Source organism: Salmo salar, chromosome 03, assembly GCF_965601325.2.
Source record: "Salmo salar chromosome 03, fSalSal1, whole genome shotgun sequence".
NCBI classification, from domain to species: domain Eukaryota; kingdom Metazoa; phylum Chordata; class Actinopteri; order Salmoniformes; family Salmonidae; genus Salmo; species Salmo salar.
Genome location: NC_138293.1, coordinates 66,051,356 through 66,178,758, shown reverse-complemented (window position 1 = coordinate 66,178,758; position 127,403 = coordinate 66,051,356). Strand labels below are relative to the sequence as shown.

Genomic DNA, 127,403 nt, shown 5'->3' with positions numbered 1-127,403 from the left:
GCAGTCCGTCCATTATCCTTGTGTTTAAAATGTTTTTGTGACACAATAGTTTAGGAGGTAGTGATATGAACTTAGGTATTATTTTTGAATTTGCCATGGTGTTTCATAGTCAGGCGGTACAGTCCGGTACGTCGTCCCAGCAAAATAAATAGTGGGGGTACACCATACTGCTAAACATGAGCCTATCACATAAGTAAAACAAAATGTCAACTAAACTGTATACTATTACACCCCTTTTTTTATCACGGAAGTCAGAGGCATGAAAAATGAGGGAATGGACTTGAAAACGTGAGGTAGCCTATGGCCTACGCTCCAAAATGCAATGTGGTTCGACGAGAACGCTGACATTTTGACAAGGCAGAGATGAGTGGCCGACACTGAGACACGCACGGACAGCAGTGGACGCATAAATTCTGGCCTAATGACAATCACCAAATGTCATTACACTTTTTGGTGTTTTATGTAACAGATGTCTCTATCCTTTCACACTGTTTGGAGGCTGGAAATATGTTGCAAGTGAATGAACGTGCGCTGTTAGCCTAGTAAAGGAGCCCTTTGAAGTGATTATTTGACAATCAGATGAAAACACCATGACTGGTTGTGTTTATGCCACAATAAAAGGTAATACATTTTAAATTATTAATCTTTATAAATAGGCCCACAGAGATCCTATTGAATTAATAGGGATTCTGTATGCAATTCTATGATTAGCCCCATAAAATGTTTGGTGCAGGCCTATGAGTTCCAGTACAGGGAATAAATTAATTTGACTTTACCTCCCACTTTCAGTATTACTCACTGAAACTGCCTGCAAAAACAACAATTCTAGAAAATAGAAACAGCAGATGATTTGAGAAAGATGTTGTGCTTCAGTATTATGATGCAGGATCACTTTCCACTCCAGTTTTGGATTTCACATTATTCTAGGACTTAACTTTGCAGGATGAGAGTGGGCCCCATGTTGGCCAGGTTTGCCTAACATTGTGTGATGGTTAGTAACTCTGATGGGATTGACAGGCTTTGTGGTTTCTAGCTTGGTCCCCCTTGCCTCTCCCCGCTGTACGGTTCTGTCATCAGCACCAGCCAGACGTGCTCCCACCCGCCAGGTCTACCGCCTTCTCCTCCTGCTCCCCAAACACAGCCTGCTCAGCTGCTCTGAACCAGCACAGGAACACAGGAGTAGAGGGGAACATGGTGGAGCCTGTGTCCCATGGTTCAGTGACAGGCCCCTCTGAAGCCTTTCCAAGGCAGGCCTCTTGCACTTAAGGAAGTGGTCGCAGTCTGTTACCGAGCAACAGGCTGCTAGGATAAAGCTGGAGAAGAGGGAGAGAAGATCCAGAGCTGAAGGCGGTTACTGCACCTCCTACAAAACAAGTCCATTTAAAGCAGCTGTCAGTCAACTGTCATGCCTATCATCTGTTGTGAGGCTGATAGACTGGGAGATGTGGAGATGTGTTGCCTTAAGGACTAGGTTTATTTATGCTAGCCCATATCGTAGCTGATCAAATTATGGGAGATAAGTGATCTTGGACGAGCAGTGTATGTTCTTTATTATATCTTTCCTCATATTAAGGCTGGCCTTTCTCTCTAGTTTTGGTCTGTTGCCACTCCTGAGAAAAGGTGATACTGTATATTTCAATCAGAGAAATCCAATGCATGCTTGGGTGGTGATGTACTAACTGCTGATCTCTGCACCCCAGCAGTGCCTCCCTGTGTGGATCAGTCAGTCAGTCAAAGTTTTGGAGGCCTGCCAGAGACAGCAGTGTGCTTGTGGAGTGGTGGTCTTATATGTAAGCATGGCAGAAATAGGTGAAGGGCACGCAGGAAGTTGCCAGTGGGGGTAAGTTGATATCAGTAACTTAAGGATGGCATAAACATTCCCAGATCTAATATTTGCATGGCTCGTTTTTATGATGTCATGGCAGCTGTCCTGTAGTACTTTTATCACTTGCACTTGTGTGACCAAGTGATCTAATGGTCCAGAGTTAGAAGATATGTGGAGATATGATTGGTTTTATTGAAGATATCATCGTTATCAAGAACTTTGATTTTATTATCTCTCAATAATTTGGGAATGTATACTGGACAATTCCACGGTCATGGAATAACAGAATGAGACTTTGATTATTCACTTTAATAGTATGCCAAACAAAAACCATTGACTGCAAAGTTAAACAAACCATACAGCTCCATGCACAAGGACTAGTTTTAACAATTTCCACTGAAAATTGTATAAAAACAGACTTACTCAAACAGTTCAGATGTAAAGTTTGGTAACAGAATGATGGTAAAATTTCCCTCAGTTTATGTGAAGTTTTTCAAACTCCCTGTTAAATGTCTACCCTGAATTAAGATTCAAAGATGTCTGCAGAAAGAATATGGTGTCAGCTATGATAAAACACCTTTTGGTTATTGAACTACAGTAAATTAAGTTGATTAACATCTGGTTAGAGAACGATGGTAACAGAATGACATCATGGGTCCCTGATCAATACTATACAGAAAGGCTTAATTATGAATGTCATTCTCAATATGGTGATGTATCCTGATTAAGTAGAAAAATTGAATAACCTCCTTTGTATGTTTGGGTATTATTCTACACACTGGCTATTATTCGAATGAGCTCCGCCCCCAAACAAGACCAAATTTGGTTTGACCAAATCTGAACCAATCATAGATGTCTATGTTTCACAAGTTTGGACGTCAAAGTACAGCACAGTAGAGAACAGTATAGTACAGTAGACTAGAGTAAAGTTCAGTACAGATCAGTAGAGTAGATTAGAGTTCATTACAGTAAAGTACAGTGCAATACAGTAAATCATACTGTACTCTACTCTAGGGTGTTATACTGTACTGTGCTGTTCAAACTTGTGAAACAGAAACCTATGATTGGTTCAGATTTGGACTGACCAAATTTCAACTACTTTTCAACTTCCATGGACGTTCAGTGTCGGTCGATGGTCAGTGGGTGAGAGGGCTGGTTACAGTAAATGAAAATAGACAGGGCTCATGGATAGGTGTCAGTAAGAGCTGGGAGAGCTGACATTAACTGGAGAGAGAGAGAAGAGCGAGAGAAGCAGGGGTTGGCCAGAATGGTTTCACACTTGCTTTAACCACCACGAGGCAGAAATAATAAACAGTTATGAGCTGAACATAACAGTAGCCAGTGGAAGGGAGGACAGTAGCAGGTGGCCCAATTGTGGTTTGTGACTACTATGAATACCCATTGTAGCCAATTCAGTTGCATTCATTCTGGTAAAAATGTTTGGGTCATTCTGTTACTGATTTGGAAACAGAATGATGCATTTTAATTACTTAATACATCATAAACAACTAAGTGGTAGGTATACCTTTACTTGTTACTTCTGTAAATGTTCATTATTCTCCCTCCTCATGAGGGAGCGAAATAAACAAATATCTTAAAGATATGTGGGTTTTTGGTAACGAAATTTCAAGGCACAAGGCAATGTTTCTTAAACTTACAGAAGGCAGAAAAAATATCCTAAACTATATATGTGTTTATTAGTTGGCAGGGGTCTTTACTTCAACATTATTGTGTTTTAATGTACTTCTGATACCTTTTAAGACTTGTTCTGCCAGATGTTTCCTAAGACCCCTTTTCAATCTGTTTGACCAGAAATCAAATCACAGTTTATTTGTCACGTGCGCTGAATACAACAGCATTTCACCTTACAGTGAAATGCTTACTTACAGGCTCTAACCAATAGTGCGAAAAAAAGGTGTGTGTGTGTGTGTGTGTGTGTGTGTGTGTGTGTGTGTGTGTGTGTGTGTGTGTGTGTGTGTGTGTGTGTGTGTGTGTGTGTGTGTGTGTGTGTGTGTGTGTGTGTGTACGTAAGTAAAGAAATAAAACAAGAGTAAAAAGACGTTTGAAAATAACAGTAGCAAGGCTATATACAGACACCGGTTAGTCAGGCTTATTGAGGTAGTATGTACATGTAGGTATGGTTAAAGTGACTATGCATACAGTGAGGGAAAAAAGTATTTGATCCCCTGCTGATTTTGTACGTTTGCCCACTGACAAAGAAATGATCAGTCTATAATTTTAATGGTAGGTTTATTTGAACAGTGAGAGAGAGAATAACAACAAAAGAATCCAGAAAAATGTATGTCAAAAATGTTATAAATTGATTTGCATTTTAATGAGGGAAATAAGTATTTGACCCCTCTGCAAAACATGACTTAGTACTTGGTGGCAAAACCCTTGTTGGCAATCACAGAGGTCAGACGTTTCTTGTAGTTGGCCACCAGGTTTGCACACATCTCAGGAGGGATTTTGTCCCAGTCCTCTTTGCAGATCTTCTCCAAGTCATTAAGGTTTCGAGGCTGATGTTTGGCAACTTGAACTTTCAGCTCCCTCCACAGATTTTCTATGAGATTAAGGTCTGGAGACTGGCTAGGCCACTCCAGGACCTTAATGTGCTTCTTCTTGAGCCACTCCTTTGTTGCCTTGGCCGTGTGTTTTGGGTCATTGTCATGCTTGAATACCCATCCACGACCCATTTTCAATGCCCTGGCTGAGGGAAGGAGGTTCTCACCGAAGATTTGACCCCGTCCATCGTCCCTTTGATGCGGTGAAGTTGTCCTGTCCCCTTAGCAGAAAAACACCCCCAAAGCATAATGTTTCCACCTCCATGTTTGACGGTGGGGATGGTTTTTTTGGGGTCATAGGCAGCATTCCTCCTCCTCCAAACACGGCGAGTTGAGTTGATGCCAAAGAGCTCCATTTTGGTCTCATCTGACCACAACACTTTCACCCAGTTGTCCTCTGAATCATTCAGATGTTCATTGGCAAACTTCAGACGGGCATGTATATGTGCTTTCTTGAGCAGGGGGACCTTGTGGGCGCTGCAGGATTTCAGTCCTTCACGGCGTAGTGTGTTACCAATTGTTTTCTTGGTGACTATGGTCCCAGCTGTCTTGAGATCATTGACAAGATCCTCCCGTGTAGTTCTGGGCTGATTCCTCACCGTTCTTATGATCATTGCAACTCCACGAGGTGAGATCTTGCATGGAGCCCCAGGCCGAGGGAGATTGACAGTTTTTATGTGTTTCTTCCATTTGTGAATAATCGCACCGACTGTTGTCACCTTCTCACCAAGCTGCTTGGCGATGGTCTTGTAGCCCAATCCAGCCTTGTGTAGGTCTACAATCTTGTCCCTGACATCCTTGGAGAGCTCTTTGGTCTTGGCCATGGTGGAGAGTTTGGAATCTGATTGATTGATTGCTTCTGTGGACAGGTGTCTTTTATACAGGTAACAAACTGAGATTAGGAGTACTCCCTTTAAGAGTGTGCGCCTAATCTCAGTTTGTTACCTGTATAAAAGACACCTGGGAGCCAGAAATCTTTCTGATTGAGAGGGGGTCAAATACTTATTTCCCTCATTAAAATGCAAATCAATTTATAACATTTTTGACATGCGTTTTTCTGGATTTTTTTGTTGTTATTCTGTCTCTCACTGTTCAAATAAACCTACCATTAAAACTATAGACTGATCATTTCTTTGTCAGTTGTCAAACGTACAAAATCAGCAGGGGATCAAATACTTTTTTCCCTCACTGTATATGATGAACAGAGAGTAGCAGTAGTGTAAAAAGAGGCGTTGGCGGGTGGTGGGACACAATGCAGATAGCCCGTTTAGCCAATGTGCGGGAGCACTGGTTGGTCAGGCCAATTGAGGTAGTATGTACATGAATGTATAGTTAAAGTGACTATGCATATATGATAAACAGAGAGTAGCAGCAGCGTAAAAGAGGGGTTGGGGGGGGGGTGTGGGGGCACACAATGCAAATAGTCCAGGTAACCATTTGATTACCTGGTCAGGAGTCTTATGACTTGGGGGTAAAAACTGTTGAGAAGCCTTTTTGTCCTAGACTTGGCACTCCGGTACCGCTTGCCATGCGGTAGTAGAGAGAACAGTCTATGACTGGGGTGGCTGGGGTCTTTGACAATTTTTTGGGCCTTCCTCTGACACCGCCTGGTGTAGAGGTCCTAGATGGCAGGCAGCTTTGCCCCAGTGATGTAGTGGGCCATACGCACTACCCCCTGAAGTGCCTTGCGGTCGGAGGCCGAGCAATTGCCGTACCAGGCAGTGATGCAACTGGTCAGGATGCTCTCAATGTTGCAGCTGTAGAACCTTTTGAGGATCTCAGGACCCATGCCAAATCTTTTTAGTTTCCTGAGGGGGAATAGGCTTTGTCGTGCCCTCTTTGTCGTGCCCTCTTCACATGCCCTCTTCCTAATTTTTAGAATGAAAATGGTTGAAAAATGTATATACAGTGCATTCAAAAAGTATTGAAACCCCTTGACGTTTTTCAATTTTTGTTACATTACAGCCTTATTCTAAAATGGATTAAATAGTTTTTCCCCTCATCAATCTACACACAATACCTCGTAATGACAAAGCAAAAACAGGTTTTTAGACATTTCTGCAAATATATTAAAAATAAAAACTGAAATATCACATTTACATAAGTTTTCAGACCATTTACTCAGTAGTTTGTTGAAGCACCTTTGGCAGCGATTACAGCCTCAAGTCTTCTTGGGTATGACTCTACAAGCTTTGCACACCCATTCTTCTCTGCAGATCCTGTCAAGCTCTGCCAGGTTGGATGGGGAGCGTTGCTGTATAGCTATTTTCAGGTCTCTCCAGAGATGTTCGATCAGGTTCAAGTCCGGGCTCTGGCTGGACCACTTAAGGACATTCAGAGACTTGTCCCGGAGCCACTACTGCGTTGTCTTGGCTGTGTGCTTAGGGTCGTTGTCCTGTTGGAAGGTGAACCTTCTCCCCAGTCTGAGGTTCTGAGCACTCTGGAGCAGGTTTTCATCAAGGATCTCTCTGTACTTTGCTCTGTTCATCTTTCCCTCGATCCTGACTAGTCTCCCAGTCCCTGCCGCTGAAAAACAGCCCCACAGCATGACGCTCCACCACCATGCTTCACTGTAGGGATGGTGCCAGGTTTCCTCCAGATGTGACATTTGGCATTCAGGTCAAAGAGTTCAATCTTGGTTTCATCAGACCAGAAGGTTCTTGTTTCTCATGGTCTGAGAGTCCTTTAGGTGCCCTTTGGCAAACTCCAAGTGTGCTGTCATGTGCCTTTTACTGAGGAATGGCTTCCGTCTGGCCACTCAACCATAAAGGCCTGATTGGTGGAATGCTGCAGAGATGGTTGTCCTTCTGGAAAGTTCTCCCATCTCCACAGAGGAACTCTGGAGCTCTGTCAGAGTGACCATCGGGTTGTTTCGTCACCTCCCTGACCAAGGCCCTTCTCCCCCAATCGCTCAGTTTGGCTGGGCGGCTAGCTCTAGAAAGAGTTTTGGTGGTTCTAAACTTCTTCCATTTAAGAATGATGGAGGCCACTGTGTTCTTGGGGGATCTTCAATGCTGCAGACATTTTTTGGTACCCTACCCCAGATCTGTACCTCGACACAAGCCTGTCTCGGAGTTCTACAGACAATTCCTTCAACCTCATGACTTGGTTTTTGCTCTGACATGCACTGTCAACTGTGGGACCTTATATAGACAGGTGTGTGCAAATCATGTCCAATCAATTGAATTTATCACAGGTGGACTCCAATCAAGTTCTAGAAACATCTCAAGGATGATCATTGGAAACAGGATGCACCTGAGCTCAATTTCGAGTCTCATAGCAAAGGATCTGAATATGTATGTAAATAAGGTATTTCTGTTTTTTTATTTTTAATATATTTGCAAAAAATTCTAAAAACCTGTTTCGCTTTGTCATTATGGGGTATTGTGTGTATATTGATGAGGAACATTTCTTATTTAATCAATTTTAGAATAAGGTTGTAACGTAACAAAATGTGGAAATAGGGAAGGTGTCTGAATACTTTCCGAATGCACTGTATGCCTTAATTTCTAAAACACAGACTCTTAGCTTTCATTTGACACCAAATGTGATATGCTCATATGAACTTCACATGTTAGTGCTCATAGTTAGTTTCTTTTACATGGAAATGCCCTACTTTTCTATGTGGCGATAGAGAAAAGGGTAGCTGGTCATTATCCCAAAATAACAGAGAGCTCAACCATTTTTGAGTACGTCAATTCCTTGCCTTACTTTAGTACTTTGAGTACATCAACATTGCACATCAAACACTTCTATGCCTTGAGGGCAGCATGTTGAAGTTATTGGAAGATCATGTGTGGCCAATGTGGAAACCAGGTGTCCTTTAATTCCTATTGGCGACAAGTCTGTGACTGACTGATGGTGAGCCTAGGTGGAAGCCAGACGCAAACCTCCAGGGCAGCTCTGGTAGTAGAGGCCAGGGATGGTTGGATGACTCTGTCATATATCTGATCTGATGGTCTGGCTGAGGCCATCGTTGCCATGCTCTGGCTCTATCTGTTGGCTCGGTTATCTGTGTTTTCTGTGACTGTCAGCAGTGTGGATGGGCTCTGGGCTGGGCCTGGCAGCTTGGCAGTGCCACTGATGAGTTAAATGGGCTGGGTGGGTAGTGGTGGGTAGAACTTGGCTGTCCTTTTGAATTCTGGCCTTCTTTCATCTCTGAGGTGAACATAGCTATGACGATGCTTATTTGCAGGGACGCCAATGACCTGTCTGTGATGCACAGATGGTTGGTCTCTGTACAACAACCAGAATGCATCAGCCAGCGCAAAGCAGCACAGGCTGTCTAAATATCTTATAGAACTGTGACTCATAGCCCCCTAATTGCACTGAACAAAAATATAAATGCAACATGTAAAGTGTTGGTCCCATGTTTCATGAGCTGAAATATAAGATCCCAGAAATGTTCCATACTGTATGCACAAAAATTGTCCCCAGCACAAGGTGCACCTGTGTAATGATCATAATGTTTAATTAGCTTCTAGATATGCCACACCTGTCACGTGGATGGATTATCTTGGCAAAGGAGAAATGCTCACTAACAGGGATGTAAACACAACATTTGAGAGAAATAAGCTTTTTGTGCGTATGGAACATTTCTGGGATCTTTTATTTCAGCTCATGAAACATGAGACCAACACTTTACATGTTGCATTTATAATTTTGTTCAGTATACTTTTAATTTACTCAAGCATATTTGAAGCCACTAACCAGTCATAAAGCCATAACATGAGGGTTGTATTGTAGTCCATTAAGAATACAGAATACAAATACATTTCTGTTTTCCATTGAAAAAGGTTTTGCTGCGGTGTGCCCTACTGAACATGACCCAGGAGGAATTCACTCTGACCCACCAGGGACTTCTGACACAGCATTTAGGAAATCATTTGCTTGCTGTTTGTAAAAGGTGTTTGGAAGATGTATTGCTCTCATAGAAATCCCCTGAAGCTGTCAGTGCAGGCATCTCTGTAAGACAACATATTAACTGTGCTTTCACATGGTGCGATATGTAATGATTTACCTATTAAATGTTTTAAACAGACAGATGGCAACCCTCTCATGTTTCAGTGGAGCACCTGCTTGGCTTAGTGTGGTCAGTGTACCGCACCAAGGAGAGTGAGCAAAGCCATACTGTTTGGGAGTATTAAATCCTGCATGCTTTTCATTATGCTTCCCCTCATGCCAAATGTATATTATCTTCAAACTACACTGAACAAAAATATAAATACAATATGTAAAGGGTTGTTTCATGAGCTCAGACATTTCCATATGCACAAAAAGCTTATTTATCTCAAATTTTGTGCAGAAACTTGTTTACATCCCTGTTAGTGAGCATTTCTCCTTTGCCAAGATAATATATCCACCTGACAGGTGTGGGATATCAAAAAGTTGATTAAACAGCATGATCATTACACAGGTGCAACTTGTGCTGGGGACAATGAAAGGCCACTAAAATGTGCAGTTTTGTCACACAACACAATGCCACAGATGTCTCAAGATTTGAGGTAGTGTGCAATTGGCATGGTGACTGCAGAAATGTCCACCAGAGCTGTTTCCAGAAAATGTAATGTCAATTTCTCTTCCATAAGCCACCTCCAATGTCATTTTAGAGATTTTAGCAGTACGTCCAACCGGCCTCACAACTGCAGACCACATGTAACCACTCCAGCCCAGGTCCTCCACATCCAGTTTCTTCACCTGCAGGATCGTCTGAGTCCAGCCACCAAGACAGCTGGAGAAGTGTGCTCTTCACAGAGATACCGTGACGAGATCCTGAGGACCATTGTCGTGCCATTCACCCGTCGCCATCACCTCATGTTTCAACATGATAATGCATGGCCCCATGTAACAAGGATCTGTACACAATTCCTCGAAGCTGAAAATCTCCCAGTTCTTCCATGGCCTGCATACTCACACATTAAGCCTGTTTGGGATGCTCTGGATCGATGTGTGTTCCAGTTCCCGCCAATATCCAGCAACTTCGCACAGCCATTGAATAGGACTGTTACAACATTCCACAGGCCCCAATCAATAGCCTGATCAACTCTATGCGAAGGAGATTAACTCTTTTGTTTTTGTTTTTACGCAGAGGCTAGTGGCTATACGAGGCTAGTGGCTACATGGTGGTTTTCTGATGCACTCCCCTACCTTTTTTTAAATGGTATCTGTGACCAACAGATACATATCTCTATTCCCATTCATGTGAAATCCAAAGATTAGGGCCTAATGAATTTATTTGAATTGACTGATTTCCTGATATGAAATATTTTAAATTGTTGCATTTATATTTTTTTTCAATGTATTAACTCTCTCCACAGCAGCTCATCATCCCTCACATTACTCCTTAAGGACAAACACCATGAATTAAGCACGGCCATAACCCATTTAGAAGAGCAGAGAGCCAACAACTAACAGTACACAGGCCTGAAGCCAACGTTAGACTCAAAGGAACTATGATGAAAATAGCTGCTGCAGTACCACACAATGTAAATAAATCATAACTAAACCATAACATGAAGTTTTAAGGCAAGTAGCTACAACTTTAGAACACAGTGTTTTCTGACACTGCCTCTTCTGTTCGCCTCACTGAACTTTTGCTAAATTTAACCTGATATCTCTGTCAGCTGACAAGCAGATCCAAGCGTTACTAATCAGAGGCTCCATAGTCCTGTACTCTAGTTTTCCCTCCTCTCTCCCTCTCTCTCGCGCGCGCACTTTCTCGCTCTCTCTGAATATTGTAAACCACAGAGTATTGGTGGTTTCATTCAGTTAGTAGTGGCTTAAAATGTTGATTTTGCTACAGTGGCAGGTCAATGGCATGCTTGCTGCTTCTTCTTGGTTGGATAGACTTGCATTTTTCAGAGGACAAAAGGGACTGCAGCTGGGTGAATCAGTCCTTCACAGAGAGAAATGCTAGAAACATTTCATTGAATTCTTTAATATTCTCTTCCCTCTGCTCAAGCACTTGAGCAGTAATGTATTTAGGTTTCTCTCCATTAAATTGGTACATTGATTCTACATTGAAAGGGCGGTGTCATGCTTTACTGTATTAAACTATAGTTGACATACTGCCTAAAAACTTTGGATGTCTTTCACAAATGCTGTTTGCTTAGGATCATAGTCTGTTTTCTGTGTTTGAAATGGTTCTCCATACTGTTATTAATCTACAGAAGCAGTTGTGGCTATCCAAGTGATTTTGGCACATAATCTTATCTACAGCTACCTGTTTGTTTCAGTTGGCATCAGACTTCTTCTTCAGAACATTCCATGGATTCTAGCCCAGGTGTTCTCTACAGCTCTCAATCACCTTTATCAGCAATCCAGTCTTGAGTTGATCTTTCACCTGTTAATGAAAAACAGTCACTGAGGTCTCTTGTTACTAATTGATGAGAAGAAGCCATATGTGAGGCCTTTGCATGAAGGCAGAGCCTAATCTTCATCTGCCTCCTTTCTGTTTGATGGGATTAATATTTAATAGATGATCATGAATGTTTCACGCGACTCCTTTCTTGTGTGGCGCAACAGAGGTGTCAGGTGGGCACAGATCCTCAGTGGGAGGGAGAGGCAGGATTACTGCTCAACATCCGCTGGAATTGGGCTCCAAGAGTCTCCGAGAGGCCCCTGGCTGGCCCCGCCTAACTGTCAGAGACACGCTTGATCAGAAACATCTGTCCAACCTGTTCACATTTAGTCACTCAACTTTGTGTGGTTCTCAAGAAAGCAACCTATTCTGATCAAACTAGAGATACAGAAACTGGGACGTGGGAGATATTTTCAGTCGGTCAAGAGGCTGAGTGGGAATCGAGAGGTTGAAAGAGAATTCTGAAAAGAGTTGAAAGAGCTATAATGAAAGAGGAGAAAAAGACAAATGAAATGACCAAAGACCCTATGCTGTCACTGTAGCTGCATAGTACTGATCCTTAGTCACTGTTTAACATGTGGTTGTGGTTTTACAACTTAACTGTATGTGCAGATATGGCTTAAATCAGGTTTGTTGGCCTACCGTGCTCAATAACATCAAAATATTAACATCACCTCGCAAGCTTCTCAAACAATATTATAAGCAAAACACACAAGCATCTGTTGCTCACAGATAATAGCAATTGTATGCTTCATTGATTGAGCGAGTGAGACCATAGTTTTAGAAGGAGGATGTTTTCACACAAAGGGGCCTCTCCCCTTGACCATTGAGTTTCTTGGTGTAGCCTGATAACAGCGTCCTTGTCTCCAGTCACACCTGCAGCCCTCCTGTTAAACAACAGCCATTAGGCCAGGCAGGCAGGTGGTAGAATCAAGGCTGTCTGCAGCCCCCAGTCTGCTGCTAATGCTCTGATCATAGCTAGGGAATCACATTCTGTGTGCCTGCAGCGAAAACTGTTTTTTGTTTGTTCTTTATTTTACCCCAATTACTCTTTTGGAGGCCTCACTCTGCTCTACTTATCCAGCTGCTCAATGTGAGAATGGGATGGATGGTTTTCTCCTTGTTTGGTTGTTTGATCTGAATGCAACCTGCGGCTGCTTCGTTTGTATTCTTCATGTCTATTATTAATGTATTATAAACTGTGAAAGTGAGATTTCATTGGGTTGGAATTCAATATACAGTATAAAGTACCAGTCAAAAGTTTGGACACACCTACTCATTCAAGGGTTTTTCTTTATTTTTACTATTTTCTACATTGTAGTATAATAGCGAAGACATCAAATCTATGAAATAACACATATGGAATCATGTAGTAAACAAAAAATTGTTAAACAAATCAAAATATATTTTAGATTTTAGATTCTTCAAAGTTGCCACCCATTGCCTTGATGACAGCTTTGCGCACCCTTGGCATTCTCTCAACTAGCTTCATGAGGAATGCTTTTCCAATAGACTTGAAGGAGTTCCCACATATGCTGAGCACTTCTTGGCTGCTTTTCCTTCACTCTGCGGTCCAACTCATCCCAAACCATCTCAATTGGGTTGAGGTCGGGTGATTGTGGAGGCCAGGTCCTCTGATGCAGGACTCCATCCGCTCCTTGGTCAAATAGCCCTTACACAGCCTGGAGGAGTGTTTTGGGGTCATTGTCTTGTTGAAAAACAAATGATAGTCCCATTAAGCACAAACCAGATGGACTGGCATATCGCTGCAGAATTCTGTGGTAGCTATGCTGGTTAAGTGTGCCTTGAATTCTAAATAAATCACTGACAGTGTCACCAGAAAAGCACCATCACACCTCCTCCATGCTTCAAGGTGGGACCACACATGCAGAGATCATCCGTTCACCTATTCTGCGTCTCACAAAGATAAGGCGGTTAGAACCAAAAATCTCAAATTTGGACTCATGAGACCGAAGGACAGATTTGTCCATTGCTCATGTTTCTTGGCCCAAGCAAGTCTCTTCTTCTTATTGGTGTCATTTAGTAGTGATTCACGCAGTCTCCTCTGAACAGTTGATGTTAAGATGTGTCTGTTATTTGAACTCTGTGAAGCATTTATTTGGGCTGCAATCTCAGGTGCAGTTAACTCTAATGATCTAATACTCTGCAGCAGAGGTAACTCTGGGTCTTCTTTCCTGTGGCGGCCCTCATGAGAGACAGTTTCATCATAACGCTTGATTGTTTTTGCGACTGCACTTGAAGAAACTTTCAAAGTTGTTGAAATTTTCCGTATTGACTGACCATGTCTTAAAGTAATGATGGACTGTCATTTCTCTTTGCTTATTTGAGCTGTTCTTGCCATAATATGGACTTGGTCTTTTACCAAATAGGGCTAACTTCTAAATGCCACCCCTACCTTGTCACAACACATTTGATTGGCTCAAATGCATTAAGAAGGAAATAAATTCCACAAATTAACTTTTAACAAGGCACACCTGTTAATTGAAATGCATTCCAGGTGACAACCTCATGGAGCTAGTTGAGAGAATGCCAAGAGTGTGCAAAGCTGTCATCAAGGCAAACGGTGGCTATTTTGAAGAATCTCAAATATAAAATATATTTTGATTTGTTTAACACTTTTTTGGTTACTACATGATTCCATATGTGTCATTTCATAGTTTTGATGTCTTCGCTATTATTCTACAATGTAGAAAATAGTAAAATAAAGAAAAACCCTGGAATGAGTAGGCGTGTCCAAGCGTTTGACCGGTACTGTATATACAAAAGTCAACTTTGCAGAGTATCACTGTATAGGGTAGTTGTTGAGATGTCTCAGTGGCAGCTGGTGTATGGGTTACAGGGCGTATGGAGGGTGAAACATTTGACAAGTGAGCTGCCTTTGAATCTTGATGGAGCAGAGGTTGTGGCTTTACATTGAACATCACAGCTACTGAGAATAGGCTACTCAAGGATTGTAAATAAGTCATTCTGACAGGCTCTACCTGAGTCTCTTTTCATGCTAGCTGCTCTTATATGTCAGTTTACATTATACCCTTTCCAGATCCATTCACTCTTATAGAAAAAACTTTGTGAACCTTACAATGAAGTTATTCTAAAATAGAGTATAAAATGCACTGCATTGAGTCACCCAAAACCCTAAAGAAATGTAGAAAAAAAAGCCTCATTATCTCAAAGCTGTACACTATAAGATTATGCAGTCAGTCTGCTGATGTTAATGCATTGAAGCATTACATGGTCTCACTCGCTGTTGTTTTCCCCCAGTCTATTTGTTAAGCTTCAGATCCCTGATGGAACTATCAGTCTGCTGTCTGGATGATATCTCAATGCCGCTTTGAAGACTGCCAGCCTGCCTGTCTCTCCAATGCCTCCACTCCCCCAGCCTGCTGTATGTATCTGTTTTCCCCACCTGAATGAGAATGGCTTTAACCCATGCATGACCAATATCCTCACTATACTGCTTGCGTAGCCCAGGAATTATTGTCTCTCTCACTGCTTTAGCTTAGCCTCAGAAATGATGGTCCTTCCCCCACATCTGTGGTTGGCTGACACAGGAGGAAATAGTTGTGTTATCCGTCTGACAGTGTTCCTTTCCTTAAACATGGCCTTTGCAGCTCAACCTTTTTATCTGTGTGTGATTGATGGAGCTTCAGCGGAGCTGGAGTGCTCTTAGAGGTCTGGCGTCGGCTGTCTAATCGCTAGTTGCCTATGCCCTGGCCTGGCCTCACCTCTTTCGCACTTCCCCCTCTCCTCGACCCCGGTGAGAGTTCACCGTTAATCACACCTACTTCATGGTATATCAATCAGAGACTCCCTACGCTCTGAATTAGAGAGGTGTGGTGGGCTGTCTTAATTGACGTCCACGTCATCCGCCTCCAAGGAAGTAGTTGTTGATGTGTTGTTGGGGGTTAACTTCCTTGCTCAAGGGCAGAACAGCAGATTTTACCAGGGATTCAAACCAGCGACCTTTCGGTGTCTGGCCCAACGCTCTTAACCGCTAGGCTACCTGCCGCCCCAATGCTAATAGAAGCTCAGAAGCATACAGTATGTTTGCAAATGTTTCTGTCATTTTCTTCAGAACTTAACATCATTTTACTTGATAGGTAGAAAATGGCAGTACTTTTCAATAGTCGTGCCACTTTCGAGGTGTTGCAAGGTTTCATTGCCACTCTCCTGACGTGACGCCAGCCATGTGTGTCTTGTGGTCAGTTCTGGGAGCAGTGAGTCAGTGTTTTACAGGGGAGGAAAAACACTGCTAGGCAGCCTGTTGCTTTTCATGAATAAGTGTCGACTTCAGCCAGGGACAGCCTCAGGGCTTCCAGACTCTCTGGTCAAGAGAGAGTGTTTGGATGGAGAAGTGGAGCCAGGAAGCCTTGAGGGAGGGGATCCCAGGTTGAGGTAACCCCTGCAAGGAGAGGAACCTGGGGCTACTGTACCCAGCAGTCTCAATCTAGAGAAACCCACTAGGGCTGTCATTATCTCTGGAACCTCCTGCCCCCGTATCAGACTCCCCACTCTGAAGGCCCAGAGTGGATATGAGCTTTCACTGAAAACATGGAATTGAATGGTCTTTACATTAGAACCAACAGACTTTGTTCTCTGAGGAGCCCTTACAAGCTCCAAACAACTATTCCTGGACAAAAACCTCACTTGGATTGAATTAAAGAACAGAGAGTACTTTGAATAACAAATTGTTAATTTGAGCCACACTGTATTTGTAGGTGATCGTCTGCTTCAGGTTGTTCATAGCTGACATGAAAAACAAATCCGACCTGGAAACAGGGAAAACACATGGCTGCTTAAAAGAGTTTGGGTCTACATAAGAGTTTCAGCCACTCTTGGAGGAAAATGGAAGTATCTCTATAAACAAATGCATTCACGAGACAGCCTATAGGGAGGAGGTCAAAGACATGGCAGTGTGGTGCCAGCGCAACAACCTCTCCCTCAACGTCATCAAGACAAAGGAGATGATCATGGACTACAGGAAAAGGAGGGCCGAGCACGCCCCCATTCTCACCGCCGGGGCTGTAGTGGAGCAGGTTGAGAGCTTCAAGTTCCTTGGTGTCCACATCAACAACAAACTATCATGGTCCAAACACACCAAGACATTCGTGAAGAGGGTATGACAAAACCTATTCTCCCTCAGGAGACTGAAAATATTTGGCATGGGTCAGCAGATCCTCAAAAGGTTATACAGCTGCACCATCGAGAGCACCCTGACTGGTTGCATCACCGCCTGGTATGGCAACTGCTCAGCCTTCGACCTCAAGGCGCTACAGAGGGTAGTGCGTACGGCCCAGTACATCACTGGGGCCAAGCCTCCTGCCATCCAGGACCTCTACACCAGGCGGTGTCGGAGGAAGGCCCTAAAAATCGGCAAGACTCCAGCCACCATAGTCATAGACTGTTCTCTCTGCTTCCACGTGGCAAGCGGTTCCAGACCGCCAAGTCTAGGTCCAAAAGGCTTCGTAACAGATTCTACCACAAAGCCATAAGACTGCTGAACAGTTAATCAAATGGCTACCCGGATTATTTGCATTGACCCCCCCCCCCCCCCCCCACCCTTGTTTACGATGCTGCTACTTGCTGTTTATTATCTATGCATAGTCACTTTACCCCTACCTATGTAGATATTACCCCAATTACCTGGACTAACCTGTACCCCCGCACATTGACTCGGTACCCCCTGTATAAAGCCTCGTTATTGTTATTTTATTGTTGCTCTTTTATTTTTTCTACTTTAGTTTATTTAGGAAATATTTTTTTAACTCTTATCTTTCCTAAAACTACTTTGTTGGTTAAGGGCTTGTAAGTAAGCATTTCACTGTAAGGTCTACACCTGTTGTATTCGGAGCATCTGACAAATACGATTTGATTTGAATCAGGGCTGTAAAAATATGAAAGAACAAGACCAATTTAGTCTAACAAACTTGTGTGTTTTTCTGCTTTTCGTGTGTCTCTCTCAGGAGGAAATGGCTGGCGTATGGGAACAGGGTCCGTGGGTATAACGATCATCTGGAAGAGGGGACCAAGATGCAGCGTGGTAAGTGGTCATAATTATATTTAATTAAACACTTTAAAACAAACAAGAAAACGAAAGCCAACAGTTCTGCCAGGTGAACACACACAAGACAGAAAACAACTACCCACAAAACCCCAAAGGAAAACAGGCTGCCTAAGTATGACTCCCAATCAGCGACAACGACGTACAGCTGTCCCTGATTGAGAGCCATACCAGGCCAAAAACAAAGAAATACAAAAACATAGAAAAAAGGACATAGAATGCCCACCCAAATCACAACCTGACCAAACCTAAATAGAGACATAAAAAGGCTCTCTCAGGTCAGGGCGTGACAGTGGGTTGGGAAAGGAAGGCACATGAGGCTTGGAGAGTAGAGTGAGTAATCATAAAGACATGGCTGGAAAGTCCCAGAGGGCAGATATGGGAGGAATCTCGGGTACCTGAGGTGACAATAATGGAATGTCACACGTCATCGTGATATCTTTGTCTTAGCTATCAAATGCCTGCAGTGGAGTTAATTTCTTCTATCTTCATTTCAACTAACTGTGATGGGAACCTATCTCACAGCAGACACCCTGCTCATATGCCCATCAATGCCTAACTAAAACTCAAGTGATAGAATACTTTAGAACCTTACACAGTAGACAGTACAGATGTTATTCTATACAATTATCTTGGGAATTCATTAGGCTACAGTAGTTTATTTTAGGATAGGCTGCCTAAGATAGTCATTTATGTATCTATTTTTAGAGGTGTCTAGCCACTTGTCCATGGAATTTAACAAACACAAACAGGATGGGGTTTGAGTGACGTCAGCTTCTAGGTTCAGTTATCTAAAAGGATGTGATGTGGAACAATATCACATGACTGCTCTCACAACAGAGACCCTTGAGACACGGGACCATGCATGTCTATGCAGAGTCATTCTGTCCACATCTGTTATTCATTAACATGTTAGGACCATTGTTTGTTTCAGTTTGATTAAGGCTTGAAACATGCTTTACAAATAAAGTTGTTATGACTGGGATATAAAGAACAGATATTGAACAGATCTGTTGAAATGATCATGCCCTTACTTTAACTACAAAATCAGTAACCTACAAAAGTATGAAGAGGGGTGTAATAACATAGTAGGCTAATAACCTTCAATTACAGACACATGATCAACTATTTATTGATCACGGCTGGTCAGGTATGTCCTATGATGTCATGTCATATGATTTCCCTGGATAGGCCAATGTCTGGGAAGTGCCAAATGAGAGCATACATTATTTGTTATGATCCTGTCTCTTTAATATTTTTAAACCTGATCTCTTCTTGCTTAGTCACGCACGTCAGCCGGTTAACGCCGAGCGCGGCAGTGGCTGCCCATGCTAACGGATTGGCTGGTGGGTTTGACAGTCTTGTCCTATGGTCAAGGGCGGGGTTCTCGGTCGGTGAAACTGAATTACCGGCGGATGAAAACTTACCCTTGTTGAGCCTTGCGGTGTGGGAATGCGCTGGACACTGCCTGTGAAAATAGGAGCCCAATAGACATATCTGAGAATGTCTTAACGTTTTGTGGCTAGTTCCAGGATATAGAATAGGACTCTTGTTTGACTCGAAATAAATTATAATTTTTCCTTCTCAGAATGAAGTGACACCACATCACATTTCACTAACTGGGATCTGACATCTTTACAACCAGATTTTTTCTCCACACCGGAAAACATAGGATTTGATTTTGATAAGGGTAAGTTTATTTTATTCTACCTGAATAGGCTGGGTTTAGAGTGCTAGGCTATATAGGATGTAAAACATCAGAAATAGAAGAAGACGATCCTGAATAAGCGATCTGTCCCTCTGTCTCGTGTGCGCACAGTTGTATGATCGATCGCCTACACCGGGATCGATAGCCTACTCACACGATCCAAAGGGAATGTATCGAACGAATTGTACTATTTGATATTGGAACCTGTTTTGAATTTTCTGGTTCACATGCATTTGTGCTGTAGGTTGCAAAGATCTACGTGTATCGCTATACAATATAAGACCTTTCTTTCGTTTTGCATATTTGTGATTGTGAATGACAGTTTGTCATCACTTCAACACCAGTGCTTCTATTCTATAAATGTTTGTCATTTCCGCGAGCGCCTATAGGCTTCACGACAGTCCGGCACGTTCATTTGTAGCATAGTAATACGCCTGGTCTGTAAAGGAGCACATAGCAAGGTATTAGTACATAATATGACTGCTATTACGCAGGCTTACACCTTAGGTATTTTGTCAGGTGATGAATGTAACAGTTCTCATCTGATAATGTTTCTCCTGGAATAAGTGGTTTCAGGTGTTTTCTAAGCAAAATCATTGGAATACAATGATTATGGCTGTACTCTTTCAGCTTGTACTCCAACGATTGTTCATGACGACCGTTGTCAATATTCTGTTATGAACTATTGATAGTAATTATTAGGTAGTTGATTGCTTGTTAACATTTTCATACATGTCATGAATGCAATGCCACTGTTTAGACCCCACTGTGCTACCTGATCAATGGACACTGTACTATAGCCCCCTGTCTGCAACAGGAATGAGAGATGTATTCAAACGTGCTGAGTTATTTTGGCAAAGTGAGAGGAGCAGCAGGCCAGGCAGGCAGCACATGGCCTGCTGAAACATGATCTCATCCAGAGGATCATCATGAGGACTGATGTCATGACACAGATACAGCAGGCAGGGCCATGATGTGTGATAGTGAGGCTCATGTTCATCCTCACTTACCGTTCCAACTGGACCGGAGGTACAGAGAATGTTTCTCTGAGAAAGAGACTGTGTGGGGAGGGGGAGTGTTGTCTGTGTGTGTACAGTGTGAGGCATGTGTGGAAGAAGGTGTGTGGCATTTGTGTGCCGTACAGTCGAGAGAGCGTATTCCTTGGGAAAACCGAGGGGTTCTGGAGCTGGCATTGAAGGGAGCAGGTGGGAATGGGCTAGCCAGGCCTGTGTTGGTTGGTTGGTTGGTATGTGGGTGTAGCAGGGCGCTGCTGAGGGGGCACACTGGACTGTAGTCATGCCCACATGAGTCATGGTGCAGTATCTGTCTATCTATCAGTCACTCTTGCTAAGTGTGCAACACTCACTCACTCTCTCTCTCCATGTGGTGTTGTTTTCACTTGGGTTACTGGGTTGAACCTGTCTCACCCTCAGGAGTCCTGTTTTGAACCCACCAGACGTTGCCAGACTTGTTTCAGTCTTGTTTTTTATATATTTAGGGGAAGGACACTAGCATGGTAGCATGCATCTCTATTATATTTAAGGCCTTCTAAGGCAGCCAAGAGGTTGTGTTCTGTGTAGGTGTTTGTTCTAATCACCTCATGATGATTCATTGAAAAGCTGACCAGTCTTCAGATGTGGATGTGTCATGGCAGATCCTCTGCTGCTCCGTCCAGTCAATGAGATGATGCAGCCCCTTAAGCAATTGCATATTTCCTGGAGGGATCTTCTTGTTTAACGTGGTCTCAGAGCATTTCGTATGATTCTGTACGTAAACCCAAGACACTATCTAGTATGATATGTTACGTTTTGTATGGTATGTTTTCATTTGTGGATGTCCATCATCCATTTTGTATAATATTTTATGAATTTGCAAAACATACAATATGTTACAAATTTGTTACCAACACGCAACCATTGGGCCCACCTACCCACCGCCGACCAACCACCCTCTTTTCATTTTTGCCTTAAGTAGTCTATAAGACCAGTCTGTCTTGTTATGAAACTACATTGTTCTCTCTCATGGCCTTCAGGTATTTACCCTAGTCTCTGTACAGTTCACCCTCTCTCTCTCTCTCTCTCTCTCTCTCTCTCTCTCTGTCTCGTTCTCTCTCTCTCTCTCTCTCTCTCTCTCTCTCTCTCTCTCTCTCTCTCTCTCGTTCTCTCTCTCTCTCTCTCTCTCTCTCTCTCTCTCTCTCTCTCTCTCTCTCTCCTCTCTCCCTCTGTCTCTCTCTCTCTCTTGTTCTCTTCTTGTGTGTGTGTGTGTGTGTCTGTGTGTCTGTGTCTGTGTGTGTGTGTGTGTGCTGAGCACATGCTTCTCTAAATCACCCCAGGCTGCCTGCTGCGGCTTCAAAAGGCCTTGCTATATCATGTGAGACCCAGAGATTATAATCATGTAGTGGTGACTATGGCGTGTTATAATGTCATAGGATTGATGTAATAGCTGATTATTATTGCTCTCTTATTAGTAATTATAGTGTTAGTATTAATCAAATTAATATCAGTTGTTGAAGAGAAGACATTTTCAACCACAGGCATATCTGTGGTTGAAAATGCTTTACCCTTTTGGGTTAATTGTAGCATTAGTGTGGGCTAAATCCTAACACGGACACCCAACACTCTGAGTTATGTATGTGTATCCATATCTCAAATGAGGATTCCTCTGTTTGTGGAAGCATGCTTGTAGTTGTAAAATATAGGGCAAAGCAACAGTATCTCTTGTCTTGCAGTTAAACATGTCAACCAACTTGGTCAGCAGCTTTAGTAACAATAAGCAGGGTGTTCAAAGCAGATCAGTTAAGAGTGTTCCCACTACGGCAGACAGATAGACGGTGCTTTACAAGCATGGCAGGTATAGTTTCACTGAAGAATAATGGTGAGAGAAGAACAATTTACTGCCTATGCGCTCTCTTTGATCTGGGCCCCATTGATGCTTGCTCAACCACTACCGACAATAACTTTGATGTGCTTGTAGTCGGTCTGGAGTTTGTGTCAGATTGTGTCAAGGCTTCAGGAATGGTTGATAAGCAAAAACAGACCACTCTTTTCAGACGTTGCAAAAATGATTTGTCACGTCAATCTGCCAATCTATGAACCGTGGCGAATATGGCGTGGTGATTACGCTTTATGTGGAATACTTGTGAACAGGAAGATGTTTTCCTCATGCTGTCAGACACTGAAAGCCTTTCTATACATGCAAGCGAAAACACAAACCTTCACATTAGCTCCCAACAGTCACAATGAAAAAGCCTCATCAAAACCAATCCCCCACCATTTTGTGTTGAGTGCGGAGTTGGTGTGGTCATGGAAGCTACTTGTTTGTATTCACAATCGTCCTGCCTCGGGTGTCTTGAGTTTGGCCGTGTGTGAATAAATGGAACATTGCTTTGGTCTGTGAGTTTCCTGTCAGTGTTCAGGCCTTGATTATGTGAGTCCCAGGAAAGCAGCCGTGAAGCAGCTAACTGTAACCCTTCCATTACATCTTGGAGGTGGCATGTAGGGCCAGTGCTGCAGAGGCTAGGCCCGGCCAACAGACAGGACTACAAACTCAGTCAGATGTGATGTAATGCTGTAGTGCTATTTCAGGTCTACCTCTGGTCTCCAAGGCTCTGTCTGCCAGCAAGCCATTCTGCCTGCTCCTCTCTCTCTCTTAGTCCCCATGTTAGCACCTCATCTATCAAAACTCAGCCATGTCCTATGTTGGGATCCACAGTCAGGAATCCCAAGAAACTCAAATACCCATGTTTCCTGTTATGACTACAGGGCAGAATGTGAACTTTCTTTAACTGAATATAGGGATTAATATAGATTGTTTTATGTTATTATTTGTTTAAAGCTGATTTTAGTCTGATGAGATGAAATTCAGGGCATGATCCTTGCTGCTGGGGTTTTTATGGATTCCATTGGTTGTTGTTCTCAATGGGGTGGCGTCTGCTCTGAGACTGGTTAACCCGGGCGGCACTCGTCATTCTCAGGACTATGGGAATGTTGTGGGTGCTCCCACCAAGCAGACTAGAGCTCCAAGGAGGAGGAACTGCTCTGTGTATTTTGATCTTCTGGCTCTGTGTCTGGAGACAGTAACTGTAAGGGTGTTTTTCTTTTTCACAGATAAAAAAATGGGGTCCATATGAACGTATTGTTTCATAGCAGTTGGCATGTGTATAGTGCAGATCCTTACCTGTGTAATATCTCATAACACAGAGTTTACACAACAAGTCAGAATCTCTAGTCCAATTCAGATCCTGCCACTCAAAACAGATGAAAAATAGGCTTCATTTTTTAAATGGTTGTCAAGTGGACAGTTAGTGGAACTATTGTCAGTCTTGTTCTTTTTCGACAGGAATCTTGAGTGCAGGACTAAAAATAACATATACCACATTCAGCACTTTTCCTCGCTTTTTTGCTAGGAAGTGAGCGTTCTAATGTGCACCAACGAAGTCCATTCCATTATTGCAAAATCCTCAAGAGAAATCTTTGTTCTTCAGTTTTCAGTTAGAGCCCATTAGCACAGGTCTCTACTGTCAGACTGTCCATAGTGTTAGCTTACTACACTCACTATCGCTTTAAAAGACTGAATGGCCAGACAGACACAAGGATTGGAGAGGGACAATTATAGTTACTATCCCAGGACTGTTACAGTTGAGAGCACATTTTTAAATAGAGCGGCCTGCCTTCTCCGACGCTATCTTTGGCCCAGCAAGCCTTCAGCCCCTAGTGCAGGGATCATCAACTAGGTTCAGTCACGGGACAATTTTTTCTTGAGCGGATGGTCAGGGGGCTGGAACATAATTACAAATAATTTGTAGACTGCAAATTGACCGCAAGAAGCCCAAACAAAAATGATACAATGACAATGAGTTTCACTATCGCGAATAAGTTGAGTGAGAAAGTTCCAGACGCAGAAATATCATACCCCTAAGACATGCTAACCTCTCACCATTACAATAACAGGGGAGGTTAGCATTTTTGCAGGGGTATGATATTTGTGCATCTGTAACTTTCTCACTCATCATTTTTCACAATACATTCAGGACTATCCGTAATCATGGTAGCTACAACATTAATGTAGAAGTGTTTAGAAACATATTCTATTCTTATTTACAATAAAAGTGACTACAAAATGACACAATACATTATTTACCATTCATTTCTATTGGATGCAAAATAATCTGAAACACAAACAAAACGAACTGCAAATGCATCCAACAAGTTTGTAGAGTCACAAGCTTGATGTTGTCATTGCGTGCTAGGAATATGGGACCAAATACTACACTTTTGACTACCTTAATACACATATAAGTGAATTTGTCCCAATACTTTTGGTCCCCTAAAATGGAGGGACTGTGTACAAAAAGTGCTATTATAACTGTTCACTGATATGGATAAAAATACCCTCAAATTAAAGCTGACAGTCTGCACTTTAACCTTATAGTCATTGTATCATTTCAAATCCAAAGTGCTGGAGTACAGATTCAAAAGAAGAAAAAATGCTTCACTGTCCAATCATTTCAGAGGGGACTGTATTACTCTATTGTGTGTGGGAATACTTTGGAACAGATTTACATAATGAAGATCACTTGGAGCTGATTTGCTGGTGTTTTTACAGTGTTTTATGTCCAACAGCAAAAACTACTTTTTTGCTTAGTAAACTTGGGGGGGTCAAATAAAATCACCCAAGGCCCAAATTCGGTCCATGGGCCGCCAGTTGGGAAACCCTGCCCTAGGGACTGCGGATCCTCATAGTGCATCACAGCGGTAAACTCATGAAAACTGTTCCCCTGAATGGAAGAGCACACAGAGTCATACACAGTAATATCTGGACAGTCTCAACCAACAGTCCCCACCACCACCTCCATCACATACCTTGGGCCCAACTCACTCTGTAATGGAGTTTCCAAGAAATGAGGGTGTGCTTTTGGAACAGCTCTGTGACTTGGCCTTGCCTGGCCCTATGGGAGGAGGTGGATCCAGGAATGACTAATGATAACTGACAGGGAGACAACTTGGAAAGGTTCTGTAGTTGAACTGTTCGGTTGTGTTTTAAGATCTTTGTGTCACAATGACTGAAATTGCTGATGACGTCATCCTGTAATTCTGCTTGTCCTTTCCGTTAGTTTGCTCTCCTGTTCTTGTCTGCTGCCTGTCCTACACTTCAGATCCATGCCAACTCTTCCATCCATTGGCCAGTTGTCAGTGGTTGTGCTTGGCATTGCCTTGTGCCAGGAAGAGGATGTAAAGCCTACCAGTGACGCCAGTGTTGCCACCCAGTTGATCACATCACGCACTGCAATAATGAAGCCGTCTTCTGGATTGTTCTGGTTGGGAGCACAGTAGTGAAGGACATTTGCACGTAGAACAACGATTCAACAGAAAAATAAATCAATGAATAGAGTCTGTCAGGTTCTTCAGTCTGGGGACGTAGCCCAGATACAGTGAGTCAAGTTGGTTCTGCTGCTGTAGGGGTTGACTAATGCACACTCATCACCACCACTCTACAGTATCTCTCCTAGTCACTCAGTCACACCATAACCTGTTACCTGACTGTTGTGGGTTTATTTGGATTATCTCACAATGACGAGCACACCCGGGAAGCTGGGATATGTGTCATCCCTTGTCCCCCCTTCTTTCCCCTGTCAAAACATTGAGCTCATCTTTGTGGAGGAGTCAGCCCAATCTACAGTTTTCCTCAGCCCAATCTACAGGGTGAGGACTGAGGAGGCCTCCCCCAGCCTACTGTATCTCCCATGGGGTCTGCCCCAGCCCTAGCCCCAGCCTTCCTGTGTTTGGGAGTTTCCACGACTCTCTGTGCAACACAATTGGCTGCAGCAGGCCCGTCCGCCCCTGCTCTTTCTCCCCGACCCCTCAGACCTGAACCCTGGCTGGCCTCCCTTCTGATGATCCCCCAGGGCCAGCTTCACTTCCTCAGAGATGACTTGATGATAGAGAATCCTATGGCACCTTGTTAGATTAGGGAATAACATGTAAAGATACAGGTGAGGGACTTGTCTGAAACAGATCAATCAAAGGTTGTGGGAGTGGGAGTGGGGGAGATTCCAGGGCATGGGAGAGCTGAGAGAATGGCCAAATGTAGCTACATTTTTTAACACTAAAACAGAGATGATTCACTTTTATTTTTCTCCTCTTCATCTAGTACGGTGCACATATTAAATATTGAGTGATATGAAATACAGAGATAGCGTCTAAACCGCATCGACATTGTCATTGTAACGTTTTTATCTTATTTTCCCGGTCTGTTGATGGTGCTCAGGAGACTATGATGCAGTGTATCAAGCACAAAAATACTCACGTGTGCTATTTATCTCTATTTATACAAAGTTACATAGGACCACAATAATGTTCCTTATTTTAGTAGAGGCTTTAATAAGAAACCCTCATGAACTCCAGGCCTAGAGGTTTACTCTATAAGGGTTGGAAGTTCAGAGAAAGAGATCATATCAGTATAGCAGCAGTATAGTTGAGAGTGCTGCTTTTTTCACACACAGCAACTAGTTTGGGCAGAGCGTACACGTTGATGAATGTGGGAATGTGGGAACTTGTAAACAGGCAGTCTGGGTGGCTGGCTGGCTGTGGGAATCAGAGCACATGTTCAAGGTGGAAGTGGAGCACCTGTCTTAGTACACCGCATGGCAACAGCGATACACCTTGAAAACTCAACCACAGGAAGAAAATCACTTCCTCTTTCTACCTTTGGGTTTGACCATATTGATGAGTCTCACCTGTTCCGCTTTTATCCTCTTATCTCCCTGGATATCTGAGATGTATTAGAAATGAAAGGGATTTAAACATTGGAGGGTTATGAAAATCACCCTGTTGTGTCTGGGACAGACAGACAGACATAACACCGGAGGGATATATATATATATATATATATATATATATATATATATATATATATATGTATATATATACACTACCGGTCACAAGTTTTAGAACACCTCATTCAAGGGTTGTTCTTTATTTTTACTATTTTCTACATTGTAGAATAATGGAATCATGTAGTAGCCCAAAAAATGTTAAACAAATCAAAATATATTTTATATTTGAGATTCTCCAAATAGCCACCCTTTGCCTTGATGACAGCTTTGCACACTCTTGGCATTCTTTCAACCAGCTTCACCTGGAATGCTTTTCCAACAGTCTTGTTGGCTGCTTTTCCTTCACTCTACGGTCCGACTCATCCAAACCATCTCAATTTGGTTGAGGTCGGGGGATTGTGGAGGCCAGGTCATCTGATGAAGCACTCCATCACTCTCCTTCTTGTTCAAATAGCCCTTACAGAGCCTGGAGGTGTGTTAGGTCATTGTCCTGTTGAAAAAAAAATGATAGTCCCACTAAGCCCAAACCAGATGGGATGGAGTAACGCTGCAGAATGCTGTGGTAGCCATGCTGGTTAAGTGTGCCTTGAATTCTAAATAAATCACAGACATTGCCACCAGCAAAGCACCCCCACACCATAACACCTCCTCCTGCATGAATACACATGCGGAGATCAAATTTTCACCCATACTCATCTCACCAAGACACGGCGGTTGGAACCAAAAATCTCCAATTTGGACTCCAGACCAAAGGACACATTTTCACCGGTCTAATGTCCATTGCTCGTGTTTCTTGGCCCAAGCAAGTCTCTTCTTATTATTGGTGTCCTTTAGTAGTGGTTTCTTTGCAGCAATTCGACCATGAAGGCCTGATTCACACAGTCTCCTCTGAACAGTTGATGTTGAGATGTGTTTGTTACTTGAACTCTGTGAAGCATTTATTTGGGCTGCAATTTCTGAGGTGCAGTTAACTCTAATGAACGTATCCTCTGCAGCAGAGGTAACTCTGGGTCATCCATTCCTTTGGCGTTCCTCATGAGAGCCAGTTTCATCATAGCGCTTGATGGTTTTTGCGGCTGCACAAATGATGTACCTTCATGTCTTAAAGTAATGGTGGACTGTCAGTTCTCTTTGCTTATTTGAGCTGTTCTTGCCATAATATGGACTTGGTCTTTTACCAAATAGGGCTATCTTCTGTATACAACCCCTACCTTGTCACAACACAACTGATTGGCTCAAACACATGAAGAATTTCCACAAAATTAACTTTTAACAAGGCACACCTGTTAATTGAAATGCATTCCAGGTGTCTACCTCATGAAGCTGGTTAAGAGAATGCCAAGAGTGTGCAAAGCTGTCATCAAGGCATCAAGGTAGCTATTTGAAGAATCTCAAATATAAAATATATTTTGATTTGTTTAACACTTTTTCGGTTACTACATAATTCCATATGTGTTATTTCATGGTTTTGATGTCTTCACTATTATTCTACAATGTAGAAAATAGTAAAAATAAAGAAAAACCCTTGAATGAGTAGGTGTTCTAAAACTTTTGACCGGTAGTGTATATGTCAAAGGTAAATGGGTTTGTCTGGTTGGAGTCACTCTGTGTAGAAGATTAAAGATCCATAGTACACATCCTCAACAGCTAATGTGTAAGTGACTGTATATGTGTTGATTACATTGAGACCTTAGATTGTTGCCCCCATTGTTGAATTGCCTTGTTGCCATATGGAGACAGGTACAACACAGCAGGAGCGGTGCAGGTGTGCCTTCTTAGTCCCGTGTGGCTCAGTTGGTAGAGCATGGTGTTTGCAACGCCAGGGTTGTGGGTTCGATTCCCACGGGGGACCAGTACGGAGAATTTTTTTTAGGAAATGTATGCATTCACTACTGTAAGTCGCTCTTGATAAGAGCGTCTGCTTAATGACTAAAATGTAAATGTAAAAATGCTGTAGTAGTCTGTGGTTCATCTATGGTCCCTGCTGTGATGGGGGTTACAGCTGAAAGATGGCATGTGTCACATGCTCTGGGACATTCCATCCCCTGTCACTTGGCTTTAAGACCACCATCCCATGCCCTGCCTGCCTGTCCTCTGCTCAAGCACTAACAGTGAGTGCTCTGCCCCTATCACTAGCTGTAACATCCCAGAGGAAGCCCCCAGTCTTAATATTACGACTGGTCAAAGCAGGTATTAGGCCTCAGACCCTGTTTGTTGTGATGCTGGTCAGGAAATCAATTCCTTCGATCTGCTTGTGTGTATTCTGTGTGTTATTTCTCATTTGTGTACACGTTTCACCAGAAACCGCCCGTCTACTAAACCAGTTGAGGTCACTTCCTTCCATGCAATAATGTTCTTGGTTTAGGGAAGTGATACCGTGAAGAGTACGGTATTCTTCAATACATATTTGACTCACTCCAAGCCCAATATATATTTGACTCACTCCAAACCCAATACATATTTGACTCACTCCAAACCAAAACGAATGAAAGATAGAGAATTGTTAATTAACCATAAAGGTCAAGCAAATCTGTATGAAGGGATTTAAAGAGGCTTTGAATCATATTACAATCACTGTAGAATTCCCTTCGGAATAAAACAAATTACCAAGTAGTGAACGTTTTTATATAATATATGAATGAAAGTTTTAATAGTAAATGGATAAATGAATGAATCCCTGGATTATGAATGTCGTTAAATTGTTTAAATTGTTTAAATTGTGTTCCTGCCAGTCCCTCCCTGGCCAGTTTATCAGGAGGTTTGACCTCATTGGCTTTGATTGGAGATCAGAGGGCTGATTTGGACAGACCAAATGGCCATTCTCTCCCCTGGCTAAATCCGTGTGTAGTCTGGCTAATTCCTTTGTCCCAGAGCAACAGGCCACGCTTCGTCTGCTCTCCTCAATAGAGACAACAGCTTAGATTTCACACTGCATGGAGATGCCAGAGGGGGCTGACGGGACAGGACAGAGGGAGGAGGGAGGGGTGGCTATTGTTCTCTACTGTGGTATTTGGAGGGGAGGGATGCCTCATGGCCGGTGATGGGATGAAATGGATTAGTGTGTCTGTTGTGGCTGTGCGCAGTGGACGTTGTGGAGAAGCCTCCCAGAGAGCAGTGTGTTTCCTGCTTTCCCATTCGGAGGTCTCTTCAGCTCCTCCTCTCCTCCCCACTTCCTACCAGCACATCTTAAATAAGCAGTCATCTGACCTCTCCATGCTGGTGGTCTTTCAGGGAGGATGTGAGGTCACACAGTTGATGGCGTCTCTTTGTGAAGTATTTTTACTCGTGTTGATTGGCCAGAGCGTGGAAATAAACCTATAAGGGCCCACAGTGAGTAATATGGTGGTGACAGACCATATCACCTCCAGAATACACTGTCTGAAGGACTTCATAACAAGATATGCTATCTGTCCGATACAGCTTGAGTCTGTCCACATTTATGCCCTCCTAACCATGATGGGGTTAACGAACTCCATGCACACAGAAAGTCATTAGCTAAACACAGAACTTGCTGACACCCCAGTTTTGATCGATAAAGGAATGAATCCTTCAGTCAGCCTGGTTTTCCCCTTCCTTCTCTCATGTTGAGGAGGAATTTTGGATCAGTCTCCACAACAATGACCCTCCTTCAGCCCCATGCGCATCATCAGCCTGATGCCCAGCACACAATGCAGCCTTTTGTTGGCGGGAGCGATTCAGGCTGATATCATGCTGGAAACTATTTAGATGAGGATCACATGTTGTTTGGTTATGCTGCTGCTGAGTCCCCTCTTAGCTCACTTGGCTAACAGGAAGGGCAGCTTCTGACTGCTTTCTACAGACAATAAGGAGCTTGTTTAGCTAGTTTGGGGATGCATCTGGGAGCCTCTCTACGGGGGATAGTAGTGGAGGAGAGACATTCTGCTTTGAGTTTGTTTTCCTTTGTTTTGTTAAAGCTGCCCAGTCTCTCAAGAGGATGTAAATCCATACAGTCACTTCTATGTCCAACGGTGAGAGGTCAAGAGGTCAAACACGCTAAAATCCAGTCACTAAGTCAAATGCTAACGTTATTGATTGACTGATTATGGAGAGAGAAAGAGGGCTGTTTCAGATTTGCATGCTGTGGCTCACTCAGTGGTTTCCCTTGCCCAGTCAGGCCGGTTTTACAGCAGTGTTTTGAATTTGTGATTAAGTAATGGAAACAATTATCTTATCTCTTGGCTGTCAACTGTCAGTGCAGAGAGTGGAGAGACAGTATTTTATTTATACACATGTAATTACTGTGATTTATTATGGAGTGTAAAAGTGTCATGTTAATCTATCATGAAATATTGAGTAATGTTATTATTTGGATAACCCTTTTGGCATTTTGAGTAACAAGTTATGTTATTGTCGTTATGTAGGCTAACATTTAGTTTGACAGAAGATGGTGTCAGCATTGTTCTACTGTAGACGTTATCTTGTTAAAGCACTCAACCTCAGTTAAACCAACCCAGCTTAAAAGGTTCATGTTGATAAATGGTCATGGTTGAATTAGTCCAATCACACGTTTTTAACCTTTGACCCAGATCTCCAAGTTCTCCTTAAAAAGAGGTCATGTAAGATGAGGTCACATCCTTGTGAGTGTCATGCTCATGTTCATTTTATTATCTCCAGTCTTTACTCTGCTCTTTGTCCCCACAGCATTCCTACCCATCTCCAGGCTGTTAAATAATGTCTACTCATAGATATACCTGTATCAAGGCTATTATACAGGCTACATGGAGAAGCTGTTGTCATGGTCACAGTCTGTCCTCCAGGCTGCAGTGGTCTGGGGGGTGGATGTCAGAGGGGCCCTGGGTCTAGGTGGATCTCTACTCCCACTCTCTCCCCAGGTGACAGGCCTTTCTGCGTGGGCACACTGGGTTGTCTGCTGGAGGAGATAAGAAGAGTTTCCATGCGAAAAAGTACCGTCTGGTATGATAGCAGCAGTCTCAGGGACTTCAAGCTAGGCTAAAACACCCTCTCTATTCCCACCACATCTCGGAGTTGAGGAGGGTGTGTGTGTGTGTGCGTGTGCACGTGCGCGTGTGCGTGTGTGTGTGTGCCCTAAGAATCAGCTGATGTAATCACTGTCCATGCACAAGAAGACACAGTATTTGATTGTGTTAAATCAAATTACATTTACTTGTCTTAGAATAGTATAAGGTATCTGGCCCACGAGGCAAGTTTAGAGTCCTCTCTCTTTAAATGAGATGTACAAACACTGGCATGTGTCCATACAAGATACAGATTTACAGTGAGGCTGTTTTTTCCACCAGAGTAAAGATATGCACCAACCATCTCAAGTGCTGCTGTGGGTTCGGAGTGGAGCTTCAGTAAAATGGGCACATTAGAGAGTTGAGAAAAGGGGGGCACAGTAGACAGTTGAGCTAAGAGGGGCACGCAAAAGAGTTGCGCTAAGAGGGGCACGCTAAAGAGTTGTGCTAAGAGGGGCACGCTAAAGAGTTGTGCTAAGAGGGGCACGCTAAAGAGTTGTGCTAAGAGGGGCACGCTAAAGAGTTGTGCTAAGAGGGGCACGCTAAAGAGTTGAGCTAAGAGGGGCATGCTAAAGAGTTGCGCTAAGAGGCGCACGCTAAAGAGTTGCGCTAAGAGGGGCACGCTAAAGAGTTGCGCTAAGAGGGGCACGCTATAGAGTTGAGCTAAGAGGGGCACGCTATAGAGTTGTGCTAAGAGGGGCACGCTAAAGAGTTGAGCTAAGAGGGGCACGCTATAGAGTTGTGCTAAGAGGGGCACGCTAAAGAGTTGTGATAAGAGGGGCACGCTAAAGAGTTGTGCTAAGAGGGGCACGCTAAAGAGTTGTGCTAAGAGGGGCACGCTAAAGAGTTGCGCTAAGAGGGGCACGCTAAAGAGTTGCGCTAAGAGGGGCACGCTATAGAGTTGTGCTAAGAGGGGCACGCTAAAGAGTTGTGCTAAGAGGGGCACGCTAAAGAGTTGTGCTAAGAGGGGCACGCTATAGAGTTGCGCTAAGAGGGACACGCTAAATTGTTGCGCTAAGAGGGGCATGCTAAAGAGCTATTAAAGAGTTTGCTATTTTTATTGACTTGGCCAAAGCTTTTGATACGGTAGACCATTCCATTCTTGTGGGCCGGCTAAGGAGTATTGGTGTCTCTGTGGGGTCTTTGGCCTGGTTTGCTAACTGCCCCTCTCAAAGAGTGCAGTGTATGAAGTCAGAAAATCTGCTGTCTCAGCCATTGCCTGTCACCAAGGGAGTACCCCAAGGCTTGATCCTAGGCCCCTCGTTCTTCTCAGTTTACATCAACAACATAGCTCAGGCAGTAGGAAGCTCTCTCATCCATTTATATGCAGATGTTACAGTCTTATACTCAGCTGGCCATATAAAACCTTCTTATAAAACCCTTTTAAGCCTCACTCCCCCCTATCTGAGATATCTACTGCAGCCCTCATCCTCCACATACAACACCCGTTCTGCCAGTCACATTCTGTTAAAGGTCCCCAAAGCACACACATCCCTGGGTCGCTCCTCTTTTCAGTTCGCTGCAGTTAACGACTGGAACCCAGTATCTCTACTTGCACATTCATCTTCTGCACATCTACCATTCCAGTGTTTAATTGCTATATTGTAATTACCTCGCCACCATGGCCTATTTATTGCCTTAACTTACCTCATTTGCACTCACTGTATATAGACTTTTTGTTTTCATTTGTTCTACTGTATTATTGACTGTGTGTTTTGTTTATTCCATGTGTAACTCTGTGTTGTTGTATGTGTTGAATTGCTATGCTTTATCTTGGCCAGGTCGCAGTTGCAAATGAGAACTTGTTCTCAACTAGCCTACCTGGTTAAATAAAGGTGAAATAAAATACATGTAAAAATACATTTAAAAAAGAGGGGCACGCTAAGAGTTTTGAGAAAAGAGACAGTAAGTGTACTACTGTAGTCACAGAGTGCTATGGGCCAAGTGGTTCTCTCTCTCTCTCTCTCTCTCTCTCTCTCTCTCTCTCTCTCTCTCTCTCTCTCTGTCTCTGTCTCTCTTTCTCTGTTGCTCTGTGTGGTGTGTGTGTGTGTGTGTGTGTGTGTGTGTGTGTGTGTGTGTGTGGGGGGGGCCATGCCAGCTCCAATGGGAAATACACAGTGAATTATTTACAAGTATAGGATGGATTAATAATTTATCTGTTGAATTATCCACCCTTGCAATAATATTTCACCCCCTAAAGAAAAGTGGGAAACCGTTTTGCCTGGGCAGAACTTACTCAACTTCAAGTGAACTGAATCAGTAGACGTGGCAATTCAGGGCTAATTCCTCTCCCTGATATAAAACACATCTCACCCTTTTTTCACATTGATTTCCAGAGGAAGATATATGCACTGTTTTCTCAATGTATTCATTGGGATGTTGCCTGCTCAACTTTGTTTCATTTTAGAGTTCCCACACTGGCGGTTAAATATGCTGTATATGAGGCTATCTGCAGGAGGGTGTTATGAGAGTGTTGAACTGCATAACACTGTCACTGTACAGTACAGTGCACATCGTACTGTGAAGTCACTAGTGAAATGTTAAGAGGATGCAGCCATCATTTTGCCAGTTACAGTAGTAGCATTTGCCATTATATCATCCTACAGTACTTTCTACTGCCTTGATATCTAGCATGTCTGTCATTATGTAAGCTTCTCTATAGTCTCCAGCAGGACGTTGGCCATTTAAGTTATATAAATAGACTGTATGCAAACAGAACAGCATCAGAGACCTACTTATCCATACACAGTACCTCTGGCACAAGATCTTAGCATACAGTCAATACTGTTTGGACAGCAGTAGCAGAGGTTTTTCCCATGTTTTTTTTTAGCACGTTCATACTCACTTTGGATTGAAAGTCACTCACTTCCAAGTGTTGACTTTGCACTGTAAAATCCCCCTGTGGTGTGTGTGTGTGTGTGTGTGTGTGTGTGTGTGTGTGTGTGTGTGTGTGTGTGTGTGTGTGTGTGTGTGTGTGTGTGTGTGTGTGTGTGTGTGTGTGTGTGTGTGTGTGTGTGTGTGTGTGTATGAGCGTGCGTGCGTGCGTGTGTTTTCCCGGACGGTAGGGCGAGACGACCCGGGTGTCTGAGTGAGCAAACATGGGGAATGGAATGAGGTTCCACCAGACAGGCCTTTCATGCCAGTTCCCCCTCCCCTCTGGCCCCTCCCCAGCCATGACACTGGATCCCTGGGTCAGCTGCAGAGGGTATTCCTGTTGTGTTTGTGTTTTAATGTCAGACGGGGATGTTTCGGGGTGACAGCCTGTCACATGTCACTGTGTCAGTTTGCCTCAGGCTAGACACACACTGAATCTTAATGGTGCGGAGCGGGCCGGACACAGGGCGGCTCCTTGGCCTCCGCTACCCAGGCCTGGTCTGGTCTGCAGCTATGTGGAGTATTTCCTTCCATGTAAGAGGAGCATACCGCCAGGCCATATGCCCAGACTGAGGAGAGGAACCAGAGCTGAACCCTCCTTCCTTTTCCCCTTAAAAAACCCTGGTGAAAATCCCCTTGTCATCCCGGCGCCATGTTCATGGAAACCACATGGTTTAGAGTCACACTGCTCTGTTAGTCATCAGGGAGAAGGTGTGAAGGAGGGAAAGAGGGAAAGAGAAACAGAGAGTTGCGTTTACACCCTTGGTTATATCACAGAGGCAACTCTAGTCTTCATCCAAACTCTGCTTCCACAATCAGCGTGGTCATCTGGTCTTGCTGTCTCTCCTCCAACATGAACGTTGTGTTGATATTCTTAGTCCTTTAATCTGCGTCTGTTTCAGAAGTCATCCATAGGCTCCCAAACTAAGACACTGCAGGTTCTGTCAGCTTCTTAATTGGTCTCGCTTGGCAGTGGTATGTGTGTGCGTGTATGTGCGCATGCGTGTGTGTGCACATGCGTGTGTGTGCTATTTAAAGACCATAAGCAGCACCATGCTGTAATAAATGCCCAGATGGGCCTCAGATGGACCAGGTGTTACACAACACTGAGGCCGTTGTTATTAAGTGCAATTGATTCACGGTCTCTAGATCTCCCATCTAGGTCCATTGCTTGATCAGATGTGTGTTCTAATTGCTTAGCACGTTCCTTATCCATCCAAACACACTTGAAGGATGAGGTCTTGTTGGGCTCCTTGGCAGCAATGACTTTGTGGGAGTGTTGTTGCCTACGGTGCATGCAGATTGCAGCATAGTAGGCCTATAGAGTCATATGAGGAGTGAGGTCAGTGTTTGGATAAGAGAGTGAGCTGCTCAATGGCATATTTTCCTCCCATTGTTTCCTTAATATCAGGCTTTGCATTGCTTTCAACATGTAGTGAGGCAGGCTGACTGCAGCCATGATGGATAGGCTGCATTGTTGTTAGTGACTCCAGCATGGTGAAGGTCAACATTACCAGAGAGAATCTCTGTTTTTATCCAAGTTTACAGTATTTATGGTGCATATTCTGTTCTGGAACATGATATGCGGTACTACAGCTAAGTCATTGTCTTATAGTTTTCTATAGTGTATCTTGGGTCATGAGTAAGCAAGTGTATCACTCATCAAGAGAAAATAAGGAAGAATACAATTATACCCAAAGACATTTAGAGAAAACCAAAATAAAGTGATTGAGGTTCAGCAGGACGAGAGAAAGATAAATAGAGAATGAGAGAGCGAGGAACCAGAGCCTGGGGTCAGGAAGTTCAGTTTCTCAGGAAGGAAGTGCCCAGCCTTCTCCGTACCCAGATTAATGAGATCATCCATCATGGCGCCTGCCTCAGCCTGCACGCCAGCATGCCTCTTCTGTTACTCTTCCTCTTCCCCCTACGCCCAGCCTGCCTCCCTCTGCCCAGCCTGCCTCATCTACCCAGCCTGCCTCATCTACCCAGCCTGTCTCCCTCTGCCCAGCCTGCCTCATCTACCCAGCCTGCCTCATCTACCCAGCCTGCCTCCATCAGCCAAGCCTGCCTCATCTACCCAGCCTGCCTGCCTCCCTCTGCCAAGCCTGCCTCCCTCTGCCAAGCCTGTCTCCCTCTGTCAAGCCTGTCTCCCTCTGCCAAGCCTGTCTCCCTCTGCCAAGCCTGTCTCCCTCTGCCATGCCTGTCTCCCTCTGCCAAGCCTGCCTCCCTCTGCCCAGCCTAGCTCCCTCTGCCCAGCCGCCCTCATCTACCCAGCCTGCCTCCTCAGCCTTAGCTCTGCCCCGCAGCCAGCTGCACTGTCTGGAGCTTTGTCACTTACAATAAGACAGATAATTTTCCAGTGACTGTCCACACACAGGGCCTACTGAAATGACCAAAAGTAAGGGAAAAGGAGCAGGGAGTGAGCAGCAGAGCACACAGAAGCAGCAGGGAGGAAATCCCTCGCCCAGCCCAGATACTGGCTGACCAGACTGGTTAGACTTGATGTGCTTTCTCCAGCAATGCTGCTCACTTTCAGAATCACCTTTATTCACCAGGTACATTTCCACATACTCAGACTTTTACATGGTGATATGGTGATACTAGTGATAGACAACATTTAGAGACAGAATACAGGCAACCGAGTTTATACATACATTATATACAACTAGGTAGAGTGAGCATAGCGCTATAAGAGAATGAGCAGATATATTAATATATAGTGGGTATACGGTTGATATACAGTGGGTATGCAGTTGATATACAGTGGGTATGCGGTTGATATACAGTGGGTATGCAGTTGATATACAGTGGGTATACGGTTGATATACAGTGGGTATACGGTTGATATACAGTGGGTATACGGTTGATATACAGTGGGTATGCGGTTGATATACAGTGGGTATACGGTTGATATACAGTGGGTATACGGTTGATATACAGTGGGTATACGGTTGATATACAGTCGGTATACGGTTGATATATAGTGGGTATGCGGTTGATATACAGTGGGTATACGGTTGATATACAGTGGGTATGCGGTTGATATACAGTGGGTATGCGGTTGATATACAGTGGGTATGCGGTTGATATACAGTGGGTATACGGTTGATATACAGTGGGTATGCGGTTGATATACAGTGGGTATACGGTTGATATACAGTGGGTATGTGGTTGATATACAGTGGATGTACAAATTTACAGTATCAGTATGAATATATCTAAATGCAGAGAGATGGACAGAGTGCAATGCAGTATAATGCAGTTATTTTATGTACAGTTCAGAGATGGCTTGATGCGGTGTGCAGTATAGAGTGTCCTTTAGTATCCATAGTCCTTTAGTCTCTTTGCGCCAGATGGCTGGTTGGTGAGGGCCATAGCCTGGGGGAAGAAACTTTGTGGCGGGAGGTTTTGGTCAAGAGTGACCTGAACCGCCTGCCAGAGGTGAATTTTTGGAGTGGGGGGGGACCGGGGTGGGAGGAGTCGGTGATGATCTTTCCTGCATGCTTCCTTGTCCTGGAGGGCAGGTGGCAGCCTATGACCCGCTATGCAGAACGGACAATGCGTTGCAGTTTGCCCTTGCAGTGGGCAGACCCATACCAGACGGTGATGGAGGAGGTGATTATGGATTCAACGATTGATGCGTAAAACCGGATCAGGATTGCCTGTGTGATTTTGAGTTTTTTTTCAGCTGCCGCAGGTAGTACATCCACTGTTGTGTCTTCTTGGTGACCGCTGTGATCATGTCCTCCCACTTGAGGTTGTGGGAGATGATGTTCCCCAGGAATTTGAATGATTCAGCCCTGCTAACAGCTGAGCCAGCAATCTCAAGGGGAGAGATGGTGGGGGGCTGTTCAACTGAAGATCATATGGAATGTTGCTATGGAATGTTCCAGTGACAGCTTATTATGAATTCAGGTTATGTCCCTGGATGGAGGGCTTATGAAACATAGGTGTACAAGACCCATTTAAGAAATGTACAGTTGAAGTCGGAAGTTTACATACACTTAGGTTGTAATCATTAAAACTAGTTCTTCAACCACTCCACAAATTTCTTGTTAACAAACTATAGTTTTGGCAAGTCAGTTAGGCCGTCTACTTTGTGCATGACACAAGTAATCTTTCCAACAATTGTTTACAGACAGATTATTTCACTTATAATTCACTGTATCACAATTCCAGTGGCTCAGAAGTTTACATACAGTAAGTTGACTGTGCCTTTTAACAGCTTGGAAATTTCCAGAAAATTATGTCATGGCTTTGGAAGCTTCTGATAGGCTAATTGACATCATTTGAGTCAATTGGAGGTGTACCTGTGGATGTATTTCAAGGCCTATCTTCAAACTCAGTGCCTCTTGGCTTGACATCATGGGAAAATCAAAAGAAATCAGCCAAGGTACCACGTTCATCTGTACAAACAATAGTACGCAAGTATAAACACCATGGGACCATGCAGCTGTCATACCGCTCAGGAAGGAGACGCGTTCTGTCTCCTAGAGATGAACGCACTTTGGTGCGAAAAGTGCAAATCAATCCCAGAACAACAGCAAAAGACATTGTGAAGATGCTGGAGGAAACAGGTTCAAAAGTATCTATATCCACAGTAAAACGAGTCCTATATCGACATAACCTGAAAGGTCCTCAGCAAGGAAGAAGCCACTGCTCCAAAACCGCCATAAAAAAGCCAGACTACGGTTTGCAACTGCACATGGGGACAAAGATCGTACTTTTTGGAGAAATGTCCTCTGGTCTGATGAAACAAAAATAGAACTGTTTGGCCATAATGACCATCGTTATGTTTGGAGGAAAAAGGGGGAGGCTTGCAAGCCGAAGAACACCATCCCAACTGTGAAGCACAGGGGTGGCAGCATCATGTTGTGGGGGTGCTTTGCTGCAGGAGGGACTGGTGCACTTCACAAAATAGATGGCATCATGAGGGAGAAAAATTATTTGGATATATTGAAGCAACATCTCAAGACATCAGTCAGGAAGTTAAAGCTTGGTCGCAAATGGGTCTTCCAAATGAACAATGACCCCAAGCATACTTCTAAAGTTATGGCAAAATGGCTTAAAGACAACAAAGTCAAGGTATTGGAGTGGCCATCACAAAGCCCTGACCTCAGTCCAATAGAACATTTGTGGGCAGAACTGAAAAAGCATGTGCGAGCAAGGAGGCCTACAAACCTGACTCAGTTGCACCAGCTCTGTCAGGAATGGGCCAAAATTCACCCAATTTATTGTGGGAAGCTTGTGGAAGGCTACCCGAAACGTTTGACCCAAGTTAAACAATTTAAAGGCAATGCTACCAAATACTAATTGAGTATATGTAAACTTCTGACCCACTGGGCATGCGATGAAAGAAATAAAAGCTGAAATAAATCATTCTCTCTTCTATTATTCTGACATTTCACATTCTTAAAATAAAGTGGTTATCTTAACTGACCTAAGACAGGGAATTTTTACTATGGTTAAATGTCAGGAATTGTGAAAAACCTAAGTTTAAATGTATTTGTCTAAGGTGTATGTAAACTTCCGACTTCAACTGTATAATGTATCACTTCTATTTCCAAATCTGGGCTGGCATTAGATGAGAGAGGCTGCTGACAAATGCATTCCTGTATACATGGAAAATGAAATGGATGGATCATGTTATCATTTTATATCGATTAGATCTTATGTCGAGGGGTGTTTCCTATCTGGAAGTTAGGGCTACCAGTTTAAACAGATAAAAGGAAGATTTTTCAGTGGAACATTTGTTTCTGCTTAGCAGGCATCAAAAAAGGGCTATATTTAGAATGTGGTTAACGTGAGACAGGATGTGTCAATTAAGGAAACATTGTTGTGAGATAGCAGCAAGAGAACTAGGTCCTGTTGAAAAGTGAACAATGAGAATTAACCCCTGCACTCAACAACCAAAGCCCTTTCAGACAGGCAGCTGAAAGAGGCAGTGAAGGAAGGCAGTCACATCTACAAAGCTCCTTGCAGCCCACAGCCCTCCTCACCACTGTTTGTCTTCAAGCTTGACCTGTTACAGCTGGGGCCTCCATTGTCACAACTCACTGCCTCTCTATGCATGACTGGCACCCATTTACCAAGTCATTACATTAATAGATGGCCTAAAAACCAAACCACATCAAGAGAAAGAGAGAGAGAGAGAGAGAGAGAGAGAGAGAGAGAGAGAGAGCACACACACCAACAATAGATCTACATGACTCCCCAGGGAGGTAAATCACTGTGGTTGAGCCCGGCTGTCAGTTTGATAACCTGAAAGCCTCATGGACGTCTCTGTCCTACCCTGCACCTGGAGAGACCCGGGTCTGTCCTCTGGGTTTAGTCTGCCTGTCAGTCTTCCCCGCCCACCCGCTAATGGAGAGCAATAGCCTTGTAGAGCAACAGCAACACCAGAACGTAAAAACACAGTCAATCGAGTTTGTTGTAAATGCATTTCATGGTTGAGTAGGAAGTGTTCGTTTCTCACATGCATTAGCCTGGAGTTGAAGCATCAGCAGGAAGCTAATCTTGCAGTGTGCATGTTGCAAGGATGGGAGTGGGTGTTTTCCTTTTTCAGATGTGGATCTGGAAGTTAAAGCAAATCTCTTTAAAGGGCCCACAGATTAAATCACGTTAACCTCATAGTCGTGGGAAGTAGGGGTGCTGACGGTGCTGCAGCACCCCCTGAAAAATCTGAATTTAAAAAGTATCAATAAAAAATATATCCATCTGCAGCGCCAGAGCAGGGAAAAAGATTTGTCCAGCCACACCCCCAAACTACTTCCCGCGGCTATGGTTAACCTTAAGAATGCTGAGTGCAGACCGACAGACAGAGAGAGAGTAGTTATCATGGTGGGAAAACTGTTGCTATCTCCAGGCATGGAATTGTTGCCACGCAACGTTGTTTTAACCTTTAACCTTTAGATAAGACATATAGTATTCCATGCACATAGAATTGGCTTCATTGTCCCTTCAACTCAATTAATAATATTAAGCAGTAATAAGCATTAATGTGATAGTATCAAATAAATGGTTGAGGCACTTGCGTTACAGTAAGATGGCGTTTTCAACCCTTATGGAACTTGAATGTGAATTGAAACTATAAGGAGTCAGGAGTCAGGGGAAATTATAATCCTGTGTCCTTGGATGGGGTCCAAAATGTAGAATTCAATCAACATAATTTCTCCTCAAGGACATCTCCATTGCTCAAGGACTTCCTCTCTATGAAGTCCAGTCAATGTGCCTCTCAGACTGGGATGGATGACCCTGAATCCTAGCTAGGCCCTTGGCCTTCATGCAGGCTTAATGTACTGTACTCATTCATTATCCTGGTGAGAGGAGATGACTGCCATGTTATAGACTCCCACGTGGTAGCAGGCAGCCCGAACACCGCCATAACCACAGCCTGTGTCCATGCTGGGTGTCCTGGAGCCTGCAGACCTAGTATCCGGCTGGTGGCTGCCATCCTCCCATCCTCCTCCCCAGACACAAGCCTCAGAACTCTGCCAAGTCAGCTGCCATGTTGACTTTGGACTGGACTGAAGGACAAGAGAGAAGGAGACCGGCTTCCGAAGCACACAGCTGACTGTAGGTCTGTCTGTCTGCAGTTCTGTGTCTGTCAGTCTGTAAGTAGGTCTGTCTACGGTTTCAGATTTTCATAGGTCTCAGTGTGCCAGACGCTTCAACCACCTTGCTTCTCTCAGAGTTACACTCAGAGTGTGTACACAGGGTAGTAAGGATGAGAAGAAAGCCAGGCAGCAGGAAGGAGGATTTAAGTGGGTTGGCCGTAGGAAAACCGTGGGGAGAATCGGAGGCGCCAAAGCCCCCAGCCCCCAGCCTCCAGTGTTAGCTACAAATGCAGGAGATAGTGGAGCGTAGATTCAGCAGTAGACAGAGGCTGAGGCCCGGTTCAAACACACTACAGTCACGGCTCCAGGGCCTGGAATCAAATGAGACTGAGTGTGGAAGACAATTAGGCTCTCATCCCTAGATACAATCTGCAGAACCAGGGCATATGCCTCTGCTGTGTTGGATCACTAAGCACTAAGATCCCTGGAGTTTGTAGTTAAAAGCAAATTATGGGAGCTGTAGCTTCAGGGCTGTCTGGGCTATAGAAGAGAGGGTTTGTGTGTGTGGTTCTGGCAGCAATGTTGTAGTGAGGGTTTAATACAAGTGCAAAGGCTGAAGCCAGACAGGCTGAAGTTTCCCTCCTCCAGGCGTTGGTTGCCAGCTGGTCTAACAGAGCTTCACCTGGTCCATGACTCACCCCAGTAGGAGACCAGGGGAGGCTGTCACTACGCCTTATACCCCCGGTCAGAAAACCTACAGTCATGACCTGTAAAGTCACTAGAAGTCTGAGCTCATATGGAGCTGAGTGACCGTGCTTTGAAATGTGTAATCTTGTGATATTTTCTCTGCTCATCTTCCTCTGCACAGAAAAACCTGGTTGCGAGTCAGTGAGGGCGGTCTCCCCCTCTTTCCTCCCTCACACCTCCCTCTCTCACACCCTAGGCTGGCCTGCTTAGTTCCCCTCTGGCTCAGCTAACAGCTAATCCTGGCCAGTCATCACAACCCAGAGCTCCTGACCAGGCATAAAGGCTGGTGAGGTCGGACAGCATTCCACCACAGAGCCCTCTCTCAACTCTGTGCAGTGGGGCAGAATGTCTCAGCATGGTGTCCATGGGTGAAGTGACCGACCTCTTGTTGGCTCTGTCTTCACAGTAGCTAGCTATTTACCACACGCTAATGGACTTGTTCAGTATGCCTTCTCTGTGTCAGACCTGGGTTCAAATAGTATGTGTTTTCTTTCAAATGACTGCTGAATTTGATTGAGCATACATAGAGTGCAATATTGGCTTGGTTTGCACTTTTGGTTCTATTCCCTTGGTTCCATTGCACCAGGCAAGCTCAATCAAACTCAGTTAAAGTATTTTACATAAAGCAAATACTACTTGAACCCAGTTGTGTGTAGTAGACCCTTTTCACACATGATAGGACAGGTCAGGATGGGACTGACTGCATGTGTGTCCTCCTGTGAACCGATGGCTCGTGAACACCAGCCATCAATGATGACTTGGCTGACTGGGACCAGGGACCAGGCTGCTGTTACTAGCACAGTGTGGTTGACCTCACCTTCTCTCCTCTCCTCTCTATCCGTGGCCAGCGCCTCCGGCCTGGGGTTTCACTCCTGCCTGCCCTCCATTGTCAGCCTCGCTGGCAGGATTTATGTTTCACATGAACGCTCCCATCATCACTTGGGCTAAAACAGGAGCCTGCAGTGTGTTAAAATGCAACGCAAAGCAGATGTGCTTGACATTGCCATGGACTTTCCAAGGACCTAAAGCTCTGTAACCATAGAAGGGAATGCGTGACCCTGTATGACTGCTGCCAGCCCACTCATAGCCCTCTGATGCTGCTGAAGTGAAAGCACAAGACCAGATTAGGGCCCTCATCCCTCGCCTTGTGGGGCATTTGAACAAAATGAGAGTCTGTGAAAGACAAATATCATGTGACACGTGAGGAGAGTGTTTTTCCTCACATTCAAAGGGTTTAATAACAGCTTCTCTGGTGAGGAACTAACCAATGGCGCACGCTTGAGTGTTTTTCTCTGGGGAAATAGTCTTTATTTACGCATTCATGTATCTCACCGCGGGAATAATTGTTTCAGTTGTCCTATGATGCCCCTGGGGAAAATGTCGCAGAGCACTTTAAGAGTGCCACCCTTGTGTTTGAAGGTCACAGTATTATTTGACCAAATAACAGGGAGAGAGAACCCAAGCTGAAGTAAAGGATTGTTGATAACAATGCTCTAGGGATGAGGAGGTTTCTCTGACGGAGGCCGGCGAGGTTCATTGCACCTCCTGTGGTCTCTAGGCTGCGTCATGGGAATGCACAGGGAAAAGACCTAGCAATTTACACTCTCCCACAAATGCCTGGAGGGGGATAGGCCTAGAATAGATTCATATATAACAACAAGGTGGGATTAAATTACATTTCATCTCTGGCATTTCGGGATTAGTCCTTAGATCATAAACTTCCCCACTCCCGCTGCACAAATATTTATTGCTTTGTTAAATGGTTCCGTGTGCTTCTTTCTGCGTAAGAGTAAACAGCTGTGGTCTGGTAATCTCTCCATTTGGCGCTCTCTGCTTTTCTAACTGGTTTTATGATAGCAGTACAGACCCTGTTACATGGGGTGACTCAAGGCTCATCAGCACCATCTTGTGTAATGACTGCAACACAAGCTATTACTGGGATGCTCTCAGGCTTTCATTTACAAATTGTTGATTAGACTTTTAAATGAAACTCCTGAGGGACAAAGAGGATGTGATTATACTTGTAGGATGGATATGTATCAATCTCATCTTTCCCTTCATCTCTCTCTCTCTCTCTCCCTGTAGGTGGGAGGCGTGGGGTGGGGTTGGGAGCATGGCTGAACCACGCCGTGAGAGCACCAGCAGCCTGCAGAGGAAGAAGCCTCCATGGCTCAGACTGGACATTCCCACTGCTCAGGTGTCCCTGGATGAGCCCCCCACCTTCGTTCAGGTACAGCACACTCTCTCTCTCTCTCTCTCTCTCTCTCTCTCTCTCTCTCTCTCTCTCTCTCCCTGTCTCTATCTCTCTCTTTATCCCTATTGTTCACTCTTTCTTTTCCTCTCTCTTTCTCTCTCTCTCTCTCTCTCTCTCTCTCTCACTCACTCACTCACTCACTCACTCACTCACTCACTCACTCACTCACTCACTCACTCACTCACTCACTCACTCACTCTTTCTCTCTCTCCCCTCCTCTCTCCCTCTCTCTCTCTCTGCGTGCCTTTCCTTGTATCCCACACTTCTTCTCTGGGTCTCTGTCTTCATTCTGCTCCCTGCTTTCTCATTGTCTCTCCCACAGAGTTGTGTTGTGGTCTGTTGTAACTGAATCTCTGCATGCAATATGGCTCTCATTGTGTGTACTTCATCTCTGTCTCTTTCTCTGTCCCCCCCCCCCCCCCCGCTGCAGCCGGTGAAGCGCCAGGGTTTCCTCCGCAGTATCAGCATGCCAGTGGAGCCCTCCCACCTCCGGTCCCCGCCTCGCGACCTCTTTGACCCCCGCCGGCCGCCCCTGCTACGCCAGTCCTCCATCACACAGACCATCAAGAGGTAAGGGGAGCATATCAACCCTCTGGAGCTACTGAAGGACACCTTGATTTGTTAGATCATGGTTGTGACACGGAATCGTACGACCTCCATGGGATTTGGTTATCTTTGGTGTTGAGTAGTGGGCCCACTGAAAATATTTGATTATGAACTTGTCATGATGGTGTGAAATAAGCATGTTTTATCCAGATCTGTAAGTCATGGATGGCATGTTTTTGACCAGTTTGTTACTGTAGGCTACTTGTGTGATGCCAGTATCAAGGCATGAGACCATGATGTCCGTTTCTCTGCCTGATTGCCCCCACCCACTTCAGTTTGGCGGTTTGATTGCATATTGATTTTTACCAGACTTCTGTATTTGCTTGCAATTTGTCTGGTTGAACTGAGGACAGTGGATATTTGACAGGACAGACTGGTATTTGTAGGTGTTTGTTTGCGGTGTGTTTTATCATAGTGGCTGTCTGGGTCTGCAGATGGGCTCATATTACAGTGTTTAGAACTTGAAATAACTGTGGCTGTGATTGTGTGCATTGATTCTTCAACAGTCTGAATGAGTTGGGAAACCCTCTGCATGCCTGGTTCTTTGTCTGGTCAGTGTGTATGATTCTAATGCATGTTCAAACTTTATTTCCCTTCACAATTTCAATGCTTGAAAAGCTTTACTCCTTTTGCACTATTTCTGTCTTTATCGCTTTTCTAGATGCTGTTTCTTGCTCACCACCTCTTCTTTTCTTCTCTCCTTCTATTTCCTTCTCTTTCTTGCCCCCTGCCCTGTCCTCCTCCTCCTCTCACCTTCCTACCCTCCCCCCCTGCCCTGTCCTCCTCCTCCTCTCACCTTCCTACCCTCTCCCCCCCCTGCCCTGTCCTCCTCCTCCTCTCACCTTCCTACCCTCCCCCCCTGCCCTGTCCTCCTCCTCCTCTCACCTTCCTACCCTCTCCCCCCCCTGCCCTGTCCTCCTCCTCCTCTCACCTCCTACCCTCTCCCCCCCTGCCCTGTCCTCCTCCTCCTCTCACCTTCCTACCCTCTCCCCCCCGCCCTGTCCTCCTCCTCCTCTCACCTTCCTACTCTCTCCCCCCCTGCCCTGTCCTCCTCCTCCTCTCACCTTCCTACCCTCTCCCCCCTGCCCTGTCCTCCTCCTCCTCTCACCCTCCTACCCTCCCCCCTTGCCCTGTCCTCCTCCTCCTCCTCTCACCTTCCTACCCTCCCCCCCTGCCCTGTCCTCCTCCTCTCACCTTCCTACCCTCCCCTCCTGCCCTGTCCTCCTCCTCCTCTCACCTTCCTACCCTCTCCCCCCCTGCCCTGTCCTCCTCCTCCTCTCACCTTCCTATCTTCTCCCCCCCTGCCCTGCCCTGTCCTCCTCCTCCTCTCACCTTCCTACCCTCTCCCCCCCTGCCCTGCCCTGTCCTCCTCCTCCTCTCACCTTCCTATCTTCTCCCCCCCTGCCCTGTCCTCCTCCTCCTCTCACCTTCCTACCCTCTCCCCCCCTGCCCTGTCCTCCTCCCACCCTCCTCCTCTCACCTTCCTATCTTCTCCCCCTGCCCGTCTCCAGCAGCAGGAGGGTGCACTTTGATCGGATTAACACAGTGCCCGTTAAGGGTCAGCGGGCATCTCGCCGCGGTCCCAGGAAGCATCACTCTCTCTCCAGAACCCTGCTCAGGTACTGCAGGCCAGAGGTCAGGGGTCAGAGGTCAGACTGGGCCTACAGTACACTGGCCAATGAGGACAGCACTTCCTGTCTGATTACAGTAACATACAGTATGCAACCATGGGGAGCCAGAACATCTTGTGATGGATAACATACTGACACAGGTTTAGCTAAGTGTTTACCCCACCAATGTTTGTGTCCTAGGTCATGCTGGTGGTGGCTCAGATCTAGGGAGTACAAAGACTATGAAGTTCAGAACAGAGAGAATTATCAAGAGAGTGCAGGGTCTCCATAAGATAGAATACTGCATCAGGCATAAAGACACAGCTTGAATGAACTGAATGAACTGTCTTTCATTGCCTATGGCTATAAGCCTCTCTTCAGGGGAGCTGTTGTTTTCTCTCTGTGCTCTGACTGGTGTTGTTATATGACTCACCTCATTGACACATCTTACTCACACTGAATTGGTCATAATAAAGGGGCCTAACACAGGAACCTGCCATTTTCCTGGAATACACAACAACCAACGCATTCCATTGTGGTCAGACCAAAGACTAAGCAGCAATAATGTCGCCTCAGACTTTATGAATCTCTGTGTGAGTTAGGGACCATAGAATACATGTCCACTGATTTGATGTTACAGTCACTAAAATACCATAATTGTGTTTGACTGAGTCTTAAAATAACCTGAGCTGCTCTTTAAACTAAGCCATTCTGGTTAGTTTATGTATAGCGGCAGGGTTGGGTTAGCGTGGCCTTCTGCAGCACCTGATTAGATTAGACTGGCAGAGGCAGAGAACATTGTATTGTGATCCTTATTGAATGTACAGATTATATGATTCAATAGAAAACAACAGCTCACGGAAAAAAAGAGGCAAAGGCTGAGAGGGGCAGAGAGAGAGAGGGGCAGAGAGAGAGAGGGGCAGAGAGAGAGAGAGGCAGAGAGAGAGAGGGGCAGAGAGAGAGAGGGGCAGAGAGAGAGAGGGGCAGAGAGAGAGAGGGGCAGAGAGAGAGAGAGAGGCAGAGAGAGAGAGGGGCAGAGAGAGAGAGGCAGAGAGAGAGAGCTTGCTATTGAGAAAGGCCGCCAAAGGCAGACCTGGCTCTTAAGAGAAGACAGGCTATGTGCACAATGCCCACAAAATGAGGTGGAAACTGAGCTTCACTTCCTAACTCCTGCCAAATGTATGACCATATTAGAGACACATATTTCCCTCAGATTACACAGACCCACAAAGAATTTAAAAACAAATCTAATTTGATAAACATATGTTTCCCATGCCACTAAAAAGAGAGAGAGAGAGACCAAGGTAGAGCGAGGCAGAGGTAGAGCGAGGCAGAGGTAGAAGGCGAGAGAGGGGGGCAGAGGTAGAGAGCGAGAGAGGGGGGCAGAGGTAGAGAGCGAGAGAGAGGAGCAGAGGTAGAGAGCGAGAGAGAGGGGCAGAGGTAGAGAGCAAGAGAGGCAGAGAGGTAGAGAGAGCGAGAGAGCCAGAGGGAGAGGTAGAGAGCAAGAGAGGCAGAGAGGTAGAGAGAGCGAGAGAGCCAGAGGGAGAGGGAGAGAGGTAGAGAGAGCGAGAGAGCCAGAGGGAGAGGTAGAGAGCAAGAGAGGCAGAGAGGTAGAGAGAGCGAGAGAGCCAGAGGGAGAGGGAGAGAGGCGCTCCAGATGTTTCATCAGGCAGAGGTCTATTTATAGCCTCAGAGGTCACCGATGGCAGGCTGACACACTGATGACACGCCACGACCTGGAGGACAGAGCAGCTGGTCTGGAATGCCAGAAATTCAATCATGTCACTAACAGACTGATAGAGATAGTACATCCATCCACAACCCAGAGGAACACAGGACACAGTATTTCAAATGATCTGTCCATATTACCCAGAATAATCCTTTACATGCAACAGGTATGAGTTTAGTGGGCTATAATAACTGTTGCTCGGGAGTAGGGCTTGGAATTGCCAGGGACCCCATGATACGATATTATCATGATTCTCACGATTATATATGTATTGCAATTTGATACTGTGATTTTATTGTGTTTCGATGCTCCATACATATTGGTCACCATATGTCTTCTGCAGAGGGACAAGAGAGAGCCATGAGAAAACGAGTTCAGTGGGTAGTAGTGATGAGGGAGGAAATCGATAGTTACATATCGGATTATCTTTTTTGACGATATAGCGTATCAACTATCGCAATATTACTTTACACCAAAGTTCCAAGTACTTTTCCTTCATAGCTTCTTCTTTTTAAGTAGAGAGACTTTTTGTTTTCAGCACTTTTATTTCCATGACTGATCATAACTCGTTTTCTCTTGGCTCTCTCTTGTCCCTCTGCATATTGGTGAGCAATATGTTTGGAACATCGAAACACAATCAAATCAAATCAACTCCATATTTGGTTTGATGTTACTTAAAGGAGATTTGTCCATTTAAAAAAACATGACTTACATTGATTGTTAGCTTGTCAAATCAAATCAAATTGTATTAGTCACATGTGCCAAATACAAGAGGTGTAGCCCTTACAGTGAAATGCTTACTTACAAGCCCTTAACCAACAATGCAGTTAAAAAAAAAAATCTGAATAAGAAATCAAAGTAACAAGTAATTAAAGAGCAGCAGTAAAATCACAATAGTGAGACTATATACAGGGGGGTACTGGTATAGAGTTAACCTCTATGGGCTAGGTGGGACGCTTGCGTCCCACCTACGTAACAGCCACTGGCAGCCTGTGGCGCGATTTTCAAAACCTTAAAAATCCTATTACTTCAATTTCTCAAACATATGACTATTTTACAGCTATTTAAAGACAAGACTCTCGTTAATCTAACCACACTGTCCGATTTCAAAAAGGCTTTACAACGAAAGCAAAACATTAGATTATGTCAGCAGAGTACCAAGCCAGAAATAATCAGACACCCATTTTTCAAGCCAGCATATAATGTCACCAAAACCCAGAAGACAGCTAAATGCAGCACTCACCTTTGATGATCTTCATCAGATGACAACCCTAGGACATTATGTTATACAATACATGCATGTTTTGTTCAATCAAGTTCATATTTATATCAAAAACCAGCTTTTTACATTAGCATGTGACGTTCAGAACTAGCATACCCCCCGCAAACTTCCGGGGAATTCGCTAACATTTTACTAAATTACTCACGATAAACGTTCACAAAAAGCATAACAATTATTTTAAGAATTATAGATACAGACCTCCTCTATGCACTCGATATGTCCGATTTTAAAATAGCTTTTTGGTGAAAGCACATTTTGCAATATTCTAAGTACATAGCCCAGGCATCACTGGCTCGCTATTTAGACACCCGGCAAGTTTAGCACTCACCATAATCATATTTACTATTATAAAAGTTTGATTACCTTTTGTTGTCTTCGTCAGAATGCACACCCAGGACTGCTACTTCAATAACAAATGTTGGTTTGGTCCAAAATAATCCATCGTTTTATCCGAATAGCGGCGTTTTGTTCGTGCGTTCCAGACACTATCCGAAATAGTAAAGAAGTGTCGCGCGCATGGCGCAATTCGTGACAATAAAATTCTAAATATACCATTACCGTACTTCGAAGCATGTCAACCGCTGTTTAAAATCAATTTTTACGCCATTTTTGTCGTAGAAAAGCGATAATATTCCGACAGGGAATCTCCTTTTCGGCAAACAGAGGAAAAAATCCCAAAGGCGGGGGCGGTCGGGTCACGCGCATAAGCCCAGTGTCCCTTGATCGGCCACTTGAGAAAGGCGATAATGTGTTTCAGCCTGGGGCTGGAATGACGACATTCTGTTTTTTTCCACAGAATAGCAGCGGTGTAAAAGAGGGGGGGGGGGGGGGGGCAAAGCAAATAGTCTGGGTGGCCATTTGATTAGATGTTCAGGAGTCTTATGGCTTGGGGGTAGAAGCTGTTTAGAACCCTCTTGGACCTATACTTGGTACCGCTTGCCGTGCGGTAGAAGAGAGAACAGTCTATGACTAAGGTGGCTGGAGACAATTTTTAGGGCCTTCCTCTGACACCACCTGGTATAGAGGTCCTGGATGGCAGGAAGCTTGGCCCCAGTGATGGACTGGGCCGTACGTACTACCCTCTGTAGTGCCTTTCGTTCGGAGGCCGAGCAGTTACCAAACCAGGCAGTGATGCCCCCAGTCAGGATACTCTCGATGGTGCAGCTGTAGAACCTTTTGAGGATCCGAGGACCCATGCCAAATATTTTCAGTCTCCTGAGGGGGAATAAGTTTTGTTGTGCCCTCTTCATGACTGTCCTGGTGTGCTTGGACCATGTTAGTTTGTTGGTGATGTGGACACCAAGGAACTTGAAGCTCTCAACCTGCTCCACTACAACCCCATCAATGAGAATGGGGGTGTGTTCGGTCCTCTTTTTCCCATAGTCCACAATCATCTCCTTTGTTTTGATCACGTTGAGGGAGAGGTTGTTGTCCTGCCACCACACGGCCAGGTCTCTGACCTCCTCCCTATAGGCTGTCTCGTCTTAGTCGGTGATCAGGCCTATCACTGTTGTGTCATCGGCAAACTTAATGATGGTGTTGGAGTCGTGCTTGGCTGTGCAGTCATGAGTGAACAGGGAGTACAGGAGGGGACTGAGCACGCACCCCTGAGGGGCCCCTGTGTTGAGGATCAGCGTGGCGGATGTGTTGTTACCTACCCTTACCACCTGGGGGCGGACCTTCAGGAAGTCCAGGATCCAGTTGCAGAGGGAGGTGTTTAGTCCCAGGGTTTGCTTTGAGGGCACTATGGTGTTGAACGCTGAGCTGTAGTCAATGAATAGCATTCTCACATAGGTGTTCCTTTTGTCCATGTGGGAAAGGGCAGTGTGGAGTGCAATAGCGATCGCATCATCTGTGGACCTGTTACAGCGGTATGCAAATTGGAGTGGGTCTATGGTTTCTGGGATAATAGTGTTGATGTGAGCCATGACCAGCCTTTCAAAGCACTTCATGGCTACAGACGTAAGTGCTACAGGTCTGTAGTCATTTAGGCACGTTACCTTGGTGTTCTTGGGCACAGGGACTATGGTGGTCTGCTTCAAACATGTTGGTATTACAGACTCGGACAGGGAGAGGTTGAAAATATCAGTGAAGACACTTGCCAGTTGGTCAGTGCATGCTCGCAGTACACGTCCTGGTAATCCGTCTGGCCTTGTGAATGTTGACCTGTTTAAAGGTTTTACTCACATCGGCTGCGGAGTGCGTGATCACACAGTCTTCCGGAACAGCTGGTGCTCTCATGCATGTTTCAGTGTTATTTGCCTCGAAGCGAGCATAGAGGTAGTTTAGCTAGTCTGATAGGCTTGTGTCACTGGGCAGCTCTCGGCTGTGCTTCCCTTTGTAGTCTGTAATGGTTTGCAAGCCCTGCCACATCCGATGAGTGTCAGGGCCGGTGTAGTACGATTCGATCTTAGTCCTGTATTGACGCTTTGCCTGTTTGATGGATCGTCAGAGAGCATAGCGGGATTTCTTATAAGCTTCCGGGTTAGAGTCCCACTCCTTCAAAACGGCAGCTTTAGCCTTTAGCTCAGTGCGGATGTTGCCTGTAATCAATCCATGGCTTCTTGTTGGGGTATGTACGTACAGTCGCTGTGGGGACGACGTCATCAATGCACTTATTGATGAAGCCAATGACTGATGTGGTGTACTCCTCAATGCCATTGGAGGAATCCCGGAACATATTCCAGTCTGTGTTAGCAAAACAGTCCTGTAGCTTAGCATCTGCTTCATCTGACCACTTTTTTATTGATCGAGTAACTGGTGCTTCCTGCTTTAATTTTTGCTTGTAAGCACGAATCAGGAGGATAGAATTATGGTCAGATTTGCCAAATGGAGGGCGAGGGAGAGCTTTGTATGCATCTCTCTGTGTGGAGTAAAGGTGGTCCAGAGTTATTTTCCCTCTGGTTGCACATTTAACATGCTGATAGAAATTTGGCAAGACGGATTTATGTTTCCCTGTATTAAAGTCCCCGGCTACAAGGTGCGCCGCCTCTGGGTGAGCGTTTTCCTGTTTGCTTATGGCGAAATGCAGCTCATTGAGTGTGGTCTAAGTGCCAGCATCAGTCTGTGGTGGTAGGTAGACAGCTACGAAAAATACAGATGAAAACTCTCTAGGTAGATAGTGTGGTCTACAGCTTATCATGAGATACTCTACCTCAGGCGAGCAAAACCTCGAGACTTCCTTAGATATCGTGCACCAGCTGTTGTTTACAAAAATACATAGTCCGCCGCCCCTGGTCTTACCAGACACCGCTGTTCTTGATGGTACAGTGTATAGCCAGCTGTATGTTTATAATGTCATCGTTCAGCCACGACTCCATGAAGCATACGATATTACAGGTTTGATGTCCCGTTGGTAGTTTAATCTTCCGCGTAGGCCGTCAATTTTATTTTAAAAAGATTGCACGTTTGCTAGCAGAAGTGGGGGTTTATTCGATCGCCTACAAATTCTAAGAAGAATCTGGGTCTGTTCCCGGGAGAGCAGTATATCATTCACGTTGGGCTCATCGGAAAAAAGTCTGTAGTGGCTAAAGTTAGCTGAAGTTTGTAGTGGATGTTTAAAGAGAACTGAACTGTAGATTACAGTTTCTCCTGGCCCATAGACTACTTTCAGCGCAAGGAACCATGTTGTAAAATAGTGAACTACTCCTTTAATGGGGTCAAATTGTAATAGAATAGTCCATTCCAAAAATCTCTTTATTCTAAAGGTAGTGATCTGGAGGAAATTGACAGATTTTTTTTTGTGGTTTCCAGCAACAGAATGCCTCCAGCATGCTTTGAGAGTGGAGAAAGTCCAGTCTTAACATTGATTCAAATGTTTATGACTTTATTACTGTGCTGTAATGCTGCAGAGGCAGACAAAGTAATACATTATACACCAGGCCCATGAGAGAGAGGGTGTGTGTGGTGTGTGTGTGTGTGTGTGTGTGTGTGGGCGTGTGTGTGGGTGCGTGTGTGTGGGTGCGTGTGTGCGTGCGTGCGTGTGTGCCTGGACTGGAACATGTCCGGGCTTATTCCCTCTCTCTGGCTGATGGTCTATTACTAGTGCAGTCAAGAACAATTAGTCATTTTTTCCATTCTTGGGAAGTGTGGCGTTATCAGTCCATTGCATGTTTGCCCACCCAGTCTTCCAAACAGGGCTTTGAAGAGGGACATATAATAACAGCTCTATATCTCTCAGGCCAATAATAGATAGCTGGAGTTAGCAGACTCCCTCTACAAGAGAAGTACTGCGGAACTAGGTGATCAGAGAGAGTTCTGTGGATAGGTTGGAATTTGTGAGATGAGATGTGTGCTTCCCGCGGACTGAGTGGCTGGTGTTTGTGGTGTCAGGGGCACAGCGGACTGGTTCGGGGTCAGTAAGGACGGCGATGCCACCCAGAAATGGCAGAGGAAGAGTCTGCGCCACTGCAGCATGCGCTATGGCCGTCTGAAGCCCCAGGTGATCCGGGAGATGGACCTGTCCAGTCAGGACAACATCTCTCTGACCAGCACCGAGACGCCCCCGCCCCTCTACGTACCCTCCTCAGCACATGCCTTTGGCATGCAGAAGGTATGATACCTCTGTCATCTATATATTTGGGTCATTATACATATAGTACCTCAGTGAGGGTTTCATTGTGGATCTTGATAACATATTTTTGGATGTATCAATATTTATCTTTCATCTCCTGTGGTATCCACAGTATTTCTTTCAATTAGAATCTAGGTTGATTATTCGAACATAATCCAGTTGCACAATATAAACTCAGTCCTAGATAGCCTGTTCTTAACCGCGCTGCCTGTGTCTGTCATCTTCAGATCGTGGACCCGTTGGCAAGGGGGCGTGCGTTCCGTATGGTGGAGGAGGTGGATGGTTACAGCGTGCCCCAGACCCCCGTCACCCCCGGCGCCGCCTCCCTCTGCTCCTTCACCTCCTCCCGCTCAGGCCTCAACCGGCTGCCGCGGCGACGCAAGAGGGAGTCTGTCGCCAAGATGAGCTTCAGGGCAGCAGCAGCTCTGGTTAAGGTGAGCTTGCTGTGTGACGAGACATTCTATTGAAGGAAGTGATTTATTATTTTAGAGACTGTGAGCTTCTAAAGCCCTCTACTGTACTGTACACACAGATCCAAACCATACCCACCCAGTACCACTATGACCAAACTCTTCCCTTAATCGATAAGGTACCCTCAGTGAAACAGCATGGCCTGATCAGTTGTGTGGAATCAGTCAGCCTCCAGCGTTCTAGAACAACACTGAGTTCCATCAGGGCGGATACATTTATTTTCAAAAGGAGACATTTTCTCTGTGTTGTGTTGTGCCATTCAGTGTTGAGGGAGACCACTATGTGCTGTGCTGCATGTTCAAGAGCAGCAATGCTGTGCTTAGGGCTACTGTTATGAAAGAGCTTACCGTTTTGGAAGTGCAAGAGTGACATGGAGGAATGAACGAACATGGGTACTCAAGCTCTGATATGCCTACTTTGCATGTGTTATAATTATGAGGTACTGTCTCCAACAATTCTGACATGCAAAAATACACTCAAATCAATGTTAGTGTGTGTGTGTGTGTGTGTTTGTGTGTCTGCACCGTTTGTTTGCTGTATGGCACTAGACAAAACACTACAGCCTGCTGTGCTAGGTGACAGCTTATAGTGTGTTTTGTGTTGTTATGTGTGTGTGTGTGCGTCTCAGGGGCGCTCCCTGCGGGAAAACGCCACCCTGCGGCGGATGCAGAGACGCAGCTTCACCCCTGCCAGCTTCATGGAGGAGGACGTGGTGGACTTACCAGATGAGCTGGACACATCCTTCTTCGCCAGAGTAAGGACATGTCCTCATCTACTCTGTAGTTAGAAACTCATCTCAAGCCTCCATCTAAAAGAGAACATACAGCAACCCCTGGAGGTCTCTAACAGAGTTGCAGCCTGGGATATAGTCTAAAGGCCTGTGATTGGCCGACCAAGTTAGTGTGTGTTTTCATTACGGCCAGGAGTTTTACCTAAACCATGTGTGAGCTGACCAGGGAAATCTCCTGTGCCTAGTTCCCACCCACTACTGTTCTCAGACATGGCCTACCCCCTCCCAATCCCTCCCCCAGGACTGTCTGATGCAGGAGGAGTTGTCCACATACGCTGACGAGGTGTTTGAGTCTCCATCGGAGGCGGCTGTGATGGATGTGGTGCAGGAGGAGGGCAGTAAGCTGGACGAGACAGAGCTGACCGGCAGCGCTCTGGACAAGAGTGAACTGGAGAGGAGCCATCTCATGCTGTGAGTCAGGCACGCTCATCATAACAACAAGTACACAGATACATCTGAAATGACTACAGTATCTTTGGTTGTTGCCAATATCCAATACACTACCAGAGCATCTCAGTGAACCATTCAGTTGTGTTGACACAGTGTTTGGTTTAAAGAGAACCCACACTCTCCCCACGGGTGGTTCTGTGGTGGGTTCCTCTTTAAACTGACTTTACCCCTCCTCCTCTGTCTCCCCTCCCAGGCCTCTGGAGCGAGGGTGGCGTAAGGCCAAAGAGGGGACCCCAGGACCGCCCAAGGTGCCCTTGCGGCAGGAGGTGGTGAGTGTGAACGGACAGCGACGGGGGCAGCGCATCGTTGTGCCCGTCAAGAAGCTGTTTGCTCGGGAGAAGAGGCCCTACGGGCTGGGCATGGTGGGGAAGCTCACCAACCGGACCTACCGCAAGCGCATCGACAGCTATGTGAAGAGGCAGATAGAGGACATGGATGACCATAGGTAATGGTCTCTAAGACCATGCTGAGGCTCAGCGTGTCCAATATATGAGACCGTTGGTGTAGAGTAGAGCACTTCTAGTGTTAAAACCGTTGTTTTCTAATGTGGACATTGTGTTTCCATCAGGCCTTTCTTTACGTACTGGATCACTGTTGTCCACTTGCTGATCACCATCCTGGCTGTCTGCATCTATGGCATCGCCCCCGTGGGCTTCTCCCAGCACGAGACGGTTGATTCTGTGAGTACCACCTCACTTCCCTGGTCAAATCAAATCAAAGTTTATTGGTCGCGTACACAGTTTAGCAGGTGTTATTGCAGGTGCAGTGAAATGCTTGTGTTACTAGTTCCTAACAGTGCAGTGAAATGCTTGTGTTACTATCTCCTAACAGTGCAGTGAAATGCTTGTGTTACTATCTCCTAACAGTGCAGTGAAATGCTTGTGTTACTAGTTCCTAACCGTGCAGTGAAATGCTTGTGTTACTAGCTCCTAACAGTGCAGTGAAATGCTTGTGTTACTATCTCCTAACAGTGCAGTGAAATGCTTGTGTTACTAGCTCCTAACAGTGCAGTGAAATGCTTGTGTTACTAGTTCCTAACAGTGCAGTGAAATGCTTGTGTTACTAGCTCCTAACAGTGCAGTGAAATGCTTGTGTTACTAGCTCCTAACCGTGCAGTGAAATGCTTGTGTTACTATCTCCTAACAGTGCAGTGAAATGCTTGTGTTACTAGCTCCTAACCGTGCAGTGAAATGCTTGTGTTACTATCTCCTAACAGTGCAGTGAAATGCTTGTGTTACTATCTCCTAACAGTGCAGTGAAATGCTTGTGTTACTAGCTCCTAACAGTGCAGTGAAATGCTTGTGTTACTAGCTCCTAACAGTGCAGTGAAATGCTTGTGTTACTAGCTCCTAACAGTGCAGTGAAATGCTTGTGTTACTAGCTCCTAACAGTGCAGTGAAATGCTTGTGTTACTATCTCCTAACCGTGCAGTAAAATTTCAATCAAATAATCCAAAACTAAAATCAAGAAACGTCTGAACGAATCATTACAGCTTTACAACGGTCTTACAGTCGTTATGACCTTCTATTCCGTCCTTCCAGGATCAACTTGAAATATGACATGTTTTCCTCCCCAGGTTCTAAGAAACAAAGGTGTATATGAAAATGTCAAGTTTGTACAACAAGAGAACTTCTGGGTCGGGCCCAGTTCAGTAAGCACATTCACATTGCTCCCCTTTTTTTCATTCAAACATTCTGTTCCATGACCAGATATGTCCTTTCCTTTCAGTTTGGGAGGTACTTATGTGAGCGCTTTAACTAGGCCTGATACAGTGATGGTGTTCTATGTGTCTATTCCTGACTGTCTGCATGCCATCTGTCTCCCTCGTTAGGAGGCTCTGATCCACCTGGGGGCCAAGTTCTCTCCCTGCATGCGTCAGGACCGGCAGGTGCACGACCTGATCCGGGACAAGCGAGACATAGAGAGAGACTCTGCCTGCTGTGTACGCAACGACCGCTCCGGCTGTCTACAGACCTCAGAGGAGGAGTGTTCGGTGAGTCGTGAGTCCCTCTCTGTCTCCCTACCTCACTCGCTCTACCTCACTCTTTTGTACTCTACCTACATGAGAGATCTATTCAGGGGTCAATATGTTTTCCTTTCCATCTTTGTTTTGTCTCAGAGTACTCTGGCCGTGTGGGTGAAGTGGCCGCGGCATCTCAGCACTCCTCAGCTGGAGGGCAAAGGCAGGCAGTACGGCTCAGTGTGCCATCAGGACCCCCGGTGAGAGAACCACTCTTACATTCAGCAGTACGCCGTCACACTCCTCATGCTACTGTAGTTACACTGTGTGTTTATTGGGACCACTGATTGAACTGTATATCCATACTAATATTTCATTCGTATTTTTCACCCCACAACAGGATTTGTCTAGAGCCAGCATCGGTGGCACCGCATGAATGGCCTGATGACATCACCAAGTGGCCAGTGAGTACTGTGGAACCCCATTGGTCATGATGAGAGGGTGAGAGGTCAGAGGACCTGTCAATCAGTCAGTGTCTCACTGTTTCCTCTGGCTGTGTTTTTAGGTTTGCACCAGGTACAACACAGGGAACCACACCAACCTGCCTCACATAGACTGCACCATCACAGGCCGGCCCTGCTGCATCGGCACAAAAGGGAGGTGAGGAGAGCCTACATACAAAACCAAACATTCAAACATTCACGCCAGACACAACACACACATTCCTGTGAGTCTATTTACTATTGACACTGTGGTGTTGATTTGCCTATGTCTGTGGTACATGTAGTTGGTAGATGGATGTTTAAACAAGGCAGGGGCTGCATCTCAATAATCTATATGGACTTCCTCTCCCCTCTTGCCTTCATTTTCACTGATGTGGTAAAGCAGCAGTATGTAAGCAGTGTAGTGGTCACCATGTGTCTATTCATGACCTATCAGTGCACATGAAGGGGAGGAGTCAAGGGAGTGTGTGGTCATGAGGTCATGCTCTGGTTCTCCCGTTCCTCAGGTGTGAGATCACATCCAGGGAGTATTGTGACTTCATGAAGGGCTACTTCCACGAGGAGGCTACTCTCTGCTCCCAAGTAAGTAAGCATCTCTCTACCCCATGAATATCTGACGATTACGTTGCATTAGGATATCGCCGAGTCATCTTTAGTGGCTAGCTAGTATGATGGAAACGATAGCCCCAGTCCTACAAAGACATAACCCAGACCATAACCCCGGCCCTGTTCCAACTAAGTTAATGAGACAGGCTGAGTCGGAGGCAGCCGTTGAGGAGCAGAGGAAGATATAAGCTGTGAGAGTGGATAGTGTTTAATCACCGTAAAGGGTGCCATACAATTCCCTACTGAGTAGGAAAATTGTCCTCACTGTAATCCCCTCTGCTCTGAGGTACAGAATATCCAGGGCACAAGTAAATATATTCACACATAAGGTCCTTCATTATAAATATGAAGTATTCATTCCACAATATGTGTCAAATGAAAATGCATCCTCTACTAATAGTACTTGCAGTAACATCCTTATCTTAGAATAGCTTGACAGTAAAATAAAGTTATTGTAAACCCAGTGGGTATCGGTTATGCTATTGTGTGTGCGGTTTGGCGTGTGTGCCAACAGAGACAAAGAGAGAGATGGTGTCCTGTAGGTGATGTATTCTACCTCCTCCCCCAGGTCCACTGCATGGATGATGTGTGTGGCCTGCTGCCTTTCCTCAACCCAGAGATCCCAGACCAGTTCTACAGACTGTGGCTCTCTCTCTTCCTGCACGCTGGGTAAGTGGCTGCCTGCCTCTGCCATTTCATCACAAATCCTCTGTCCATCTTAGCAGCTTTTAATACATTTGACCGGTACTGTACTGTTAGCCATCCCTGGAGCAGCTGTATTATAATGATGCAGAAGGGTGGCCTACGATTCGTTCCGTTGGGTGACCAATTATGTGTCCTTTCACTGATTCGTTATGTTTCATGTACACTTTCTCCAATAACTCCTTCTTCAAGCCCCTCGTTATTGTCTTTGACATCTTCAGTCAGACTGTCAGTGGTTGCACAGCGCAGATGTCATGAGCCTATTAGTAGAAGGAGCTGAGTGTACACTAACGTACCACTCTGAGGAAGAGGAGGGAGCAGAGTAGCAGTCCTCCTTCATCTCTCTGCTGCCTCTTATCTGTCTCCTCTGCTCTCCTCTATTTCCTCTCTGGGGTAATTAAAGGAAGTGTCCTCTCTGCAGGCAGCAGCCCTCATTGGGCTTGAGGAGATAGACAGGCAGCAGAGAAATGTTGATGCTGGATAAGCTATAGATCCCTGGTTAGCTGGCTGTGGAGGTGTCTTCTCATAGCAGCTGGATTAGCTGGATCCCTCCGTCACATGCAGAGGACATACTCTTACATTCACGCGCATACACCCTGTAGGATCCTTCACTGCATGGTGTAACGTGTCTTTCTGTCCCCCTGTACGTCCCCCTGTACGTCCCCCTGTAGGATCCTTCACATCATGGTGTAACGTATCTTTCTGTCCCCCTGTACGTCCCCCTGTACGTCCCCCTGTAGGATCCTTCACATCATGGTGTAACGTGTCTTTCTGTCCCCCTGTTGGATCCTTCACATCATGGTGTAACATGTCTTTCTGTCCCCCTGTAGGATCCTTCACATCATGGTGTAACGTGTCTTTCGGTACCCCTGTAGGATCCTTCACTGCATGGTGTAACGTGTCTTTCTGTCCCCCTGTAGGATCCTTCACATCATGGTGTAACGTGTCTTTCTGTCCCCCTGTAGGATCCTTCACATCATGGTGTAACGTGTCTTTCTGTCCCCCTGTAGGATCCTTCACTGCATGGTGTAACGTGTCTTTCTGTCCCCCTTTAGGATCCTTCACTGCATGGTGTCAGTGTGCTTCCAGATGACCATCCTGAGAGACCTGGAGAAGCTGGCAGGCTGGCTGAGGATCTCCATCATATACATCCTATCTGGCATCACCGGAAACCTAGCCAGCGCCATCTTCCTGCCCTACAGAGCAGAGGTCTCAATAAACCCCATAACACACACTAACACACACACACACCTCAATATGTAGGGTTCAATTTGGACAGCTCAGAACACATGACTGGTAATAGTGTCAGATGAGACAGACAAGATGTATGGTTCAGACTGGGGGTGATTTTTCATTTTGTGCAGCTCATAGAATGTGTCTAATAGAATGTGTCTAATATAATGTGTCCACTCTAGGTGCTGAGTATTTCTATGTTGACCTTTTCCACTGACTGACCGGTCCCTCTCTCTCCCCCTCCCTCCGTCAGGTGGGTCCGGCAGGCTCCCAGTTTGGCATCCTGGCCTGCCTGTTTGTGGAGCTGTTCCAGAGCTGGCAGATCCTGGCCCAGCCGTGGCGGGCCTTCATCAAGCTGCTGTGTGTGGTGCTCTTCCTCTTCGCCTTCGGCCTGCTGCCCTGGATCGACAACTTTGCCCACATCTTTGGCTTCATCTCTGGCTTCTTCCTGTCCTTCGCCTTCCTGCCCTACATCAGCTTCGGACGCATGGACATGTACCGCAAGCGGCTGCAGATCATCGTCTTCCTGGTGGTGTTCTTGGGGCTGTTCGCCGGCCTCGTGGTGCTTTTTTATGTCTACCCCATCAAGTGTGACTGGTGTGAGCTGCTCACCTGCATCCCCTTTACAGACAAGTTCTGTGAGAAGTATGACCTCAACGCCCACCTCCACTGAGGAGCGGGAAGGAGGAGAGGCGTCAGGTCAAGAGGCATCGATTGGCAGGTGTTATCAACCAATCCTTGTCTCTATAGTGTGGCTAAAGAGGAGGGAAGGGTCCTGTGTGGAGCTCCCTCTCCTCTGGCTCTGTGAACTGAACTCTGATGACAATATGCTTGTGTTTTTTACTCGGTCTGTCTGTATGAATAAGTAGGAATGCCACTGCACTCATCATGAGGACTTGCATTCATCACATTCTTTTCACCCCCCCACACACCATTTTCTCTCCTCCACTGACCAATGAGAGAAGGGTATGGTCTAACCCCTTATCTAAGCCCCTCCCACATTTCTCTCTCTCTTCACATATAAGGCAGGGTTTGGAGGAGTCATCACTGGTACAATAGACAGAAGGAAATATTTCTGTATTTTTTCAATTTGTCATTTGTTTATTTTATTTTCATGTTTTTAACACTCACAATCCAGGAGTAGGTTTTGTAATTATTCAGGCAACCTCTCAAAACAACCAGGGACAAACAAATCAGACATTAATACCTTTGGTGCCTTGCTGATAAATGTACCAACTACTGCCATATTTTTGTTACAATACGTTGAGCACTCGAATGCTATCCTTTTATTTGTTTATTGCTTCTTAAGAAGTAATGATTGACTGAAACAAGGTAGTGTTTTAGCTACCTATCTACTCATATGTAACTGAATAGAACAGTAAAAAAAATTGAAAAGAAATCCGTCAGTGAAGTCTGTCTGATTTTCTATGGTGATTGATGCTGCCCTTTACTTTCAGACATGAACATTAGTTACCGTTCGCTAACAATCAGCTTTGTTGAAGGCACCACTGTTTTCATGATGTATGTCAATGTTAAAGGGAGTATGAGGAGCTATAAAATCAGTGGCATTGTTTCCCTTTATTGCCTTAGTACATCATAGTGTTAATACGAAAAGATAAGCAACAGCTTAAGAGTTCAACACACCAGAGGACTAATAGGGTTTACAAAAATAAAATGGTATTTACATCACACTCAGAGAACTCAATAATAGTAGTATCTCAGTAACAGTATCTCAATAACAATAGTAGTATTAGTATCTCAATAACAATAGTAGTATTAGTATCTCAATAACAATAGTAGTATTAGTATCTCAATAACAATAGTGGTATTAGTAATAATAAAGACCTCAAACAAGAATAGTACTACAAAGTATGATTTGTGGCAAGGAACATTTAATTTAAATACTCTCAAAATTAAGCATAATAAAAATGAAGAATGTTGGGACTGCAAAATTAGAACTTTGATAATTCAATGACGTATACACAAAGTATGCTTAAACTCGACATTGCATCTCAAACATATTCTGATTCTGTCTTCTATCGCTAACAGGCATTTTTTTGCTTTCTGTTGCTGTTTTCTAAGAAAACCCATTCTTGTCCCCTTCATGTGATGGTGCATGTCCCCTCTCTATGTTGCAGGGGGTCGGGATGCTGTCTGTGAGGCACTGAAAGATGGTGTCTCGGAGCCTGCTGGTGCTGCAGCTGAGATTGATGGGCAGTGCCTTCTCTCATGGAGCACCTATGGTTGCAACCTGGTCTCAGAGCATTTCATATTATTCTGTATGTATATCTGGGACAATCCATTTAGTATGATATGTTACGTTTGGTATGGTATGTGTTGATTGGTAGACGTCCATCACCCATTTCGTATATGATATGTTACAAATTACAATTCATATTATATGTTCAGAATTTGCAAAACATACAATATATTGGGATTTTACAAAACCTATGATATGTTGCGAATTCTAGCTAGGTGCCTAACGTTAGTTGGCTCGCTAACATTAGCTAGGCTAGGGGTTAGGGTTAGGGAGTTTATGAGTTAAGTTAAAGGGTTAAGGTTAGGGTTAGGTTTAGGGGAAGATTAGCTAGAAGGGTTAAGGTTAGGCTTAGGGGAAGTTTTGGATTACATGCTAAGTAGTTTAAAAAAAAGTAGTAAGTAGTGAAAAGTTGTCTGTGGTGAGATTTGAACACGCAACCTTTGCTAGATGTTCGTGTTATACGCCCACCCACCCATCCTGACCAACCACCCTTCTTAAGTAACCATCTGTCTTATGTAACCATACCAAATGTAAACTATCATACTAAATGGAGTGTCTCGAATTTACGTGCAGAATATTATGAAATGCTCTGAGACCAGGTTGGTGCTTGGATCTGTCTGTCTGCTATAGTGTGGTCTGGACGGTCAACTGTGATGACCAGAGTCTATGTTAACATGGCGGATGAGTTCCAGTGCTAGGGTTGATGTGATTATGAATGGGGTGGTAACGGCCGGCAGTGACTAGCAGCCGCTGTTCCGCCGTGCGTAGGCTGCTCCGCCGATGTGGTACTCCATCTCCTGGAAAGTGAGGTTGGGCACAGTGATGGCAGAAGGCCCCTTCTCCTTGAAGCCTGCCTTCTGGTAGAAGGGAACCAGGAACTCCTCACAGGCCAGCAGGGCCCTCCGGAGGCCTGGCACACATCGCAGGTACTGCAGGTAGCGCCACAGCAGGATGGAACCTTTACCCTGCTGGCGAGCGTGGCGGTGCACAGACAGCACATGGATGTGCACTGCCGAGGTTTCTGGGATATGCTGGGTCATGGCCTCCTGGGATAGGGAAAGGCAAAGGTAAGGTTAATGACCAGGTATGATCAGAGTAAAAAACATGTATTTTATTGATGGTTACCTTTTAGATTATGAAAAACAAGTATCTGTTTTTTGGGGGCAAAACAATTCCAAATATGCAATGGAGGTAGCTACTGTAAATTGTGGTGTTTGTCTCACCTGCTCCAGTCTCTCTTTGCCCCAGCCTGAGCCGATGATGAACGCCACCAGCTGGCCCTCTTCAAACCAGCCCAGGGAGAGCTCAGGACACTGACTTAGGAAGTTCAGCACCTCGTCAAGAGTGAGTGGACACTCACCAGAGACAGAGACGAATGCTGGTGGGAGGAAAGACAAGACACACAGTCAGTCAGTCCAGTGAGCAGATGAAGCATCTTGGAAGATTAGCAAACAAACCAGGTATTACAGGCTGCTTCCTCTCTTATCACAGTTAATTGATGTGATTCACAATCCATTTTTTGGGACAATAATCTGTGAGAAACACACATTTGGTGGTTATGGCATTGTTTAGTTTCCTGAGCTATTTATATTGTGGAGACTGACAGCTATTGTCATTAGGTGTTAGAAATTATAAGATAAATGTGCATTTTGTTGAACATAAGACCCAAAAGTCTCTCTAATCCAACAAATCCTATACAATCAACATTTTCTGAGTAACCAGTAGAATCTGGAGACACTTTTACCTTCTCTCTCGATCTCGAACACGCTGATGGCGTCCTGTGGGGTCAGGTTCCTGAACTCGCTGGCGGGAAGCGTGTGGCGTCTCTGTGTTCGCGGAATGACCCCACCAACCGGGGTCCTCGTGTAGAAGGGCTTGAGGAATGGAGAACGGCTGACCTGATGTGTCATGATGGTCAGTTACTGGGCTGACGAATAAAAACGATGAAACAGTCTCTGTACTGTCTTTACAAGTATCGCAGCTCTCTTTCCAGTCTTCTGTTGTGGAGAATACTGTAGATATTTTCTTGGTTAGATATTGGTTTCCTCTTGACCGTTTTTTTGTTCCAGAGTGGTTTGATGATGATAATAGTCTTTGAATCCAACACTAAAAACACACCTGAGGTTATCTTGCTCTGTGCTTTCTATCTGCCTGTCTCTCTCTGTCAACTGACTAGTCTTTCTCCTCACTAGTAGAATAGTACCTGTCCTTTTGTCTCATCACCTCCACTGCAAGCTCTTACCCTCCCTTATCTCCTTCTCCTGCTATCTCTCTCTTTCATTATCTCCCTCTTTCATGCACTCTCTCTCTTATTGGCCCATCCCCTGATCTGTCAAAGTGGTCATTCCAAAGAGGGGATCACTGTCTGGGCACGTGAGGTGGAAAATTCACCAAATCTGGTGACAAGCATGTTTATGCAGCGCAGTGTCTGGGTTAAAGGAAACCATTGAGCTCTGTGATATACATTATGTTTGTGATTGATTCTCTTCAGTCTTCATTTTGTTCAGGGTTTTCTCAAAACTCAATTGATGGCCAGTTTTAATATATTCTCCCTTTCATTGTACTTTTATTAAATCCATCCATAAAGAAATCCACCAAGTTCATAGTTCACACTTTAAAGCACCATACTGTATGTAAGGGCTCCTTATATCCCCATTATATGATATACTAAAACATGATTAGTGAAACGTCTGTGTAGGCTTAAAGAGTTGTGAAGCCTTCATTAAACTTTAGAAGTTAAAGCTCAAAGTGTGACCAAGATCACCAAGGTTTTTTTCTCTCTCACATCGATGATGTCATTTTGGCATGCTAACGTCAGCGCCCACGTCGCCTTTTCTGGACGGCTCTCATGTGCCGGCCTCGTGCTACAGTATTCCCACGTTTGTATGTCGTGGATCTGGTCCAGGGTATGTGCATGTAGCAAACGTAGCCGATATACTGTAGCTCACATTGTCTTGACACGTGGGGCCCTTGGGGGTGTGTTTTGGAGACACCCCCATGGGCCCCATGGAAAGAGATGTAGCGTGGCTTCTGGCTTACCGGCGTGATAGGCATGTGTGTGCAGTTCCAAGGACATGTGGACTTTCACTGTAACAAACCCAGAGAGAAAGAGAGAGGGAGATTTGGGTGGATTGCTGTAAGGCTGATTTCATGGCTTAGAGGTTTAGCTCAGCTGCTAATTAATGAGAATGAAAGCAGCCTGTTTGCTGGGCTGCCTGGAGGAGAGTAAACCTGTTTATATCTAATGGGCCTGGAGGAACGGGGTAGGATGAGTATGTTACAGAATGACTACTCTTGATGTCACCAGACAGATGAACAGATTTGTAGTCAAATAAAGTAGTATGATCATATATGATGTCATTTATGTAGCACTATGCTAGTTATTTATGGTGATAATTTATGTAGCACTATGCTAGTTATTTATGGTGAACATTTATGTAGCACTGTGCTAGTTATTTATGGTGATCATTTATGTAGCACTGTGCTAGTTATTTATGGTGATCATTTATGTAGTACTATGCTAGTTATTTATGGTGATCATTTATGTAGCACTATGCTAGTTATTTATGGTGATCATTTATGAAGCACTATGCTAGTTATTTATGGTGATCATTTATGTAGCACTGTGCTAGTTATTTATGGTGATCATTTATGTAGCGCTATGCTAGTTATTTATGGTGATCATTTATGTAGCGCTATGCTAGTTAGTTATGGTGATCATTTATGTAGCACTATGCTAGTTATTTATGGTGATCATTTATGTAGCACTGTGCTAGTTATTTATGGTGATCATTTATGTAGCGCTTATGCTAGTTATTTATGGTGATCATTTATGTAGCGCTATGCTAGTTAGTTATGGTGATCATTTATGTAGCACTATGCTAGTTATTTATGGTGATCATTTATGTAGCACTGTGCTAGTTATTTCTGGTGATCATTTATGTAGCACTATGCTAGTCATTTATGGTGATCATTTATGTAGCGCTATGCTAGTTAGTTATGGTGATCATTTATGTAGCGCTATGCTAGTTATTTATGGTGATCATTTATGTAGCACCGTGCTAGTTATTTATGGTGATCATTTATGTGATATTTATTTTGTGCTGCATGCAGCTAGTCCACATTTAGAATATTATATTTTCTTTTTATGGAGTAATTGATCATTTTACTGTTACATTTCTACCAGGGCCATCTGTAAGGTGCAGCTTTGTCTGTTAGTTTCTAAATATTGAGATTGCCAGATTAATTGTTAGATGGCAGCATTTCTTCACATAGTGACTGAAATGGACATTAATCCCCAAAACAATATTGCTTGAGTAGTTTACAGAAAGCCAATAAGATTATGAAGAGAGAGCTAAATAATGTCATGCCGCCCATTCCTTATCAGTTATTAGTATAGCCTTCCATTACTTGTCATAATGTTTACATTAAGATGATATTGTAGACAACTAAGACAACTTTGCCCACGTCAACATTACTTTTTTTAAAGATAACCCCCCATAGCCTTATCCACACAGGCTTAGCAAAGCCATAATAGCTTTAACACCACTGAATGTGGAGTAACTAGGCTCTGTAGACCACTATTCTACCAAAACACATTGTCTGTAGGATTACTTTAGAAACGGATGGTGAAATCTCTGTTTCCAGCCAACAGTTGTGTATTTCCAAGACAATCACAATGAGAAAATCCCCACTTGTTGGGCTCACTGGATATTAGGCCTAAAGCGTATGCATGGATTCTGTTTTTTTTATGATGGCGTGATTTTTTTGGGATCCACCTAAAGCTCTTGTCTTCCTAATCTCACTAGTTTGCTTGGAGAGGAGAGTAGGGTCTCACTGTTGTTGTCAGGAAGGTAATTATCTCAAGGAGCACTCAAACCTAGGAGCTGCAGCTTCTAGCCACTTTAAATGAGAGTTGAGGAGGAAATTATGCTGTGGTGACGTGCAATGGTGGTTTGGGGGGGTTCTCAGGTTCTCACCCCCTATATGTTTTCCATGTGACATCATGTCCTTGTTTGTTAGTGTTCAATGTTTTACACTCAGATATATAAGACTCCATCTTACAAAGTTGTTGACGAATATCATTATATTTCTAAATACTTTGATAACCTAAAATCATGGATCACTGGATCAGGATGTGACAATACTTATAATAATGACAGAATAATAAGAGCACTATAATGTAGTGTTACAGAATGTTGTGTGTGTGTGTGTGTGTGTGTGTGTGTGTGTGTGTGTGTGTGTGTGTGTGTGTGGTGTGTGTGTGTGTGTGTGTGTGTGTGTGTGGGTGTGCATGTGCGTGTGCGTGTGTGTGTGTGTGTGTGTGTGTGTGTGTGTGTGTGTGTGTGTGTGTGTGTGAATTTGTGTGTGTACACTACCGTTTAAAAGTTTGGGGTCACTTAGAAATGTTTTTTTTTTTTGTTCTGTGAAGGGAGTAGTACACAGCGTTGTACGAGATCTTCAGTTTCTTGGCAATTTCTCGCATGGAATAGCCTTCATTTCTCAGAACAAGAATAGACTGACGAGTTTCAGAAGAAAGGTCATTTTATGTCTGTAATCGAGGCGAAAAATGCTGATGCTCCAGATACTAAAACTAGTCTAAAGAAGGCCAGTTTTATTGCTTCTTTAATCAGCACCACAGTTTTCAGCTGTGCTAACATAATTGCAAAAGGGTTTTCTAATGATCAATTAGCCTTTTAAAATGATAAACTTGGATTAGCTAAGACAACGTGCCATTTGAACACAGGAGTGATGGTTGCACGCCTATGTAGATATTCCATAAAAAATCTGCCGTTTCCAGCTACAATAGTCATTTATAACATTAACAATGTCTGCACTGTATTTCTGATTAATTTGATGTTATTTTAAAGGACAAAAAAATTGCTTTTCTTTCAAATACAAGGATATTTCTAAGTGACCCAAACTTTTGAACGGTAGTGTGTGTGTACACATGCGTGCCTGCATGTGCATCAGTGTGTGTGCAAATGGAATTGGTTCTTGAGCTGTACTGGCAGTTCAGCTTAATGAGGTTAGTGGGTGAGGTTGGCACGGTGTGCCAGACTGTTTTAATCTGTCCAGACCTGCTGCCTGCTCAGGCACATCCAGAGGATCAACCATCCTCTGACAACGTAGTCTCATAACTCTTCTACCCTTCTGTGCTGGGAGATTACGCTAGCTGGTTATGAGGCTAGTAGCTCTACTTGGCCTAACAAATGACACAGAGACTGGGATACAGGTCAACACCAATGGGAAAAGGGAGGATGGATGGCTGAAATCCAGGGGTAAATAGGGTCTGAGTCCTCCTAAATGAAGTTCGGGTTAGGGTTGAGCCAGGGTGTGGACATGAAGCTAGGGTTAAGGAATCCGCATACATAATGTAGATTTGGTTTGCTCCTAACAGAACTTGGCAAGGCGAAAAGACCGTCTGTGCTCTCATACTCGCTAAAGACCTTCGCTTGAAAAACAAGAAAAAAGCATTTGTCCATCCTGAGTCACCGTAGCAACAACATAGCCAGAAATACTTCCTCAAAATAGTCCGAATTAATCTAAGATATCTCAAGAAATTGGTCATTAATGTTGACACTTTTTGGTGAGGTGATCTTTGTCACACAATTTTACATTTAACTAAGATGTTTGGTGCAGTATTTCTCAAGTGAAAAAAAATGCATGAACCTAGTCGTCTCTCGTTGAATGAGAACAAACTCTTCATGTTCCCACTCCAGGAGTAGTACTGTTGACCAATAACAGACTAAGGGGCGTAGACTTCGGTTACCGAACTTCGATTTGCCTCAAGAAATGTTTTTGTCTGCACGAATAGACGAGAAAAAAAACTGCCAAAGACCAAAACGAACAAAAAATATATAATATATGCACAAACTGTTTTGACTGGGAAGCATACGGCAAACGTTAGGGTTAGGGTTGAGACGGAGTGTGGACATGAAGCTAGGGTTAGAGTTAGGGTTGAGGTTAGGGTTAGTTGATTGTCTTGGGGAGGGACCTGGCCTTGCACTTGCTGACTGACTGACCTTGTAACTTGACGCAGACCGTAGCCAAGCCCGGCAAGTGTCCAGTGAGTGTCCAGTCCTCTTTGTGCTTAGAGACACTTATCCAGTATCCAGTTTGTTGCATAACAGAAACCACACAATGTCATACTTGGACTAATGAAGGGAGGAAGTATGAGGGCTTGAAAATACATATACAGTGAGTGTAAAAAACATAAAGAACACCTGCTCTTTCCATGACAGACTGACTAGGTGAATCCAGGCTATGATTCCTTATTGATGTCACAAAATCCACTTCAATCAGTGTAGATGAAGGGGAGGAGACAGGTTAAAGAAGGATTTTTAACAATTGAGACATGGATTGTGTATGTGTGCTATTTAGATGGTGAATGGGCAAGACAAAAGATGCGTCTTTGAACAGGGTATGGTAGTAGGTGCCAGGCCCACAGGTTTGAGTCTGCCTAGAACGGCAATGCTGATGGGTTTTTCATGCTCAACAGTGTCCCGTGTGTATTAAGAATTGTCCACCACCCAAAGGACATCCAACCAATTTGACACAACTGTGGGAAGCATTGGAGTCAACATGGGCCTGTGGAATGCTTTCGACACCATGTAGAGTCCGTTCCCCAACTAACTGAGGCTGTTCTGAGGGAAAAGGGTGCAACTCAATATTAGGAAGGTCTTCTTAATGTTTCGTACACTCAGTGTATACAGATATTATGAGTAAGGACTGAAAAGGGGTGATACAGATCTTTATCAACATTATATGATTTTTTTTAGTATCTGCCTACTGGGCTAAAACTGGTTTAATCAACGTTGTTTCCACGTCATTTCAACCCAAAATTCAATGCGATGACATTGAATCAACGTGGAATATTGATTGGATTTGAAAAAAGTTAGAGGATGCAGAGGTGAATCATAGCTGAACATTGATCTTACTCTGAGATTGGAGAAATTGTGCCCACTGGACTGTGTCCACACAGACTTCAGTTCAATGTCTAGTTTTACATTTGGTTGAGTTTTTAACTAACGTGAATTAAATTTGAAATCAACAAAAAAGGACAGCTTTTCATTGGATTTTGGTTAAAAGTTGGGTGAAAAAAAAAGAAATCTTACGTTAACTTTTTTCAAATCCAATCAATTTTCCACGTTGATTCAATGTCATCGCATTGAATTTTGGGTTGAAATGACGTGGAAACAACGTTGATTAAACCAGTTTTCGCCCAGTAGGCAGATACTCAAAAAAATCATATAATGTTGATAAAGATTTGTATCACCCCTTGCACACATGATATGGGCAAAATAATACCTAACGTGACCAATCTATTGACTCAAGAACAATTGCAGCGTATTATTATTACAGGTGTTTCACTAGTTCCTGTTTGGAATGTATGTGCCTGAACTGTCTAATCAGTAATCAACACTCAGTCAGAGCATGTACGGGCTTGCTGTGGTAGCAGGTGTGGTTCAGAGGTATAGGTCATTCACATCAACACATAATGGACAGTGAGACAAGTAGTTATTAGTCCTTATACAGGGTGCACAATTATGTGTCTCTGCGGGTTCTTGCCTAACATACTGGTCCACTCAAACATGACGCCTGTTCTTGGAAGCCGGCTGCAGTTCTGATGTGCATCATCGGTTCTCAGTAAATGTGTCCGTGTGTTATTTATTGACAGCCCGTCGTTTACAATGCATTTTGTTAAGGTTTTTAATGCAAGGACCATATTTACTGGTCTGCCGTTGGTTATACTGCAGTTTCCCCACTAGAGGGCGCCTCGGAGGGTATAGATTTTAAGTGTTGAGAATTATATGTACAGGGATATTCTAAAAATGATACATGCTATATTCACAATATTTAGGAATCATAAAAGAATACAAACTTTGAAGAACAATAGTTCATGTTAAACGGCTTGTCAAGAACTGTCAAGGTTGTTCATGATCCAATCTTTTATTATCAGTTGAAAGGCCACCAGTGTTGACCCAGGGCCGCCTCCACCTCAAGCCCAGACTTGCAATATTGGCGAACAGTGTCACTTGTCCAAGTAACTATACATTCCAGACCTATCATATTACCCCTCTGATTATTTTTGGTATATTGCCATACAAGACCGCACCAAACATTTCACAGTATCCACGTCAGTCCTGGCCTGTCTCTTCTTTCAACAGACACATATTCTGGTGTAAACTATCAAATGAATTCGTACCGTGCAGTATTTCTATAACAACATTAGTATTATCAAGACCTATTTCTTAAACATGCTGTAAGTGTTTTTTACACTTTTTCGTGCACATATGTTTTACATGTTGACTATAAAAGCGTCATAGTCTAAAATGAAGGACCGGACATTAGACATCATGTTAAGGACATACAGGGTAATTTTGTAGACGATAGTGACCTTGACCAGACAGGGAGGAGAGGAGGGTTATATAGGCACGCTCCTGTTGTCATGGTAAAATGGCTCTCAGGAAACTGGACAGCAATAAAGAGATAGTCAAATGAAGATGAGATGAGAGGAAGAGTATAACAGACAGACCACACTCTGTGAATTCTATTAGAATATTTCAGGTAAGTGGTTGTGTAGGTTTATTGTGTGATTGATGTGCAGAAGAGGAAGTATAATTGAAGTGAACACACACAGGCTTATGTCACCTACCTGCAACCATGAGAACCAGAAGGCCAGTTTTATGGAGACCATCAGCAGGGGGCACTGTGAAACCTGCATGACCCGGCAATGTCTCAATCAGTCCCTCTTGTACATGATTAGTCTAACACAGGTGCATAACAAATAGCTTCAGTTACTCTAGGGCCAATATAACTTTGGAGCAGAAAAGATCTTATTGACAGTACTGTTCATTGATTATGATCTGACATGGGGCTCGACATTCTTGTTTCAGTGTTCTCCTTTTTGTCCATTCCAATTCTGTACACAGATTCAGTCATATCCAAGTAAACACGTTACAGATGGATGGACCCAAATCATTTTTTGTCTGTTCTCCAAAAAGCCAACCCACCATGTCTATACTTATTTTATGATTTATTATTAGTGTGACTGTCTTTATTGTTACCCTCCACATAAGTGCACACTTTCTCCTCTTCAAATAGCCAGTTGGTGTTCATATGAGCTGTTTACTTGAGCTTGCGGTTGACCAATGGGAGGTTAGCATGGTCCTTTTGGAATGCCACCCCCTGCTGAGCCCACTGTGTCTGATGTCAGGGAGGGAGGGAGAGAGAGAGAGAGAGAGAGAGAGAGACCAAATACTGCTGTAACCTTAGATGGCCTAATACGGGGTTGTCCTATTCCCAACGGTTACAACAGTATTTGGTCTCTCTCTCTCCTCCTGACAGAAGCTGGCTAATGCGTGTCCCTGTGGTCCAGGATAATTGGTGCTGTGACATAAAAAAGGGGGGCATCTTGAGTGTGGACAGGTCCTGACCCTAATGCCAGAGCAAGCCCCCATGATTACCACTACACAAAGACTCCTCTCTCAGCCATGGGATGGACAGATTCAAATGCTAAAGAGTTACTCAATTAAGTATTCATATGATCAGAAAAGGGGTATTGAACAATACCCAGAAACAATGCTCTGAATGACGCAGAGGTCTGCATTCTCATCAAGTATCCAAGCCCCATAATTAGGATTGGCCGAGGACACATTTCTTAGTAAGTGCACTGAATCATTTGGCCAAATTGTGTGCTTGATTGTGTAGTGTAATATATGCCCTTGTGACTGAAATCTGTTTGTGCTCTCTAGAAGACAATATCAAAATGTCAAAAATGAAAGTCTATTGGAATAAGGCATTCATACTAGGCTTTACACATACTTTCACCAAGCACAACTACTTCAAAATGACTGCCAATCTGTGGTGATGAGGGAGATCTTGGCTGATGTAAATGTGCTTGTTACATCACCAATATTTGCACACAATGTTCTTTACCCTGTCTATTTAGGTCAGAATGGTCTCCAGGTATCTCTCCCTCTCTTTCCCATTGTTACCACATAGTACAGCATTAACGAGAGCCACAAGTTATCCCATCTCTCCCTCAGCTCTCTCATTAAACAGCTGCCTAATGAGCTCTGGCCCCTAGGGACTCCCAGGGTCCCCCGGTACCTGATACCCCTTCCTGAGATTACAACCATGCTCCTACCCACAGTGTAGCTTCTTCTCTCTGAGGTCTCACGCCGTCGTCTGGTTTTAGATGAAAAAGAGCCTCCTGACTGTAATATTTGACAGTGCAGTAATTCGTCAAGAGTGATCAACGATAGCTTTTTATAACATTGCTGTCCAACAGGATAAGGTGTATATCCATTTTTCAGTTTTTCTGTGAAAATTGACATTTGTCTGATTAATGCACTTTAACACTTGCAATATGCCTGCTTTCATTAGGTATTATGTATGATGAGGGCTTACTGTGTGTGCTCTGCTTGTGTGTATGTGCGAGATAACGGCCCATAATGGGTCTGCCACCATAGGAGAAGGATTGTGTTCCACTGTTGATCCAGCATGAATATTTAAAGTAGCGCTGATGGAGAGGAGAGGGTACCCTTCTCTCTCCTAGAGGAACTGAGGCTTCTGGGAGCTGCACACACAGCACACACTTCCCTGCTGTGCCTCTTGGCCAATCACAATAGGCAGGCAGATGTACTGTATGTAAGATCAACAGTCTGCCGGGGACAGGTGTAGTCCCAGCTACAGTAATTACATCGCTTTTAATGAATCCCACTGATCTCTTCTGCAAGAGAGGCCACCGTTGGCACTATCTTGATCAATGGTGTTACGGACTGGTGTGTGGCTTTTTACATCTTTTGCTTGCATCTATCATTTCTGCAATGTATTAAAATCTGCGTGATTTTACATTTAGAATGTTGTTGTTAGTGGTTGAGAAGTGTTCCACAATATGAGCTTTGTTATTCAGTATATATACAGTATAGTCTGGTTAATAATGTTTTTGTGAATGCCAGTTCCATAAAACGTTTTCAAAAGCAGAATAGTCCTTCTAGGAAGTAATTCTAATCTTTAAACAGGTCTGCTTTTACTGGCTGATCCATGGTAGGCACTTGTTCTTTTGATTGGTCAATATTGACTACTGATTGTTAGTCTGATTAGTAAAAGAGAGATTATTGTGTTGAGTATGATGATGTCCTAAGAGGAGAGCAGGTGAGAGAGATTCTGCTCCCATCAAATCTACCTCCAGCATTCATACACACATCCCTCCATCCAGACAGCTGATTAGGGGAGCTCCCAGTGCGGTCACCTGGCCCCAGGCCTTGGGAAGGAAGGTGTAGTGTTACCCTGTATTAACCAGTTAGCTGGCCCAGGGAGCCAGATGCCAGGCTTCATAAAGCAGGGAGCAGCTAATCAAATAAGACTCTCTTCAAGACCCAGACAATGCCTGCAATGTAAACCCACCTTCTTATTCATCAGGAGAGCTGTGAGGTGAGGGAAATAGAAAAGAGGACTGAGCATCTGCGCTTACACACACACACACACACAGCACACAACTCAAATGAACACATTAATTTATTGGTGACTACAATGATGTGGCAGAAAATACTTTCTTATAACGATCGAGAGATTTGCAAGAGCTAATTCCTGAGTGGCGCAGCGGTCTAAGGCACTGCATCTCAGTGCTAGAGGCGTCACTACAGACACCCTGGTTCGAATCCAGGCTGTATCACAACCGGCTGTGATTGGGAGTCCCGTAGGACGGTGCACAATTGGCCCAGCCTCTTCCGGGTTTGGCTTGTGTAGGCCGTCATTGTAAATAAGAATTTGTTCTTAACTGACTTGCCTAGTTAAATAAAGGTTAAATAACAATTCATAATAATTATTCAACATGCTGTGTTACAGGGCATTCCCTTCTTTCCTCGGTCTGGTCTGGAATGGAGGTTGTTGTTTGATATTCATTATTGATGATAATCCACATTCCCCATAGGGATAGAGCAGACCCACAGCAGGTGGAGGTGGGGCACTTAACGCTAATTGCTCCTGTAAGTCGCTCTGGATAAGAGCATCTGCTAAATTACTAAAATGTGACATAAATGATGATGACTAAGGATCACCTGATCAGAGGTTCTCAAACAGATGTGAACAGAGGTTCTCAAACAGCAGTGAAGATGTTTCGCCCCCAGCCTGTCACCTCAGGATTCTCTGACACGATGCTGCTCTAATTGGACCCCTCTTTTGTTTTGACATCAATGGTCAGTTATCCTGCTGATTCACTGAGATTGGGAGATGTTCAAACTGGACTATCTATAGGGCCAAGGATGAGACCAAATCTAGTCAGAACAAATCTAAAGGAGACAATCCTTTCACCCCCTTTCTCAGAGGGGCCCAAGTTAATTACAGCCTCAACATTAGAACTATCTGACAGATCTGTGACCTCTGACCTTTACCCTGCTGCCCATCAAAGCCAGAGGGCACACTGCATGACCCCAGCTTTGTGTTGGTGTATTCACAGAGAGATCTAGAACATAGCTTTATTAAAAATGGCATTAAGCCCATGCTGTGGTTTTATTTATGTCCGGAGTCCTCAGGGGTGAGACATGCTCCCGCTACCGTTTCATATAAAGAATCAACTGCTTTCTGAACTTGTGAACCCCCACTGCAGGACACCACAGAGGCACTTCCATGGTCCTGGGTGAATAATAGAACCGGAATGCCACTTCCGATAATACTTTACCACAACAGATTGGATTATCACTCATTGGGCCTATTTAGTTCCCCTCACAATACAGAGATGCTGTTTGGGAATTAAGTGGTTTATTCATGGGGGTTATCATTCCAGCATTCAAAGTTCATTTCTTGTATTGTTCCTTTCACACACATGCACCCTTCTACCTTCTCCCTAAATGTACTTGAAAAGTTTAAACCTGCCTCTGTTCTCATTACACTCACGATTTGAGTGAAGAAAAAAAGAATTACTATAGTATATACTACAGTTTTCTTTTTACTACCATATTTATACTATAGTTAACTGTAAATACCATAGAATTCACTGTAGTGTTTTTGCACAAAACACTACAGTGAATACTACAGTAAAGTCGGCAAAATACTTCAGTGAATACTATAGTATTTATACCATAATATAGACAAAGACAGAACAGCATGTTTAGAAACTATGCGGTATAGATACAGTAAAGAGGTCAATGGAACTCGACCAAAACAATGGAAATGCCATGTAAACGCGTAGCGGAAAGATGGGGGAAAAAGCCTGAATCTCCTCATTGCCCCCCAGCAAAATTAGCCTACATTTAGTCTATTGTTTATACATGTATGTGTATTTTACACTATATTGAGGTAAAAATCAGAGTATAATTTTTGTATGGATGTCAACCCCAATATATGTTCATTTTATCGTCATCAATCAACTGCATTACAGTTCAAAACAACTTTGACTACCAGCATCGATTTCTGTATTCTAGCTATGATACCAGCTTACATTTATGGGAGTTAGCATTTAGCAGTCACTTCTTCTAAACCTGAACAGGGACAACTTCTAAATGTTATACAGTGAAAACAGCCAAATGTATCCAAATTGGACTTTAGTAACCACATTAAATGAAATTGTATTGGTCACATACATATATTTGGCAGATGTTATTGCGAGTGTAGCGAAATGCTTCTGGGTCTCTTACAATGCATCAATCATGACGGATTTGATGAATATCCACTTTAAAAAAAAAAAAATGTGTTTAATTTGCCCCAATCCAGCTTCCTTCTATCCCTCACGGTCTACGTTGACCTCCTAACACCATCTATACTACAGTATTTATTCATGTGGGAGACCACATACCTTCATAGAGGAAGTTAATGAAAGACCATTGGATATTAAACCATTATTCCCCCATGCTTTATCTTTGAGAGAAAAATAAAATTTTCTTAAGTTCCTGTGAAGATTCCAGTCACAAACAGTAGGCAACTTGGTCTGCAACCTGGTCGTTCAAATAGCATGGTAAAAACGATACAATTTTCTTCTACGTTTAGATTGTCTTTCTTTCTGGAGGATGTCATTGATCAGTCAGCCCAAGTCAGAATTGGGAATGGACCGTGGAAATGAAATGACCATGTGAGAAAATGAGATAAGTCTGTATTAACCCCTAATGTGACAGATACGAAACAGTCACCCCACTTGATGAAAACGGATCTCTTTTGTGTGTCTGAATATCAACCGTGACATTTGGTCTCCCAAAAGATTTTGAAGTATAGCCGAGAATGTAAATGTTGAAACATGTCAGGTTTTTCCTATCATAATGTCTACAACAGTGATAATTGAAGACATATCTATAACCATGCTCAAGAGTATAGAAATATATTCAGAAGGATGTTTTAAACTCAGCAGAGCTGTGCATTAGGACAGAGGTTTACTTGACTAATGCAAGGCGCTATCGGATGCAGCTCTTCGTCCCCTTCTCTGCTCTGGCTTCACACACATCTGAAGGAGATGGATCCCCAGACGTCTCTCCACCACACAAAGACTTCCACTTGGTTTGGATGAAGATGCAGGGAACAATGAGAAGCAGTCATTCTCAGAGTGAATGGACTCTGGGGATTGGGGACCACGTGTTTAATAATATGTTTGTCAGGTCGGGACTGTTTGCACAGATGTAATAGAAACATACACACAGAATCCATAGAGCTTTCAGGCCGTCCCCACTCTGTGCTGTGCTTTCTACTGTATATCACTGGAAAGACTAATAAAAACCTAACTGATTTGTTTTGTTCATGTATTGTATACGTGAGTGAACCCATCAGTATCAGTTTACCCTTTGTTTCAGCTCCTCCTTGGCTGTCCTGTGCCTCCCAGCAGTCAGTTCCTGTAATCAGCAGTACCAGGAGGACATAAAGCAGCCAGGGTCAGGGTGCATTGACCGCCCTGCTTGTTCACCCTCACAGACCTGCATGTTGGGCCGACAGTGTGCCACAGCCCCTTGTTTGAATAGAGCCCCATGGTTCTGCCTGCTGGGAGATAAGTCTATCAGGGCAGCTCAGGAGGGTTGGCTTCAACACCAGACAAGAAGTTTGTCCAAGGGGAATGTTAGATTTGAGCTCACCACCCAGCTGTACCTTCCATTAGATTGTCTAGAAAGTGAACTGTCCTAAGGCCCACAAGCTGTGCTGTGGTTCAGTTTGAGTTTAAGTGATGTGCAGATTGGCCATGGACCTCACAATGACCTAATCTACCTACACATCCAACTGGTTTATGTTTACTCAGAATTGCATAATAACACAATGGCACCTGCATGCCCAGACCTGCTCCTCTACCTCCACCTGACCTGACACTCTTCCTTAACACCTGCCTCTGGGCTGCTCATGTTCAAGGTGACGATTACATAAACATTAGACTTACACAGACAGACCAAGTTGCACCATGGTTATTAGTCCAGTGGGTCTGGCCATCTTATAAAGATTCAACAAGCTCAGACTTGCCTGAGGGAAATATGTACTTTTTTTCTGTTATTAAAGATAAAGAGGTTATCTTCATTATAACATGGGGCAAGAGAAGGAGGGAAGTGTTCAGAACGGGTCACACACACACACACACACACACACACACACACACACACACACACACACACACACACACACACACACACACACACACACACACACACACACACACACACACACACACACACACACACACACACACACACACACACACACACACACACACACACACCAAATGATTATTTTTATCCTGGAAGAACTTCTCCACCATGAGTGGAATTGAATGAGCACTGCTACAATACCTCGTCACGCTCTATTGCTAATGGATCCTCTGGAAATGGAATTTGGATTTGTTGAGAAAGGCTGATAAAAAAACAACTCCTTGAGGGAACTGAAAGCAACATTTCATCTTGCAGAGATGGAAGTGTGTTCATCTGCCCTGCTGAGTGAAGTGTTTTGTTTTGTACCATCCATTTCAGAATGCACTGAGTGACCTGGGCTTAGGCAGGCTGGTCCTCATAAGACGAAGGTTCAGTGGTGTATGGGGAGAGGGTGTAGGTAGGGGATAGAGATAGGACAGTTCATTCCTGGTAGAGTAGAAGAGTTGTAAATGTACTTGTCCTATCTGTCTACATACATTAACAATAGGTAATACAGTATAGTTAAGCAATAAGGCACGAGGGGGTGTGGTATATGGCCAATATACCACGGCTAAGGGCTGTTCTTATGTGTGACACAACGTGGAGTGCCTGGATAAAGCCCTTAGCCGTGCTATATTGGCCATATACCACAAACCCCCGAGGTGCCTTATTGCTATTATAAACTGGTAACCAACATAATTAGAGCAATAAAAATATTAGTTTTGTCCTACCTGTGATATACCAGCGCTGTCAGCCAATCAGCATTCAGGGCTCGAACCACCCAGTTTATAATGAGATTTATACAATACAATCCAGTCCCGTCTAATCCTGAATGCTGATTGGTTAAAACCTATTCCAGCCGGCGTCTATTCCACAAGTTAACACCTATTAACTCTGTTCCATCTTTTTCCTATCCTTAGGAAGATCATAGAAACTACATCACGAAAGCATTTATTTTTAAGTCCACTGTATTTATTTAATTAATGCATTATTTACAGCCTTTTAATTAATAATTCAATAATTCATCACCCCATTCATCACATGTACATTTAGATAAACTTACTGCCAAAGAAATGTCCATCTATGCTGAAAAAGTTATTCAGTATTTTCATATTTTAACTGTATTACTTGAATCATACATAAAACATCATGTACATAACATACCCTTACAACCATGGCTACACTAATGTTAGGTAATCCTGTGCCTTTTTAGAATATCTACTAATGGAAAGAATATAAAAAAATCATCATAAAGTTTTACAGTTGAAGACTGTCAGAGCATAATGCAGCCGGCTGGACAGCCAGAAAACTGTCACGGCACAACTCTCTCTTGCATTATGTCTGATCTGATTGCCCACACAATACTGATTATGAAATTATATTAGATTAATATGTGAAGAGTTCCAAAACGCTATATACACACATTTTTCACATTTGTTTTTTCATCTGAAATTATTGCTTATCCTTCATGTGTGTGTAAAATATCACATTTCCACTTGTCTAATGTCCATTGCTCATGTTTCTTGGCCCAAGCAAGTTGGTTCTTATTGGTGTCCTTTAGTAGTGGTTTCTTTGCAGCAATTCGTGCATGAAGGCCTGACTTGCCTAGCTGTCTGAATCGCCGTGATCGCAACCGACCTCACTTCTCACTGGACCCTTTTGATCACTTGGCTAAGCATGCCTCTCCTTAATGTCAATATGCCTTGTCCATTGCTGTTCTGGTTAGTGTTTATTGGCTTATTTCACTGTAGAGCCTCTAGCCCTGCTCACTATACCTTATCCAACCTCTCAGTTCCACCACCCACACATGCGATGACATCACCTGGTGTCAATGATGTTTCTAGAGACAATATCTCTCTCATCATCACTCAATGCCTAGGTTTACCTCCACTGTATTCACATCCTAATATACCTTTGTCTGTACATTATACCTTGAAGCTATTTTAACGCCCCGAAACCTGCTCCTTTTACTCTCTGTTCCGGACGTCCTAGACGACCAATTCTCATAGCTTTTAGCCGTACCCTTATCCTACTCCTCCTCTGTTCCTCTGGCAATGTAGAGGTGAATCCAGGCCCTGCAGTGCCAAGCTCCACTCCTATTCCCCAGGCGCTCTCTTTTGATGACTTCTGTAACCGTAATAGCCTTGGTTTCATGCATGTTAACATTCGAAGCCTCCTCCCTAAGTTTGTTTTATTCACTGCTTTAGCACACTCTGCCAACCCGGATGTCCTAGCCGTGTCTGAATCCTGGCTTAGGAAGACCACCAAAAACTCTAAAATCTCCATCCCTAACTACAACATTTTCAGACAAGATAGAACGGCCAAAGGGAGCGGTGTTGCAATCTACTGCAGAGATAGCCTGCAGAGTTCTGTCCTACTATCCAGGTCTGTACCCAAACAATTTGAACTTCTTCTTTTAAAAATCCACCTCTCTAAAAACAAGTCTCTCACCGTTGCCGCCTGCTATAGACCACCCTCTGCCCCCAGCTGTGCTCTGGACACCATATGTGAACTGATTGCCCCCATCTATCTTCAGAGCTCGTGCTGCTAGGTGACCTAAACTGGGACATGCTTAACACCCCGGCCATCCTACAATCTAAGCTTGATGCCCTCAATCTCACACAAATTATCAATGAACCTTCCAGGTACCACCCCAAAGCCGTAAACACGGGCACCCTCATAGATATCATCCTAACCAACTTGCCCTCTAAATACACCTCTGCTGTTTTCAACCAAGATCTCAGCGATCACTGCCTCATTGTCTGCATCCGTAATGGGTCAGCGGTCAAACGACCTCCACTCATCACTGACAAACGCTCCCTGAAACACTTCAGCGAGCAGGCCTTTCTAATCAACCTGGCCCAGGTATCCTGGAAGAATATTGACCTCATCCCTTCAGTAGAGGATGCCTGGTTATTTTTTTAAATGCCTTCCTCACCATCTTAAATAAGCATGCCCCATTCAAGAAATGTAGAACCAGGAACAGATATAGCCCTTGGTTCTCTCCAGACCTGACTGCCCTTAACCAACACAAAAATATCCTGTGGCGTTCTGCATTAGCATCGAACAGCCCCCATGATATGCAACTTTTCAGGGAAGTTAGAAACCAATATACACAGGCAGTTAGAAAAGCCAAGGCTAGCTTTTTCAAGCAGAAATTTGCTTCCTGCAACACAAACTCAAAAAAGTTCTGGGACACTGTAAAGTCCTTGGAGAATAAGAGCACCTCCTCCCAGCTGCCCACTGCACTGAGGATAGGAATCTCTGTCACCACCGATAAATTCACTATAATTGAGAATTTCAATAAGCATTTTTCTACGGCTGGCCATGCTTTCCACCTGGCCACCCCTACCCCAGTCAACAGCACTGCACCCCCCACAGCAACTCTTCCCCATTTCTCCTTCTCCCAAATCCAGTGAGCTGATGTTCTGAAAAAGCTGCAAAATCTGGACCCCTACAAATCAGCCGGGCTAGACAATCTGGACCCTTTCTTTCTAAAATGATCTGCCAAAATTGTTGCAACCCCTATTACTAGCCTGTTCAACCTCTCTTTCATGTCGTCTGAGATTCCCAAAAATTGGAAAGCAGCTGCGGTCATCCCCTTCTTCAAAGGGGTGGACACTCTTGACCCAAACTGCTACAGACCTATATCTATCCTACCCTGCTTCTCTAGTCTTCGAAAGCCAAGTCAACAAACAGATTACCGACCATTTCGAATCCACCGCACCTTCTCCGCTATGTAATCTGGTTTCAGAGCTGGTCATGGGTGCACCTCAGCCACGCTCAAGGTCCTAAACGATATCTTAACCGCCATCGATAAGAAACAATACTGTGCAGCCGTATTCATTGACCTGGCCAAGGCATTCGACTCTGTCAATCACCACATCCTCATCGACAGACTCAACAGCCTTGGTGTCTCAAATGATTACCTCGCCTGGTTCACCAACTACTTCTCAGATACAGTTCAGTGTGTCAAATCGGAGGGCCTGTTGTCCGGGCCTCTGGCAGTCTCTATGGGGGTGCCACAGGGTTCAATTCTTGAGCTGACTCTTTTCTCTGTATACATCAATGATGTTGCTCTTGCTGCTGGTGAGTTTCTGATCCACCTCTACGCAGACGACACCATTCTGTATACTTCTGGCCCTTCTTTGGACACTGTGTTAACTACCCTCCAGACGAGCTTCAATGCCATACAACTCTCCTTCCGTGGCCTACAACTGCTCTTAAATACAAGTAAAACTAAATGCATGCTCTTCAACCGATCGCTGCCTGCACCTGCCCGCCCGTCCAGCATCACTACTCTGGACGGTTCTGACTTAGAATATGTGGACAACTACAAATACCTAGGTGTCTGGTTAGACAGTAAACTCTCCTTCCAGACTCACATCAAACATCTCCAATCCAAAGTTAAATCTAGAATCGGATTCATATTTCGCAACAAAGCATCTTTCACTCATGCTGCCAAACATACCCTCGTAAAACTAACCATCCTCGACTTCGGCGAAGTCATTTACAAAATAGCCTCCAATACCCTACTCAATAAATTGGATGCAGTCTATCACAGTGCCATCCGTTTTGTCACCAAAGCCCCCATATACTACCCACCACTGCGACCTGTAAGCTCTCGTTGGCTGGCCCTCGCTTCATACTCGTCGCCATACCCACTGGCTCCAGGTCATCTACAAGACCCTGCTAGGTAAAGTTCCCCCTTATCTCAGTTCGCTGGTCACCATAGCAGCACCCACCTGTAGCACGCGCTCCAGCAGGTATATCTCTCTGGTCACCCCCAAAGCCAATTCCTCCTTCGGCCGCCTCTCCTTCCAGTTCTCTGCTGCCAATGACTGGAACGAACTACAAAAATCTCTAAAACTGGAAACACTTATCTCCCTCACTAGCTTTAAGCACCAGCTGTCAGAGCAGCTCACAGATTACTGCACCTGTACATAGCCCATCAATAATTTAGCCCAAACAACTACCGCTTCCCCTACTGTATTTATTTATTTATTTTGCTCCTTTGCACCCCATTATTTATATTTCTACTTTGCACTATCTTCCACTGCAAATCTACCATTCCAGTGTTTTACTTGCTATATTGTATTTACTTCGCCACCATGGCCTTTTTTGCCTTTACCTCCCTTATCTCACCTCATTTGCTCACTTTGTATATAGACTTATTTTTCTACTATATTATTGATTGTATGTTTGTTTTACTCCATGTGTAACTCTCTGTTGTTGTATGTGTCAAACTGCTTGCTTTTTCTTGGCCAGGTCGCAATTGTAAATGAGAACTTGTTCTCAACTTGCCTACCTGGTTAAATAAAGGTGAAATAAATAAAATAAATACAAATTCACACAGTCTCTTCTGAACAGTTGATGTTGAGATGTGTTACTTGAACTCTGTGAAGCATTTATTTGGGCTGCAATTTCTGAGGCTGGTAACTCTAATGAACTTATCCTCTGCAGCAGAGGTAACTCTAGGTCTTCCATTCCTGTGGCGGTCCTCATGCGAGCCAGTTTCATCATAGCGCTTGATGGTTTTTGCGACTGCACTTGAAGTAACTTTCAAAGTTCTTGACATTTTCCAGATTGACTGATCTTCAAGTCTTGGGACCCCTTCGAGATAAAATCCCGTTAACGGGATTGGTTGGACAACAACCAGTGAGAAATTTAAAAAGAAATCATCTCAAAATTAAAATTCAAGTATTATATGGCATTTTAAAGATACTCTACTCGTTAATCCAATCACATTGTCTGATTTCAAAAAGGCTTTACAGTGAAAGCAAAACATTAGATTATTTTAGCATAGCACCTTAGCAAAAAAAAATGAAGCCATTTTCCAAGCACGGATAGCCATCACAAAACCAGATATACAGCTAAAATTAAGCACTAACATTTGACAATCTTCATCAGATGACACTCCTAGGACATCATGTTAGACAATACATGCATTTTTTGTTCGATCAAGTTTATATTTATATCCAAAAACCCAATTTTTACATTGGCGTGTGATGTTCAGAAAATGTTTTCTCCCCATAACTCACGGTGAATAGGCACATTTAATTTACAGAAGAACTCATAAACGTTGACAAAATTTACAACAATTATTTAAAGAATTAGAGATAATCTACTCCTTTATGCAACCACTTTGTCAGATTTCAAAATAACTTTACGGAAAAAGCACATTGTTCAATATTCTGAGTACAGAACTTAGCCTTCAATGCTAAGCTATACAGTTAGCCTACAACCACGACGTCGACAAATCTCTAAAAATATGTTCGAAATATTTACTTACCTTTGCTGATCTTCGGCGGAATGCACTCGGATGGGCACCCACTTCCACAAGAAATGTTCATTTGTTCTGCAAAGTCCATCATTTATGTCCAAATACGTCCGTTTTGTTGACCCATCCAGAACACTTTACAATGCCATGTGGCGTGGACGCAAATCCATAGACGAAATGTTCAAAGTTCCATTACCGTTTGTAGAAACACGTCAAACGATGTTTACAATCAATCCTTTAGGGTATTTTTTAACGTAAAATTGCGATAGTTTTACAACCGGGCAATAGGTATTCATCCCAGAAGAAAAATAAAAAACAACGAAGTCACGTGCACGCGCGTCATAAGACACCTGTCCTCAGACTGGCCAGTGATTGACTGAGCCACAATTTTCTGCCCGGTACCTGGTGACGGATGAAACCAGTTCCTAAAGATTGTTGACAGCCAATGGAAGAGTTAGGAGGTGCAACGTAAATCCCATGTCACTGTAGTTTTTCAAGGGATTCAAAAGAAAAACTAAATTTCTAATTTCTCCCACTTCCTGATTCAATTTTTCTCAGGTTTTTTGCCTGCCATATGAGTTCTGTTATACTCACAGACACCATTCAAACAGTTTTAGAAACGTCAGAGTGTTTTCTGTCCAAATCTACTAATAATATGCATATTCTATTTTCTGGGCCAGAGTAGTAACCTGTTTAAATTGGGTACGTTTTTCATCCGGCCGTGAAAATACTGCCCCCTAGCCCCAACAGGTTAAAGTAATGATGGACTGTCGTTTGTCTTTGCTTATTTGAGCTGTTCTTGCCATAATATGGACTTGGTCTTTTACCAAATAGGGCTATATTCTGTATACAACCCCTACCTTGTCACAACACAACTGATATGGCTAAAACGCATTAAAAAGGAAAGAAATTCCTCAAATTGACTTTTAAGAAGGCACACCTGTTAACCTGTTATGGATAGGGGGCAGTATTTTCACGGCCGGATAAAAAACGTACCCGATTTAATCTGATTATTACTCCTGCCCAGAAACTAGAATATGCATATAATTATTAGCTTTGGATAGAAAACACTCCAAAGTTTCTAAAACTGTTTGAATGGTGTCTGTGAGTATAACAGAACTCATTTGGCAGGCCAAAACCTGAGAAGATTCTGTACAGGAAGTACCCTGTCTGACCATTTCTTGGCCTTCTTGATCATCTCTATCCAAAACAAGGGATCTCTGCTGTTACGTGACACTTCCTACGGCTCCCATAGGCTCTCAGAAGGCGGCAAAAAGCTGAACCGTGGCTTTGCAGGCCCTGGCTGAAAAACAGTAGCGCATTTTGATAGTGGTCGATCAGAGTACAGAGACTGGCGCGCGTGCACGAGGCGACCCCATGTTTTTATTCTTTCGTCTTTGAACGTAAACAACGACTCCCGGTCGGAATATTATCGCTTTTTTACGAGAAAAATAGCATAAAAATTGATTTTAAACAGCGGTTGACATGCTTCGAAGTACGGTAATGGAATATTTAGAATTTTTTTGTCATGAAACGCGTCGGGCGTGTAACCCTTCGTCACCCTTGGATAGTGTCTTGAACGCACTAACAAAACGCCGCTATTTGGATATAACTATGGATTATTTTGAACCAAACCAACATTTGTTATTGAAGTAGCAGTCCTGGGAGTGCATTCTGACGAAGAACAGGAAAGGTAATCAAACTTTTCTAATAGTAAATCGGAGTTTGGTGAGGGTCAAACTTGGTGGGTGTCAAAATAGCTAGCCGTGATGGCTGGGCTATCTACTCAGAATATTGCAAAATGTGCTTTCACCGAAAAGCTATTTTAAAATCGGACATAGCGAGTGCATAAAGGAGTTCTGTATCTATATTTCTTAAAATAATTGTTATGTTTTTTGTGAACGTTTATCGTGAGTAATTTAGTAAATTCACCGGAAGTGTTCGGTGGGAATGCTAGTTCTGAACGTCACATGCTAATGTAAAAAGCTGGTTTTTGATATAAATATGAACTTGATTGAACAAAACATGCATGTATTGTATAACATAATGTCCTAGGCGTGTCATCTGATGAAGATCATCAAAGGTTAGTGCTGCATTTAGCTGTGGTTTTGTTTTTTGTGACATTATATGCTAGCTTGAAAAATGGGTGTCTGATTATTTCTGGCTGGGTACTCTGCTGACATAATCTAATGTTTTGCTTTCGCTGTAAAGCCTTTTTGAAATCGGACAGTGTGGTTAGATAAAGGAGAGTCTTGTCTTTAAAATGGAGTAAAATAGTCATATGTTTGAAAAATTGAAGTTTTGGGATTTTTGAGGAATTTGTAATTCGCGCCACGCCCGTCATTGGATATTGGAGCAGGTGTTCCGCTAGCGGAACGTCTAGATGTAAGAGGTTAATTGAAATGCATTCCAGGTGACTACCTCATGAAGCTGGTTGAGAGAATGCCAAGAGTGTGCAAATCTGTCAACAAGGCAAAGGGTGGCTATTTGAATGATTTAAAATGTAAAATATATTTTTATTTGTTTAACACTTTTTTGGTCACTACATGATTCCATATGTGTTATTTCATAGTTTTGATGTCTCTACTATTATTCTACAGTGTAGAAAATAGTAAAAAATAAAGAAAAACCTTTGAATGAGTAGGTGTTCTAAAACTTTTGACCGGTGTATAGATTTTAGTGTATAGATTTTTGGAATGAAGTGGTTGCTAATTAGGATAGATTTATTTTGTTCTATAACAGACATTCAATACTACAATAAAAACAGCATGTTAGTTCATAGACACAATCAATCAAAAAGCAAATAGAAAATGCACATAAAAAACACAGTAAATGTGACTCAGATAAAAAAAAAAATCTATGAACGTATGTTTCTCTGAATGAATCCATAATGCTAATGTAGCAAAACAGTAGTCTATAGGTCCTCTGGCCTCCTGCTGGAGTGCTTGTTCAGTATTGGGGCTGGGGCTGGGTGTCACATATAAGACTCTGCTGTCCTCCATGGCTGCATCTCAGTGAAGAAGCCTTCACAGAAGCTGAGACTATGGTCCAGGGTGATAGGCACTGCCTGCACCTCCTCTTTCAGCTCTTCCCAAGGGTGCCTCTGCTGCTCATCAGGGAACAGTGTCAGCTCCTCAAAGTGCTGTGGGTGGACCGCCAAAGGGAGCGGCTGCTGCAGCCCAGTCAGGTTGAGGTGCTGCTGGATCTCCTCCATGCTGTAGCAGCCCATGGTGGTCACCTCCATGTACCTGCAGCCCTGCTGGTGGTCCCGGTCAGCCCCTCCGCTGCACCACTTCCCCAGGTGCCAGCCCCGGCCTTGATCCTGCTGGGAGAGCTCCACCTTACAGCCCAGGGAGTTCAGAGCTAGGTTAATGTCTAGATCCTCAAAGTTATTGCTGCTCCCATTCAGAACATCGTCAAACACCATGGCCCAGTCTAGTTCACCCTTCAGTGCCTCTGGTTCCATGAGATCCGGTGTCAACAGTGGTGACATGTGGACTGTCTCCCACTTTGTGCCACTAAGTTTGTGTCTGTTCCCAGCACCTGCCCCTCTGTGGGACACTGTGTAGTGGGCCTGGGGGAAATGCTGGTGGTACTCCTGGGTTTTTCGGTTACGGGATGATCCTTGGGTTTTTCTGTGTCTCTGGGTGTTGAAATGGATGGCTGGCATCCGCCTGCGCTTGAAGACTCCATTGACAAACATGTCTGCGTACTGAGGGTCAATCTGCCAGAATCCCCCTTTTCCTGGTTCATTCTTCTGCCTGGGAACCTTCATGAAGCACTTGTTGAGTGACAGGTTATGACGGATAGAGTTCTGAGGAGAGAATAGAATGGGGTTCATGAAAAGATGAGCTAACTGATAGTAGTCTTACTAAAGATTCTCTGTCATTTGTTGCTGGATCGTCATAATGTTATACCTAATGATGTGTATATATAAATCATTGGTTATAACATGTCAAATGTGCATCGTCAGGACAAGGTAATAACAATTTAAGTTCATTATACTCCTGAATCATATAGTCCCCATCACAGAGATTCCAAGAAAATCAAACAACGTCAATCATTTAAACTTGTCTAATAAAACTACACATTCTTAATGGTGAGCGAGCATTGCGTCTTTTCCTGTCCAATGATGTCTACTCATTTTTAGGTTGCACCTCTACTCACGTTGGTTGAGCACCTTCTACTTATTTCCACCCCAAAAATCAAACAAGAAATAACCCATGATTACATCAATGATGAACAAATATAACCACGATAGGCCTAGAACCTATTTTCCATACAACATCAAAATAAATACTGTATCTCTGAGGGATTACTTGCATGCAATCGCCCACACATCTCTCTCCCCCCGTGTTGTGTACCTCTCTCAGGTTTGATCAATAATGTAGAAGACAGACTGCGTCACTAACCTGCCAGCTGGTCTCAGCACGTCTGTAGTAGCAGAAGTTCTCTGTGATCCAGTTATAGATAGCGGACAGTGTGATCTTGTTCTTCTTGCCGGCCTGCATGGCCATGCAGATCAGTGTGGCGTAGGAGTAGGGAGGCTTCACCTCGTGGTTGGTCTTGAAGTCTACCTCCTCCAGAGACTTGGCTGGCACAGGGATCTGGTGGTTGTTGGTCACTGTCGGGTGAAGTGAGTAGTAACTGGTCCTGTTGGCTGAGGCACTGGAGGTGATGGGGCTGCCTGCACTCTGAGGCATGCCGGAGGCTGCAGTGTCCCCAGCAGGTGGACTGGAGGGCGAGTCGGAGCCCTGAGGGTGCAGGTGGCTGGGATGAGGCAGGTGGTACGGCTGGCAAGTGGAGCCCGGTACGCTTTCTAGACTCGCACTGACTATAGTGAAGTCCTGGAGCCATTGGAGGCTGGTGAGACTGTCATCCAGGTGCACTGAACCATTCACATTGTCTTGGTCTTCTGGGTGAAGCTTCATCCATTTCTCCTTGAATCTGGTGGCAATCTCCTGACTTGGTAGTACTGGCATTGTAAAGTGTCCCTGTTAATAAATCCCCACAAAAGATGACTGTATTACATTTCTAGCTGGCTGTCATTCCTGTGAATCCTTTACATACTGGTGTGATCTCAATCAGCTGACTTTAAATGTACAATATGAAAAACTGCATTATAAACTCATAAAAATAAAAGAACAGTGGCCATTCATTCATAAAGAAGTATTAGCAAAAGCAGTACAATTACCTTGGTCTCGGTGTACTCCGCAGTACAGTTTGAGTGATCAGCTCCACTGTTCTCATATGGTACCCAAACCTCTTACACGTTATTGCGATGTCTGTACAGATGGTTTTGAGAGGAACTGCTATCTAAACATGTAAACCCAAGACTTCATTTGTAAAAGTAGCCTTTATGTTTCCACATTCATTCAGATCCTGTCGATGTGTGATAATAATCCCATAACGGCGGAGAGACAGATCAGAACATACTGAGGGAAAGACAGAAAAGACAGAAAAGACCGCCTTGAGTTTTAATAGCCCGAAACAAATTGCAGGTCGCTGATTGGCTCCGTGATTTACATGTTTCACCTTTGTTTCTACGGCTCACTGTATGAGTGCATATATAGGAAAAATGTGTTAAATCAGTGAAAACAAACAGAATGTAATTACACTGACTATTCTATGTAATATTTTTTATCTAATTAATCAGAAATAAATTGGCTTCTGACTGTCATGAATACGTTGTGCATTCATGAATTGTAAGAAGGATGAGTTTTGATTTAAAAACGGAAGTGCAGTTTTGTTACTAAGGGTCTTCTGTAGGCTATTGGACAGTTAATGATACATAATATTTCAAATGTATCCGGAATAATTGCAGATAATGAATACAACCTTAGTTAATTGTAAAACAGCCACCTTTGGAGTTAAATGTTTTACAACAGTGATGTGACTTTACCTACACATGGTCGATATTTGAATTTACTTTTGATTAATTCCTCGTTTTATAGACAATGAAGACATAAATGTTACAGTTAATGACATTGTGTGTAGTAGACATTGCGAACATACTGGCTCTGGGATGAAATTGGGTCATTCTGGCTTTGACATGATGTATTAGCGACATCTACTGGTTATTGTTGATGTTAGGTTCTCGTATTTGCTATACCCATTTGTTAATCAGTAGGTATACCCAGCTGACAGGGAAACTATGATTCCGTTAAAATGAATATGACCATTGTAGAAAACTCCATCACAGTCACTCTTTCTCTGATCCTGGGAGTCTGGGACACAGGCTCACAAACTCTGTCTTTCTAACTCAGGGTGTCAAACTAATTTTGCCCCGCGGACCGCATTCGGTCTTCAACGATGTCCGGACGCACTAAAATGTGTTATGTTTCATCGCCATCAAAATTGCCCAATAATAGTCCTCTATCCATCATTTTTTGAATTGTATATGCTCCCTGACTGTCTATCTTTCATTTCGATGATTATTAACGAATTGGACACAGTCAAGAAACTGTATGAATGTACTGTAGGTCCATTATCGTTTCTACAGTCTATATGGTTTTAGTCATACATACACTACATGACCAAAAGTATGTGAACGCCTGCTCGTCAAACATCTCATTCCAAAATCATGGGCATTAATATGGAGTTGGTCACCCTTTGCTGATATAACAGCCTCCACTCATCTGGGAAGGCTTTCCACTAGATGTTGGAACATTGCTGCCGGGACTTGATTCCATTCAACCATAAGAGCATTAGTGAGGTCGGGCACATATATTAGGAAATTAGGCCTGGCACGCAGTTGGTGTTCCAATTCATCCCAAAGGTGTTCGATGGGTTTGAGGTCAGGGCTCTGTGCAGGCCAGTCAAGTTCTTACACACCGATCTCAACAAACTATTTCTGTATCGACCTCGCTTTGTGGACAGGGGCATTGTCATTCTGAAACAGGAAAGGGCCTTCCCCAAACTGTTGCCACAAAGTTGGAAGCATAGAATTGTCTAGAATATCATTGTATGCGGTAGCATTAATATTTACCTTCACTGGAACTAAGTGGCCAAGCCCGAACCATGAAAAACAGGCCCAGACCATTATTCCTCCTCCACCAAACTTTACAGTTGGCACTATGCATTGAGGAAGGTAGCGTTCTCCTGGCATACGCCAAACCCAGATTCATGCGTCAGACTGCCAGATGGTGAAGCGTGATTCATCACTCCAGAGAACGTGTTTCCACTGCTCCAGAGTCCAATGCCAGCGAGCTTTACACCACTCCAGCTGATGCTTGGCATTGCACATGGTGATCTTAGGCTTGTGTGCAACTGCTGCTCAGGACGAACAGTTCTTGTGCCGATGTTGCTTCCAGAGGCTGTTTGGAACTCGGTAGTGAGTGTTGCAACCTCGGACAGACAATTTTTACGAGCTACACGCTTCAGCACTTGGCATTCCCGTTCTGTGAGCTTGGGTGGCCTACCACTTCAAGGCTGAGCCATTGTTGCTCTTAGATGTTTCCACTTCACAATAACAACACTTACAGTTGACCGGGGAAGCTCTAGCAGGGCAGATATTTGACTAACTGACTTGTTGGAAAGATGGAATCCTATGACGGTGCCACATTTAAAGTCACTGAGCTCTTCAGTAAGGCCATTCTACTGCCAATGTTTACTATAGAGATTGCATGGCTGTGTGCTCGATTTTATACACCCGTCAGCAACGAGTATGGCTGAAATAGCCAAATCCATTCATTTGAAGGGTTGTTCAGATACTTTTGTATATACAGTACCAGTCAAAAGTTTGGACACACCTACTCATTCAAGTGTTTTTCTTTATTTTTACTAGTTTCTACATAGGCCTATAACCATCCTGCCCTGCCTTTCTAAAGTCTTCAAAAGCCAAGTTAATAAACAGATCATCGACCATTTCGAATCCCACGGTACCTTCTCCGCTATGCAATCTGGTTTCTGAGCTGGTCATGGGTGCACCTCAACCACGCTCAAGGTCCTAAACGATATCATAACCACCATCGATAAGAAACAATACTGTGCAGCCGTCTTCATCGACCTGGCCAAGGTTTCCGCATTCTTATCGGCAGACCTAACAGCCTTGGTTTCTCAAATGACTGCCTCGTCTGGTTCACCAACTACTTCTCAGATAGAGTTCAGTGTGTCAAATCGGAGGGCCTGTTGTCCGGGCCTCTGGCAGTCTCTATGGGGGTGCCACTGGGTTTATTTCTCGGGCCAACTCTTTTCTCTGTATACATCAATGATGTCGCTCTTGCTGCTGGTGATTCTCTGATCCACCTCTACGCAGACAACACCATTCTGTATACTTCTGGCCCTTCTTTGGACACTGTGTTAACAAACCTCTAGACAAGCTTCAATGCCATACAACACTCCTTCCGTGGCCTCCAACTGCTCTTAAATGCTAGTAAAACTAAATGCATGCTTTTCAACCGATCGCTGCCCACACCCGCCCGCCTAGCATCACTACTCTGGACGGTTCTGACTTAGAATATGTGGACAACTATAAATAACTAGGTGTCTGGCTAGACTGTAAACTCTCCTTCCAGACTCACATTAAGCATCTCCAATCCAAAATGAAATCTAGAATCGGCTTCCTATTTCGCAACAAAGACTCCTTCACCCATGCTGCTAAACATACCCTCATAAAACTGACTATCCAACCGATCCTTGACTTCGGCGATGTCATTTACAAAATATCTACCAACACTGTACTCAGCAAATTAGATGTAGTCTATCACAGTGCCATCCGTTTTGTCACCAATGCCCCTTATACTACCCACCACTGCGACCTGTATGCTCTCGTTGGCTGGCCCTCGCTTCATATTCGTCACCAAACCCACTGGCTCCAGGTCATCTATAAGTCTTTGCTTGGTAAAGCCCCGCTATATCTCAGCTCACTGGTCACCATAGCAACACCCACCTGTAGCACGTGCTAAAGCAGGTATATTTCACTGGTCATCCCCAAAGCCAACACTTCCTTTGGCCGCCTTTCCTTACAGTTCTCTGCTGCCAATGACTGGAACGAATTGCAAAAATCACTGAAGCTGGAGACATATCTCCCTCACCAACTTTAAGCATCAGCTGTCAGAGCAGCTTACCGATCACTGTACCTGTACACGGCCCATCTGTAAATAGCCCACCCAACTAGCTCATTCCCCAAATTGCTATTTATTTTTGCTCTTTTGCACCCCAGTATCTCTACTTGCACATCAATCACTCCAGTGTTAATGCTAAATTGTAATTATTTCGCCACTATGGCCTATTTATCGCCTTACCTCCCTAATCTTACTACATTTGCACAGACTGTACATAGATGTTTCTATTGTTTTTTTTCTAATGTGTTATTGACTGTACGTTTGTTTATCCCATGTGTAACTCTGTGTGGTTGTTTTTGTCGCACTGCTTTGCTTTATCTTGGCCAGGTCACAGTTGTAAATGAGAACTTCTTCTCAACCTGCCTACCTGGTTAAATAAAGGTGAAATATAAAAAATATAAAAAAATTGTAGAATATTAGTGAAGACATAAAAACTAAGAAATAACACATATGGAATCATGTAGTAACCAAAAAAGTGTTAAACAAATCAAAATATATTTTATATTTCAAATTCTTCAAAGTAGCCACCTTTTGCCTTGATGACAGCTTTGCAAACGCTTGGTATTCTCTCAACCAGCTTCCTGAGGTAGTCACCTGGAATGCATTTCAATTAACAGGTGTGCCTTCTTAAAAGTCAATTTGTGGAATTTCTTTCCTTTTTAATGCATTTGAGCCAATCAGTTTTGTTGTGACAAGATAGGGTTGGTATACAGAATATAGCCCTATTTGGTAAAAGACCAAGTCCATATTAAGGCAAGAACAGCTCAAATAAGCAAAGAAAAATGACAGTCCATCATTACTCTAAGACATGAAGGTCAGTCAATCTGGAAAATGTCAAGAACTTTGAAAGTTTCTTCAAGTGCAGCCGCAAAAACCATCAAGCGCTATGATGAACTTGCTCTCATGAGGACCGCCACAGGAAAGGAAGACCCAGAGGTACCACTGCTGCAGAGGATAAGTTAGAGTTACCAGCCTTATAAACTGCAGCATAAATAAATGTTTTTTATAATTAACTAGGCAAGTCAGTAAATAACAAATTCTTATTTACATTTACAGCCTACATGGGAACAGTGGGTTAACTGCCTTGTTCAGGAGCAGAAAAATTGATTTTTACCTTGTCAGCTCAGGGATTTGATCCAGCAACCTTTTAGTTACTGGCCCAACACTCTAACCACTAGGCTACCTGCCGCTACACGAGAGTTCACGTAACAGACACATCTCAACATCAACTGTCCAGAGGAGACTGCGTGAATTAGGCCTTCATGTTCGAATTGCTGCAAAGTGCAAAGAAGCCAAAACTAAAGCACACCAACAAGAAGAAGAGACTTGCTTGGACCAAGAAACACGAGCAATGGACATTAGACCGGTGGAAATCTGTCCTTTGGTCTCATGAGTCCAAATTTGAGATTTTTGGTTCCAACCGTCGTGTCTTTGTGAGATCGCGGAGTAGGTGAACGCATGATCTCCGCATGTGTGGTTCCCGCATGGAGGAGGAGGTGTGATGGTGCTTTGCCGGTGATACTGTCAGTGATTTCATTAGAATTCAAGGCACACTTAACCAGCATGACTACCACAGCATTCTGCAGCGATACACCACCACATCTGGTTTCACTTAGTGGGACTATCCTTTGTTTTTAAACAGGACAATGAGTTAACACACCTGCAGGCTGTGTAAGGGCTATTTGACCAAGAAGGAGAGTGATGGAGTACTGCATTAGATGACCTGGCCTCCACAATCATCAGACCTCAACCCAATTGAGATGGTTTGGGATGAGTTGGACCGCAGAGTGAAGAAAAAGCAGCCAACAAGAGCTCAGCATATGTGGGAACTCCTTCAAGACTGTTGGAAAAGCATTCCTGGTGAAGCTGGTTGAGAGAATGCCAAAAGTGTGCAAAGCTGTCATCAAGGCAAAGGGTGGCTACTTTGAAGAATCTAAAATCTAAAACCAATTTACATTTTTTTTTTACACTTTTTTGGTTTATACATTATTCTGTGTGTTATTTCATAGTCTCTACAACGTAGAAAATAGAATAAATAAATAAAAACCCTTGAATGAGCAGGTGTGTCCAAACTTTTGACTGGTACTGTATATATAATATATGCACATTTCATTTCAACCTGTAGGACTATGCATAGGGTGAATTCGGGAAAGAGTTGGACATGATATAAATTGGGACAGATTAATCCTGATGCCTTTATTTCTTGGTCTGACAAGAGAACATCTAAACTGTTGTTACTAAAAGCCTGATCAAAATCACCAGTTAATTGGTGACATCAGTGAGGGGCAGAGAAAGCTTCAAATCAGGAAGCTCACCCCGGGAAGCACACGGTAAAATCAGTGACATAGCTTTTCTGTTTTGTTGTTAAGGTTATAAAACTGTCATACATAATGCACTGTGCCAAATGTTGATGTCCCACTATGTACTGGTGCATCAAAATACATAAAGTTGCCAATATTATCTTTCAATTTTGTAATTGTCATTTTTCTTGTTGTCCCGCATTACCAACCATAGCTAGCTAAAGTAGGACAGAATGGAGTAAGCTTTTCCAATGGAGGAAAGATAACCAGTTTACATTAGGGACCACCTGTATTTAGGTTAGGCTCTGGTTCTTGTAGTACTATATCCTGTTAATTATGTCTCGTAGTACTGTTATTAGAGTGAATTCAGAAAGCAGGACACGTTTTGCGTTTTCGTCTTCTGTAACCTCTTCAGACATCTATACAACATATTGGCCCAACATGATACATTTCTGAAATCCTCAAATGTTTCCTAATCACACAAAATAGAATCGTCGTGTAAGTACAATTAGGACTATAATGGTGTCATAGTCAACCAAATGCGAACTGAAAATATGGTCATGCCTCCTGTGAATATGAAATCAACAGTGTTTTTTTTGTGTGATTAGGAAACATCTGGAGGATTTCAGAAATGTATCATGTGTTGGGCTAATATGTTGGATAGATGTCGAACTAGATTACAGAAGATGGAAATGCAAAGTGTCCCACTTTTTCCGAATTCACTCTAAAATGGTCATCACAGATCAATGGAAGTCAAGCATGAGACATACAGTTAAAAACAGAAGTGTTCAACATTACATTTATTTAATTGTTATTCACATGCGGCTGTAGGCTACACATGTAGGATCTTAATTTGAGCCAGTTCGCTACAGCAGGAAAATAATCCTGCAGTAACAGGAAATTTAAATTGTGTGTCAGATTATAATAAATTGACATTTTTGTAGGGGTTGATACATTTTTCGTTAGGGCAAATCTAGTCTGATATTTTAAAGTGGAAATTACAAACTTAAGAAGCCTTTTTAAACCTTGAATACACTACAAGTTTGCATTTCCTGCTGTGCAGGAATATTCTCAGTAACAGAAGATTGATCAAATGAAGATCCTACATCTGTACACAGGGACAGACAGATATTGATAAGAGTTATGAATCACTAAATGTGGTGTTGTCCTAGATACCAGGTCAATACTAGTGAGAAACAGGAACAAGGCACAAGTGTATTATCAGAGTTAACATGGCACATCGTTAGTCAAAGACATATGACATGAACAGTATTAATCCAAAGCAGTTTGGATAGTTTTACACCCCTCTACAACAAAACTCACAAGCGAAAGATAACCTAATGTTAAAGATGCAATGTCTCAAGATACTGCATAAGTAAAATGGTTAAGAAGCATTTTGTTTATTCCTCCTGGGAAAAAATTAGAACACACACACACACACACACAATATAACAACCAAGTAATCATAATGTACTTACTTTTTATAGATTAAATGTATCAATATATGGATTTAACATAATTGTAATTGCTGAACAGTTGGTTTTAATAATGGTTTAATAACAATTAGGTTTCTTTAAAAATATTTAACGAACCATTGAGAATGCAAAGAAATGTTTACATTTACAGCTCTGTATATCAGCCAATGGGAATAAAAACCTCCTAGACTACAGGCTCATACAGCTGTATATCCTGAAACAGTTTCATCACAAGAACACCAAAAATGCAACAAGCAGCAGCCATATCTGTTTAGTTGAAGGCACATAGATCTATATGTATGGTGCTACATCTACAGGGAGGTCAGACACTGCAAGTCATAGAACTTGAGCAAGGCAATGACTATGCCAGGATGACAAGCCACAATATAACTACAGAAATATGCCACATCTACAAATAATACAGTTTGTGCTATACAGTCAGCATAGTGTATTGGCTTGTTGCAGGCTCTAACTTTCTTTGTGTTCAGCTGTTAAGGTGTAAAGCTGGACTCACTAATAATCGATCAGCTAAATTTGAGATATTGTGCATGTAGCTGTAACTACTAATCTCCTTTTTTGAATCCCCAGATTTTCTTCAACAATACACAAATATACAATTTTGCAAATTAAAAATCGACAGAATTTTCTAGTACAGGTACAATATATAAGATATCACATAATTCAGTATAAAAACTAACAAATGTAGATATTTACCGTTGAAGACAACTTGAAATGAAATGCCTCAATTTGACTTGCTATGACAGGGTAAAATGAATGAATCCTCAAAACCTTTAAACATGACACCATTAAATTGTCATGTTTAATCATGTCAAATGTCCACCGAAATGTTTGAAGTTTGCTTTCCAAAACGTTTCATATCATACAAGCACCAAGAAATAAAATGTTAAAAAAGTTATTAGTTTAGATGAATACAACAGGAATGGTATTAATGCTCTCTAAAACAATTAGTGTCAAGCAGTAATTTGAGTAGAGTAAACTGAAAGTGAGTGTGCTTCTAGTACCACCATATGATGGTAATCATATTCAACCACAGGAATCATGCAACGTCCTCCACTGCACCACAACCCCATCCAGAATGGACAAACAATTACACACTCCTAAATGTACAGTTGAAGTCAAAAGTTTACATACACTTAGGTTGGGGTCATTAAAACTCGATTTTCAACCACTCCACAAATTTCTTGTTAACAAACTATAGTTTTGGCAAGCCGGTTAGGACATCTACCTTGTGCATGACAAGTCATTTTTCCTACAATTGTTTACAGATTATTTCACTTATAATTCACTGTATCACAATTCCAGTGGCTCAGAAGTGTACATACACTAAGTTGACTGTGCCTTTAAACAGCTTGGAAAATTCCAGAAAATGATGTAATGGCTTTAGAAGCTTCTGATAGGCTAATTGACATCATTTGAGTCAATTGGAGGTGTACATGTGGATGTATTTCAAGACCTACCTTCAAACTCAGTGCCTCTTTGCTTGACATCATGGGAAAATCAAAAGAAATCAGCCAAGACCTCAGAAAAAGAATTGTAGACCTCCACAAGTCTGGTTCATCCTTGGGAGCAATTTCCAAACGCCTGAAGGTACCATGTTCATCTGTACAAACAATACTACGCAAGAATAAACACCATGGGACCACCCAGCCGTAATACCGCTCAGAAAGGAGACCCGTTCTGTCTCCTAGAGATGAACGCACTTTGGTGCAAAAAGTGCAAATCAATCCCAGAACAACAGCAAAGGACCTTGTGAAGATGCTGGAGGAAACAGCTACAGAAGTATCTATTTCCACAGTAAAACGAGTCCTATATCGACATAACCTGAAAGGCCGTTGAGCAAGGAAGAAGCCACTGCTCCAAAACCACCATAAAAAAGCCAGACTACAGTTTGCAACTGCACATGGGAACAAAGATCATACTTTTTGGAGAAATGTCCTCTGGTTTGGCCATAATGACCATCGTTATGTTTGGAGGAAAAAGGGGGATGCTTGCAAGCCGAAGAACACCATCCCAACCGTGAAGCACGGGGGTGGCAGCATCATGTTGTGGGGTGCTTTGTTGCAAGAGGGACTGGTGCACTTCGCAAAATAGATGGCATCATGAGGATATATTGAAGCAACATCTCAAGACATTAGTCAGGAAGTTAAAGCTTGGTCGCAAATGGGTCTTCCAAATGGACAATGACCCCAAGCATACTTCCACAGTTGTGGCAAAATGGCTTAAGGAAAACAAAGTCAAGGTATTGGAATGGCCATCACAGTGCCCTGACCTCAATCCTATAGAAAATCTGTGGGCAGAACTGAAAAAGCGTGTGCAAGCAAGGAGGCCTACAACCTGACTCAGTTACACCAGCTCTGTCAGGAGGAATGGGCCAAAATTCACCCAACTTATTGTGGGAAGCTTGTGGAAGGCTACCCGAAACGTTTGTGTTAAACAAGTTAAACAATTTAAAGGCAATGCTACCAAATACTAATTGCGTGCATGTAAACTTCTGACCCACTGGGAATGTGATGAAAGAAATAAAAGCTGAAATAAATCATTCTCTCTACTATTATTCTGACATTTCACATTCTTAAAATAAAGTGATGATCCTAACTGACCTAAGACAGGGAATTTTACTAGGATTAAATGTCAGGAATTGTGAAAAACTGAGTTTAAATGTATTTGGCTAAGGTGTATGTAAACTTCCGACTTCAACTGTATGTAAAGCAATCTAATTAAGGACTTGTTGTTTTTTAGTTAAGGTATAGTATGGTTTTAGTAAATCCTTGCAGTGACCACCACAAACAAATTTTGAATCAATGCCAGCTATGGCATGAATCGGTGACCAAAGTAGGAGAGTGGTCTTCTACAAGGCCCAAGGGGACTGGATCATGGAGGAGGGATGGGCTTGGGAGGAGACCATGGCTAAGTCCCAATTTTTCATCCTTCAGGCTAAATGTGCACTTTCACACTCCCCATCATGGATTTAAAAGCATTGGATTGGTGTAATTATTGACTGGAGGGAGATTCCACCATTGTTAAATCCATGCAAGAAAGTGAATTGGGACTCAGCCAGAGAGGGAGAACCGTTGGGCCCAGAGGTTAGGGGTCAAGTTGCTCATCCTCCATGTGAAGGCTGCTGGGGGGACAGAGGAGGGGCTGGCTGGAGCAGTTGGTACTCTGACTCTTCAGGCTCTCTGTTGACTCTGATGACCCTGTGGACACAAGGAGCATGATCCAATTAAACAAGAGGATCTCTTACTCCGGTGAAATAAATCTAAACAGTTACATACTTATCAATACAACCTTGCTGTCAATTTGCATGATAAACAGAGTTACAACCTGCAGCAGATTATTAACCATCTGTCCTGAATCTGACAGATTGCGAAGGATCGGTTTCTCTGAAGCAACGTGACAGAAAAACAGATAGGTAAAGACAGGACAGAGAAGTCCTACATACCACATTTATTCCTCCATACCAATAGAGCAGGCATCAGGACCTAGAGCTGGCCATAGCAAGGCCAGGTAAAGGGACAGGGCAGGTAGTAAGGAAACAGAGAAGAACAAACAGCACACAGGTTAGATGCAAAGCTGGGGGACTGAAAGCCTGGGAGAATAAAGAGAAAAAGAGCCAACAGGTGTTATACGTGCAATCAAAAATGTATGTTTACAATTGGTTTGAGCATTAAAGACATGCTCTGGTACTTTGGCAACTAGTAAGTATTTTTGAAACCTCCTGTTTTTGATGTGTTAATGTGTAGTTCATGCATAATCTATGAGCAGAACTAGCCAAGAAATCCCTGTTTTCTGGAAGCTGTGCAGTGCCATTTTCCCTACATTTACCCCCACGTGGGCCAGCCCCCTAGCAATTAAAGTTTCAGCCAATAATCTTCAGCCTGCCAAGGGAGTGACAGCTAGCAACACTCACACAGTAGAGCGAGAGAGAGACATGGTGCACATATCTGTACATATGTGACGTAGTACTAATTTTTCTGGAGCCACTTTTGGGTCCTGGGCGCTACTTTCAGAACTACTGGCTAAAAAGTATACAAAAGAACCAGAGAATATCTTTAATATCCAGACAAACATACATAATCATGCACACGCACACAGATACGCACAGGCCTGGGCCTTGTGTTATTATTAGCTTACCCCGCAGAGACAGGTCCCCTGGCGGGTCACTCTCTGTTTTGGTCAGGCTGCTGTGTTCACTGCTGTAGTCCTGAAGGATCTCTCTCTCTCCTCCAGAGTGCAGCCTGTCCTCTGTACCACCCACGACAGGAGGGAGAGACAGGGTCACAACATGCAACAAGACCTAAATGTCCTTACACTGGTTTGCAATGTACCCTGGTAGGTATTTCAAGTGATTATTTGGAGGGGTCACCTACCCGAACTTGATGTAGACTGGACTGCCCAACTACGTGCATTCAGAGCATGACAGAACTCACCATCATCTGGGGAGATGGACTCTGGTACATCCTCGGCTGCAGTGGCCTCGGTGGGTGCAGGGCTGCTGGAGAGCAGGGTGTGAGGCTGGGCGTCCGACATCTCAGACAGCTTCTCCTCATCCTCCTCCTGGATGGGTGATGAGGGCGACCTCAGGGTGCTGCGGGGGTCAAACACTTACAATGAGGTGACACTGATAAACAAAAAAACACAAACGACGTGAAGCTTTATAATAAACAGACTGCACTCAACTGTAGTAATTTTATTTTCTGCAGGTTGGCAAAGCTCAGCAATGTCAACTGGATGGATTGCCAAGGACATGCCGTCTAATCAGTTTGTAGCATGGTGCTGGATACAGGAGAAGACCTCTAGCAGCAGCTCACCACAACATAAGGAGAGTCTTTATTCAGACCCTGGGCCAGCTGTTACACAAACTGATGAGCAATCAATCCAGAGTCAAACCCAATGTCAACAAGCAAATCCATCCAGGGCAGTTAATCTGTCAGGGCAATTAACTCAATACTAAAACTAAATCATTCAAAATTGCATATTCTCCAAGTTAGAGACTGTTCAAATCAAATGATAATGTAATGGTGAGAAAAATTACAGTAGCAGGCAGCTGGACTGTAGAGAGCAGCACTGGGACACTTTAGCCCACTTCAGTTTCTCCCCCTTCTTCCTAAAGTGTACACTGGTTCACCCTACCTCAAAAGATTTCAAGACTTTGGATTGGTTTAAATATTCGCTGGAGGGAGGTTCCACCATTTTCCCTTACACCTGTCCATTCCTTTTAAATCCATGAGCGGGAGGGTAGTGTACGAGTGCACACTTCAGGGAGATGGTCCATCTCAGATGGAGGAGAAAGGGAACTGGGCTTATTACTACCCTTGTGTCCCAGGATTACCTGTCAGGTGACTTGCTGACTTTGCCCTTCTGCAGGCCCCCGTCCCCGGAGTGTTCTGGGGAGCCCAGCGGCCGACCCTCCCCTACCAGGCTCCCAGAGAAGTTAATATCATCGTAGAGGGGTGCGGGGGGAATGGAGGGGGACACAGAGTGCAGGCCGTTCAGGGCCTCCAGCAGAGAGATGGGCTCAAAGCCTGGGGGAACCGAGTCTGAGCTCTGGAGAGACGCACACACAGAAAGACTGCTCATATCTTCACTAGTCCTTCACAGTCATTTATTAAAGGCTTTGTAATTGCATAGTGATGGAGTTCAGTTTTGTTAAATATAAGTAGAAAAAGAAACAATCCTTGACACAAATGGTGCCATGTGTGTATTAACAACAAATGCCTGGGTCGTGTGTGCCGTACCGAGTGCTCATCATGGTCCATGGTCTGAGCCAATACAGGGCTGAAAGACACAGGGGACAGCGGCCCAGGCTTCTTTCTCACAGCTCTGATCTGCAGCAAGGCTCGGAAGGCTGGGGAGAGAGAGAGACCAAACACTGGTTACACTACACACTGTCAAATGTGACTGCATCTTCACTAAAATGTCAACTTTACAGCATTTTCCTTAAATCGGCTCAGTCCCCACAGGGCATTCATCTCTACGTCTATTAGGTGTCTCTCTCGCTGAGCTCTGAAACATGGCAGCCTGGCAGGTCTATTTCCTATTAGCTAAGGCATCCCAGTTGGAAGCCTATTGGAAACAAACTAGCGTCGCTCCTTACGCAGTCTGCAGATAGGGCAGTTGTTGGCCTGGTAACGCAGGGTGTCAGCACAGGAGTTGCAGAGACACAGGTGTCTGCAGGGCAGGATGATGGTGTCTCGGAGGTCTGACAGACAAACAACACACTCATTGCTGTTGTCACTGTTCTCATCCTCCGACGGCTGCAGAGAACCAAAAAACATTTGTTAGAGTGATGAACATGTAGAAAACAATAGACTAACCAAGGGTCTGAAAACCTACAGCATAATGAGCCGTATTTCTGGCTTACATTTCTGAAAGATTCAGGTGTGGTTACACCTCTATAATATAAAAAATGTGTTGCTTTCTAACATCCTTTGTAAATTCATCTACTGTATGCATCTACAAAAGGTGTTCCTGGTGAGTTCTAGAATAACAACCTTGGTCTCTTGGTTGTTTTTGTTTTCAATTCCATAGATCTCCTGCAGCAGGTAGCTGACACGATCCACCTATAACAGAGAGCACACATGGTAACAACACGTGGCCAAGGACAGAGAATGATGGGAGGAACACATTGTAGCCTTATGTCCCATAGGGGACAAAGAGGAGGAAGTAAGCATACACGCTAACAAATGTAAGCGTGGTAAATGAACATGTTTTTTGTTATTCAGGCATTTTGTATTTTGAATAATCTACTAATATAATAGAGAAGACATGGATTAACTTGTGTTAACCTACAATTTGCTTCTGCTTCAGAGGCTTGACGGAGAAACTGCCATCCACATGCTTGAAAGGAAGAAATGGTGTTTACTTCACATATTTCATCATGTGTGAAAACAGAACTTCATGACATCAGACGCGGGATGCAAATTTGAGTCAAATTCAAACACTGTCCTCTTCTACTGAATCATCACAATGAGTTACTTACTCTCTCAAAGGCTGCCAGCAGCACATGTGCATGTCCCAAGCAATCTGGAAAAGGACAAACACTAATTCATAAGAGATTACTGTACTCTGTGCATACAGAATGTCTAATCTAGCAACTGCTATTGTGGTACAGCGGAGAGACAGTTGCCAACTAAGTTTGTTATTAGGTCAGCCTTGAGGTGATATATGGAGTGAAGAACATTAACATCAGCGTCAACCGTTTGGACCACCTACCATCCCCTTCATCCACCACAGCTTGGATCACCACGGGGAAAACACCCCTGTCCAGGTCAAAGTTCAGCTGTAAAGACAAAATAAATGGTGACAACAGATTAGTTTATCAACTGTCAGCTGGTGACATCACTCCACAGGATTGAGTGCTGCTGCCCAGATATACTCACATCCTCCTCCTTCCAGTCGGTGAAATCGATTTTGAAAGAAGGCAGGGAGAAATGTTGGCTCACACCCCTCTTATAGTGTACAGTCTCAGAAACCAGGGCTGGGCCCTTTGGGTTGTACCTACACAGGACAGAAACAGTGATGTCAATATCTTATCAATACAAAACTATCAAAGTTAATTTAGTATACTGGAAATATAAGATGTTCTTTTTCAGATCTCTTGTTGAAAGCTCTTTCTTCGATCACAAATAATGAAAAACAGCATTAGGCCTAACTAAAATCCATTTCCGAAATTTCCCTCTTAAATTTGTCAATGGAAAATCTCAATAAAAAACATGCAAAAACAAGCTGGAAAACACATCCATCCACTCACATAATGACCTCAGCATAAACTATTATATTAATTCCCTCTTTAGATGACATGCGTATCCATGGAGACAGGTGGTTGCTAAGGACCCATTGTATCTCTCCCAGTCTGCTTTTTGGAGACTGGCGTTCTATGCTGTACATTGGCCATATTGGCCACTATCATAAGATGTTCTTATACAATGTGTCTTTAAAGTGAATAAATCAATTTCACTGCACATCTTCAGAAATGGATAAAAGGCATGGATTTAATTTCAAATGAGAAATGTAAAATGCTGGATTGTCTTTAGTTAGATATTTGGGAGCAAGAGACAGTGGAAGAAAATCTATATTTCTAATTAATGAATGACTTAAATAGCATATTGATGCTAAGCATAGTCTATCATGTAAATTAAAAGGTTTCTGAATCAGGCTCTTACATACATTGCCATCCCATTGGTGAATTCCTCAAAAGCTTGGCAATACAGGGTGATAGCCACACGAGCATCAGCGTCAAATGTGAACTCCACACCATACAGAACCTTTGGCTTGCCTCCTTCCTCTACTGGAGCGTCAGTGTCATCTTTGTACCTAGTAGTCAAGCAGACAGACAAAACAATGCTAAGCTAGCTTTTTCAAGTGGCCAATTTCAAAATGACATAACTTAATCATAGCTTCAGTTTCAAAGTTAACAACAACAACAAAAATCACTCATGCACCACACTTTATGAAAGCATGTCAATATCAAACAAAACGTAGGCCTAAACAAGTACCGTGAATAGATGTTAAGCTAAGCTCTATCAGCCAGGATTCTTGACAATGAAAACCACTAAGAAAAATAAATGAGGAAAGGTTAGTCTGAAGACTACTTGCTGTAGAATATGACGGTGTTTTTCCTCACCTGACCAAGCGCAGGGAGTCCTTTCTGATATTGACCAGACTTCTCAGGGTCTTCACAGGCTCATGGGGTGCAGGGGTCACGTACGGAAACTAAGCAAAGGTGAGACACGACAACGAGTCTAAGAAAAGCACAGCCCTATGCAGATAAACTTCAAATGCTTTAGCCTAATCAATAGCATGGGGGATGTGAATCAAGGACTACTCCTGAACTTCCACTTCAACTAATATGCTGTACATGTTACTTAACTGTCAGCAGCTTGCAAGATGAAAAACCTAACAGCATAGCTAAGAACCTTTGCCATTGTATAGCGAACTTGTTTGTCCTTACTTGTACAGGCCTATTTCCAAGGAAGTTCAGATCCATGTTTTCTCCAAATAGGTAACCCTCTGGATGGGGAGTGTCAAATTTCTCCCCTCCCATGAAAAAATGGCTGGCAAAGTAATTCCCTTAAAAGAAAATAGAAGTATGTGACTGGATTAGAACCAGGATAAAATCAGGATGGAAGGCCCATCTTTAGTCAGGACAAGATCAGGGCACCGATGCATAACTCTGCCTCATCAAATAAACATCTCACCACGACTGAATATCATACAATTAACCATTTATAGCGTTCACATGTAACGTTAGGCCTATAATGATGCGAGCTGATGAAATCAGTTTCGATAACGTTAGCTATAGCTCGAGTTTTAGCGTTTCAATCCAAATTAATAGCTATATTTACCCGATTTCGGTGGAAATCTGTATGCTGAATTCGCCTGGATATCAATATCCTCAACGCCAGCGATTCTCCGGCTAAGAATCGATCCCATCTTTCCTTGTTGTTGCTAGCTATCTAATTAGCTACAGAATTAGCTAGCCCCTACGCTAGTGTATTTATCGTCCAAGGGACCGTTTTGTAACAAGTTTTAGACTTTCTTCCGTATTACACAGCCACTTATATATCCAATTGTGTACCTGTCAAGAATAACGACAGAACCAAGAATAACAGGGTGTCCGCTAAAGAAAATAAACACAAGTTTCTAGCCAAATGCCTCTGATGTGTGATACGTCAAACTACATGGTGTTAGGGACTTGTAGTTCTCTCTGTCACCGACCGACTGATCGCCCCTCCCCATCGCTCTGATTTGCGCTCTTGTGCTGCCGATCAAAGGGTCGCTAAGGACATATATTTTTTTAAATATTTGGGTTTCACTGCGGACTGTGCTGTCTCCATGGTCGATGAGAGGAAAGGCTAATGCAAGGGAGAATAACCTCAAGGACTGAGCACCAACCCAAGGGGAAAGGTTTAGAATAGCCCGCTTCTGCAAATATGGATGATCTGAAGCACCAAGTTATGATAAATCAGTTCGTCCTGACTGCTGGATGCGCAGCAGACCAAGCGAAACAGCTTTTACAAGCGGCACATTGGCAGTTCGAGGTATGGGAACCTTTTCTTGACAATGGTCTGAGTTTGGTGCATGGAAGATAGATCAGTTACAGAGATCTGTCTGTTTCTCGGAGTCATTAATTAAATACATCTAATTAATACAGTAATGCCAATAATTGTTAAAATAATCTGGTTATCTTTACAACACCCCAGTAGGCTAATGCTATTATGCCAATGAAAATGTAGCTAACTATGGTATTCAGCAGCTTAATGGCACAATGTAACATTTTCACAGGAGATAGTATAATATCGATTTAGGTTGTATCTGTCTGCAATAGGCTATTATATGTGCAATGCACACTGGACTGGTGCTTACTGACACATATATTTTATCTTTCAATAGACTGCATTAAGTGCCTTTTTTCAAGAAACCAATATTCCATACAGTCACCATCATCAAATGGTAAGTATAGAAAACCTACAGTATTATTGATAACAATGAATGATTGATGTATTATTATTATAATTATTATTATTATTACATTATGATGATGATTATTGCAACATCTATGATTATATTTATATTCATGCATTTTGTCGTCCGTGTCCGCCATGTTGTACCGAAACACACGCCTGACAAAAATAAACACACATTGGCCACGTTGTTCATAGTGCCTTGTCATGTACTGTATCATATTACTTACTGTATTATTTCACATGAACGGTGACATGATAGGCTACTATGTTTCTAATACTTATAGTCGTCAAATGAAGTCATGTGAGTTATGGATGATCTGTACCGCTACTATTCTTTTTCTTGAATTGAAGCCTTGAAAATGTGTCTTGTGGGGGAGGGTGGTTGCCGCAAAAGTAAACATTGTTTTAGTAAAAAAAAAAAATGTAAGTGCTACAGCACTTATGATACTGTACATACTATACACAACATATATACACTGTCTTTTAAATTCCAAATTATTACTAAACTTAATGGCAGTGTTAAAATCTTGACACATGTATAACAGGACATTAGCACAGTTTAATCTAGACCATTTGTCATATAGATTGTCCATTTGGCCTATAGATTTCCTCCTTTCGAAACAACATCTGGCTTCATGAGCAATAATATATCATCTTATTTAGGTCTAGAACCTTACCTCTCATAACTTGTCACTGCCATTTCCCAGTGATCTCATTCTGCTTCTATTTTCATTTTCAAACTGATGAAAATAAACAGGATGTGGGCAGACATTAGATTAGATAAGTGACATTGGCAATACATCTGGTGTGGTCTGTTTACATTAGGGGTTGGCTGTCAGGTGTGGCATAAGGTTAAGTTGAGCCCCTTTCATTGACAAATGGTTGACAGGTTAACTATGGTGCAGTATGTGCCCACTGTGTCCTTAAATAGACCAGTGCAGAAAGGCCAAGCATAGGAGAGGCCCGATGCACATGTAACATGATGTGGAGACATTTCAAGCTGGGGAGTGAGGTTACGAAACTAACTCTGTTACACCCAAGGCTATTAAAAGTAATGTTTTTGAAAGTGCTTTAGGGTATTGTTGCTGTTTTCAATAGGGGTTGTATTGTTATGAAGAGCACTGTGACTTTGGTTTAAAATGACACTTCTGACACTTGAACAAGTTGACATGACAAACCAGCATCTGTATATTAATCTATCCCTGGCTTTATAATAACAACAAGGGACTGCGTTGGGTTAATTATTGACTCGCTCTATGGTTGCTCATTGACCTGTTTGTGTTGAAGGTTGGTGAGATTGATTTGTTGGTACAGAAAACAGTAATGTAAGCTGTGTATCACGTGACTCGTTGGACAGTTGACCACATACATGGAAACAGACAATGTGTAGGGTGACTGTGAGTTAGTGAAACAGCTCTGAAAAAGGTGCAGCCTCACAAAAGACAGATTACCCATGATGCCCTCAACAATCTTATCTTGTAGATCACACGATGGAGGTCAGTGTTGAAACTCAACGTGCTTATGGGATGTTACATCCACAGATGATTACATCCCTCATGATTTAAATGCACATAGGGGTTTTAACCACAGCAGGCTAATAAGGCATAGGCTGGTGGCAATATTGTAGACGTGTGGCTTATCACAATGTCCCAGTCAATGTTTAGGATGCCAGGAGGACTGTGGCAGTCATGAATCGAGTCAGTTAAAGAGTCTTCATAACATCGTCCAAAAGAAACAGCTTTTGTAAACTGTACTACTACCCTTGTTATTACTATTTGGGATGGCTATTAGACGTTTAGTGTCTACATTTAGATGTGCTCTGATGCGGGATATAATTTTGAAAGGAAAATGTGTCTGTTTACAAGCCCTTTGAACAATGACAGAGTAGACTGCCTGTTGTACAATAGCACATTGTGTTTAATATGGACAATGCTGGTTGGCAGGATGCAGGGCTTTAGTACAGGGTACAGTTTGCCATTGTTTATTCTGAGGCACAAATATGGCAAACTGACAATAAACAATAGGAAAAGGGATGAGAAAGACCACATTCTCTAAAACAAGCTCTCATGTACTGTTTCCCTGGCTGCAGCTGCTATTACAGGATCCATCCCTATCAAACAGGACTGTTTCTATAGCAACTTTGCAGCTCCAGATGAGAAAATGCACGGTCGGTCTCCTGTGTGTTTATATGTACAGAGCCAGCTGATTTGACTGAGCAGCTGCCACACACCGAGGCCCATACCCTGTGTGTCCACATAGCCAACCCCTTCAACACCCTTCTCCCTATACACTGCTGACCTCTTTCAATGTAAAGCAGTGGAAACTCCCACACAGGCCAGGATGTCTTGTCATTGTGATCAAATAACGGAAGGCCTTTGTATTATACCTGTTTTTCAGCTGAACAGTTTTAACCGTTTTGTAAACGATACAGTATAAAAAAAAAAGTTCAAAATCTAATCTTTGGTCACGGTTTTGTTGCCGCCATGTGTGTCAATTGACAGGAAGTCTGTTATGATCACTTACAATTTATTGCTGCAATTTATTGCAGTGTTATTGACTGAAGCAAATGTAGGCTACCAGTGATCTGCAAAATGACATTTCTGAAGCAGCCAGCCTTATGCTAGTATGGCTGCTGCTGACCCGTTTTTTTGTACAAAGACATACTTGTCCTGAACTGAGCAATGCACACACTAGCTTCACTGTGCATCATAAACGATTACGTTGAATAAAGGCATGTCTCGTTCCTATTGAAGCAGGTCAACGCTAATGCCTGTGGGAAATCCAATGTTTGTTCACTCATTCACTCTTGCATTCTTACTGCACCATAGAAACCTTAGAAATCCATGTGGGTGGGATACTCCACTAATGTTCTTATCAAGTAATAAGGATTTCTTTATTAGCCCGGGGTGATCTTTTTCTTCTTGTACATATTTCAGCTCTCATTAACAAAATGTAGTTAAATTGTCTGACAATCCTCCTAAAGAAATATGTTTACCGCAGTCCAAACTTATTCTGAAGGCAAGTATGTGCCTTGGGGGGGGGGGGGGGGGGGGGGGGGTTGTGTGTGTGTATCTGTTTCCTCTAGTTCCACTACAAATCACATGACTGTTTGAGATATTGCATAATCTATTATGTGGTGGATATCCTGTCCACACAATGAGAAAACAGACATTCTGGTAGCCTTCAGATGTTTGGGGTGAATCCTAACACTGGTTGCTTTGACCTTTTATGTCCTGGAAGGCATGATTCCTTTGGACCCTCTTAGGTTCTTACTCATGGAATGGTGTTTGTTTTGGCTGATTGGTCCTGTGTTTGGCAGTCACAGAGCAGTCTCCTGAGGCCTGCTCTCTGTAGTGTCAGCTGAGAGGGCAGACTCAGGGCAGGATGTGGAATTTGGTGGAAAGACAAAGGGTCAGTCTGAGGAAGTTGGGCTTTGAATGGAAAATATTTTTCCTTTTTCACTTCCACAACTATTATGATGTAGGCACTTCTTAGGACCAGTTGAGGGAGGACATAAGTGTCAAGATGGTAAATCAAACCAAGCATGTCAATTAGAACTGGAGACAATGTTCCAGTAATTACAAAAGTCAGTAGTGAAATATGCAATCATAAATGCTTACAGATTGATGTTCTCTTATTAATGGTTCTCTCCTTTCTCCACAGATGCACACTCCAGCCAACACACCAGCAACACCTCCTAACTTCCCAGATGCCCTGGCCATGTTCTCCCGCCTCAAGGCCTCAGAGAGCTTCAATGGCAGTAGTCCCATAGCCTCCATGGCGACCTCTCCTCCTCAGGTCAACTGGGCCATGGGCCCTTCTGCCCCAGGTCAGACCCAGCAGGGCCTGTGGACTTCTGGGCAGCTGCCCTCTCAGGTGCCTCCCCGTGGGTGGCCCCAAGCTGTCACTCAGCAGGCCTCCAGTGAACAGGCCAGTGTCGCCATGGAGGCAGAGAGATGAGAGCACTGTAGGGGCCTCGCGATAACAAGAGGAACCAATATCGGGCAGTCCTCTTTGACAAAATGAGAAATGAATTGGCTGCAAGGGAAAGCAGAAAACCAAGCGATGTTGTGGACATGCACTGAGGACAGAAAGGAGGAATTATGAGCATACAGCTGATGAACATTCACATGACCCCACATTGTAAAATCTGCAGACAATTTTAGTTAGGCATATGTTTCATTTTTTTTATTGATCTGAAACCAGAGACAAAGATGGACTTGTATGACAAGTGCCGAAGAAGGATCTTCTTGTTGTACACACCGATGTGTATGACAGTGTCATCATCTTTCCTTTGTCTTTCTGGAGTGATGCCAATGGACTGGATGCCTTTGATACTGGGGGTGCACTGCATAAATAACATCATCCTTCTTTATTTTTTAACCAGTGTAAGTGTGTGAATATCATGTGTTCTAGTATTCTAATGTGCTTAGAAACCAACTTGGATCTGCTTTTTCAAACATTGGGTAATGACTTTGACTGTTCCACTCACACAATCAAGGAACACCAGCTATTCAACTATGTTTAATAAGCAACTTTACAAACTGCTCCTCTTTATGTCTTATGTCTGCATTGAATGCTAAAGAATGTTATACTTCAATCACGGTTCAGTGTTTTTTGTATGATTTTGTTTTCAGCCACTAGTGTTCAGAGGAAAAGTGAGATAAAGGTTTCTGTCAGAGTGAGACTTCTTGCTTGATATTCCAGCTGTGCACCATCTCTAAGTAGCAGACAGATAGTTGTCGTTGCTTAAGATGGAAATCAGCATATTAGGGGAAAATAATAAACAGGGAAAATATATTAAAAAAAATATAGATTTAAAAAAAATAAAAATAAGAAAAAAACAGCATATTTGGTGATGCTGTCTCAGGAACTCTCGGCTCAACAATGTTTCGTCTAGGCACCTGATCATCTTTTTTATTTTGTACAATGGAATGAATATTGCAATTGAAAGGAACTGATAAATTCAGGGAAGGCCCCATCCAAACGTTTTCTATTCTACGATCTGTTAATCTGATAATCACACTCTAGTTTTGCTTTGCACATCGGTTAATCTGAACACTCACCTGTTCCTGGATGTTTTCCATGAGACCGCTACCACGACAATTTTGTGGATTACCAGACAATTAACTTAATTCTTTTGTGTTTCTGAATAAATATTGTATGTATTACACTGCATTAGATCTTGGAGTCTGACTATGTATCAAATGGACATGGGGCTCTAATGGAACTATAACCCACAACATCCTGTGTTCTTTTAGTATTTTCCAGATGGCAGTTTATTTCTCAGCGGATGTTGAATCCAGTGAGTTGGTATGACGCAATTTTCAGTCACACACATCACATCAAGGGGATATACACTGTTTAAAAACCAGGGAAAATGTGAAATGGTCTAAACAGATGAATGTTTGGCATTCTCTCTCCATCCTTGGATTGATGAAAAACCTCAGAGCAGACTGAGGAGGAGATGTTGAGTCAGAGACTGTATCCCACACTACAAGGACAGGGACAAGCAGAGACCAAACAGTGCTATGTTATGGCCACTTTCTTGTCTATGTGGTACAGATTTGTTTTTGTATGACAAACCTTTTCACCCCACTGTACTTTCCCCCATCTGCTTAGGAAATCAGCTCTCCCCATTTAATAGACTTTGTCTTCATTCATGTCATCCCCTGTGTATGCTATTCATCTTCTCTCTATTTTGACTTGAGTGTTTTTGTATCCTTGCAAAATCTCCACTTAACTCTTGAAGATCGTCATCAGTTCTGTGAGCGTGGTTAATGTTCCAACAGTCATAACACATAGCGACATGGATTCAAACATTAACCAGAGCCTAGTTGGACTGTGCACCTATCAACCTCAAACAATTATTGTTCTTCTGCTCACATGGTGAACCTCCCTGTATTCTGTAGCTGGACAGGCCTTAGTCTGGCACATTGTATAATGTCATGCTGACATCAGCCTGATCGATCTGATCTGTCTGTACTGAGTTGACAATGAAAGGTGAGTGGCCCCCGAGCAGTCCACCTGTCCTCATAACTCCTCAAAACTCATGGGATTGGTGAGTTGTGTTGGTGTTTGTTTACACTGCAAATTGCTGCACTGAAAAACTGTAAGCAGGCTAGCACAAGATTTCCCTGCTGCGCAGAGCCTTGAAGTACTGTAAGCACAAGCTAGTTTGAGCCAAACTAAGACATGATGGTTTGGGTATACATACTGGAGATTTACTTTTAGCCTGAAATAGAATAGAGGAAATGGTGAGAGCATGCGGCAGGGGAGATCAGCAATTTGACTTGCTTTTGCCCCAAAATGTGGAGAACACTCAGGCATGCAAACATAAACAACAGCTTCTCATAATGCAGAACCCCCTCCTGTTCTTTCTTTCTCTCCCTCTGTTTCTCCCCCCCCCCCCCCCCCCTCTCGATCACCCCACATAACCAGCAGTAATGAGAGGTGGGTTGTGTCTCTTCTGACTATGACTATCCTTGTTTCACCTCCACTTCCCTGGCAGCAGCAGTGCATAAAATACTTTTGAGTCTTCTTTAGACCCATCCTGCTGGACCCAGTCCCCCTCCCTATCCCCGTCACCTCACTGTGTGTGTTTCTGTGTTTGCAGGGCGTGACATGAATACCAGGCAGCTGCCAGGTTGGCCATGGATGATAGTGGAGCTGCCAGGAACACAAGACGAGATGGAGGAGCAGAGCTACATGGCTGAAATTCCTTCAATACACTGCCCCACTCTCTGCTACTCCGTACTGCTCACATTCCAACCCACCACATCCATGACCATTAGGCTGACTTCATAGTTCTTTACATGGATTCCGTGCAATGTTTATGAAGCTTATGCATTGTAGGTGTGTTCAAGACATACCACAATAGAAGTGCTCCAGCTATTGTACTGATGGGAAATGGTTCAAATATACAGAAATGATACACTCCATCTCCAGAACATTGTGGGTTAGCCTATACAATAACAAGATAGCTATTGTTTATGTCAGGGCCATTGTTTGGATAGACTGTCGCAGTATGCAATCTCAGATAAGACATGTTTCTGGACAACTTGTGAGAAGCTGACGTGATTGCTGAGATAAAAACCTACTCGAGAGTAAGCCTGGAGTGAACCCTCAAAAGCAGGAAGTGGGTGAAAGGTGATGGGGACAAAGTGGACACAGCAGCACATGATAGAAGAAAGGGGGAGGGAGGTAGAGATCACAGCAACGAGGAGGAAGAAAAGAGCTGTGTTTATCACGCGTAAGCCCCTCTGCTACTATGGCATTAACATGTCACATTTAGCCTACTGCCTAAAGGGAATGATCATATTGGCACACACACACCATGAGCATCTATCGTTTCTGCTGTGGGACTGTTGATTACATCTCACATTTGCTCGTGCAAATGGGAGGAATAGGACTGTTCAACTCTCAAAGGATGGGGAGGAGACACTTTTCTTTCCACCATGACTCCCACCCTCTACCTCCCTCTCTCCCTTCCTCTCTCTCTCTCTCTCTCTCTCTCTGTCTCTTGCTGTCCCTCCCTCTCCCCCTCCTCCTCATTGTTACATAAGAGCACTGCAGTGTGCCCCGTCTCTCATCACACAGACTGATCTGAGAACAGAAATGTAGTGTTCCAGTGAAACGAAACAGACACAGGAACACAGGTAGAGAGAAATGTCCTTTCATAACGCTCTGGTGGGACAGACAACACTCCCTTTCATTCATTCCATTCATGCATGTGACTGACCCCTCACCCCCTTGTCTGCTGAAACAATCTCACTCTGAACACCAGTCATGCTTCAGTGTAGTAGTTGTAGTAATTGTAGCACCGGCATGTGGGTTTGGGAGAGTCCGGGCAGGGAGGGTACTTTACAGCTGGTTTCGCTGGTTCAACATGTTACAGCAGCCTCTTCTTATTAGTACTAAAACATAAACTACAGCAGGCTACTAATTTATGTAACAAGTTATTTCTGGACAGTGTGTCAATATGTATCCTACTGCAAAACCAGACATAGTAACAACCTTCTTAATATAGCAACATCAAATCTATCTGGCAATAAACACATGGAAACTGCGATCAAGTTCACCAATCACAGGGAGTGTGATAGAAAAGTAGAGATAGGGTTGGTTGGCCTCTAAACTTGGCTCAGACTATGGGATGTAAAACTTGCCAGAGAACAAGGGAGTGTCTACTCTGCCAACAGCAGTACTTTGTTGTTATAACTTGTGTGCCTGGAACTTCACTATTGTTTAAGTTTGAACGCATGGGAAAACTTACAGTAGGCCTAATGACTAATATGCAACATTTCAAACAAAAACATACAGAATGCTCTAAAAACAAATATCTCTTTAGAGGTAAAACAGCATACAATTGTCCATATTATCTGCACCTAAGATGCGGGGGAAATAGTTGCATTTGAGTGCAGAGTGGTAAACTAAATGTGTCTTCTGAGGAGGAGACTTCTGGCTATAGTTATGCATTGTGCACAGTGCACTCTAGAGGACATTTTAGGCATGGAGCCATTGCTTCGCAACATTATACAAATTCAGGCTATATAAATAATCGCAAACCTCCATCGAGACACCTATTTCAACCGCTTTCTTTCTTTTATGTCTGTGTATTGAAGTGAATATTTTTGTTGTTTTGCCCCCTAGCATGATGTATATCATTATTGCATCTACAACAGAGGGCGGAATTAAGTTAAGTTTATTCTCTCTCAGGAAACAGTGGGAGTCTGGGAAATCCTAGGGCCAACGGCAACAATAGCGTAAACCTCTCTTTACATAGCGGGTTACTGTTTTCTCTAATTTGTTCCTTTTACATGCACAAGTCTCCAATTCATGTTTTTAAACAGAGATCCACGCTTTAAAAGAACATGGCACTGTTCTGGTACAGGGTTGTGGGCTCAGCTGCTCTCAAGTGTCTACTGAGTATTCTAACAGTAGCTGTCTGAGAAAGACTGTGAGAGGCCATCTGGGGGTAGTGAAACTGAGAGTGCTCTGAGCCAAAGAGAAGAATCAGTGGATAGTCTGCTTCAGAGTTGCACTGTATCGGGAGGGTTTCTTTGGCTTGCACCTACCCACTACTTCCTCTCATGCTGTGCAAGGAAAGGGAGCTAGTGGTTCATAACTGTCTGTTCTGTAGGACTGAAAATATGCCTACATCTCCCAAAGAACAGGAAGGACATCTCTGACTCAGCACGCTTATTATTGAAGCAAATTGAACATAATAAGAAAGATATGAGGCTACATATCACTTTTTCAGTTCTGTACAAACAACAATTATCATGTTACTTTCAATGACAGTGAAGGTCTCGGGGTAATCAATAAAAAAATAAAGATCAAGATGGCTTTCAGAGTATTAGATGTTTTATTGACAAAGACAAGCAGAGACATACATGCCAGGGCCCCTGGGGACAAAACTCTCGTACAGGTCTCAAGTACATTTTCTCAAAGCTTTACTTTCTTGTTCGTCTCTGTTTATACCTGGTTTTGCATCATAATGTACCTTGCAATAATTGGTTACAGTAATCAAATTCAACATTTTACAACAGCTTGAGTGTAGAGTTTCAATAAACCGGTAGGTAGACCATATTTGGCTAAGCTTCCAGGTGACGAGCTTAATCATCACATCAATGTTGTTGACATGAGACCACAAATACAAGCAGCTGGTTAGCGGCTGGAGTGGACAACAGGGCAAGGCATTCTCTCTTGACCTTGGACGGAAACCCTCCCTATGTTAGACTCAATGGGTTCTGACAAATATTTAATTCGTTTCAGAAACAACCTGCAGGATGACCCCATATTCTATGATAACAGACAGAAAAAGTTTTTTTTTTTTCGAAGGCCCATTGGACATCACTGGCCACTTGAACTTATAAACAAAACACGCGAGCCACATTAATATATGTTAAGAAAGACAAATCATTGTGGTTCCAGTGGTGATTTTTGCACGTAAATCTGGTTGGGGCAAAAAAATTAATAATAAGTGGGATGCATGCCAGCAAAGTCACTACACAACACAACACTAAACAATACATTAATTGCACTATAACGGTGACAAACGGTGCCCACAAACTGTTAGGGCCTACATAAAGCTGTACCAACAGCAGTCCCAACATCTTACCACTGATACACCTGGCTATCAGCAGAGCCTTGTCTGCCAGCGAAACAGTTCAATCAGCCTCATTTACTGCCTGTAAAAAACATAGCTGATATGGCTGACTTGCTTAAACAAATGTGGTTTCTAATGACAATTGAGATGTACAAACTGTGGCATAAGGGGACGACAAGCGGATAAGAGGTGGTCCGTAATTTCGATTAAGACATTAATGAGCGAGCTAGGACAGACGTAGTTAATATAACTATTTGTTTAGCACTTTTGAAATGTACAGCGACAGAATTCAGAACATGGGTCATTCTTACATTGTTCTCCCTGTACACTAAGTCAGAACCGTAGGATAAATAAAGGGGGCATATAAGCAAACAATAAAGGCTCTTACAAAATTTGTTGATTACATTTCTCTAAAACAGGTTATAGGCTACATGTGCACCACCAAGTCAAAACAGTTGGCAAAATTAAGAGTGGTTAATAGACCAAATTATTAGGGTGAGGCACATGGGCTACTAACAGCTTACAACACAACGTACACTTAGCATTACTTTCTTAGATACAGTGTACATATCTCCCTGGCATATTACATAATTTATGCAGCAGCATACGGGACATTTTTGGACTCACCTTGAGTCCTTTCTTGGCAAATTTTGTCATCAAAGTCTGGCCTTCTCTGGATTTATGGTGCTTTCAACTGGGAACTGAAAAAAAACAAGGTTGAATCATGATGACATCATAGATCTTTAGGTCGTAGCTCTAGAAAGAGGCCTGAGTTCCCAACTTACAATTCCAAGTTGGATGACCATTCAAAACCTATTTCCCAGTCGGAGATCATTTTTTCCGGAATTCCCAGTTGTCTTGAACTCACTGAAGTCAACTTTTCGCAGTTCCGAGTTAACAGTTGTTTTGAGCGTGGCACAAATCACGCTTCCTTGACAGCATGATTTATCATTTATCATTTTAAACTTGGAAGAGACACTTAATTCCAGATTTGGGACCACACAGCCACTCCACTGAATAGCAGGTTAGTGATTGCTTTGCAACGCTTGCAGTTAGCCACTGTCACTGATTCCTTCCAAACCACTCATTGTTGAATTTGCGATTCCAAACTTGTGTAATGTTTATGTCCAATGTTCCATGAGCTCCGATACGTTTTACCTATAATTTCTCTTCATTATTTATCTTCATATGACAAGGATTAAAAAGGATTTGCCAGTAGATTGGCGACATGATTCATGATGATGCCTGAAAGCGAAGATTTTGAAAGTATGATGTTGACAGTCCAATCAAAGCTACAGTAGAGATAACGTAATTTGACATTTTATCTGTGGCCAATGACCTTGAGCCTTCTTGGATGGGCACTTCTAATGTAACTCTATGGCAGCACCCAAGGGGCTTGAATTTTCGAGGTCTACCCTTAGACTTGACATACTGTCCCCACGAGTGACAGAACACTGAGCTAATCATGGCACAAGTAAAGAACATTACCAAGACCTACGCTTTGTATTTTCCGCTGGCTGCCCCACCACCACAGAAAGCAATGAGATAGGCTGAAACACCTGCATTTTGGAGCTGCCTTACTCAAGAAAGCAAAAAAGAGACCATGTATGTATGTGGCTTTATTAACACAATGATTTTTTTTATATATATTTTTTTACATTGTTTGAAAACTGATATGTGACACGTATTAATGCCAAAATAACATAATTTTTTTGGGGGGGGGTTTGCAAAAATTGTGGGGCTCTGAATGACGGTGTTGCCACTGTTTGGTTCATTGCTATATGTCCATAGAGTACCACAGTATGAGTCATAATACCATAAAACCTAGTGGGTCAAACAGGGAAATGGTTCCAATTGTTTTTCCACCATTCATTTTTCCCATAGGGGATTTTAAAACGCTTAAAATAAGGGCTGTTTCGTGTAGGCTTACCCCGGTGTGACTTTTTAATAACCATGTAAATCTCTCTAGGACAAGGTGACTTTTATCAATATACTTGCTTGTATTTACCCCCCAAAATGAAATGCTAATTAGCTGCTAATGTAGCTATCACAAAGAACTACAAATGCCATGATAATCTGGACGAGACTGATGAATCGAGGAAAAGGTAAGAATATCTAAATGTAGTAATAAAAAAATTCTTACAAATTTCTTTAAATTAACCTGTTTGCAAAGGTGCCAGCAAGAGATGCCATGCAGGAGCTTGCAGCGATTTGTAGTCTTGCATGATGTGTACTTTTATGCTAATTAGCATTTTCAAATCTGAGAGTAAATAGAGCTGAATATATTGCAAAAATCACCTTGTCCAAGAGAGATTTACAAACGTCAAAATGTCTCGCCAGGGTAAGAACTGGGTCTGAACCCCACCCTCTGCAGCTGTGTCCTGGACATCCTGACTGGCCGCCCCCAGGTGGTGAAGGTAGGCAACAACACCTCCACTACGCTGATCCTCAACACAGGGGCCCCACAAGGGTACGTGCTCAGACCCCTCCTGTACTCTCTGTTTACACATGACTGCCTGGCCACACACGCCTCCAACTCAATCATCACGTATGCAGACTACACCACAGTGGTAGGCATGATTACCAACCACAACGAGACAGCCTACAAGGAGGAGGTGAGGGCCCTGGTGGAGTGGTGCTAGGAAAATAACGTGTCCCTCAAAGTGTCCTTTCAGGAGACAGCAGACCAGAGGACATTTCTCCAAAAAGTATGATCTTTGTCCCCATGTGCAGTTGCAAACTGTAGTCTGGCTTTTTTATGGCGGTTTTGGAGCAGTGGCTTCTTCTTTGCTGAGCGGCCTTTCAGGTTATGTCGATATAGGACTCGTTTTACTGTGGATATAGATACTTTTGTAGCTGTTTCCTCCAGCATCTTCACAAGGTCCTTTGCTGTTGTTCTGGGATTGATTCGCAACTTTTCGTACCAAAGTACGTTCATCTCTAGGAGACAGAACGTGTCTCCTTCCTGAGCGGTATGACGGCTGCATGGTCCCATTGTGTTTATACCTGCGTACTCTTGTTTGTACAGATGAACGTGGTACCTTCAGGCGTTTGGAAATTGCACCCAAGGATGAACCAGACTTGTGGAGGTCTACAATTCTTTTTCTGAGGTCTTAGCTGATTTCTTTTGCTTTTCACATGATGTCAAGCAAAGAGGGACTGAGTTTGAAGGTAGGCCTTGAAATACATCCACAGGTACACCTCCAATTTACTCAAATTATGTCAATTAGCCTATCAGAAGCTTCTAAAGCCATGACATCATTTTCTGGAATTTTACAAGCTGTTTAAAGGCACATTCAACTTAGTGTATGTACACTTCTGACCCACTGGAATTGTGATACAGTGAAGTATAACTGAAATAATCTGTCTGTAAATAATTGTTAGAAAAATGACTTGTGTCATGCACAAAGTAGATGTCCTAACATACTTGCCAAAACTATAGTTTGTTAACAAGACATTTGTGAAGTGGTTGAAAAACGAGTTTTAATGAGTCCAACCTAAGTGTATGTAAACTTCCGACTTCAACTGTATATACTGTATTCTAGTCAAGTCCATCCTATTCAACTACTGCTGTACATGTAATATTCTATCCAAGTATTCTCCAGATATACAGTGCATTCGGAAAGTGTTCAGACCCCTTGACTTTTTCCACATTTTGTTAAATTACAGCCTTATTCTAAAATGGATTATATTTTTTCTTTTTCCCCTCATCAATCTACACACAAAATGCCTCATAATGACAAAGCAAAAACAGGTTTTTAAAACATTTGCAAATGTATAAAAAAATACTGAAATATCACATTTACATAAGTATTCGGACCCTTTACTCAGTACTTTATTGAACCACCTTTGGCAGAGATTACAGCTTCGAGTCTTTTGGGGTATGTTTCTCCCATTCTTCTCTGCAGATCCTCTCAAGCTCTGTCAGTTTGGATGGGAAGCGTCTCTGCACAGCCATTTTCAGGTCTCTACAGAGATGTTGGATTGGGTTCAAGTACGGGCTCTGGCTGGGCCACTCAATGACATTCAGAGTTGTCTTGGCTGTGTGCTTAGTGTCATTGTCCTGTTGGAAGGTGAACCTTCGCCTGAGGTCCTGAGAGCTCTGGGGCAGGTTTTCATCAAGGATATCTCTGTACTTTGCTCCATTCATCTTTCCCTTGATCTTTCCCAGTCCCTACTGCTGAAAAACATCCCCACAGTATGATGCTGCCACCACCATGCTTCACCGTAGGGATGGTGCCAGGTTTCCTCCAGACATGATGCTTGGCATTCAGGCCAAAAAGTTCAAACTTGGTTTCATCAGACCAGAGAATCTTGTTTCTCATTGTCTGAGAGTCATTTAGGTGCCTTTTGACAAACTCCAAGTGGGCTATCATGTGCCTTTTACTGAGGAGTGGCCTCTGTCTGGCCACTCTACCATAAAGGCCTGATTGGTGGAGTGCTGCAGAGATGGTTGTCCTTCTGGAAGGTTCACCCATCTCCACAGAGGAACTCTGGAGCTCTGTCAGAGTGACCATCGGGTTCTTGATCACCTCCCTGACCAAAGACCTTTTTATTTAACCTTTATTTAACTAGGCAAGTCAGTTAAGAACATATCCTTATTTACAATGACGGCCTACATCGGCCAAACCCGGACAACGCTGGGCCAATTGTGTGTCGCCCTATGGGACTCCCAATCATGGCCGGTTGTGATACAGCCTAGAATTGAACCTGGGTGTCTGTAGTGATGCCTCAAGTACTGCAATGCTGTGCCTTAGACCACTGCACCACTTGGGAACCTTCTCCCCCGATTGCTCAGTTTGGCTGGGCGGCTAGCTCTAGAAAGAGTCTTGGTGGTTCCAAACTTCTTACATTTAAGAAGGATGGAGGCCACTGTGTTCTTGGGGACGTTCAATGCTGCAGACATTTTTGGTACCCTTCCCCAGATCTGTGCCTCGACACAATTCTGTCTCGAAGCTCTATGGACAATTCCTTCGACCTTATGGCTTGGTTTTTGCTCTGACATGCACTGTCAACTGTTGGCCATTTACATTTACATTTAAGTCATTTAGCAGACCATATGTAGACATTTGTGTGCCTTTCCAAATCATGTCCATTCAATTGCATTTACCACAGGTGGACTCCAATCAAGTTGTAGAAACATCTCAAGGATGATCAATGGAAACAGGATGCACCTGAGCTCAATTTCGAGTCTCATAAAAATATTTAAAAAATGTCTTTGTCATTATGGGGTATTGTGTGTAGATTGATGAGGAAATATAACTATTTAATCCATTTTAGAATAAGGGCTCCGAAAACTTTCCAAATGCACTGTGTGTGTGTGTATATTATATATATATATTTTTTTTGAGCAGTGTGTATGTATATATATATACACACACTGCTCTACAAAAATAAAGGGAACACTAAAATAACACATCCTAGATCTGAATGAATGAAATAATCTTATTAAATACTTTTTTCTTTACATAGTTGAATGTGCTGACAACAAAATCACACTAAAAAAATCAATGGAAATCCAATTTATCAACCCATGGAGGTCTGGATTTGGAGTCACACTCAAAATTAAAGTGGAAAACCACACTACAGGCTGATCCAACTTTGATGTAATGTCCTTAAAATAAGTCAAAATGAGGCTCAGTAGTGTGTGTGGCCTCCACGTGCCTGTATGACCTCCCTACAACGCCTGGGCATGCTCCTGATGAGGTGGCGTATGGTCTCCTGAGGGATCTCCTCCCAGACCTGGACTAAAGCATCCGCCAACTCCTGGACAGTCTGTGGTGCAACGTGGCGTTGGTGGATGGAGCGAGACATGATGTCCCAGATGTGCTCAATTGGATTCAGGTCTGGGGAACGGGCGGGCCAGTCCATAGCATCAATGCCTTCCTCTTGCAGGAACTGCTGACACACTCCAGCCACATGAGGTCTAGCATTGTCTTGCATTAGGAGGAACCCAGGGCCAACCGCACCAGCATATGGTCTCACAAGGGGTCTGAGGATCTCATCTCGGTACCTAATGGCAGTCAGGCTACCTCTGGCGAGCACATGGAGGGCTGTGCGGCCCCCCAAAGAAATGCCACCCCACACCATGACTGACCCACCGCCAAACCGGTCATGCTGGAGGATGTTGCAGGCAGCAGAACGTTCTCCACGGCGTCTCCAGACTCTGTCACGTCTGCTCAGTGTGAACCTGCTTTCATCTGTGAAGAGCACAGGGCGCCAGTGGCGAATTTGCCAATCTTGGTGTTCTCTGGCAAATGCCAAACGTCCTGCACGGTGTTGGGCTGTAAGCACAACCCCCACCTGTGGACGTCGGGCCCTCATACCACCCTCATGGAGTCTGTTTCTGACTGTTTGAGCAGACACATGCACATTTGTGGCCTGCTGGAGGTCATTTTGCAGGGCTCTGGCAGTGCTCCTCCTGCTCCTCCTTGCACAAAGGTGGAGGTAGTGGTCCTGCTGCTGGGTTGTTGCCCTCCTACGGCCCCCTCCACATCTCCTGATGTACTGGCCT

General features: G+C 43.5%; 5 protein-coding genes across 8 annotated transcripts; 2 read left to right on the top strand and 3 right to left on the bottom strand.

The window, feature by feature from the left end:
• Positions 1-19,125: 19,125 nt before the first annotated feature.
• Positions 19,126-63,715, top strand: LOC123723674 (inactive rhomboid protein 1). Of its 3 annotated transcripts, XM_045715079.2 has the most exons (19): positions 19,127-19,521; positions 45,633-45,777; positions 46,232-46,371; positions 47,919-48,026; positions 55,361-55,580; positions 55,829-56,035; positions 56,701-56,826; positions 57,104-57,273; positions 57,506-57,757; positions 57,881-57,992; positions 58,889-58,963; positions 59,144-59,305; positions 59,432-59,532; positions 59,673-59,736; positions 59,838-59,932; positions 60,282-60,357; positions 60,950-61,050; positions 62,139-62,292; positions 62,570-63,715. In XM_045715079.2, exons 2-19 carry the CDS (start codon positions 45,661-45,663, stop codon positions 62,987-62,989), a joined length of 2,700 nt encoding a protein of 899 aa, XP_045571035.1. In that variant the 5' UTR covers positions 19,127-19,521; positions 45,633-45,660; the 3' UTR covers positions 62,990-63,715. The 3 variants fall into 3 exon arrangements, with proteins under 3 accessions (XP_045571037.1, XP_045571035.1, XP_045571036.1); XM_045715081.2 differs by lacking the exons at positions 62,139-62,292; positions 62,570-63,715 and adding an exon at positions 61,686-61,722 and having other exon boundaries at positions 19,126-19,521; XM_045715080.2 differs by lacking the exon at positions 47,919-48,026 and having other exon boundaries at positions 19,130-19,521.
• Positions 63,716-64,143: 428 nt separating this feature from the next.
• On the bottom strand, positions 64,144-66,489 carry LOC106601142 (serotonin N-acetyltransferase-like). Its single transcript, XM_014193105.3, has 3 exons — positions 66,321-66,489; positions 65,800-65,954; positions 64,144-65,622 (listed from the first exon to the last, which is right to left on the bottom strand). Exons 1-3 carry the CDS (start codon positions 66,484-66,486, stop codon positions 65,317-65,319), a joined length of 627 nt encoding a protein of 208 aa, XP_014048580.1. The 5' UTR covers positions 66,487-66,489; the 3' UTR covers positions 64,144-65,316.
• Positions 66,490-89,846: 23,357 nt separating this feature from the next.
• On the bottom strand, positions 89,847-92,470 carry LOC106601143 (forkhead box protein J1-B). The gene is made up of 2 exons (XM_014193106.3): positions 91,864-92,470; positions 89,847-91,265 (listed from the first exon to the last, which is right to left on the bottom strand). The coding sequence occupies exons 1-2, from the start codon at positions 92,431-92,433 to the stop codon at positions 90,426-90,428; spliced, it is 1,410 nt and encodes a 469-aa protein (XP_014048581.3). The 5' UTR covers positions 92,434-92,470; the 3' UTR covers positions 89,847-90,425.
• A 7,131-nt stretch (positions 92,471-99,601) lies between these two features.
• LOC106601086 (E3 ubiquitin-protein ligase MGRN1) lies at positions 99,602-110,014 on the bottom strand. 2 transcript variants are annotated; one of them, XM_014192996.3, is made up of 16 exons: positions 109,660-110,014; positions 109,266-109,384; positions 108,939-109,027; positions 108,482-108,628; positions 107,695-107,812; positions 107,528-107,594; positions 107,295-107,338; positions 107,105-107,152; positions 106,807-106,875; positions 106,410-106,569; positions 106,051-106,160; positions 105,645-105,859; positions 104,743-104,900; positions 104,447-104,557; positions 103,755-103,800; positions 99,602-103,509 (listed from the first exon to the last, which is right to left on the bottom strand). In XM_014192996.3, the coding sequence occupies exons 1-15, from the start codon at positions 109,745-109,747 to the stop codon at positions 103,760-103,762; spliced, it is 1,584 nt and encodes a 527-aa protein (XP_014048471.2). In that variant the 5' UTR covers positions 109,748-110,014; the 3' UTR covers positions 99,602-103,509; positions 103,755-103,759. The 2 variants fall into 2 exon arrangements, with proteins under 2 accessions (XP_014048471.2, XP_014048470.2); XM_014192995.3 differs by lacking the exon at positions 103,755-103,800.
• Positions 110,015-110,071: 57 nt separating this feature from the next.
• On the top strand, positions 110,072-115,959 carry LOC106601087 (UBA-like domain-containing protein 1). Its single transcript, XM_014192998.3, has 3 exons — positions 110,072-110,355; positions 110,708-110,767; positions 114,445-115,959. Exons 1-3 carry the CDS (start codon positions 110,248-110,250, stop codon positions 114,739-114,741), a joined length of 465 nt encoding a protein of 154 aa, XP_014048473.1. The 5' UTR covers positions 110,072-110,247; the 3' UTR covers positions 114,742-115,959.
• Positions 115,960-127,403: the final 11,444 nt, after the last annotated feature.

Coding starts and splice junctions, on each gene's coding strand:
- LOC106601143 (XM_014193106.3), bottom strand. CDS start 92,433: ATGCCAGTACTACCAAGTCAGGAGATTGCCACCAGATTCAAGGAGAAA. Junction 91,266..91,863: donor GTGCTGAGACCAGCTGGCAG/GTTAGTGACGCA, acceptor TTCTCTCCTCAG/AACTCTATCCGTCATAACCT.
- LOC106601086 (XM_014192995.3), bottom strand. CDS start 109,747: ATGGGATCGATTCTTAGCCGGAGAATCGCTGGCGTTGAGGATATTGAT. Junction 109,028..109,265: donor TTGGAAATAGGCCTGTACAA/GTAAGGACAAAC, acceptor ACCTTTGCTTAG/TTTCCGTACGTGACCCCTGC. Junction 103,510..104,446: donor AGGGGACCTGTCTCTGCGGG/GTAAGCTAATAA, acceptor TTGTGTCCACAG/GGTCATCAGAGTCAACAGAG.
- LOC106601142 (XM_014193105.3), bottom strand. CDS start 66,486: ATGACACATCAGGTCAGCCGTTCTCCATTCCTCAAGCCCTTCTACACG. Junction 65,955..66,320: donor GTTCGAGATCGAGAGAGAAG/GTAAAAGTGTCT, acceptor TCCTCCCACCAG/CATTCGTCTCTGTCTCTGGT. Junction 65,623..65,799: donor GCAAAGAGAGACTGGAGCAG/GTGAGACAAACA, acceptor TCCCTATCCCAG/GAGGCCATGACCCAGCATAT.
- LOC106601087 (XM_014192998.3), top strand. CDS start 110,248: ATGGATGATCTGAAGCACCAAGTTATGATAAATCAGTTCGTCCTGACT. Junction 110,356..110,707: donor CGGCACATTGGCAGTTCGAG/GTATGGGAACCT, acceptor ATCTTTCAATAG/ACTGCATTAAGTGCCTTTTT. Junction 110,768..114,444: donor ACAGTCACCATCATCAAATG/GTAAGTATAGAA, acceptor CTTTCTCCACAG/ATGCACACTCCAGCCAACAC.
- LOC123723674 (XM_045715079.2), top strand. CDS start 45,661: ATGGCTGAACCACGCCGTGAGAGCACCAGCAGCCTGCAGAGGAAGAAG. Junction 46,372..47,918: donor ATCACACAGACCATCAAGAG/GTAAGGGGAGCA, acceptor GCCCGTCTCCAG/CAGCAGGAGGGTGCACTTTG. Junction 55,581..55,828: donor ATGCCTTTGGCATGCAGAAG/GTATGATACCTC, acceptor TGTCATCTTCAG/ATCGTGGACCCGTTGGCAAG.